Below are 126431 nucleotides of genomic sequence, written 5' to 3'. Positions count from 1 at the left end.
CCAAACACTCCAAATGAGACTTGCGGTGGTGGGTGGCACAGAAAATGAGGACGCATGTGTCCGTTTTTACACAAAGTGCATGCTCGCTTGTCTCCCAAAGTAGGGCTCTTGTCATGTTTGGACTTTTCTTGGATCATGTTTCTACCACAGTGCAGCCAAAATGATAGCTAGCGCTCATCTTCATCTAAATACTCATTTTGACTGAGTGACTGGTACCCCGCCTCCCTCCCGCCTTTCTCTCCCTCGCTCTGCTGCTGCTGCTGCTGCCATCCAAACAAACCCACTAGTAAATAGCATGAAGTAGAAAGTGAACCCTCATTAAGAAAGACACAAGGATTGCCATTACAGAGGATTAAACCATTTGCATTATTTTAATTACAGCATGGAAATACAGCACCACCTGGTTGGGAAAGATAAAGGGAAGCAAAAAGTCCTTCTGATGAGCCGACTCTGAAAATTAGGACGTATTTATGAAACTGCACAGTGAGGTGCTGTGAGGTCTTATTCAAAGCCCCCAAAAAATCCAATTGAAAGTTTGCGCCTCGTTTTTATCCATCAATCATTCTCTGCAATGTGCTTCAAGAGCTAATAAGGCTTCTTTTGAGTCTCCTCCCAAAGAACAGCAACCTCAAGGTCCTTTTAACAGACTCGTCTTGGGTCTGCCCCAAATCTCTGGAGGAGGAATGTTCCGGGCAAAGCCCCTTCTCCTATTCCTCGTTCATTTACAAGTTACGGAGGCCAACTTTCTTTCGTTGTCCTCTTTAGGTTACAAGTTTGATTGTGAGAAATGACAGAATCCAGTTTGAGTCCTATTCCCTTCTGTATCTCATTAACGGCAAGTTTGCAAAGGCCTCTGTCATAATGACTCGCTACATAGGCTTATTTAAAAGCATTACAATCAATCATATTGTTTTGGGGAAATCAATCCTCTCTACAAATGTCGCCATTGGGTAACTGGATCACGCTTGATGACCTTGGTGATCAGTCTATGTTCGTGTGAGATGTAAACAGCGTCTCTGCTCCCGACTGATTTTCTTCACTGGCAACTTTAGAACTTTCGAGCTTTCGAGTCTCTGGGCAGCCGTCCATGGGCTGACAGGAAAAGCTCCTGGGATAAACGAGCTGGACCCACAAATAATATAATATATCACAAAGCCCTGCGTCACAAGGCTACATACATAGAGGCTCACATTTGCAGGGTCAGGCAGCGTTGGAAAAACGGATTGGAACGCGATCCACTAGACCTTTAAGTCTCTACTTATGAGCTTTTACACTTACACTTTTGCAGCCATAATATTAAAACGTCAAAGAAGACAGAAAGCAGGCCATGACTGGCCAAGAAGATTACAACCAGAATCAAACATGTTTGTTTTAAATCATCTTGATTTAAACTGTGTGACTGTCTGGCAGAAATACAAAATGCCAGATAACTTCCGTTGCTCCTTTATCTTTGAAGGCTTTTCTTATTTCAAGTGTCATAAAACACAGCAGTTAATGCAAAAAGGGAAGAACGGATTGAAAATGATTAGAGATGGAAGGTAAATCAACTAGGCAGTGGACAGTTGGCCAGATCACCTTACAAGATAAAGGAGTATCATTTTTCCTGGCAAAGTTGTTCACTTGACCTTGGCAATCTGTCAAGCGGGCTTTCATTGCCTTCACCCTTACCCATCACGATGAATCCATCGGCGCTCCATTACGACAATATATCGATACATCGATATAAGTACCGAGTGCTCTGCTCGTCTGCTGCTGCTATTCATTTTTTCTGAAAATGCTTCTTAAGTCTGCGTGTGAGTGGGGTGGGGCAATAAAGTAAGCGCCATACTGTTTCTATGGCAACTGCTTCCTTTCAAGTTTTGGCCCCCTTTTTTACAGCTGGATAGAACAACCAGATCTGCGCTATTCTCCCACTACCCGTCTTGTGCCTCCATATCTCTCTCTCTCGCTGGCTCTCTCTCTCTCTCTCTCTCTCTCCCTGGCTCCGTCGCTCCCTTTGCAACATCAAAATGTGTTCTTTGAAGACTTAAGCTGATTCCAAGTCAGAGCCACAGCTATTTCTGGCTCTATTCAGGACTGAGCTTGTGTGCAGGCAGTGCTGTGTTTGACAACATGCATAAGAAAGACAAAAGAAGTCAGTGAACTTTGCGGGTGGGTGGCTGTTTGGGGGAAGAAAAAAAAAACGACACTTGCAACATTGACACAAATACTGTACAATAAAGCTACAGGATGTGATTGAAATGCTGCTGTCTGTCTGGTGCTGATAATGACGAGGATTGCTTGGTGTATTCCAACGCGAGTATGACTCAATGCCAATACGAGTATGCGCTGTGCACCACTACAGACGGACAGACCTTTAAACAAAAATCCTCAAAAGCAAAGTGGGAGATGGGGGAGGAAGGGAGGGAGGGAGGGAAGTGCAACGGAGGGCGAGAGCAGAGCTAGGTAGATGGTAGAAGATGAAAGGAGCAGATGGGGGAAGGAAAAGAAGAAGCAGGAGAGAGCAAATGTTATGTTGTGTCATGCAGCACACTAGCAATAGCATCAAGTATTCATTCCAAGATCCAGAAATGTTACTTTTTAAAAAAAAAAAAAAAGCCCAGAGAAGAGAAGATTGCCACTTTTATCCAGGAATCACAAATGTGCGACACGTCACTCGGAATAGAACTCAATTCATTTTGGAAAATTAAAACCAAGTTGACATAGCAGCGTTCACCACAATAATACAGTCCAATTTCATTTGGAGTTGTGGTTGTACCCCGTAAACAAAATAAGGCGGGTTCCTCACTTCTAAAACTCCTCATGTGCTCGATCAATTTGCTGTTTTCTGTGTGGATCTTGCAGGTATGTGATTAATTGGCCTCTCCCCATCTGATTGTGTCCCACAATGTGGAGAGTGCTCACATCCATCCAGGGGCCTGAACCACTCTGCTCAGACAGCCTTGGGCCACGAGGGGCCCCGACACAGGGACACAGGGGGAGAGAGAGAGAGAGAGAGAGAGAGAGAGAGAGAGAGAGAGAGAGAGAGAGAGAGAGAGAGAGAGAGAGAGAGAGAGAGAGCTCTTCAAGCTCTGAGTGGAACCAGATTCTGCTTGAAGTGGAGAGGGGGAGTAAATAAGAATGGCAAGCCCTACACTTGAAGCCCCGCAACTGATTCACACAGATGGAAAGCATTAGGCTTCCATTCCACTGCAAAGATGGATGGATGGATGGATGGATGGCTTATTAGATGCTGTGTGGAGTGAGAGAGAAAGAAAAGGGGGCGGAGATGTGGAGAGACGAGTAAGTACAGGGGAGAAAAGCTTGTGGGGCGGGGGGTTTGCCTCCATGTTTTAAGTCATTCAAACTTGCCAACGTTCCCTCTCGCTTCGGAATGACTTTGTCGGAGAGCCGTGCATTTGACAATGTTTACTTTTGTGCTTGTAAATTGCAGTGGCATTAGTGTATTGAGAGACCTGCTTGGAAACCAGAGCCAATCAAATTGCATCCCTGCAAGATTACAAGCACAATAATTGAAAGATTGTTGATGCAGCTCTTGTGCTCTTGCGTATGCAAAGAAATGGCCTGGAAGTGATTTAAAAAAGAAATCAACTTTCAATGGCAAACCAAGTATGACATGACCCACACAAATAAATAAATACTAACTAACTAACTAACTAAATTGACCTGTAGTTGGTTGCAAGCAAGGAGAGCTAAAGTTGGGGCAGGGTCAGTGCTTGGCTCAGGGGTACTTCATCACTAAAGTAGACTAGCCCCATTCCAAAGTCTGCTTAGCATTTATTTACAGTAAGCATAACCATTCGGTTCCAAGACCCACATTGATTATTTGTTTATACCACTCAGGTCAAACATTTATTTGATTTGGGTTCAAATTCCATGTGGCGTGGTCATCTACTTCCTGCCATTTTGTGAAACATTATCGCACAGATTCATGGCTCTGGTAGATTTCAGTTCAGGAGTGTTTCCAGTTCTTACTTGGTCAACTTGCGATGTTCCCACTCGGCTCATGTGATTTCAAAGCTGTGAGGCATGAATAGAGAGCAGGAATGTGCATTCATCTTCCACTCTGTTGCTCAGCTGCCATCTTTTCCACGGTGGGATCTGTCAAGAATAGTGAGGGCAGCTTTTAAACACTTTACCCACAATGATTTGTTTCAATTGTGGCCTCATCTGTAGGTGGGACAGGCTTCAAGTAACTGGCAACCCAAATGAAAATGCATGAATGTAAAAAAAAAAAAAAGATTGGATTTTAGAAAAACCTCCACAAATCAGGACTAAGTTCACGTATGAAAGCCATGCAAAAATAAATAGAGGCAATACTCAGCATCATTACCCCACAATATAGCAGACTAATTACGTATATAAGGTCGTGAATCATAAATTCAGTTAGCAAATTGCAGCATTTTCATTTTCGAATGAATCCCTACTTTAATGACATGAATGCCTTCTAAGTATGAAATGAAACAAGTTCAAACGGAATAAACATGTGTTGTGGTTTCTTTTCTTTCCAGAACAATCAACTGTATTATCTTCATCAATATTGCATGAAATTACAAATAAATATTCACTCCCTGTTAACAACTGCTTCGGTATCCACGCGTCAAACCTCTGAAGAGTGGAAGATATTCCCTCAACGGGGGATGAGGATGCGTCCTCATCCCAAAATCAACGCGTCTGCCTCTCTGCATTGCACCGTCATTGCACTGCTCCTCCTTTTCTCTTAATAAAAGGGGAGGATAACTGGGGAAGTTGCTGCTTGCTCTCTTTGTGCCAAGTTATCAAAAATAAATACAGGATCAGTATCCCTTGTGCTGAAGTTGCCAAGTTATCAGAAATAAATACAGGATCAGTATCCCTTGTGCTGAAGTTATTTCAGAGTATTGTTTTTACTTTTAAATCAAAGACTTTTGTTGGTTCGCCATTCCGGGCCTTGAATAAAAAACAAAACAATATTCGTGCCTTGAGACCACTTGAAATATATATAGAAAGGCAGCTTTAAATAGCTTGCTTGGGGTGACCTTTCACGCAACCGACTGTGTAATACTGTTTGTTGTATCATGTTATATGTCTTGGATATTGCGTGAATAAACCTAAACCTAATGGTAGAAAAGAAGTTCATCGAAAGTGCACAACACACGCGCGCAGAATCATGTTTCTTTCACAGGCCAAACAGATGGAGTCATGCCGTAATGTTATTACCAGCTGACTCTCCCGAATTCCACACAGCTCAAGGATACCATCTGCAGCAGAACATTGGAACTGAAGGGGAAGGAAGGTTATGGAAGGTTAAGGAAGGGAAGAAAAAAGAAAGAAAGAAAGAAAGAAAGAAAGAAATAAGGCAATAAGGGAAGAAAGATCGAAAAAACAAAGAAACAACAAGCCAACATCAAAAACGAAACCAGTGGTGTGTGTTGTTGCTGTCACCCATTGAACAAAACTTTGCAGCTTCCTAAAGACGCATATGAGTCTCCCTATCTCACATTCAAGCACAGCGTAAAGCAAACATCATTTAATAAATGACTGCAATACAAAAACACCTGTGCAAAAATATTCATACAAACAATTGCCCTGTTGGTCAAACGGTACAAACATGTAAACTTGCTCAAATTGGCACCCCATGATGAATTCAAACGCTCAAAATGGACTTTTATGGTTTGTTCAAAAAACACAAAATGACAATAGTTCTATCCAACAAAAAGGACTTTGATTTGATTAAAATTCACAGTCTTGCATACAAGTGGTATTTGCATTGCTACATCACAAAGAGGCCAAATTCTTGACAAATATGACTGAGCCTGGAAACATTGCCTGGAAAAGAAATTGTTGAATTATTTTTGGCCTGAAGATGAAAATGCCAAATATGTCATCATCAAGTTCCGCTGTTCTACAAACAGTGGATTGTTCCAAAACAAAGAATATTAGCAAATGGTCTCAATGTGCGCAGAGAGAAAAATGGTGAGAACACGAGGCAGTGATTGTCGCTTTCATAGGTAGTAGAGCTCTGGAACACGTTCAAATAAGGCTTGTGGGATTCACGTGCTTCCAACTGATCATCAGATACTGCTAAAGACAAAAATGACAATGTTCAAACAGTAAGTACACTTGTGACGTCTTTTCTCCACCAGCGCAAACATGAATCCTTTTAAAGGCCATCCATTGTTTTTCTTCTTCAGTCTAATTCAATATTGTAACATTCTTCTGGTAGAGGCCACTAAAATCCATGCATATCATATAATTCCTCCTAAAAAGGTAGCACGACTCGCCACGTCTTTCATGTGGCAGTAACAAAACAAGGAGAGTTTCCTTCAAAATTCAAATATTCAAAAATAATAACCAATCGGAAATCAAATGTACAAAACTCACTCTTGTGAGATGGGGAAAAGAATGGCGGCGTTGAGGCACTTCCTGTCATATTTGCAGAAACTAAGGCAGAAAGTAGAAAAGGTGTATTTGCAAGTGACATTCAGGTGTCGTGCCGCGTGTCAACATGGCAAAGATGCGCTTAGCTGCCTGATTAATGCACAAAACCAAACGTGAGAGAACCTTTGGTGGATTGAATTCCACCTGTCGCATGCTTTTGGGTTTTAGCGTAACTGGCCCAATTTGGACTGCAATATTCCACTTACACTTGGATGGATGGTCTTCATGTCTTGAAAATAGAACTTTGCATTTCATCCGCTCATTCACTCAGGACTTGCGCAGTGTATTTATACACAAGGCAACATTTGAAACAGTATGATATAAAGTACACTTGTTTAAATGTCGTGTGATTGGCTGGCAACCAGTCTGGCCGGCCGGGGTGGACGCCGCCTCTCGCTCAAAGTCAAGCCGGCGCCGGTTCCGGGTTACCCAAAGACAAATGGATGGATGGATGGATGGATGGATGGTGGCTGGTTGTTGCAGACCCAAATGTTGCCACAGGCCAGTCTTCATGCATTTAAGTCTTTGCCTGGGTAGCTGGATGAGAAGCAACGTCGTTTCTCAAGCCAGCCACAAGTGGGAGACAGTGAGCAATTGCGTTTTTTTTTTTTCTTTAAATCTACAGGTCTGCAGTGATGACAGCGTCATTGTACATCAGTGCGTCCGAGTCAGGTGCGAGCAGCGCTGATGTTTGCATGTGGTCCAGCTGTCCCATGGTCTTCTGAGATAGCTGTCCGTACACTTGGACCGGGCCTCCGCCGTTTCCCGGCATGATACAGTGTGACAGCAGCGGTGTGTTGGCCTCGTGGTTGGAGCCCGTGGTGGAGGGACCGCCGCTGACGTGACCCGTGCTGGTGGAGCCGCTGGCGCTGCTGGGCGAACGGCTTTTAGGCGGCGGCATGTGATGCTGGATGACCCGCGGGGGGGGCGCCGGGGGAGGGAAATGAGCGGGGAAAGCCGCGTAACCTGGCGGAATGGGGTAGCCGTTGACGGGAATAAAGCGCGGGTGCGTTTGAGGCATGGCCATGGATGCCCACGCTGGCATTTGAGCCATCTGGCCCGGCGAGGGGATCGCCTGGGCCGGGTAGAGATAACCGGCGGCGGCGGCGGCGTAGCGAGGGTTGCTCAGATTGCTGACGGGACTGGCGCTCAGCGAGGTGGTCTGGGTGGTGGCGTTGCCTCCGCCGCCAGAGGGCGTGCTGGAGCTGGCGTGAGACGACGGGCCCTCCCAGGCTCGGAGGCGGTTGTGGATGTCCTTGAAGCGAGGTCTTCGCGCTGGTCCCTCCTGCCAGCACTCGCTCATCAAACCGTAGAATCTAAGTGACATCACACATCATTTGTTGTCAACTCTTTGACTTGCATCCAGTGAAGGCGCGCAGACGCAAACATACTGTACCTCGGCGGACAGTCTTCAGGACAGGGCAGCAGCTGCCTTTTTCGAACCATCTCCATCACTTCCTGGTTGGAGAAGCCATAATAAGGCTGCAGGCCGTAACTGAAGACCTCCCACAGCACCACCCCAAAGGACCAGATGTCCGAGTCTGTGGTGAACTTTCCGTAGGCGATGGCCTCCGGGGGCATCCAGCGGATAGGAAAAAGCGTTTTGGGATGGATGCAGTAGTAGTCTGACGAGTAGATCGCTCGGGACAGGCCCAGGTCAGATATCTTCACGTGGAGCTGCTCGCCGACTAGAATGTTGCGCGCTGCAATGTCTTTATGGATGTAAAAGTGACTGGCCAAGTACTCCATCCCAGCAGCAACCTGGGTTGCATTAGGCAAAACAAAAAAACGACATTAGGATGTGATTCTTGCATGTATGATATACATTATGAACAATGCATGGCAGCCTTGAGAGGTCACTGTCTTGGTCATTACATTTCTGGAAACGTCATGGAATGAATTTTAGGTCGACAAAATGCATCATCTATAAAAAGAAAAGCAAGACTTCATCGAAGTAATTTGTACATTCACTTGTTTGTGGGGAAAAGAAAGAGGATTCAAGTCTTGCCTGTATGGCCACATGCAGGAAGTCGCCGTGATCCAGGCTGGATTTGACGGTTCCGTCCTCGTCGCTGCTGCAGCCCACGTCGGAATGTGGCGAACGCATAATGAGGAACTCGTGAAGGTCGCCTTGAGGGAGGAACTCAAAGAGCAAGCAGACGTGCTGCTCCTGTGTCACCACACCCAGCAGGCACACCACGTTTGGGTGCTGCAGCTCCGTCAGCACGGCCGCCTCCTGCATCAGCAACCAAAATAATGACAACACATAATGGCCTGCTTTCACGTTGGGCTTCCGACACGCCAGATGGGAATGTTTTAGTCTTCCTTCGAAGCTTGACGTGTACCTAGACGTCCCGATAATAGCCAATGACTGTTTATATGTTCAACTATTTTCAGGGGAACATCTGCCGAAGAATCTTTTTTCATGACATCCAGTCATTGGCTCGGCGACCGCATTGAAAGTGGAAATAAAACGGGACACGCTTCAGAGCTTGTGGGAAGACAGAGCTTTCCACTGGCAGCAAAGCAACGTGTAGAAATGCGTGACTGGCTGTTAATGCCACATTTCTTTTTAGAAAATGTGCAGCTTGTCACAGTGTGTGTGGCTCCTCCACCAAAGCAAGGAAGCCACTACTGGTAAGATGAGTAGAAAGAACATAAATAAACCCACTTTACGATTCAGCTAGTTGCTTGTTTAAAGATTAAGACTTCATTCTGGAAATAAAAGTCCCCAATCCCACACTGTATATATCAATATGGTCATAGCGTACCTGCTGAAAGTCACTCCACTGCTGGACGCTGGAGACGTCCTTCAAGGTCTTGATGGCAACCAGTTGTGCTTGGTCCATGCCCGGCAAGTACAGGTGACCCTTGTATATCTTCCCCAGTGGGCACTCTCCAAGTTCTTCCATGAAACGGACCGCTGACAGGGGAAGCTCTTTGGCCTTACTCTAGAGAGAGAGAGAGAGAGAGAGAGAGAGAGATTGAGAAAGAAAAGCAATGACATCATGACTCATTATAGTTTGCCTTTAATCACAGGTGCTTTGAACCAACCGAGCCAACAGGTGGCGCTCTTATCCATTCTGTATAGTTCCACTGGTTAATTGAAATAGTTTGTAATTAAACTATATATTTCATGTATTACAATAAAAATGGTGTCCTAGTTGTATGATCACAATTTCTGGCTGTGTACGACTTTAGCACAAACATAACCAGAGCACACAAATGCAAAAAGAGATGTCAGCGTTAATTGTTTCAATTTGGATGGAAAACTTTGAACATATGCCAAGTACACTCGGTTTCATATTTGAGGAGAGCAACACTGCTGTAACGAGGCCACATTTTCAGCCATCGCATTTTATGAGAGAAAAAGATACTTGAAAGTAATCAAACATCTAATCATGCGCGGAACCGCGAGAGACCTCCAGTGGATTTTTGGGTGCAATTTGACTTGAAAGAATGTTGTCATATCATTTCACATTGACTGACTCAAAGAGCCAACGGCTTGTCAAACGGTGCAATGACACGCCTGGCTGACCGAGCTCTGAGTGCGCGCGTGATGTGACGTGACACACATGTTTTGAGTTACAAGTTAGTTTCAGGCCTTCTTCCTTTCTTCCCACTCCACTCCACTCCAGCCAAAGCCTCAGATCCTCCTTACTTTGTGTGTGTGTGCGTGTGTCAGTGTTGTGTACATGTGTCACAGCCATTGACCCCTGTGCAGAAGCCAAGTGGCAGGGAGGAAAGAGAAGCCTATACTTTACTTTTCAGGTTTTAAGGAAACAGCATTATGCTATGAAATGTCAACATCATCTGAACACTTCTTGTGAAAATGGTCAGAAGCATCATTTCCAAATGTTTTGGAAGATGGCATTCTCTCACACGGAGCCTTCAATTTTGACACGACATGGCTGTCGCGGTTCCAAACTTCTTTTGACCCCAGGTCAGTCAAACACAGCGAGGAGCCCGGCGACATTCGGCCCGGCCCCTCCGTCTCCCTCATCTCAACAAAAAGGAAGGAACCTCTGCCGTAATGCATGCTTGTCTCTGCAGAAATTGACAAGAATATGACGCATTCCACGTTGAACACAGGTGTGCTGCTGCTGCTGCTGCTGCTGCTGCTGGAGGAGTGTGGGAGCAACAAAAAGAAGCGCGCTCAAACATTCCGCAACCTGCCGGGTTCGCTTTGATGAAAAGGATATGAAGATTCTCACAACACACACACACACACACACACTTGTACAAGCGCAGCAGTCAGCAAGCTATTGGCCTTAACACACACTTGGACGTGCTGTGTTATGACTCCCTCTTGCAGTCTGCTCTTATGACTTCAAAAGGCAAACACAAGACTTTGTTTAGAGTCACCGCGGGCTTGCTCCAAAGGAAGAATGTGAATATGTAGCGCAACTGCTCATTTTCCCAAAGTAGCTAATGCTCAATTAGTATTCATCGTTTTGATTGTTTGGAGGATTCCGTGGAGTACTCCACAAAATATTGATGGGAGAAGAAAAGTACAACGATACGTTCAAGGTAACATTTTGGGATGCCACGTCGTACCTTTGGCTTGTATGCTGTCGTGAGCATGGACATCTCCACGTTCTGCCCACGCACCGGTTTCGGCTGGCGAGGGGCAGGCGGCCTGGCCGACTTCTGGTTGTTGCGGCACGCACAAATGAAGAAGAAGAGCAAGGCAATGGCCAGCGGGATGGCCACGCTCGGAACCAGAATGTACAAGATCTCCATGTTGCCACCACCAGACTTCTCCTTGTGGTCTACAGAAAATCAAAGGGAATCAAATCACACGTGTTGATGGTCATTTCTTTTGGGGAGATGTTTCATCCGTGTGTACAATGCAAACGCACCACAGATGGGGATGTCACAGAGCTCCATGCGGACGCCCTCGTCCAGCGTGAAGCACCAGGGGGCCTCGTGTTTGTTTCCCGGGTTGCGGCAGTACGAATGACCCCCGTTGAGCTCCGGGAAGCGGACGGCCATGAAGTTGTGGCTGTGAGGATACTGGGAGTTCCACGGTTGACACTGACGGCCCGACTTGGTCATACTGATGGTGCCGCGGTATTCGGAGCCGCTGCTGTTGTAACACTTGTGATCTGACCCAGCACAAAGAAGACGTTTGATCAAAAATTGCCTTGATGAAGAAAATCAGGATGGAGTGCCATCGTCCACGACAGCTCTTTGGAATATCTGCGCCTTACTTTTGTTAATGGGCTCCGCCATGGGGATGCCGATCCTCAGACAGTTGGCTGCCTCCAGACTGTCCGAGGCTGCCAGATCGTCACAGTTTGGCAGCTTCAGTCTTTTCAGTATGATGGGGTTGGAGCGGGCGATGATGTACTCGGTTTTGCACAAGTCATTCTCCAGGATTTCACACTCGTCCTTGCACAGGTCCCGAGGTTTGTCGGCCCCCGAGCTGCGGTCACACGTCGGGAAGGCAAAGTGGCAGAGGGACGGGATGGCAAACTGAGAGCAGCGATCCGAGAGATGGTTGGACGTTCCGATCATGGTGAAGGCCGCTGAAACGGGAAGTCGGTTAAACACTACAGGCAATTCTTATGATTATTTGGATTTCATTGTATTTTTGAACACTCAATAGCATGAGTATTTCACATTTCTGCTCTCCTCATATTGTTCAGCGTGCACATGCTTGAAGGATGAAAGTGATCAACCGACAATAAAAAGGTGCAGTTTGCAATGCGTGAGAGCATGATTCATAGACTGGCCGCTTATTGCAAACACATGCTTCTTGGCGCTGGGGATTATCACTAAAGCAGCAGCTCCTCGTGGGGGAGAGGACAGGCAATTAAAGGCGAATGCCCAAAATGGGCTCTTTTCCAAACCACGAGCGTGAGTTCTTCAAATAAAAGTGATTTTAAAATAAAAAAAAATGACCTCTTGAAAGAAATCGAAGGCTGGCTAAGTGTAGAAACAATTGATGCTCCAACAATGGATATGTACCTAAGATTGATGAATCAGACGTTTGTTTGTCACCTGTTATCTGGGTCTCGATCTCGCCCTGCATCTGCAACGAGTCGACAAAGATGCTGCGGTTCCCGATGAAGCGGGCGCAGGCGATGCCTCTGTATGGCTGGCAGAAGCCCTCCTCGTCAAAATCATCCCTGAAAAACAAACCAACAAAAAAAACTGAAACAAAATAAAAATGGATTTCTCTTTTGCTACAAGTGTCATCTACGTGACGTCTGTCTGGAAAATGAAGACACCAAATGCCATTCCACACTTGAGCCGCTAGAGAGCCCCCTGTGAATGAAAAACAAGCGGCCAGTGAACCGCAGCTCAAGCAAAGTTTGCCTATTTGCAGGTTTAAAGTTCACTTCAAGTCAAATGATCCGGCTCGAAAGCACACAGCTCACTTCGGGGTGTAAACTACATGACAAATTAATGTTTGAGTGTTTGGACTTTTTACAGTTTACGCCACCGAGATATCCTTATGAGACATAATCGGAAACATATGCACCAAAGAAAGATGGGGGAGGGAGGGAGGGAGGGAAGAAGTAATGATGTTTTGGCCACTAAATGTAAAACCTCGACTTTACATCCAATGCGCCCTTTCCCAATGTTTTGTTTTGATCCAAACGAGAGCCAGAAAAGCAACAGCGTGATGCTTTGAGATTTGAAATTGGGCCTCAGAAATGGCGCTGTGCGAGGACAGGCCCCCCAAAAAGCCACATGCTGAATATTGGCTCGGTGTGAGATCACTATGTCATGTGCTCTAAGTTGTGCCATATGGGACCTTAAGACCGACCAGGCAATATAGGAGGATAGTGCGAGCTGATGTTGTGTATGGCCTTAACCCCCCCCCCCCCATCACAGAAACATATTGTAACTATTGGCGGACCGAAGAACAAGCCCATGAACCCACACCTATTTAAACCAAGTGCTTTTCTCTACAGTTGTGCCATAAATCTCCCGTCGCAAAAATAAAAAGTCCACTTTTATTGCATTTTTAAAGAAAATATCAGACTCCAGATTTACGATTATGAGTTCTCTGAAACAGAAGCAATAAAAATAAACATTAGAATTAATTGCAGGACTCTTATGTTAATCAAAGCAGTCTACACTGTATATTTCATTTCCATTTCAACCTTTATTAATGCTTCTTTGTCATTTCGGTTTTAAAAGCTCTGTGCAAATGACATCAACTTCCCCCCCAATGGCAAAAAAGAGCAATCAAATGCTTCAAAGAAGCTAGTAGGGAGTGACACCACCACCTTAAATTATGAGGGCATCATGGAGTGAGCACGGGGGTCATGAGGTTCCCTCTCTCGAAGGAGTGTTAAGTGACGGAGAGGTCAAGGTCAGCTCTCTCTATGTGTCCAGACACGTCGAAATGGACCTTTCGGGCATAGAACCAAAACACACTAAACTATGACCACAACAATGTGATAACATGACTTTTTTTTATTTCCCCCTTCATATTGGGAATTTGGTCGCTACATTAAAAATGTTGCGGTTGCCAGTACACAGATTAGTATTTTATTATAAAGCTACGCACATCTTCAGATATTTTCCTTTGGCAACAAGTTTCATCTATGAAGGTGCAAATCATCACTGACAGAGTGGAATCATGCAGAAAAGAATTTGAGACTTTTGATCGCTCGGCTTGTTACCGTTGAAATGGAAAGTGGAAAAACACACCCGATATTTAGTCAGCTATGTCCTCGCAGCCAGGAGGTCACTTTTACGGTGTGTCACGGAAGATAATGTCTATACATCCGCTGGAAGATTTTTGCCACAGACACGCAAATAATAGGTTTGAGGACAACATTTAGTCCGAGCAGGAAAACGCAACTGCAGCCAATCCAAACAGCTTCAAAGGAAGCAGCAAGGTTCATCCTTCTTAGGTTCCTCCAACTATCCATTTGCAGGCAGGACACAATTCAGGCTCAATTCAGACAAAAGTCAAGTGACAAATCGAAGACACTGATTCATTGTTCAATAAGATGTTTTTCCCCAATCTCATTATTCATTGAGGGAAGCCCTGTGTTAGCGGCCGTGTTTTTCTTGCGGCACCGCGCTGACTCACATCCATATGGACACCTGGGTGGCGCCGGTGAAAGCGCAGACACAATTTATGAAATACGCCTCGCAGGTTGATGACACATTTACGAGGCTTTCCAAAAACGGCCATCGAAGAAAGGATGTAAGAAAGGCAGCCGTCAAAAAAAATAGACATCCTTCAATGTAAAACGTCAAGGTTACTCCACTGGAGGGTGTAAAATTCTGGAAAGAGACACGGAGCGATGGAGTTCGGGGGACGTGAAACGTAACACACTTTTGGCGGATCCCTGAAGACATTTCCCATTGCCGTGGCTGCTGAGTGAAGAGGAGACCAGCTGCCAAAAGCGCGAGCTCACGTTTGGAGGAGGAACCGAGCTTCAGATATTTCATCACAGCTTCCCGTTGTTGCTTAAAAGCTCATCTAGGATCAAACGATGTGCTGAATGCCTGCCTGCTTGCCGTTACTAGTGTCATCCTGCACATTTCAGGTGCAAGACCCTGAATACGGGCATGGACGATGGAACTCCAGATAAAATGCAGACCACATACTACTACGCAGTCGCAGCACGTAATGATCTCTCAATGACAGGCGGGCAAAATGCTCACGAGAGACTGAGGTTGACTGAGGTTGACTGAGGTCGATTGAGGTCTGTGGTGGCTGCCGGTGGCTGCCGGTGGCTGCCAGTGGCCCATGACCGCACTGAGAATCAAGAGCGAGCGAGCGAGCGAGCGAGGGAGGGAGGGCAACCGAGGTAGGCACAACAGAGCAAGAAAGGGTCCTCGTCTTACCCAAGCCGCTTACTAAAAGAAGCTTCTGTTAGCCAAGAAGCGAGAGATTTACTGTAGACGGGAAACAAGAGGCAACTCAAGGCAGGAGAGGAACGGCCAGGCCAGTCCTTCAGCGAGTTGGAGACCAATCAACAGGATGTTCGCTCACTTAATATGACAGACTTGATGTGATCATGGCGCTTGATGCAGATCTGCATTTCATGACCATCCATAAAATCAATCATTGGAACATTCATGAATGGAATGGAAAGGAAAGGAAAGAATACAACACGACCGCAAAGCCATGTTTCTTATTTATGGATGTTTCTTGAGGAAACCATACCTCAATGTTGTATTCACTGACTAGCATTTTGTGATGCTATTTCTGTTGACGAGGCAACTATAGTCATGTGGTGTGCACACCCTGAAGTGGAAAACCAACCTAGATTATGGTTAGAAAGGGTCAACCAAACTAAACTGTACAGCTGGGTGGAAACGTGGTTTTTGGATGGTGGCGGCACAGGAACTTGAGGCAAATCTGTCACGTTTATCATCCCGGGATGCTATGACAGACATCCCAGTTTAGATCCTTTAGCTGTGGTGTCCATGTGTCTTCTGTTGCATACACTTCCTATATGTTTCACAAAACCCACACTTTGTGTTTCCAAAAAAATGTCCCAGTCTAGGAAGAATTCGCGGAAAAGGATGGATGCATTATAAGCACTAGTTTGTGTTTGGCAGATTTAACCAGCCACCTTCACCGGGAATGTCCAAACTTTGGCTCCACAGACTGTTCATGTTGTTCCAGCATAGCCCTGACACCACTCTTGGCATTGCTTTGGATCACAGATCCCGCTGGGGAGGGAGGAAGTGTGCCTGTCAATCATCTTATTAATTAGCAACCTGAATATGTGTTGCGGTTTGGACACCATGCGCACGTGTGTGTAGTATATAGAAGAAATACCTTCAGAAAAGACAGATAAGGCAATTTTATGTGACATTATAAAGACCAATGATTAATCTGCTGTCCTACTTAAAAATTTAAAAATACAACTATAATATAATTATATAATATAATGAAAAAGCGAAAGCAAAAAAATGATCTGTGCAATGCTATGCAGGTAAACAGACACGCTTTCAATATCAACGAAAGCAGTAATATATTTAGCATTTGTTCCTGGAATTGTGTCAATTTTCCAACTTGCTCACTCCGCAATGTAAATCATACAGAAACATTTTTCTGCATGATTTACGAGAGAATTACTGCTCCCATCACAGAGCTCAATCTGGGTGTAGAAAAGCAGACAGCGTGTACAAAGACAGGAGTACACATGTTTTTGCTGACTGCTTACCGACGGTGCTTCTCCAACAAGAACACACACGTCTCCACACAAGCGACCTGAAATATTGCTTGATGGGAGCGAATGAACAATTGCTAAAGCACATAGGATGGCCAACGGATAAAGAAGCACAATGTGGAGTTTGTTTCAAAAAATCTGACACGCCTGCAAAGAAAACAAGCAGTTAATTAAAGCATAAATGAAGGCATATTTTTTTTAATTTGATTTTGTTCGTGATTAGCTGTGGTAAAATCATTGCAATGCAATCAAATGTGAAAAGTGCCATTACTGATAAAAGCTAAATAGAGATTCAATGCGTTAGAGCAAGTTGCATTGATCAACTAAAGGTCTACAAATGAATGAATAACCTCTGGCCCAGACGTGTCACATCTGAGTCCTACAAACAAAAGCCGCTATTTATACTTGGAAATGCTCAAGGTAGACTTTGTCGCCTGCCCTCATACACTCCGCCAGCACCAAGGGCAAAGAAAGAACACTTTCTGTGCATATATGTTTTTTTAAAATGTGTGTGCGTGCGTGTTAAGGGGGCAGAGTTCAGGGGAACAGCGCATACCCCATTTCAAGCTTGTGACCCGTTGGGAGAAACCACGATTCAAACAAACCACACACACACATACATGAACACGCTTTGTCGAAAGCACAGACTTTGCCAGACGTGACCTTGCGCAGACCTGCCAACAGGATCGCCGTCAGACAGAAAGCGGGAATTCTGGGAAACAGGAAGTGGGGCCTGTTCCAACTAAGAGTACCACACTAAGAGATATCTAGAAGGGAATGTCTCCTTTGAATTGGGATTATGGCATAAGCAGGTAGCACAACCATCGAGACCACATGTGTGCGTGCGTGTGTTCATACGCCACCATCCATCCTGTGGTGTCTGTGACGCTTCAAGAAATGAAGTAGGAGAGAGTCATCCAGGTTTGTGGTAGAGGGGGTTCTGGAAGCATCTCTAGTTTCAAGTAGTACTGGCGCCTAGGGACCAGAGCGTGTCAAAGGCCCTATCCCCTATGAGCCATATTAGGGCTCTGATCCCCAATCAATCAGCACCGGGCTAAAAAGAATCTACAACAAGACGGCAATTAAGACCCGTCGAGGCCTTAACCAAACATGTGAGAGAGAGAGAGAGAGAGAGAGAGAGAAAGAGAGAGAGAGAGTTTGTAAGAGGAACTGTGTGTGCACCTATTTGACGGTGCTTAATGCGGGGCTGCAAGTGTGTCACGTGTGTGTGTGTGTGTGCGTGGCTATGAGACACGCTCTGTATGTTAGACGCCAGAAGTGTGAAAGAGCTAACTGGTTGGCACTATGTGTCAAGAACGACATCCACTTACATTTTGTGATTTAAAGCAATCCAAACATAAGCACAAAGGCAGCCACTTTCCTTAAAATATTATTTACATATACTCAATCCAAAAAAAAATAATCCCAAGAGAATTAATGTTTAAAGTGCCACCATTGAAACTTTGCAGGCAGTTTTAAGGCAAAATATTGATATGGTAAAATAAAGAAGTAAAGAAGTAAAGAAATAAGTAGGTCACAATCTCAGCGACATACTTCTTAATAGGATTCCACAGCAAATTAAAAGGAGCCGACCCCCCGCGCGAGTCCGAGGTGGCTCGTTCAAGTGGATCAGCATGTGGCTGAGGAGCAATGCATCCCAAAAAAGCCAGTGGAGTGGCCCTGTCAGCTCTTAAATTGAAACGGCCACAGCAGACACCGCTTGTGCTTGCGCTTGCGCTTGCGCTTGTGCTTGTGCAGCAGATCGTCATCAATCCTGGCCAATCTGAGCAGCGCCGCTGTGTTGACACTGGCACTGAGGTGAGGAGAAGTGAAACCCAAATCCAGACCTTCTCAGTTCAGCACACAGGCAAGTTCACACTCCATGCAAAGAGCCCATCAGAACAGTAGAGAGCAGACCTGTAAAACTGCATCTTTCCAATTTCTGTATCTCAAACCAAAGACAACCGCCTTGCAAAAACTAATGAGATTTATCTGAACACAACATCGAGCTCAAGACAATTAGCAGTCGGACCAGTGTTGAACATGTGGTTCACTGACGAGCTAATGTAGCGAGACAAGTGCATTGTTTTGACAATAAATAGCCTGGAGATGAAAATATTCTTGCCACCCATATTTCAAGACTTGTAACTGCCAATGTCAGCTGCTGGAGTCATTCAAAGTTTGCCATCTGGAAAGAAACACTAACAATATGTGAGATAATACAACACTTCAGATAATGAGGTTTTTTTTTAACTCCAGGATTTGCACTAGTGCTGCAAAGTCTGATTTACTTTTGTCATCTTGGGTAATGGAGAAAATACAGTATGCCTTGTGATGTATGTAGTGATTTTTTTACAGTACATCTGGAAGTATTTATAGCACTTCTCCATTTGTTACGTTACAGCCTTATTCCAAAATTGATGACATGAATTTTTCCTCAAAATGATTTATTTACTGGCTCAGAGTGGAGCACAGGCCAAGCAAGCCCGATTAGAATCAACTTTCCAACAGCGGCACGAACAAATAGTCCAACAGTTTAAGAACAATGTGTCTCAACAGCTATGATCCATAATATCATCAAAGAGAATCTGGAGAAATGAGCAGCAAGGCTGGAAAGCAAGCGGAGAATGCCTGTGACCTCTGACCCCTCAGGCATTAAAAGTGCGCTGGAACCCAGCAGAGAAAGAAACGAAAGCGAGAAAGTGTGCTATTTAAGTCTTTTTCTTGTTTAACACTGCGGGGGGAAAAAAAACCCCCAGAACATTTAGAGAAATATAAACAGTGTCAGCAGCCAAGGTGTAGTGGTATTAATCTTTTCAAACAGGGAGAAAAGCACATTGTAAACACAGACAGAGACTTCGGCTCTCTGCGGCCATGTTCCATTTAGTCCTTCGACTGCTCTTGTCAAATTAAAAAGAGAGAAAAAAAAAAGCAGCCATTTTGTAGTTTGAAGAAATGGCAAATATGGCGCTTCTCTTTGTCCCCCCCCCCCCATATTTCAAAAGCCCTGGGTCATATCCACACTTCATCATCTTGACTCAGCAGCAGCGGGATGAATTTGAAGGAGACCATTAGAATGCTGCGGCTTTGTGGTGGCGACCCAGCCGTTGAGAACGGAGTGGTGTGGATGAGATGTTCCGAGCAGAGTTGAAAACACAGGCCTGAGTCATTAGCTGACGCTGATGTGTGTGAGCTTACAAGCAAAGCCTCCTTCAGCAAAACACAAATCATCACACCCCAGCGCAGTCGGGAATCAAAGAACAACACGCAGCCTAAGTGTTAATGGTACCGTCGTCCTCCCACTCGCCTAACACTGTTTTTCTTTCACCCTCCCGACGTTTCCATCACTGCTCTCTCTTTTCCTGCAAAAGAGGGAAGTGTGGCATGGAAGAGAGAGAGCGACGGGGTGGGGGGGGGGGTCTTTCTTTGGCAGGCGAGACATTTTGTATTTGTTCAGGCTCTATAAAAACAGGAGCGATGCAGACAGACGAGAGAAACGGAGGATGAAGGTGAAGGAACGAGAGCGGGGATGGAAGCCCATTGTGGAAAGGTACTCATCTGTCTCTGGGCGGAAGATAACTGTTGACATATTCATGAACACTGGACTGAAGTGGATTTGAACTTAGTTGGACTCAAGTCATAAAATTGAGGATGTGAGGTGTGATTTCAAGGAATGGTTAGGACTTCTTGGGAAATAAAGTTCTTGGCTTGCAGAGCAAGAGTTAAAGGAGAACATCATTAGCATTCTTTGTGTCTTGGCTTGGGTCGATGCTTTCCTCAAGCCTTGTGGCCAAGAAATGACCCACCGCATCATTCCACAAACATTTCACTCTTTATGTAGGTATGTATAACTAAAACATCATGTGTTAATTTGCGATGGTGGCAAACACATTTTCTATACAGTGCTTGCTCCAGAAAGCCATAACATTGATTTGTTAAAAAACAAGCAGCGTTTCGAACACAAATTGAATACAATTGTTTTATATTGTATGTGGGCAAACGACCTTTTAGGCTACTTCTTCATTTTCAATTCCTGGGACGCTAGTTGGCAAAGATGAAGACTTTGCAATGAACATATTTCAATCAACACAAAAAACAACAACAAAGTAGCAGTGCAAAACTCATAGTCAATGTGAACCATGTGATGCTCAATTCAGAGCACATTTTATGGCTCAATGCCATTGGCAATATATCCATTTGGCCACAACAAAAGTGAAACCAATAATAAAAAAAAATTATACGATGTGTATCATTACTGGTGTACACTGCAGGGTGGCACTTTCTTTTTAAATTGGTGCCTGCCAACACAGCACAATGTGTTTGAAAAGAACAAAATACAAACATTATGAAATATGGCATCACCAGGCTCAAATGTAAATCCTAATTTGGACCCTTAGGAATGCCAGACAAGAGGCCAATAGACAGATAGAGGGAGATTCAACTACTTACGTTGGCCGTCCCGGTAGAGGCGTAGGCAGCGGATCTGAAAGAGAAGCCAAGGGAAGGGGAGAAATATTATTATAACCAGATTTGTCTCTGCGCTAGCTGCCAGCTACGAGCAAGAATAGGTTGAGTGTTGTTAAGTGGAGCCAGATCCGCTCCAGGAAAAGCAGAATCTGAGAAAAAAGTTCAATCGAACCAAGAGGCTTAACTGCAGCTGAGTCCAATGTGTTGGTTGTGAGGTAGGAACGTCCGTCATGTTGTGCTTTTCTGAAGTAGGTTTTCTTACCGAACTTGACAAAGAGCACGCCGGTGGTTGACACTGTGCCCTGGGCATTGGTAGCAACACATTGGAAGTAGCCAGTGTCTGTGGTGTCCAGATTGCGGATGCGAAGACGGGATCCGTACGGTGTGGAGCGGTACGACACGCGCCGTGGCTCCTGTACCACGGGCGCGTCGTTCTTAAGCCAGCGCACCGTCGGTGGCGGGTTGCCGGATACGCGACAGAACAGCTCGGCCGTTTGGCCCAGAGAAGTGGTGATGTTGTTCATAGGGGTCTCAAGGCGGATAAATGAAAGCCCTGGAAGACAGGAAAGCGGAGACAATCAACCATTGAATGGAACAACAAACAAGCGTAATCATGCATTTGTCATCTTCAAAACTGGCCAAATGGATAAATTCACGCTCAGCAGAAAAGTACATTTCATTGTGGGTAAAAGCAACTTTCCCATGCCACGGAAAATGACGATGTGTTCCCTCGATTGTCTAATGACGTGCCATAATTATAAACACTAACATAACGCCGATCAAAAGACAACAAAACTGCAGCTAAACAAGTACTTCAATAGAATCGAGGAAGAAATGAACTGAGGTTACAATGATAGGTCAGCTCGCCTGTGTTGGGAGCTGGCTAGCCAACGTATTTGATCTTCTCACTTGAGGATCTGCTTGGAAGGCTTGTTAAGTCAAACTGAGACGACACTGAGGTCGGTGTCATTGCGTGCCTGTGGTGTCCCTATAAAGTGTCCTTGAAGAAGAAAATGAAGCGAGCTGATTTTGTAGCAGCCTCCCTCCCTCCCACCATGTGGGCGGGCGGGAGGGAGGTATTGGCAAGGCTGATACGGGACAATAAAGCTTGTTATTCTTGGCAAACTTTCTGAGAGCAAGCAGAGAAGCCGCTGTGCAAGAGCTGATTTGTTTAGTACAGCTCTCGTTGAAATAATCTAGGCTAGAGAGGATATCGAGAAAAAAGCTCAGAACAGAGAGAATGATTGCATGCGGATAGAGGATATTGAAGGAAATAGAATACCTACCAAACATTGACCTATGAAAAATAGGAATTGCCTGGTAACGGCACAATGCGGAGTTACATTTCCAATCATTTGTTTATTCCTTTGGCCGTAAACTACGCGAGTGACTGGACCAGCAAACAATCATCGTGTCATCGAGCAATGGCCGTGTCTCACTGGCAACGATTAACTTTAAATTAAAAAATGAAATTAAAATGAAATTTCATTTCACATCACGTGACACACGTAGTATTTTGCAAATTGATTCCTGTGGCATTGACGTGTTCCGGGAAAACTCCACGCTCCAGGAACTGTGTGCGTGAGCCATATTAAGAGGACAAAGAGAAGCAAAATGTCCTACTCTGTAGGCAATTGTCTTGCGGTGAGTGTTGTGCTATTTGGCATCAGGAGCACGCTGAAATACAAACACTTTGCTTTTCATGTGGCGGCCGACTAAATGGCGTCCTGTCATCGAGCCGCGTTTTCTCCCAGAGCTTATGTGCAATCACACACTCGCAAGCAGCAGCAGCACGTATGTAAACAAGAGCACCGCAAGGCACACAAACTATTCATAGGGCCAACTAGATACATTGCACGACACTTTTTTGTCTCGAGCGGAACCGTTGCATTCGATTTGGCCGGAGAGCGCCCGCCAGGGGCCGACCCAGAAACCCGAGGGAGCGAGCAGCTAACTAAACACACGCCGAGAAGTCGGTCGGCTGCCAGCGACGGCTAAAGGTGAATTTCATTCAAGTTGACTCGCTCTCCAACTGCGAGAGAGAGGACAGGAAGGATGGGGTGGGGGGGGGGGGGGGGGGGGGGGAAGGATAGGAGGCCGAAAAAGGAGAAACTATGTCAACTCTCAATTACACGGCGGTATTGCCGAGGCCAATAATGAGCCTTTTTCAGCGTAACTTCCTGCTACTGATGCGTGCTGATAAAGTCACGATACCTGAATGCTGTCTCCTTAGTCAATCTAAAGCGTTCCCCGCCTCAAGACCAAACAGGTGGTGCAATCACCATCCATCCAAGCATCCCTCCATCAGATAAGGAACACATTTTGCTTATGAAGCCGGACTCCAAATACAAATCCACCACTTTCTCCACATGACTGCATATCATTTGTGTTTTTACACTTTCACCTTTCATGTTACTCACAGCAATTTGCATCATTTTGAAATCTGCGCGTGCAACCTTGGGCTTCTCGGCCAGGTGTTTCAACTACAACTGTGCCTGTGTGTTGAGCAAAAGCTTTTTCACTCGGCATCTGTTTTGGGACGGATGTTGTGGTTGAGTTGGCCCCCACAAGAGCTGAATTAAATAAACCAACGAGAGAGCAAAATAAGGTCAAATTCAATAATGCCGAGGGCTTTCCAATTGAGGGTATCTTGGCGGGTGATGGGGCGGATGTCGACAGCAGACGACAAAGCAGATTTGCCAGATAATACTTCCCGAAAAAGCTTCCAAATCATTATCGATTATATCTACCGAAAGGATGCAGTTCACTTTTAGGCCATTGCAAATTATAACCACGCCAATAAATCGGGATGCTCCTTTATTTGACTACATGCGGCATGGAAATGAGCGACCGAGTATGTGGTTGCCACCAAACAGTCGACCTACTTCAATATACGTATAAGAAAGCACAGCAACATGATGATGTACACATCTATGGCTCCACTGGTAGCTTGTGAAGAAAACAAACAGCAAAGTGGGTCAGTGGAAATTCGCCATGGACCACATGTTGAGTACATTAGTGGCTAATTTCTTCCATCCTCTCCAGTGCTGCAGGTTGCCATTCATTTGTCAACACCTCATTCAATGCCATTTCAGAAAACAGCCAATGAAGTGGAATTTACGCTGTAGTTTGGATCATGGATGGATGGATGGATGGATGGATGGATGGATGGATGGATGGATGGATGGATGGATGGATGGATACGACATATAAAGACTAGATTTATCGTGGATGCTTAAATGTAAAATGAGTGTGTGCTAGAGTGTTTATTTACCATCACTAGAAGCGTTCCATGAAGGGACTGCTACCACACTGGGGTCTTGGGCAAAGTCAGACGCTGTAAGCACAAATGGAATTTTATATTAGCATTTTTAGGAGGTCATTATTTCGAATCATTCAAAAACACATGCACAAGATATACATGTAGTTTATTGACCTTTTGAAACATCTTCTTTTTTAAGTTGAAAGATAATTTTTTTTTCTAGATACTGTACGAGATGTTTTTTTTTCGTACACTAGTACAATTGTATAATTCATGAAAGTGACTTGCAATACGTCCGAATGTTCTTTACAGAAGCATTTGAATGGAAAGATGCTTAAAATAATGAAGACAAGGTTTTTCAAATCCAACTTGGCGCCTGGCTGGCCAAAGTTTCAATATATAAGCGAGATCCCATCAGTGCGGCGCTAATGCTGCGTTATTACCGTCCGACGACAGCGCGGCCCTCTGCTTTTCATTACAAATGAGACACATAAGGGGATTCCTGACAATTGAGAAGAAAAAAAACCTCTTCAAGGAGGGCACATTAAAAAGAAGCATATCGTGATGGTGCAATGTGAACTCAAAGTAGTCCTGTTGACTCCCCCCACACACAACAGTGTATTATTGTGACTCCATTGCCCCAAGGTGGGTCTAACTTTCCTTTTGTATTTAGGTTTGATAGGATTAAGAAGCCTGAGGCTTGTGCGCTAGACAAAGGACAGAGGAGAGGCCACGATGCAGTTGACTAACTTTGAAAGAGGTCAATAAGAGATGGGAACGGGTGGCAAAGTGGTGTTTTCTCCTTCAATTTAAGGCAATATGCAAAAATTGACCATCATTTATCATATACGGCCTGTGAAAGTATCATTTATGTATCCTATAAATTGAAAGCTGACTAAATGATACATCTGCTTTTCTTTTCCGCTTCTATTTGGGTCACATCTGTTAGTTCTCTATCTGGGATGAATTGCAGTCATTTTAAGATTAGCTTTCTGATGTTACGCAGTAATTGCATTCAGTCCATTTCTTAATGAAGGTCTTCAAAACAGAAACCTTCATTGGGGATCAGGTCAATCTCATATTGTTCTGCTGCTCTTGAATTGAATCATGCGCCTAGAAAATGTTAGGACTAAGCCGGAGGGACAGGATTAACTTTTGTCTCATTTTGGCTGTGTAAATGTGACACAGTACAGGACACTTACAGTACAGCACGTCATGCAGTAAATTCTAATGCTGTCATTGTATTATTTACTGATTATCCAGATTATCATTCAAAAGCTTGAATGGGGTTGAAAATAAAATTCAGAAATACTAGTAACCACTGCATGATTCTTCTTCATCTTATTATTATTATTATTTATATTATAATATTATATATATATTATCTTTTTTCCTCAATTGGAGTGGACAGAGGCATGGAAAGAGGCTGCTGCGTTAAGAGACCTGTGGTCACAACAGACCAAAGAACACAAGGAGCTAAGCCAGCAGTGTTTTGGCATGTAACCTTATAAGTGCACAGAGATGAATGAGAGAAAGAAGCAAGAAAAGCTGAGAGCAGAGGGAAATGCAATCGGAGTGCATGACAAGCCCTCTTTCTTCTTGCAGAGTACTCCAAGACGACCACCTTTTCAAAAAAGATGCACGGCTCATCAATTGAACATCAATCAATGTGCAAGCTTGATATATTCCATATTCTGCTTCTGACTAACATCAATGGGTTCTGCCACATTGCCACAGCCTGCAACCTGAGGATTGTCTGAGCATGCGTTTTTGGAAAAGGAAGGCCTTACGCAGAAAACTCAGGTGCAGCCTGAGACACCTTTTTGCTCAATGATCTCATCAACCAACCAACCAACCTCTCAAGATTCCCTGAGGATGACACACACAACTGTTTGAGAGGCCCCAAACAGATGGAACGATCATGCTCTTGGCTGGCAAAAAAATGATGAGGGATTTAGACATCATGTGACTATAGTTGAGTAGAGCACCAAATCCGTAGCATTTGTCTTTTTCGTCATGCCTGTCAGTACTTGATCATTTCCCCTTGCCTGGAGGACAATATAATGACTGGAAATTGCTAGAAGGTTGCTTTAAATCACCGCTTCCTTTAAGGTGAGGCGCTATTGGCTAAACGGAGCATGAAAAGCTAAGGATGCTTGATTTAAGTAACAGAGGTGGCACAAATGTGGAAAACATTAGCAATATTATCCTTGATGGGCCTGCTCTTTCTTCCATCTGCGTTTGCTCAAAAGCATCAACGGCTAATATCCATATCAAAATGCAATCAGACCTTTTGTCTATGCCAGTAATTAATTTTGATTTCCGCCAGAAATGAATGTTCATTTCTTAACTTATCATTTTTGTTGTTATTTATGAACGTAATTATGAATTCATCATTATGTTATTTCTTTTATTGTTCTCCTCGCATCCTCAACTGAACTCTGTATCTGCTAGGAAATGAATGGTGCCTTGAGGCTCAACTGCGTTGATTCTGGGAAACGGGGTGATGCATCCTCAATTCCTTCAGGAATTCTCCTCAGTCAGACACTTCTGAGTCAAAAGTGCAGATAAGCCACAAAAACGTCTGACGATGAAAAAAATCATCTGACAGCACTGGGATGAAGGCTCTGTAGAAAGTGCCGTGGAATCCAATCGTGTTAAAAAAGCCGAGTGTTATTTAGTCCAGCTTGAATTGTTGTGTTAAAGTGAGTGAAAGGAATTGCAGTAAAAACAACTCATTGTATTCCCATTTGTTATTTTTTCTTCACATTGTCTGTATTGGCCTTAGTTTGGGTTGCCAGCAGCCACTTTGAGGTAAACTCGGAGCCTTTCCAGCATGCTTCCCTGTCACTCACGGCAAAAAGCGCTCTTCATTCCAGGTTAAGAAAATAAGCATCGGCATTCCTCCACTTCTCAAGGTAACTGGCCAAGCGACTAGCCAAAGTCAAATGGAAATCTAGGAGGGAGACGAGTAGTTGGGGGGGAAGGAGAAAAAAAAAAAAAAAAAAAGAGCTGCCTGTCCCCAAAGGGAGAACTGATAACAAACCAATGCAGGATTTAAAATTTGAGATCGGTGCAGAAACGGGAATGTATAGATTTCATTATTTTCGGTGCCCGCCACCTAGGACACCAGTGGAACAATCCACCACCTTGAACCATGATGGGCACTGGGCCATCACCCTTCTGATCATCATCAGTGAAAACCGTAGCAAAGGCAAATGTTGGAAACTCCCAGACAATAGCTGGAGGACTCCCAAATAGTTTTTGTGGAGGAGGACAGTGATGCAGTGCAGAGAAAAACCTTCAACCGGAGTATCAAAGCCAGGGTAGGGTAGGGTAGGGTAGGGGAGGGTAGGAGACACACGTGATTCATGACGATGGATCGACAAGACAGGGAGAAACGTTGCTTTGGAGAAAGTCTTCATCGTGGACAGATGATTTCTACTGCAAGCAGGAAAAGATTGTATGGGAACTTTATTCAAATGGTTATCAGGTGTTATTAACAGTAAGCCACACACAAAAATTGCAGTGGCTGACAATTAGACAGGCAGGCAGACAGACGGACAGAGTTCAAAACAATCGGGCAGCAAGACGGAGCCTGATCTTGTTTTGTTTTGGATGATCCTTGGCTGCGATTAGATGCCGACGCATCCGTGCACAGATGTCTCTGTGGCTCCAACGTTAAGCGAAGAGTAGAGGGAGCAACGCTTGCTGGTGGGATTTAGCAAAACTTTACTTTTCATAATCCTACAAAAAACAATTGAGTACCGCTTGACAGTCAACAATTGATACCAGGGTGTACTGCAGTAATCTTTGATTTAACGCCTATATTATTTTCACCTGGATTTGAACAAGAAGGTTTTTGAACTTGAAAAGCACACTTGTGGACCACACTTACTGAGAACCTCCCATATACGTATGCGCCAATGTTTACTGTGCAACTCCTAATAATTTCGGTACACACATTCAGGTATGTCCGGAAGATAACACAACATTCGCCAGGTAAACTTGTCACCACGACTCACTCAGTACTCAGCAAACATTAATAGCATTAACGAGCACTATGTTTTTGGCAGAGATCTAAATCAGTGATGGGGAGCGAGCCAGTTTCCAGTAAGATTGCTGCTTCCTGATGTTGCCATGGCAATTCCCATCAGTTTCAGACCTTCTCGCTCCTTCCCATGAAAGAGCCCTACTTTTTTCCATGTATCTAGCTATCCTACCAGCCAATTGCGCAGACTGTCTCTCCCTTTTATAGACATGAGAGCAGAGCACCGAGGCCAAGATGGAATTAAGGCTCTATCATACCAGCATAAACAATTATCCCTCTCCAGAATGGAAAATGATCTGTGAGGCTGTTGAACATTAACCTGTTCAAGTCTTGCATACAAGTCGTAGTGAATGAGAGTCCGTTTTATATCTGGAGTCAAGACAAGTTCCGTCGTCTAAGTGGTGAAATGGCATCTTGATGGAAGATAACGTTCAAGTGAAAATGTACGTAAAGCCTCCGATTTTTGCTTTCGATTGTAACATGGTCAGCCGGTGAGAAAGTGAAAGGGACATACGTATATACGCATGTAGTATACGAAACAAGTCTGCCCAAATTTGTAGTGTCGCATTTGCAATGGACTTCAATGTGAGAATTTGGAGAGGCAGGAGGTTCTCGTAGCTCCTTGAAAAGGTTCGACGGGGCCAAGTTTGTTGTCATGTAAATAGCCCTTATACTAGTTTTACCTCAGCGCCATAAACCCTGACCGACAGCAGCATTAACAAACCTCAGTGACTCACAATGTCTTGACTTTGTTTTGACTTGGTTGCTTGGGAACACAAATATAAGAGTGCTTGCAGCCAGCGCTCCAAGGAGGTTGCACCCAAAAACAATAAGTCTATCTTGATGAGAAATCTGTATATCTTATGAGAAAAAAAAGGCCTTGCTTACGTTATTTTTCCCCAAGGCTATAAATTGCACAGACTTTCTTTCCAGATAGATGTGACTTTTTACTATTTTGTTATTGATTTGCCAGCTTTACAGTACATTGGCTTCCCATCTATTACAAGTACTCAGCTCTTCTTCATTTAACTGTCAGGCCTCACGGGAACCGAGCCTGCAATAACTTTCAAGTCATTCGGCTGGACAGAGAATCCGTTTTTTTTCTCTGTCAAGGTCATCGCACGGACAAACCATTCCAGTCGGCTGGGGTTCTGTTTTTGCTGACAAAAAAAAAAGCCGAAAGAACTGCCGCTGTCTTGGAGAACACAAAAGCAGCGACTGTACCATCCGTGATTTTCAGACCTTTGATTAGGAGCAGAGTGACAGTGAAGGAAGACAGCTGGCCACAGGAGAAAATGAGCCCTCACTAAGATTATGAATAGTCCTTTGTATCAGAGGAAGCTTATAACAAGCTCTGTATTTGATGAATTTGAGATGAGAGTACAACTCAGTTAAGATTTAAAAAAAAAAGAAGAACAATTTAGAAGTGTGGAGAAGAAAGAGAAAGAAAGACCTTCAAGGATCCTCCGCCAGTGGACTCTGTATTGTGGAGTGTGTTTTCCATGAGGCGTCTTTAATCACTTGCACATGAGTGAAGGAACAACAAAAGTTGGAACAGCCAAAAAAAGCCGAGGACGGAATCAGAAGGCCACTTTGATGCCCTCGCGAGCTTTGAAGCAGCCGTCGGGAGGACGCTGAGGTCATCGTCAACGCTACGCTGTTGAATCCATTCTACATTTCTCCATTTAAATCAACTTCAATGTAAATTTGAAAGTCCCAGTTACATTCCAAATCATCCCCTCATGAACGAATCATTTTGTCTTGTTATCAGTCAATTGATTCTTTCATATTTTAAGCAGTCCAAATTGTTTTGAAGTCAATTTTCAGAGAATCGTTCTCCGGGACCATGAACAACTTTTCGCCGTGTTCTCGTTCCTCTCAAACCTTGTTGGTTCTGACTGCATTTTCAATGAATATCCATTGCAATACAGTGGTGAGTGTATCAAATTCTCCTATTGTGCAGCAAAACTACTGAGGCATGAAAAAGCATATGGAGCCACCGTCTGCAGGACTAAGTAGCCAAACAGGACAGATAGTATATAAAACTTTGAAACTGCAATGAAAAAAGACCCCCGCTCTTAAGCTGAACTGTATGCAGTATTTTTATTATTGTTTATTTATGTGTTATTTGATTCATTATAAGCACCAGGGCTTGGTGAAAATTCTTGCATTTCCTTCATCAGCTTTGACACAAAATCCTTTTTTACCACAGAAGATCGGATTCCTTTTGCCTACCACTAGAACTACAAAGGCAGCATTGCAAGAGTTTGGGTCTTTGTGCAGCCAAAAATGTCCAATTATTTGTAAGAGACATCACTGCTGTTATCAAGTTCATTTGAAAAATATCTTTCTGTGCTTGATTCTGGACTTTGAGTAGAGGAGGATATTGTTGGCGGGATAGAAGATTTTTCGCAATTTACAAACGAGTGGCTGCAGCCAAGTACGTCGTCTTTTTCAAGACAATGTGATGAAATGTGTCATCTAATGGCTAGGTTGACTCCCTCTCCCACCCACTTTGACTTGGCTAAAGTTAGAAGACAAAAAAAGTTATTTTAGCCCACATATTGGGCAGGCACAGAGCTCTGGCAAGGTTGAAACTCTTTGAGAAAACACAGGAAGGATCACAAACACGTCAACAACCAACAAAGCTAACCCCAAACACAAATCATAATGCCCTTTATCAATGTCTCTTTGCTATGGGAAATTGCTCTTGCTAACGGGAATAGCCATGTTGTGAGACTGCATTATGCAATTTTCTGAAGTTCAAACCACAATAGCAAAGAAACTGAGAACAAAGTCCGCGAGAAGCGTAGAAGATGTCTCAACTCAAACAAGAAAGACAAACCACAAGTCGTCCGGCTATTATGCTTTCAAACTTGCTGGATGGGAAAAAAACCCAAAGGGGGACAACAGGTCAAATCGAGCAAAATTCATTTTTCTTAGGTGCTATTGACAGCTTCAAATGTAATAAAAGCACACATCATTGTTATTTTTAGTTGACAGCATGGTTCATTTGTGCGTGTGAGGCCTCCTGATGTTTATGCACTAACTCACTCAGGAGAAACAACTTCTCTTTTTTGGGGGCATCAGGCTAGCTTCCAAAATTTGGAATGGCTATCGAAGTACTGTATGTAGCTGTGTTGTTTTTGCCTCATCATGCAGAGCCGTGACAGGCTGACATCCTCCTGTGTGTTAGTTGAAACATCAGCTTTCATTTGATTGAAAAAGAAATGTTTGTGTTAAGCGGTACAAGCCAAAATTTTGTTCAAGTGGCCAAGATTATTATATTTTTTTTTTCAAACCATGAACGTAACACCAAATGGTTAGCGCATAAATTCTTCTTCTCTCCAGTGGAGGGATGCAAACTCTATCAACACACCAATATGTAAGATGATCGCATCGCCTGACAGTCATTACAGTTTTTTTTTCCTCTGAATGAGTGAAATGATTTTCTGATGTGACATCATGGCAGTGATTCCCTGCCAAAAAAACTTGAGCCGAGCCTAACTGCTGACCTCAATAGGAAAATCTGACATGCGCATTTCATGCGATAAGGCATTTTTGTGAGTGCTTGTGAATGGACATTTCATTCTGCCTTGTGTTTATTTGAGTCTATAAGATTCAATTCATCTGGAAAGGGATGAGCAGCTATTTTTCTGCGATAATTATTCAAATAATTCAAGTTAAATAATTTCAATCAATTAATGTATATACACCACGTTATGAGACTTTTCCTTACGGACCACCCAGAAAGCTATAGCAAAGCAGAACTATTAAAAAAAATAAAAAAAAGTTACTAGAGTGGGTGAGACAATGATGACTTCAAGTCAAAATAAGCAAAAGAGCCAGACAATGTGAAAGTAATACATTGCAGCCTCCAGAAAGTTACAGATAATTAGGGTGCCGCTGTAATCTACACCCACCCATTGGTTCATCCAGTAACCACTGAAAATCTTCCTATTTCTGTAGTATCCTTGCGCCAGATGTGACACAATCCTCAAACAAGTCTCTTCTACACAGCGATTTGGGCTGATGTGCATTTGCAGCAGGCAAACACAGGTAGGAGGGAAAGAAAAAGTCCAAAGAGTTCCAGAGTCGGCTGTACTCGAGCCATTAAGGTTGCGCCGAGGAATCGGTCTGGCTATTGCTGGCGGGCCTTTGCCAAACAAACATCTGCAATTGCGCCTGTGTGTATTTGGCAGGAACGCCAGAGGTGATCTTTTTATTGGCCCAGTTGAGGTGTGACAGCAAGCAGCAAGTTGCGAGTGCCGCTTAGCAACCGGCAAAGTCGCACAACACCTCCGCACTCCCATAAAGAAACAGCTCTTAAATTTTAACTGGCTGACAACGGCTCCATTTCCACATTCACGACTGCAAGGCCTTATCACTTTTATGATTCTTGTGACAGCCTCAGAGCATTAAGTGAGAAGAAACATTCATTGGAAAAAACTCGACAACGAGGCCAAGATACCAAACTCGATCATTTCTTTTCATTATAAAATCACGGAAGCGCTTTTAACAGTTGAACAGCAGCAAATATACACTTGAGCCTCAGCTGAGTGGAAATGTGGCACTCACTCCAGCAGACGCAATCCTCTGCAGCTTTCGTTTCGCCAGATGTATGGAGGCAAGTGCGCTATTCAAACATGGGAGCATTGTCGGATGCGCCGCCTCGCTCAGGAAGCAATGAGGAGAAAGAATACCATGGAATAACTGACACAGTCTGGTCAGACTGATGAGCACAGGCTGGCTGACAGAGTGTGCCAGAGAGAGCAAAATCACTACACCACAGCACATTGGCTCTTTCTCCTTTTCATTGTCTGGAATGAATCAACTTTCTACTTGTCCTTTCTTCAACATTTTAGTGATCCCTGAAAGCGGCTTTTATCCAGCTGCTGTCTTCCAGAGTTTAGTTTAATGGCCCATTGAAAATGCATTTGAGATTTGAAACAAATGTTTCGAAGCTTGTGATATTGCAACAAAAGTCTTGGGACACAGCTTGATCTACACTCAATGTATCATCGTACCGAGACCGTTCGGACAATTGTATTCGTCCAAACAAGTTCCTTTCCTGCTTTAATATGCACACACGCATTTTTTGGAGAAGAGAAATGACTCATAAAGGCCAACTATTGACAACCTGCTCATTAACCTGCACTGTGGGAGTTTGGGTGTGGAAAGAAAAAAGTCAAGAGGCTCGTAAAAGTGGCATGAGGCTCTTTCATTTTCACTGGAGCTGTTACATTTACAAGCTGCTGTGCTGGAGTGAAGAAACAGGTGAGCAAAGCGGCCAGCAACAATCGATTGAGCCAGCTCCGTTTGGATTAAGGATCCAAAAGAAAGCTCAGCGGAAAGTCACATGCGAGGTTTGAAAACTATGATGCCATTTGAAATGATGGTGATACAGTATTATTTTTTTAGGTGCTACATCATCAAACAGGACATTGGATTGGAATGTTTGTGTGAGATTGTGACGTTGATCTAATAAAACAAAGGGCATCCACCCGTCCAGCCCTTTGAAAAGAAATCAATCTCAGACAGATGGCGAGAGCGGCCCGTGTCACTTTGAGGATTGTTTTACTTGGCTCCACACACCGACTGCATTGCTTCCTCTCAAACGACACCATATTAAAAAAAGACAATTGAATTAAGAAGGAAGGAATCTGTCATGCTTGAAGAAGGACCAGGAATATGATTAGAGATCTCTCACAAGACCCCAAGACACAAACCAAAACAGCATCATATTCTAGAAGACATTGTTAGTGGAAACAGCAAAAAAATCAAGTCCCAATTCAAGCGAGCCATGCCCGAGTAAAGAGAAAGCTGATCCAATGAAAACTACGCCAGATGAGAAAAGAGAAAAAAAAAAACAACAAGTGTAGGGGGAGTTGCAAATCCAGAAAGCGGAAGACAAATACAATAAGACGACAAAGATAATTAGAAGGGCACTCCGTCGGTCAAGGTCAAACAAAGCTAAACATGTGTGACAGACATGCCACGTGTTGGTTTAGTGTTCCATTCCAATCCTACGCATGTCATGCATATTGCACAGCGGCTGCCGACTCACACACACACACACACACACAGCAAGCTTTTCTCTAACTCAATGTACTTTCTAGCAAGTCTCTTGCTTATTATCATTAATATTAGGATTCCTATGCCCTTGTGTGCTTTTGATAATATGTGGTTGCCATATCCACTCGGAATGATTACGCTCATTGATCTATTTTATTTGCTTCAAGCAGAATCTTTTATTTACAATTCATATTTATGATGGTATTTCTTTTCTATTTTGTATCACTTGTTGAGGTTTTGGCTCTAATATGAATGAAAATAAATAGCAATGTGTGTTCCAAAAATGATGATTTGTTTTTCTTGTTTTCCAGAAACATTGAAATATGTCTGAAAAATGTATGCTGTGGCTGACAATAGTAAAACGAATTGGAATTAAAATAAATAAATACATTTAAAATAAAAACAATAATAACCATAAAAAAATGTGGAAAAGCACTCTTGCATTCTCACTGCGGAGCTGTTTTTGTATGAGCCACCAACGATCAAGTGTTTGCTTTCCACAGCTGAGCGGAGCGGAGAATAAAACGCTTGAGTTGTTACAGTATGTTTGTTCATCATGAGCTGTTGAAACGTTGATTTCCGCCGGGAGTTAAACTACACGATTTTTCAGCTTATTCAATCACGTCCTGACAGAAAACTATATTCTCATTGGCCCCTTTAGAAGATACACCTGCACAAGTGCACCATTTCATACTTTTTCCACAATGTTATATTCCATTCAGATGTTAGGCATTTCAACAGCATGTGAAAGTCAAAGAAAAAGGACAGAGAAAGAGGTTTCAAAGCTTTCATCAGTGCTATCTGTTCATCGTATCCGATTTCGGAGTAGCGGGTCAGCTTCAGTCGCATCTGCCTGCATGTACACAACATTTCTTGGATTCCACCATTTGTGTGTGTGTGTGTGTGTGTGTGTCGGATGATGATAAGAGAGTGGAAAATTACAATTACGTGAGCCACCAAATGTCAAATCTAATCTCCAAAAGGCAGTCAAGACGCTGAAAACATACTTCAGGCTCGAATGGGGTTTCTTAGATTTTTGAACTTTGTGTGGAGCAGATTGCAGATACAAGCAACAATACTGCAATACTAACAGCGGGAGAGTTTTGGCAATAGTACAATAATATTTGGCTTTCTGGATGCAAGTTGGTGAAGCTAAAAATGACATTGCTGCTAAAATTCCATGACATGTTCTTTCTTGCAAGTAACTACGTATATGTGAATAGAAGGTAGGATGAACGGAAGTGGTCCCTTCACAAAGAACTCTTTCATCTTGTCCCCTTTGCTGACCTCATCTCTGTTTAATGCTGCTGCTCTTTATCTCCATCTATTCCCTAAGGAGATGTCAGTCTCGTCCCCTCAGGCCTGCTCGCTGGCCTGCTCACACAATTGGCAAATCATCAACCTCCTTTTGACTGGTGAGCTCAGTCAGCGCTGACGGGGCAGATCTGACCAAAGGGAAGGAGCCCTTGCAGAAATGTGAGGTTCCCCACTGCGAGTTAGCAAGGACAAATTGAAAAAGACTTCCTGCCTGATAGAGTCTGTTTTTTGGGCATCTCAGCCATATCTATGCATTGCCAAAAATGACAAGAAAGCTGAAAGAATTTGTTTGGCTTTCCCGGCGCTCGGCTTGAGCCGTCTGACAGATGACGGCCGCCACTCTAAATCACTGAGTGAAAGAAGAACGGACAAGGTCATGCAGAGCATTTGGATTATAAATGACGACAAACCTTTGCTAATAGTACAAACGATCTGATTCCAATCTCCACTAGGACTGTTTTTTTCCTCAATGGGATGAGGAGTTGCAGGAGTAGAGGAGGGGGGGGGGGGGGGCATTAATCACTGACAAGACCACTGAGGTCAGCAGTAGTTCACTGGCTAGGCCATGGAGTGAAAAAAGACCGAGTGGTTGAGAGAACGACTGAGGGCATGAAAAACGCAAACTGAAGAGAAAAAAGACACTTGTGGCTCTTTGCCTGTTCTAATTAAATGAGAATTTCCTTGCCACATGGATATTGCATCATCTCAGACTCCCTCTCAATTTGTCCCATTCCGTTATGGATGTGAAGAGAGTTTACTGTCTGCAGCAAAACAATCCCCCTTTCTTGGGTGGATATAGTATAAAAGTTTCTGCAACTGTTACTATGCATCCATAGAGTTGCAATTTTCCAATATTTTTTAATTGAATTGTTTCAGAGACAATAAGAAACAGATGATGATTCCCTGAAAGCATTTGCGTGCGGGTGGACTCTTGGAGGGCAGGCTGGCAGTGTTAAAGGCCAGCTGACCTTGCCTGAGGATCTAAGCGGGGGTTGATGAGGGGAACAGAGCCCCAGAGAAGAGAATCTCGATGGCTACAGTATGGAGGGGCCGTAAAAGGGCCATAAAAGGGGGTCAAATGGAGGCAAGGCTAAGAAGTCTGGGAAAACACACATACGTACACACAGCATCCTGATGACTCTCTCATCCGCATTCCAAGGCTGCCTCGTAGCAGGTCTCTGTCCTTTTTTTTTTTAAAGTAAAGAATTTATTGGGATCATATATTGCATATCACTCACAGTACCAATCCAAAACATCATGTTGGCAAAAGAGCAACACATTTGATCACATGCTTAAAAATATTTCAGTGACACAATCCAATTTAAACGTCACAAAACTTTCCTAGAAACAAAGTCGTGCATTTCAAGTCTTCACTTTGGGTGGATTCCACCTAAAAAAAAACAATAGTGTGATAATTGCTGATGGCCTGGCACTGGAACAGGCCATTGCATAATTCAAATAAGATGTTGTTTATCTCTAATGGGAGTGTTCAGTTTGAGAAAGTCCTGAGTGGAGCGATGGCTGACCTATGCCTTGTCCGCTCACCCATCATGCTCACTGTTTAAATCCTCTGTCTCAGTCCATCCATCCCACATGGAGATCTGCACTTTGATAAATGTTACTCCTCCATTATCCCCTGACAGCCCTTTCTCCATTTTTCTCCTTTCATCTCTCTCTCTCTCTCTCTCTCTCTCTCTCTCTCTCTCTCCATCCCCCATGCATTCCTTTCCCGTTCGTCCTCAGTTTCTGTCTAGCTGTGATTACACATAATGCATATGAGCGTGATTACATGCAGATGAGGCCATTAGACATCCTATGGAAGCAAATACTAAACACTAAAAAAAGTCATTTCAAGATCAGCATGCAGATCTTTTAAAACTAAATAATTAAAACTCCAAAATAATATCTTTTCACTTGTGGTCCCAGCAGAGCAATACTGTACACGTCGTCACACATGCTGAAATGATAGGATCTTACATCTTTAATAAACTTTTACGACTGACCAAATTGCTCTTTACAAGCTTGTGGTTCAAAAGCGCAAGGAAATGTGGATGAGGAAATGATTTTTCAGCACAATACTTATTTAATACTTTTAATAGGTGCATGGTGGCTTTTTTCCTGCAGATGACCACATACGTATTCCAAGGCAGGTTAGTGCGCACGCATCAACTTGAATGCAATAAAATAAGTCTAACAATATATTAATGGTTAACCCATCTGACCTAAGGGAAGCAGCATGCTTCTATGGGCTAGCTGTAACTTATCAGGGAACTAAATTGCGGTGAAACTTCTCACATTTCTCCTCGTCATTTCTATGGTGATAAATGACTTGGGTGACACTTTATGCAAACTCAAATCAACAGTTGTCACTCAATGTGACTGTTTACAATAACGGTAAAAGCATCCACTGAGGTTTAGTATTCACGCGGACGCAAAGCTTGATGCGATATTGAAAAAAAATCAAGATAAACATTCTTTCCTATGGAATGCTACATATGTGCAGCTGGGTGCGGAGAAGCTTTACTAATTGGCCAGTGGCAGCTAAGAACGGCTGCTAGACTGGAAGTGGGATGTCTGACACAAATCTCATTAATCCGTGAACCCGACTGATCCTCACTGTGGTGGGGCGAGGAAGAAACCGTGTCTGTTTGGAGTTAAGGTATCGTACAAGCGCGTTGTCTGAAAATCTGAAAAGCAAATTGGAGCAAAAATGGCTCAATCCATGACTGATGCATTGAAAGGTCATCAGTCAGAAAAAGAAATGCAAACAAACAACCACGGGTGGCCAATCGATTTTCCAAGGGGGCCAAACTAGAGAAAGGAAAGCGGTCGGTCATCTGAGGCCATAGCGACATTCTTATCTCAAATGTGTTCCATATTCGGGGTAGGATTACTTGCATTTCAAAGTCAGCTCAAATACTTCATCACATGTGCTAGACATACAAAGTAGTCATCAAAATGACATTCCGCGCATTCCCAGGTGTAGTCAGTCAGAAGAGTTGGCAAGTACTGACCCATAACTGGCGTCTCACATTTGACTTTTGTTCATTGGTCGTCCGAAGCGCTTACTGAGCCGAGCGGGAGGGCGACGCTCTATTGACGACGGGCGACTGATACGTATTTGCCAATACTAGCTGCTTTTCCCCAACGCCCGTCCAATTTACGGTCCTGACATCATCTAACACTTGACTAAACACGATTCATTCGTTAACAGTTGATGCAAAAAAAGAAAAATCCCACTTCACAAGGGGGTAAGTTAAAAACTTAATAGCCTTTGGGGCCCGGGGTTTTTTGGAATGTGGACGGGGTTGGAAAGTAGAGGTGTAAGGAAGAAGCAGGACATCAAGCATGAATGCTAGCTTTGTAAAGCTCAGTAATGACATGCAAATACGAGTTTGGGGCCGCAAAATGAGAAGACAAATATCCTTCGTTTGCTTTAGCCGTACTTCACTTGTCCGTCAATGCGAGCTTGTCTCGCTCCGTCAATCTGTCACTCCGGGTGTCAGAAAGCAAGTAAAGCTTCACTTTAGATCAAATACATTTTGAAAAAAGAGGATTTTTGTTCCGCCAACTTTAAAACCGGTAAAGCCTGACACCTATTTAAAAAATATATATATATTTTGCGTTAGTTTTGGTGGATTTCTGTTTTTCTCAATCCTAGAATGATCTCCTCAAAGAAGCATGTTGAGATTTGGATTATTTTGTGATTCAATGAACGCTAAAGCCTCATTTGAAAATGACTCTCAAGAGTTCATATTGTGACTCATAACGCTTCAATGAGAGATGATTCTCCAAGAGGCTTTTGTCACCTCGTGTTTGATTGGTGTTCCCATGGTGCTGTGTGTGTACGGCATTCCAAGGTTTAGTCCTGCTCTCCTCTCATTAACATCCCATCTGTCAAATGTCATCCTACTACGCTGCCACCCTGTCATTAAGCTCAGAGTGGGGATGGGGGGGCATTGACGGACAAGTGAACTCTCACTCATCACCGTCTTATCCGAGGTTAGCAAAGTAAAAGTGATATTTTGCAATGAGACGTGGATATTGAAATCACACTAGAACACAACTAGAATGCAGCTTGGCCAACTTGTGGTGAATATGAAGTGCCGCTTGCTTGTTCATGTGTTCTTTATGCGACTGAGTCGACTTCAGCCCGCAGAGTTGACAAAGAGCAAAACCATGTGCTGGAAAGCGATTCCACACCTTCACGGCTTTTTTTCCCACTGAACCCAATTTGATCAAAATGAGGCCGGTAAAGAAAGGCCCAGTTTGTTGTGAGAGTTTGTGCTGACACGCACAAGGTCAAGCCTATCTTTGGCTTTCTCCCAAACAAACACACACACACACAGGGAGGGCCAGGGCCACCTGGTCTCCCTCTCTGGGTCCTCAGTCGCAAGCAAATGACACACGGCAGGTCTCGCACGCCCCAATCGGACAAAAACAGCGAGTGTGTGTCCACGTGCCACAATGTCACTAAACTGTGAGACGATGCGGATCCAAACAGAGGAAGCTTAGAATAAAGCGACGGTTTGCGTCTGCCACCCTGGGAGAAACCGCTCTGTCATGTCTACTACCTTACAACAGACGGATTTTGTTTCTTTAATACTTTGCTGTGGTAAGTTGAGCGCCTCTTGCAGGTCAAGCATCATATTGCATGTTTGGATTCAATGAGCCAGGCTGCTGACTCCTGCTTGGCGGTTGTCGGAAAGCGCAGCTCCAAACAACCGCGGTCATTGTATAATGGCGGCGATATGGAATCATTTGGTTTTATTGGATTTAGACTGGTCTTGAAAAAAAACATAGAAGTGACGCACCGAAGTGACATTGCTGGGCAACGCTTCAACAACGACTTCTACTGATGGAACGGTTTCAAACATGCGTGTAGTCATGAGCGCAATAAATGCCTTTTATTGGATTTATTGAATAGAGAATGCAACAATTTTGCCACCGTTTGGCTTTAGTCACAGGTGCTTCTACCTCAATCAGGAATTCAATGACCTGCCGGTCGAGTAAAGCCATCCTAAAGTTTAAACAAAACTAGAGTCAAGTTTTGACATTTTACATCCTTCACCTCTGGTGGTACACTGCAGTCTGCCGCTTTGATATCTTATTCTTTTTTTTTTTAATGATGGTCTACCATTCCAGACTGTAATATGGTAGACGAATGCACTCGGTGGAAGCTTGGTTAGAAAGGTTTGGAGCCAAGGAAACAATATGCCATTGTTTCAATTTCCACAGCGGGCAGATGACATTGTCAAGTTTCTGTCTGCAGGTCCGAACAAATGAGCAGCCTGACGGCAAGACTCACGTTGCTCAAATTCCAAAAATGACGCCTGAAAACATGCTTGCTTTGAGAGTCACTTCATGCCTCTTGCGCTGAAGTCAAGCCCAAACTTTTGTCTGCTCCCGCCTGCAAAATTTTCCTTTGTGGTTTTAGTTAGCGAGCGAGCGAGCAATGCCTGCATTTGATTACGCTTTCAATGTCAATGATGGCTGTTTTGTAAAAGAGGCCGGCCTTGAACAAGGATGAGGAAGAGGCCGAGTTAAGTGACAGAGACCAAGAGGCACAAGGAAGGCAGGAAGAAACAATCATGGATGGCGGAATGTTTTCAGAAGCGGAACAACTCCATCTGAATGTTTGTGCTTTCCTTTAGTTGAAAACTTTGGAGAGAACTCCAGCGCACCGCTGAGCTAACCTCGTCTTAAAGTTCAGTCCACAACAGGCGTCCTGCCTCCCTCCCCGTCTCCCTCCCCGCCTCCCTCTAAACATCTGCAAATGCATACGGCCATTCAAAGCATCCCGCAGCCAGGGGTGCTGTTGCTTTTCTCTCTTTCTTTTTCTTTCTCCATTGCACTACTTGGAAGAAAAACAGCAGCGCCCGTCTTGGCACCGCTACGAACATACGGTAATGATTGTTGACCAACCAACTCTTGCAGAGCATTAGGCTAACGTCAAGGAGTTGTTTAATTATTCCATATCATCACATGATATTTGAACAAAATCCAGGAATTTGGGTCGGTGCATATGTGTGCTGGACGGACGGACGGACGGGAGAGATGGAAGACTAAAGTGATCCCTGTGGATGTGGAATGTTCTCTGTTGGCTTTAATAACTAATCTCACAAGACTGAAGCCTTTATATGACAAGGCCAACACAGATGATAATGATAAGGCTAGTGTACATGACCCCTGTGGTTTTTCAAATGATAAGCTTTCTTCAGGACCCACGTTTGACTTCACATTTGGCAAGACCATGCAGAGAAGAAAGTGAACAAATAACATGCATGAAAATAGCTCTACTAAATCTTTGAAGCAACACAACATGATTATATTGGGAGTGCTCAAGTAAAAGCATTCCCAAGGAGAATATAAATTGTGACATGTCATATCAATATGCTGCACAAATTAAATAGGAACACTTGTTTCTTTCCAATGCCAGTCATAAACTATTATATGGCAAAATACATTTTCTTAGTCATGGGATTTTTGACTCTTCTACTTGAAGCTGAAGGCAGGCGAGCCACAGTGGCAGGCCCAGTCAAAGAAGAAACTTGAATTTTCAGACGAATCAGAATATGTTTGGCAGAAAAACTGGGCTGCTGACTCCTTTTTAATGTCTCATTTTACTATGGGAAGTCCCAAGTACTGACATTGGCATCTTGCACTTCCTGTCCGCTTTTCTAACAGCAATGCAGCATAGTGCTGCTTGCAAAGACCAGATCGACATTAAAACGCTACATTAAATACCGCGTGCTTGTTTTCAATGTCATGGCGGATTCCGGATGAAACAAAGCCGTACGCTGACATTTCCTACTGTCACTATTATCACTCAGCAGCTTTCATCACTGGCCCATCAGCAGGCTAATACAAATCCAGCCAAACACACACACGCACGCACGCTAACCCAAGGGCTGTTAACCAACATGTAAAAATATGCAAGGCAGGGATTCCTTTGGGCCAAGAAAAAACACTGTTAGTCTTCCACCCACCAAAAGATGACTAATTCTAATCCTTCCGGTGTGGAGTTTGCATGTTCTCCCCGTGCCTGCGGGTAGGCCAATTGACAACTGGCAGTTGACGACTCTTTTCGGCTCATACTTTGCAAGTTTTATGCAAGTATCCCGTAAATGAAGTAGAGATTCATTGTTAGACTCTGAATCATTCATACAAATCCTAACTTTTCAGCTTTGAGAGAAATAAATGTCTGGCCTTGAACATGGAGAGGGCTTTAAATCAGTAGGCCCGCAGGATTTGAGCAAGACATTTCCAGAGAGAAAAACATTAAGAAAGGCACATTTCCAAAAGGGCAGACAGAGAAATGAAGGAGGAAAAGCAGAGACGGAGTGGAAAAGGAAATGCTGACTTCTGTCTTGTGTGAGATGGACTGTCAGGGAAGAAACGTGGTAGGATCATAAACATGTTATCTTTCCTTTCCATCTGTTGCAGCAATCCACCTGGATAGCCGATTGTAAAATGTCAAAGTCTCACTTGAATTTATCGGCATTTGAACCTTTTCGAGATGTGTCTGTGAACCTTGAATTTCCCCCGTTCCAATATGCTCTTTTTCTCATTTGTAACAAGCGTGTTCTATGTCAATTTCACCTCCTTGACTCCAAAAATCTTTGTGTCGTTTATATGATCTTTTTCCCAAACTTGCATTCATCTGTCATTGTCAGTGACACTGCCTTTTTTGTTTAATGTCTCTGTCAACACTTGAAGTTAAGGGTTATGAAAAATGAGCCTGAGCGTACGTCGGAGGGAGGTGATTTCCCTCGAGTCACTTGAAATTGTTTCAAGCTTGGACCAGACAGGACAAAACCAGGAGGCCTTGCGCAGGAAGCGGCACAGGAAATGGTTTGGATTCAGCCAGTGAGGCAACATGCTGCCTGCCTGGCTGGCTGGCTTGCTCTGGAGGCACAATGACTCCGTGTATCAAGAAATGAACTTTTCCCATGGTATATAGGTTCTTTGTAATGTTGCTCTCTGAGAGGTTAAGAATGAATAACTCCAGTCCATTGCATCCGTGTGTTTAAGCTCTACTAGTTTAGTCCAATTACCATCGGAGGCTACAAATGTTGTCATTGGAAATCTCCATCGACTTAACTGGTAAAACATTGAATCAATAAAAATATGAAATAAATAAATATGCTTCAGCCCTTCTCTGCATTTATCGACATGTTTCCTTTGGAGAGCTGCTTTAAATCAAAAAGCTTTTATGCTCGAGCTATTATTAAAATCAAAAGAAGAATTATACGAGGTAACATATGTGCTGTGCAGGAAAAAAAAATCTGAACGCACCATTCCCTGTCGCCATAAATACGGCAAGCCCCGAGGGCAAAACTGGCTTAGGGCTAAGAAGAAAAGTATGCAGTGGAGCATGCAGAACAAGACTTCACCTCAGCAAAAGTACAGCTGTCTCATTAACTTCAAAGATCTCCATGACCAGTCGGACCACCGGCGTAAGAAAGAACACCCGAAAGCAATGGAGCTTGTTGAATGAATGCAAAGAGAAGTTTTCTCAAGCAACCATTGCTGTCCAAGCCCTTGGCTGTTCCATTGCAATCTTCTTGTCTCCTCCCTCACGTCTTCCTTGTGCCGTTTGGCCCTTTCTTCCAGCTCGGATTAGCTCAGCAGGATGCCAGCATTCCTTCCCTACTGGTAGTCTTTGTCTTGACATTCCCACTCCTCCCAGTGTCCTCCTCTCTGGGAGGTGTCAAATTCACAAAGGTACTATCAGTGGGGTTGTTCTCCGTGAACGAAACCAAGATGCAATATTCCTTTGCAGCAACTTTGATTTAGAGCCTGCTCAGTATGTCGCTTTAGTACGTATATTCCTCGCCGTAAGACTCTTCTTCACCCTAAAGATAATTTAGAGTCTTCACTTACATGGCATGTATCTTTCTATAGCTTTGTTGAAAATATGTCGACGCCAACAGATCAATCCTGAGAGACAGAAGGGAACATGAGAGGATGAGAGACATTTTGATTGATGAAGATCTCCAGATGGTACTCTGCCTTGGGAGTTGACCTACCACTGCTAAATGTGTTGTTCACCTGGCCTGGACAAATGCACTTCAGCATACACGCACTTCCCCGGTTCAATATCAGCGAGGATGCTGGCTTTGATTCAACTCAGCAAGAGGGCAGGGCACATCATTATGCAACTGTTCAAACAGCGTCCAGGTCAGAAAAGGTCCTGCCCACTGCCCGAAAGCCATCACCGAGGTTTACATAAGGAGGTCATTTTAATCAGGTGAATAGCAAGCAGCCCAATCTTTGGGTTTGTGCCCGAGCATAAACAGAGGAGGCTCATTTGGGATGGCCGGGAAAAGTCAAAGCCAGTGGAGCAATCATGACCTCCCCTGACAACTGCGTATCACAACGAGTCCAGGTGCAGGCCTTCCCTTCGTCCTCATGCCTCCCTCACTTGATCATCCTGAACTTTTATCTCACTCTGCACATTGACCTGCTTCAAGTAACATCAAGTATGCAATCTATAATCCGGCAGTGCGGATAGATGTGCTCAGCCTGGCAAAACCCCCAAAGCTACTTAACTCCAGCGTTGCTCATGTTTTTTGTCTGCTTGAGTCACCTCATTTTTCATAACACTTTCTTATCACGTGTTTAAATGCATGTGGACGTTTTAACCAGGTGGCGGAGGGCATACAAAACGATTCATCTGCATTTCCTCTTCTTTAGTCTCTCGCAACAATGACTCATCTCATTCCATCTTGCTTCAGGTACTCGATTCTTGTGTGACTACAGGACGCAATTTGTTTTAGGTCCAACTCAAAGTTGTTGAACCGCCAAGTCCTTTTGATAGGGAACTGTATACTCATCCAAAGTTTTGGCTCTCGCAACTGGGCGCACATGGGACACGAAATGAAAAGCAGCAATTTCCTAAGACACATGAACAAAATCCACAACTGGTGTCCAGCACGGTGCCTCTGTTCCTGTGGGTGATAGCTTATCGTTAAGAATCCCTCTTAGGGCAGGAGTGGAGTGGCGGCAACCTTGTTATCTATCGCTCTCTGGGGTGTGCCAATTCAAACTCTGATTGAGAGAGACATGGATTGGAAATGACAACACAAGTGCCAAGTCTTAGCTATAGAATGAACGCACTGCACGGCAGTTGGTCGGAGCCAGTTGAGAGAAACTGCATTCTCTTTCCGTTACAAGCCAGTGATTTAATGGCCTTGTTACTATTCTCGGGTCGGCCCCTTATCCGAGTGGCTCTATCAGTACGGAGCTATTCGAGAGAGCTCACTGAAAACAACTTGCTTGTCATACAATAGTTAAGAACTTCATACCAGAAAATTGGTCAAATTGCTTGTATTAAACAAAGTGTTTATTGATGCATTGGTGTGATCTAATACTTCCACGAATATCACAAGGTATTGGAATATCTTTAAGAAAAAACTGGTCCAGTGGCATTTTTGTTCATTAAGTAACCATTTTTAATAGCCCAAGGGAAAATCAATGAAACGGAGAAACTTTCCAGTATCATTTGCAATGTGACTTTAAAGAGTTGTTTTGTTGCACCATATTAAGGAATCACAAGTAACATAATGCAATGGATTCATGAGAAGTGACTTTATCAAACGAGCACTCTCTTGGAATCAAATGAATGTCAGACTGGCACTCCCACTCTCATTTCTCAAGTACTGAAAAATAAGAGAGGACACGTTTTGTCTTCAATTTAATCGGAATTAATTTGGCAAATGGCACGGTTAAAGCAACAGGAGTCGAGCACAAAGGTGCTCAGTCTTGAATGTGCCAAGTGGGCCGGCATCAAAGAAATGGTGCAATGTGCTAGACTTGATGAGATCCAATGAATAAGCCCAACAAAAGACGGTAACAGAGAAAGAGGGGAATGTCTCACCGGGGTCTGTTCGCTAACTAAACTCATTCTCAGTGGACCAGTGCTGCTGGGGGGAAAAAAAAAATGTCAATGGGGCGGTGGAGGGTCTGCCATGGAACACCTGCCTTCCTTCACTTAACCTCTTTCCCTCACTTTCTGCTCGAGTTGCTTCTTTCATCGTCTTTGATACTCAAGTTTGTGGACACAGTAAAACACAGGCAACAACATGGCACAGTGAATTGATTTCGAATTTTTTGCCATTTAAACAGCAGTCTTGAGTAAGAAAAAATACATATATATATATATATATATATATACTGTATATATACTGGAAGTGTAGCCAGATCATTTGTGCTGGAAACGTAGTTCAACATGGCAATGTAACTTCTATAACAAGATGTTAATCGGGAAATACTTGTGACTGGCTTTATTTTTCAAATGACAATAGCTGCGTGTCTTTCACGGCCTTTGGACTCTGGCCACTCTTTAAATAACCTCGGTTCACCTAACTGAAAAACGTTGTTATTCTAAGAAAAACTGAGTTAACTAGTAAATTGAATTCCAACAGCATTTATCCAAACATGAGACATTGGGGTAGGTAATGGCTGGGTTTAAACTTAGACACATTTAGTATATATCAACTGCAATTAGTGGCTCACTCATGGAGGCCTTTGCCAACTGCTCAAGTTTCACTTCCCAATACGAGACGGCAATAAATGAATTTAGTTCAAAACATTGAATGTTGCCCGAATGGATTATAGTATCGTATAGATCATTTTATTTAGAACAATATTATCTTAACAATTATTTTGACATGACTACATTGAAGGTGAAGTTAAGAATAATGATGTGCCTTTTAAATGCTTTTAACGCACATCTGTCCATCACACACACCTTGGTGTTGCCTTGGTGCAGAAAAGTCACTGGAAAAACAAATGACAGGACGTCCTATGTAGTTATTTTGACTTCTTTTTCATACATGATTGAAGAACGTATTATCAAAAAGCAAATCAGCTGGGATAGGTTCCAGCACGCCTGCAAACTGTGTGGAAAAGCACTTCAGAAAATGGATGGAAAATATATTAAGAGCATGCATTTTGCTCATATGCAAATATTTTGTCCGTGTCGTACATCTGCTTAAGTAGTGTACGCCCCCCCCCCCGCCGTAGCACGGATTCTTTTTTATTTCTCTACTCTTCGGGGACATGACAGTGCCAGCAGGGGCAGCTCGTGAAAAAGTCTCCAAGGGCCGCTCGGCGTTCTCAATCTTATTTGGAGATACTTTAAGGATGTGGGCAAAGGGCCCGTGGTTAGACGGACTTTCCTATTCATTACAGCACCCCAGCCTGCACTGAGTGCATTGGCATTGACATGAAATGCTATAATGATGACATTTTGAGACGCTTACGTCACATAGCACGTCGCTTAAATATGAAATCAACGTCATTTTGAGATACATTAAAGGCCTACACTGGGACAAAAAATGATGTGGACCAATCAATGCTCCAAAACCTGTTTTGCTCCACCACCACAACATACGTTACAAGATTTGTTTTGTTTTTACACGTACATTGAAATGTTACAATTTCTCAGTCTACAGGGCAAGTTGTTTAGGGGCTAGTGTAACTATTTGTACAGTCAGAGAATACAAACATGAAAGAAGGAGTGGACGAGAAAAAGATAGCGATGGCGAACTCCATTGGAGTTAGTTACTGATGGAGCATATCAGCACTAAAAGCTATGGTGGACACAAAGGAAGATAACGTATCATATGTGATTCCTGGTGGGTGGAATGGCAACAAACTGCCAAGCAATGTTTCAAGCCATTTATTCGGTCATTTCTTGGCTTCCTGTCTATCGTCCTGCTTTGGAGGTCACACCACCTGACTGATGAATTCCAAGGATTTGAAGGTATCTTCTAGTGGCATTCATTTACATTCAAAGCCTTTCATCTCTTTTCATACCTACCTCTCAATCTTTTCACAGGCCTTCACATCTGCCTGTACGACATAGTTTACCATTTCCTGATAGAGAAGGCAGCCCGAGCTCTCAGAAGGTCCTTTGAGTCACAAGCTGCTTTTCAGCTCTCAAGGTTGAGATCTCCCAGCTCAGCTCACTTCAGATAACTGAAATATGCCTGCCGGCTGCGGGTTTTCACCGAGGGGAGGGAGGGAGGGAGGGAGGGAGGGAGGGAGGGAGGGAGGGAGGGAGGGAGGGAGGGAGGGAGGGAGGGAGGGAGGATGGCTGGATGGATGGATGGATGGATGGATGGATGGATGGATGGCTGGATGGCTTGGATGGCTGGATGGCTTGGATGGCTGGCTGGATGGCTGCTGGTCCTCATCTGCTCTTCCCACAGCAGCCAAGGTGAAAATGACTGCCATGCCAAGAGGCTCCTGCATACACCATGTAATGCTGCTCATACACACTGCCTGTCTGAGATGATGCTCAAATCATTGGACTGTATGAACAGCTGTGCTCAAGGAAAAATGAAAAACTCTTGGGATCGGATGGATCCCCTCGACCGTCACGGACGGACGGTCGAGGTACCTTTAAACAACTGCACTCTTCCGTTTTTTATGTATCTGATTGTTTTCACTCACGGTATAATTGAGTTTCCTTTTCAGATCGGACTCAGGACTCTTTTGTATGTGGACATAAATCGCTTTTGTTGGACCAAAACCTACTAGGTCACAATTGGCTACATTTGGATTCTTTCATAAACTATACTATTGGTCAGTCAGCAGTCAGTCATATTATTAAATGTTAAAAATGGCTTGCTTTCTTTGCTGATAAAATCATAACGGTTGAACAAACACGCCATTTTGTTCTGGGTTTGATTCTGGCTGTGGCCTTCCTGTTTGCATGTTCTCCCCGTGCCTGCGTGGCTTTCCTCCCACATTCCAAAAGACATGCATGGCTAATCATCACTGACATTTGCACGGAACAATGTGAGAGTGTGAGCTCAGGAGCTCCAGCAAGCCTGCACCAGGTGACTTTTCCTGTGGACAGCTGGGAGTATTTTTCCCCTCATTTAGCAGGTCATGAAAGAAACCACAGGCTGCCAGATGTGACAGAGGCCACGCACCTTACTCGCACATTGTAAACACACACACACACAAAGGAACCTAATCCGAGCCAGAGGTGGCTAGAGTAGCCAAGAATTGTAATGAAGAAAAAGTACGTGCTCAGATAATAAGACCTCAGTTAAGATAAATAACAGTCCTATAAATAATTACGTGAGTACAAGTGTTGAGTGAAAAATCTACTCAAGTACTGAGGGGAATACTTCAGATTTATTTTGGAATAGCGCATTCATGTTAACTGAACATATACTATTTCAAGGAGTATGCCGTTTCAAATATTGCCCAACAATATCGGTGCCGATGCTGGTTTGCACTTTTGTGCCATTTCTGAATGGGAATTCTTAATGCAAGCGATCCCTTGTGCAAAGGGGGAAAAAATCATCGTAGTTATTCTTTGTTTGCTTTCAATTCTTTGTAGTGTCTTTATATGTGTTTGAGCATGGTGTGCGAGGACTCATTTTGTGCGCATTAATGTTAATCAAGTATGTTCCATTAATTCTGCTCTATAACATGACTTATGTTAATGTTATGGAGTAAAAGCAGTTCATGATTAGCCACCTTTGATGTGAGCAAATATTCATACAGTGTGCGTGTGACACCAATTGACTACATTCCAGCAGGCAGATCTCGATCCAGGGGGCCATGTCAGATGAAGGACATCAAAGCGGCCTGCAGGGAACGGAATAAATCTGGTTTTAAACTCCATCTAAACCCGCTTTTACTTCACATTCAACTTGAACCCTGAGCAAGAATTTGTAACTTATACCTTTGGTTTGTGCTTGATTCCTAAAACACCCATGATGGCAAGACACCTACCTCCAGCAAAGTAATGACACCAGCATGTACCTAAAGCTCACTGCTGACCTACATAGCCTCTCGTCATTGTAAAAGTGCCGGCTGCTAATTACTTTCACATTACAGAACAGTCCAGTGATCTTGGTGGCTTTCCAAGACCACCTACACCGGGACTGGGCATTTGCAACGCATACCAGCGATCTGCCAGATTGAGGCCAAACATTCTGAATGGCATCCAGCACGTAACGACAATTGAGCCTTGTGAGGGTTGATGTCTGGGTCTGAACTTCCGAATTCTTTTCAGCCTTGTGATGAATTCGATCACCGTGTCGATGAATCCATACGGTCATCCTGATACCTACTGTAGATGCCTGCCCAAGACTATCATAGGAAGAGGGAGGATGGATTATAAAATTGGATGCAGTCTTGGGTACAAACAGAGACTGTCGTATAATATAAGGATTATTTTTTAGGGGAATACAAAAAATTGAGCCTGTTGAATTTCTCCGTACTGGAGTCTTTCTAAAGCCACGTTTGACTGGCAAGTAATGAGCTCTTGTGGGCCAAGCTTAGCACCACTAAGGCAACCACGCCGAGGTTAAGCAAACAATCTGTGGGATCACGCGGGCCTAAGCCTCTTACACAAACCCCTCTGAGGAGAAGATCATTGACTTCTAATAAACGTGTAAAGGTCAAGAGTGCTCAAAGATGGATGCACCTACAATACACCACAAAGCTTCTTTTACATCAAAAGCGTGTGAAAACATTGTGTCGCTATAAAATGGCTCAATTACAGTCAACTGTTTTTGTTTTTTTTACTCCTACAATTTTGAGGGATGTTCAGCTTTTGATTGATATCACCAACAGAGTTGATTATTTAAGCTTACTGTTCACCGCTGTCAAAAAAAACCTTTTGGCTGAGCCGCGACGTCCTGGTTCACATCAATTATTTCACCTCTTCTACAAAACTCCACGGATGGATTGATCTTACTCGATGTGTCTTCCTTTTTCCCCTCAGCTGATCACATTCCCCTGCTGTGAGTTGCAGGATTTTCATTTCCTGAGCTGTTGAAAGCAATGCCTTTGAGAACGTTTTTTTTTTTCTTCTTCTTCTAGATGGACCGAGTCAAATATATAGAGCGACGGGAAAACAAGAGTGAGGTCTTAAGAGGCCTGTTGGCATGCGGGACACAACCGCACCAGTAAGCAAATGTCAACTTAAGTTGCTTCCAAGTCACTGTCAGCCTTGATCAACATCTACGGGGATGTTAAATAAGCCTTCAGAGTGGATCTACTCCATATAAAAACACAGCGAGTGATTTCAGTCAATTTTCCCCTCAACACTCCTCTTCAGATCATTTTTCATCTTAAAGTGAGAGCAATTAAGCCGGGAGTGACATTGGGGGATTTGTAGGAATAGCAAGGAAGTTGCATAGGCTGAATTTGCTGCTTCAGAGTATTTCAAAAGTCCTCCCGCAGGTAGACTACAAAATTCGACGTGCGACTGATCTGGACAAAGCCAAAGGGACAAGACATTGTAATGTGCATCGCAGATTTTGGCGTCCTTTGAGCTTTTCCACTTCCTTCCATAACGTTACAACGGTTGCCATCACAAAACACTACTGCATTGCAAAAGTCAAGTGCTCAAATCTGGAAAGACTCTCCATACAAGAAAGACGCTGTTCTTTTCTTGAACTTGTGTCTTCACAATGACACTTCAAACTTTTAGCATATGCTGCAGACCATTAAAAATTGACTGGGGACGGCAAACAGCCCAAGGCTGTAGGTCGGACACCGGCACTATCGGGATTATATCGTGAACATTCATAGGTAAACATGCTAAGATGACTACATCTCGCATATGAAGTAGGACCAAGAGGCAAGGGAAGGGGTCCGTTTGGGGCTTCATATCCAAGCAATGAGAAGAAGACAAATATTTACCATGGAAAGCTGCCAAGCCATTTTCATAGAAATATTTTGTGAAAGATGCCTATTAAAAGTGGAGCGCTGTGTTGTTCAAAGGCATAATTGAGTGTGGAGGGAACGCAGGCTCCCAGTTTGCACTTGGCCTTTGCTTAATGCAATACAAACAATGTTGAAAAGACAAGTCGAGGGGATTTAAAAAGTTGGGTTTTGGCCCAGCCCCTATTAAATAAACCCTAGCCGGATGTACACTCATTAAAGGCAGAAACACAGGAAGCAATGACAAACGCTAACAAAGGTGTAATTTGATAAAAGTGAAATGAAGCCTGGCCTCAAGGAGCTTTTTAAGGCAGGCAGGACTATTCCCTGCAGACCTCCATGCCAAGCGCACACTGGTAATTGATATGCTGCACATACCTGGATGTGTGGTCTACTCCATTCGACTCATTAAAGTGCCACTTTGTCATTCGGATACTTTGTGCAAACAGCTTGCAGTCAAGGCTCATTCCATTATATACAGTAAGGACTCAACAAGAGTTGGATGCCATCTGTGTTTTCCATGCAAAAACAAAAGAGGAGTCATTCACACTCATAGTCACAGCGATGGACAATTTCAAGTCTTTAATTAAGCCACTATGGATGTGTTTGAAATGTCGGAGGAAGCCCGCAAAGGAAGGAATTAGCCTGAAATCCGAACCAGGGGTGAGGCACAGAAGCCGGCCAGCCGGACTCGCCATCAAATACGCTACTTTTTTGACAGAGCACATTTGCACCAAGTCACAAAAAGCAATGATGGGATGGCAAAACGGGAGTGCTTCGTGTGCTACTTGTAATTAAGGATACAGTGGTTGCCATAGCGATGATAAACTATTCACAAGATTTTCAAGATGTTATATAAAGGTCAAACAGTAAACTTAAAGCTTTGGCCTGAGCCTTGAAGCTTTTTTTCCCTCCTCTTCTAACAGACTGACCTCCTAAGTCGAGAGTAAATTGCAGGAAAAGGTTCACACGCTTGGCTACAGTTTATAGCGGTAGAAAAACTTTATCAAACGTCTCTAGTAAAGATCAGAGGCAAGTGTGTTTATCCCATGATAGAAGGTCTGCTTTGCCAAAACACAGTGACCACTCAAAAATAAACTTGCTCCACACAATCCAATTTAAGGGAGTCGGAGCAATTTTCTGCTTATACAGTATTACCCAAAGTCAAGTCTTAGTATTCACATAAAGCTCAGGCTTGGCATAGCGTAAGAAGAAGAAGAAGAAAACCCCAAATGTGCCCCCTGCAAGATTCTTCCGGCAACCAGGCATATTGTCAGGACATTCCAGCCAATCATTTAGTGGAAAAGACATGTAACCTTAACTATCATCACACATCATAAGAAAAGTCCATAATAAGTGAATTCCACATCACACAAGGGAGACAGAAACATTAAACACAGGCTATGTGATACATTCGGAAAGAAATGTTCTGCATACTTTTTAAGAGAGTCAAAGCAAACATTAGCTTTCAATATCCTCCAAAAAGTTCACCGTAGCCACATTGACATTTAGCGAGCGACAAGAGATATAGTCTGTACACTTTTGCTGCAAAGCAAAAACATTTACATGGCTGAAACCTTTACACGTATTAGAGAATGTTAAGTCACGAAGAATTGGGTTGTTTTTGTTGTGATCGATCCGCAAGGTCAACTTTGAGGTCAAAATGTAAAGTTACTCAAATATGCACTGATCTACAGATTTGGATTTCTTCTTGCATTCCCTTTCTCACAATAGCTCTTTAGTAAAGACGGACCCAATAATTCTTATGATATGAGGCTTCAAAGGAAAGTGGGCACGCCCCTTTGAAATAAAAGTCGCTGCAAAGTCACATTTGAGATTTAGCCGTCACTATCGACAAGCACAACAGGTTTCATTCAAATCATGTAATGAGCCAAAACGTCAGACGACGCAGAGCAGGACAAGCCCCGATACATTAGTGACCCCCCCCCCCCCCCCCCCCCCCCCCAGATGTGAAGTGCATTTAGTGTCAACATTGCGCTCGGTTGCAGACTGTAGCGTGACAGCTGGGCCCAACATGATCTATAGGCTTCCTGACTGTTATGAAATAGCTAAATGCAATTGTAAACACATTTCACATGGGGGCCTTTTACCTGCCCCACATCAGGAACACATACACAATTTATGTAGTGGTAAAACATTGTCGTCAATTTATTTTTATAGGCTTGTCGCAGATTGTTACTTTGCAGCTTAAGGGCACATCTTGATTGATGGAAGGAGAGGGAAAGACACATTTCTAGACAATATTTGTGCACCTTTTTCAAAATCTCCTCTTCCAAGCTGCAACAATAAGATTCCAGATAAGGTGATGACCCTCCCCTCCCCCCCCCCATCAAATGGACTGGACCATTTTTCACTCAATGAAAATGTGCCACATTCCCATTTTGAGTCATGTACTGTTGTGTTTCCCCAAATCTTCATTTGACTTTATCCACTCTATCTGGCTCGAGGCTTATCTTGAAATGACTGAGGAATGGCACAATAGCCCTCCAGCTGACCGGTTAAAAGGCTCCCATTGTGGTCATGAGGAGTCAAGTCCTTCCCCGTGTGGATGCTGCTCACTGACAATGGGCCCCATCAACTAAGTAGCAAAGATCATTTACATGAGAGGAGAGCCCGCTTTGTTTGCAGCGGCCAACTGTTTCAATTACACGTATGGGATTATCACGGCCAGGGAAAACCAATAGAGGAGGCAAACAAAGACATGCAGAGTGGAAGACTGAATGTTGGCATCGAAATGACCTTCTCAACTTCTGCAAGAAACTCTCCGCATCACAGTAAAAAAAATCTGAAGTGACGCTTTGATTTTTGACAGATGTGCGAACCCACGCGTTGAGAAATCCAGAGCATATGTAGAGGGCAAAGTGGTTGAAAAAGTTTGGAGACTCACCGGACGCGCCGAGGTCCAGGAAGCCAAGGAGCAGCACGACCATCCAGCCTGGATGACAGCCGCCGCCGCCGCCGCTCGCCGCGCTCCGACTTGGGTACATTCCTTCGACTCTGCCTTTGCACCTTGGCCAGCTGCAAACATCCACCAGTCACAAGTTGGAGATCGAGAAGAGCAGAAATGTTCAAGTTAACTTCCTCAGCGTGCAACCTCCAAGTGACTGACTGGGTGAGCGTCTGCGACAGAGTTGCGCCTCAGCGGTCGGTCTTGCTGTCTCCTGGCGAAGCTCTGCTCTGCTCTGCTCTGCTCTGCTCACTTTGTCCCCTTTGCAGTCTGCCCAATTGATCGCGATCCTGCCCACTAACCTCACGCTCATTGCGCACAAGGCTGCAGACGCTGTGGTTGCGTCCAAGACACGTGCTGCCACCTAGTGCCCGTCAATGGAAGCGTCACAGATCACTTTGCATTGCAAAGAATACAGTGCGTCTCAAATGTGAGTGAATGAATGAATGAATGCATGAATTTTAAGGGGAGCCCTCTACATTTTTGTTGGCCTGGCCGAGGCTATGAGCCGAAACTGTTGCTGGTCCTTGTCAAGTCCAAGAGGAGGCCTAGAGCAGTCTACTTAGTGTATCTAATTAAAATCGAACTTCACTTCCTTCCTTCCTTCCTTCCTTCCTTCCTTCCATCCATCCATCCATCAAGTTTCAGAATCATCCCTGGGGAGATGTTGTTAACCAGAGTGTGGAGATGATTCAGCCCAAGCTTCCTGCTGATTTGAGATAGTGCAGGGTGTGCCTAAATTCAAATCAAAGTTTCATTTCTTTTTCCATTGTAATAAGTCAGCATTGAGAATCTTTCCCACACCATTTCTAACTATAATTTACAACACACTTCCTCCTGGTAACCGGTCCGGTACCACGCATAAAAAGATTGGGCACCATCGCTGTCATGTACCATCCAAATAAAGGGCCACAATATACGAAGCGGGAAACTTGACACTTTTCGTATTCTGGAATCTAATTTCAAAGTTCCGAGAATGACGTCTTTGTCTCGCCTCATTTTTCTGGTGGACTGAATGGGTCCTTCTGTAAACATGGCACCATGCCAGTTCTCCAGAAGGCCATTTGGTCCTTTAATAGCACCAGACCAGAGCGTCTTAATGTAATCCTTTCTGTGATTGCATGATGTAATGACAGCCAATTGAAATACAGGCTGTGGGCCATTAGCAGCATTAGCACAGGAGAAACACATTTACTATTACGTACACGTCCAGGCAGTCTCCGTGCCCTCCCTGCTAGTGACGAGGACATCAATGTCCAAAGACGCTTTTTACAAATCCCAGGAAATGCTTCCTACATATTGCAGTTCCACATCAAACAAGACACCCTGATTGACTAATCCCTGCTCAAGAAAATTGAACGCGACACGCTTTGGTGGGGGATTAGTGAACGGATGGTCGCGGGCACGCCGCATTGACATGGATGACATAAATTGTTGCAAAGTATAGCGTTTGTGATTAAGGCCAATTTTGCCTGTCATGTTCAGAGAGCTTTCCTGCTGCACCTGAGTTTTAACCCGCCGCACTCCTATTAACTAAATTGCAGGCAATTTTCTTGCAGATATGGCAGTTGTGCCAGTTGACACCAATTTGGGTCACAAACGCTGCTCCGTCTTTTGCCACTGGAAACGTTTATCGGGCTTATACTGTGGAAAAAACGTTTGGATTGGATTTTTCCCTTCTTTCTCGTCCAAAAGAAAGTCGCGACAGACTTACTCCAAACTTTTGTTTTCTCTCAGTACCTTGGAGCTTTGTGCAGGTGTCTCGAACAAGATGGAAAATCATTTGCAACTCCAAATCGAATGCATTCAGAACAGGAGCACGATTATGAATGACCATAAATGTTACTTTATTTTCAATAGATTTTTAGTGCATGGTTTCTTTGGGGGTTTGTTATTCTGACTGGTCTGGAAGAAGACAGGAAGGCACCAGATGAGAGACAAGGACGAATGAAAGAACTTTCTGCTTTGTTGTTTGACACAAAAACTGGACCAAACAGTCGATCGTGTATTAGACGTTAATTTTCTTACGGGCACGACACTTTTCACTATTGAAATGTGGCCAACGACGACATAAGATCCTGAAGACTAAACGTTTATCATTGCAGAGGGTGAGAAGCAGCATGGCAGAGGAATCATGTGATCACAGTGGGGCCAGTGCGTCCAGTCTTCTCATGAAGCTGTGAAAGCTTCAAGGCGATGTCTACCAAGGGCGCCAACATCACCTACACACACACAGCCACACCACGCACACACACACACATGGTGAATATGTGACCTTTCTTTTAGCTTACAAGAAAAGAGCAAACTGCACATGACCGAGTCAACCACATGATTTTTGCTATCAGTCTGGACAAAGAACACTTTGGGTGGATAACACTTTTGTCTTGTTCAAAGTTCTGACCTGAGGGTCCTGGTAAATCTTCTGAGGGTCCTTCTCATAGCTATCAATGTAAAGCCGGACGGTTGCCCCCGCACTGCCAGTGCCGCTGAGACGGAAAATAATACGAGAACCGTCGGCAAAGATAATCCTCAAGCCCTGAGGGAACAGCAAAATGAACAAATGATAAGTCATAGTAGCAATGGAAATGTATTTACTGTCTGTCATCTTTGGGTGACAAGAGAAACATTTGACAACAACCATTGATGATGTTCTTTTCAGATTGCTGACCTGGTTTTTGGAAACACTTCCATCCACAGGATCCGTGTAGGCAAAGTTGTCTGCGATTGCCACCTGGTATGTTTTATCCCCCGATGAGAAATTCTTCCCCACAAAGGAAGGATTGAACATGGCTGTTTCCAGTTCCTTGATCATTTTGTTGGCAGCGTCCGAGTCCACCTCCTCGTAGTCATACCTGAAAAAAAGAGCGCGTCTGGAAGTGAATCCGTAGTTCGATTTCAAACTGGAAATATTGGTCATCGCAGTACGAGACGAGAAGGATCACTTCAATATCAATGATCATAATTAAAAGCTATATCAATTTTTTTTTATTAGGGAATTGAAACAAACAAGCAACTTGCATGGTTATTTTCTTTTTACCTGGTGAAGAAGTTTCTGCCAAACTTTTGCCAATGGTCCTTCATGATGTCTTCCACGCTCTGTTTGCGACTGGCTAAGATGGACAACCACGCGAGTACTGCCCACAAGCCGTCCTTCTCCCGAATATGATCGGAGCCTGATTGGTCACAGTGAAAGTCAAAGTCAAAGTCAAAGTCAGCTTTATTGTCAATCCCTTCATACGTCAAGACACACAAAGAAACCGAAATTCCGTTTCCTCCATCCCACGGTGACGAGACATACAAGTAGGCGACACAAAACAAAAACAAGAAGGCACAAACCATAAATAATAAATAAAATAAAATGAGCGATGAATAAAAGCAGACCAATAACCCATTGAATATGAGGGGCAAAACCGAGCCAGTGAGCATACAGCAAGAACAGGACGCCACGCTGAAAGGGGGAGCGAGTTCAGGATCCTAACAGCCTGGAGTACGAAGCTGTTGGAAAGTCTGGTGGTGCGGGAGCGCAGGCTCCTGTACCGCCTCCCAGAGGGCAGAAGTTCAAACAAAGGGTGAGCGGGGTGACTCACATCACTCACAATCTTGGTCGCCTTGCGGGTGAGATGGGAGGTGTAAATGTCCTTCAAGGAGGGGAGAGAAGCACCAATAGTCTTACTAGCCGTTTTCACTATGCGCTGTCGGTCGGGGCTTTCATTTTCGGGCTCCTTTCAAGTGTCCTGGCTTTTACTTACCGGTGCCAAAACTCTCCTCTCCACACAGTGACAGTTTCCCAGCATCCATCAAGTTCCCAAAGAACTTCCAGCCCGTTGGAGTCTCATAGAGTTGCATTTTCAGTGCTTTAGCCACGCTAGAATCGATGTGACACACAAAAACATATGTTATTGACGGCAGCTCATAAGTTGTTTTAAGAGTTTTATCATTTGTACTTGTCGAGGGCTCCACTTGTGGGCATACTGCGAGCCAGTCCCTTCACGCCAGTCTTTTGGAAGTACGGAATGCTGTTAATGTTGGCGGCAATAACAGCCACCGAGTCTGACGGGTTCACGAAAAATCCATGCTTGCCGAGCACCATGTTACGGTCCTGAGAAGGAACGCAAAGGTCAGTTGATGTGTTTTGTTTTGGATGTTCGAAGATATCAATCAATCAATCAATCAATCAAAGAATCAATCAATCAATGTGTGTCACTTAGACTATAGAGTCCAATCCAAATGTCAAAGCCAGTTTTGTTTTGTTTTTAGCATGGAGGAAAATCCCCCATGTATTTTAGTTACTGACTAACAAGAAAACAAGGTTTCGAGGAAATTAGGTTTAAAGCTGACATCATAGCTCCGTGTCCAGTTGAACATCTTAATTGCATCATTGTGGTCCAGTCCGGTGCTGTGCTCGAGGCTCTTTGCTTCAGCTATAAAGTCAGTGAGAAATGACGTTTCCTTACACCGTCACCATCGAAGGCGGCTCCAAAGTCATACTCTCCTCCTTTCATGGCGTTCACCAGGTCTGCGGCGTACGTCAAGTTTGGGTCAGGGTGATGGCCGCCAAAGTCCTCCTTGGGCACACAGTTGACTGCAGAGTTGGCTGGAGAACCCAGCTCCTCACACACGATCTTCTTCACATAAGGACCAACCACTGAAAAAAGGCACAATTAAAATGTTGACGTCTGCAACTTCAATCTAAACAAGACCACGAGATGAAAAATGGATGAGCTCCGCCCGATAAAAGAGTCGTCGTTGTACCTCCGTGCATTGCGTCCAGGCGGACATTAATGCGATTGGCTCCGGAGAGAAGCTCCTTCAGTGCAGCAAAGTCAAAAATACCCCTCAGCATATCTGCGTAGGCCTCAACAGAGTCCACCATCTCCACTGGCACAAAGGTGGATGGGATTCATGCAAATGTTGTCAAGTAGAAAGAATACGTAAGGGGGGAAAAGTACCTGTGAAAGGCTTGGAAGTCGCTACATCAAAGGTCTGCTTGCCAATCTTTGACAGATCCACTTTGAGATCAGGGCAGATATGATACTCCTGTAGGCTTTTGCTGATCTCAAAGATTTGGTTTGTAATGCCCTCTGGAGCAGGACCTGCAGACAGTGGAAAAGAAAGAAAGAAAGAAAGAAAGAAAGAATTGGCTAAGCGTTGGCACGACCAACTCTGGAGCACCATCATTGCAAACAACAATAGCACATTTTCAGGAGAGGCTGGGTGCGTGACGTGTACAGAGGCCACAGTTATGCAAGTTCTTCATTCACCTCCACTGGAGATGTTGTACTTGATACCAAAGTCTCCATTGGGGCCCCCCGGGTTATGGCTGGCTGTGAGGATGATCCCGCCCACTGCCTTCAGCTTGCGGATCACACAGGACACGGCTGGGGTGGACATGATGCCATCCTGACCAATCACCAGGTGTCCAATCTGCAACAGGCACAAATACAAAAATAAAGATTGGATTATTCTTCAAAACTGGGGGTTTGTTTCATCTACTAAATGGTTATATTTGGCTTCTTTTTTGAACATTTTTTACAAATCCAATATGTTATCAAATAATGATAATGTTTTCATTCAAAATGATTACTTTTTCCAAAGTTGCTCAGATATTATGTGAACTATCTGAAATATTCATTTACCAATGTAAATATTGTTGTAATAGTGTACAATTATAAAAATGTGTTATTACAGGACTACGGAATCTCTATTTGAGTGATGCAATTTTCCAACTGTCATTTCTTAACAAGCCACAATTGTCACACAGGAGTTGAGTGCCATCATCTTCATGCAACTTTGGCCATTTGTAATCACAGATGACTTCACTTTACTATTGATGCATTCATTTCCTTTTACAGCTTGCTCTGCAATGGAAAATAATAACCTGACTATAAGTTGGACAATTCTGTTTTAGCAAATGTAAAAGATGGGCTTATCTCATTGTGGGGGGAAAAAAGCCTTAGCTAACAAATTCTGACAAACGGTGTATTCACATTTATTTTGCTGCAATAAATTGAGGTCTTATTTGACTTCGGGCCTGGAGACGGAGAAACGTGTCAAGCGGCACGTCTCCCCTGCCACGCCCCCTACTGACTAACAAGTGTACGAGCATTTGCATTGTGGCCAAGAAGCATGCACCTACCTACCTTACTTACTGTCCCTCCCGTGTGATTGCACAAGCCATGCAGGTTGCATTCCACTGTCATTATAATTGTAATTATAGCAATAATTTACCCACGCAGGCAATTCAGTGTCGCGTGTGATTGCACAAGCCGTGCATGCAGGTTGCATTCCGTTGTCATTAGAATGATAGAAATCATTTAACCACGCAAGCAATTCGCTGTGAATTGCTTGCGTGGTTAAATGTGAGCCGAGTGGGAAAAGTTCGGATATTAACATATGATTAAAATGACATTCAACTTGACCGTTAGCTTGCAGATTGCTAGCTAACGCTAGCTGGTCCAAAAAGGGGGGCGTGGTCGGTCCTTTTAATTCTCCTACTGACTCACTCCGTTTGCGGCTGCGATCTGAACGATGAGCTGAATGGCATCTTTCATGAAGAACCTGCCGTCGCCCCCCACCACCAGAGTAGCAGCCTGGCGCTCAGCTGGCTCGATGACAGAGATAATGCTCTGGATGAAGTTCTCCGCATAGTGCTGGTTCTGCTGGAACACAGTCACCCTCTTCCGCAGGCCGCTTGTTCCGGGTTTCTGGTCCGTATAGGGCTTGGTCTTCACAGTTACTCTCACCATTTTGACAAGGCAACCTGGGAGGGAGAAGACTTTCAATGGTCGCTCCTGTGTGATCCTCTATCGAGGGCAATGGAAGCGAGCGGGCGAGCGCCTGCAGTGGCTGGCGGAGCGGGGGGCGGTCGGGGGCAGTCGGGGTCAGGTCCACGCCCCCCCCCCCCCCCCCCCCCCCCCCCCCCCCCCCCCCCTCGGTTTAAAGGGCAAGCTCTGAAGTTACTCTGCCTTGACTTTCGAGTTGGAATGCTGGCTGAAATTTAGATTTGCTTTTACATTCACGCAGTTTACGTACAACCGCTTAGTTAAATAAATAAATTAATTAAAAAACTCATCAGTTACTGAACTATAAGAAAAAAAACGGACTAAATGATGTTGAATAGTGTCATCGAGAAAATAAAAGATTTGTATATGTGCATTCGTGCACTGTGAGTGGGTGAAACGTTGAAAAATAGTCCTGAGGCCATTCCCATTTGCCTGTTGCATCACTGTGTGTTTATTCACCATACAAAGTACAAGATCAGTCTTACTTCACTGGTTCTTCTATATCAAACAATTGTTTGATATAGAAGAACCAGTGAAGTAATTGAAAAAGAAAAAACAAGATGAACCTAGTACAACTAAGATCAGTCTTGTTTCAGGTCTGCAGAATGTCATCAACAAATGAAATAATCCTCCTCCTAAGTCCAAAAGCTACTCAATAAAAAGACTGATGAGAGTACTTAGAGCAAGAGCTAATATTGAGCAACAGCTCCAAGCCTGTTGGAAAAGGAAAAGCAGACAGTGGCATAAAATACATCTCATATGCCAAATGACATTTAGCGAGCTGGCTCTACTGTTTCAGCAGATAAAGTCAAAGGGCAAAGAACGGTCTGCCAGATATAAATAGAAGGTCAAAACTCAGCTGAAAAGGCCAAGGGCAAGTCAAGTGCAGTCCAGAGTGGCATGCATTTCATTGTCCACACAGTCTCCCCAAAGGAATGGTATTAATGGTATGAAACAAATGATTGGGTGTCACAAACAGCAAAGTGTATGCAGCTTTATTTCGAGATCAGTAAAGACTCCACGCAGTTGTAGGTCCAGTCCTGTTTTTCATTGAGAGGCAGGACATGCTGACACACCTAGTGGACAGCAAATAGATTCACATTCAAACCTATCAATAAGTTGAGCATGTTTTCACCATCTTACCATCTTAGTTCTGGCCGCTACCTCTATGGCAAACACATTCAGGCCTCGACTGCTGCAGCAGTTGCTGTTGTGCTTGTTGTTCACGCTAACCGTCACTTTCTGGTTGGACTGGAAGGACCAAAAAATTGCAGTCACCCTGACAACTGATTATGTCTGCCATGCCAAAAAACAACCATGCATAAATAATGCATACAGAACAGTAAGTATCAGGTGATATTGCCAGTTGCAAACACCATCACTGAATGATTCAAATAAAAACGTTCATCAAATCTTGAAAAACCAAAAGTCAGTATAATAATGCTATGATGCAGAAAGCTCTCAGTGTCGGTCTCAATATTGAGAAAATGTACCTTGTTGACTATGAGGGAGGATACCCGGTGTTCTCCTCTATAGGTGTAGATGAGCACATGATCTTGCCCTTTGAGCGGCTTGGCCGCTCCCTCTGAAGTGATGGACTTTTGCAAGGCTTGGTTTAGAATGCTCAGACCAGAGTCCAGTCTGAGAGGCTGAAGTGACGGCTGTGTGCTCTCACAGTCGATATCTATCTGGAATGGGCAAGCCTGTTGACGTAGGAGTTCATGTGAGGGAGAATTTCGTCATTTAAATTTCGTTGTACATGTGACAATGACAAATAAAGATCTATCTATCTATCTAATTCTGCAAAGCATATCTTTTGTTTAACTGAGCGAGAACCTCGACTAGCTCCAGCATCCGGTTGTAGCCCATGGTCTCGACGAGGGTCCACAGGTCATCGCTGTCTCCGCCTTTTTCTGTTGCCTCCATCAGAGTCAGCTCCATGAAGCCCTGTTTTGTCAGCTGATTCTTTCTCATGTCAAAATTCTCTGTGGAAGCAAGAACAAGTTGTCTCCTAACAAATATCATTCTGCGTGAAAATGATCGCTTTGCCCCTGGATATGAATCAAAAACCATTCTTTTTTTAAAAAAAACAGGATGAACGAGTGCATTTAACTGGCGTTGTACCTCTGCAGATGGCCCAAGTCCCCATCTTGCACTCCTCTCCACTGATCATCAGCTCCAAGAAATTATATTCCTCAAGACTGAGCAGACCATTCCCATCCAGGTCTATCATGTCAAAGATCTCCGATAGTGCCTCCCTGTGGAACCCGAACATCTATTACTGCACTATTGCTGTTGTATCTTTGCAATGGCGTCATTCCACAAAAAAAGCAAAGACTCCCGCTTGATGGAAGCAACCGGTCGGTGTGAATCGGAATACTTGTGGTTTAGAATCTTCTCAAACGAGCAAAGGCACTCACCGAAAATCTCTGCTGAGGTCAAATTCTCCACTGACTGTCTTGTAGACAAGTTCGATGGATTTATTAGCAACAGTCTTTCTGTTCCTTTTCTTTAATTTGCAGCCACTGGAGAAAGGCAGTAGGTAGTACAGCCCAGCTTTCAGTTCACCTCTCCAAATGTACTTCTGTGGGACATTTGCCAGATACCACAAACTCTTTGGGTCTTTGCTGAGATGCGGATGATCCAAGACACGCTCGAGAAATTGGGTCTCCTTCGAGAATTGCGTCTTAGGATTGCCCTGGAAGAGCTGGACCAAAACTCACCTCTTTGTCCTTCGTATGAGTGAAACACACGAGCGTGGAATCCTCTTCTATATCGTCAGCTAACATCACAAACAGAGCTGTGTCCACATTCATCCAGGGGCAAGGCTTGTCTTCAAAACAAAGCAAGAAACAGAAGCTTCAATTCATCACTTCTAAGATGTGTGACAAAACGTGGTATATTACGGATACTACTGAATGCTGTTATGTACGTATAACAAAAGAACAGTCCTCCTACCAGCTCTTTGGTCGAGGCTCATCGGCCGGATGCTTAGTGTCACGTTGGAAGTCTGGGGCAGATGCAGCTTGTACTGCAGTGAGCTGATGGTTCCACCCTCATCCAGAAAAAAACATCCCCTCATGAAAGTAGGATGCCACTGCTGGAAGAACACATTGATTATGTCGTTGACAAAGAAGCTTCAACGAGGTCAGTAAGGCTGGCCAACCAATAAAAGTTGTTGTCATACTCATGTTCAGCCACAGGAGGGCAGACATGTTATGCATTTCAGATCTCGGCTCACATTTCTTTTATTCACTGTCGCGGTCACGAGCAATATGCACAACAGTCTGATCATGTTGTTGTCTCTCTGAGTGATTTATATGACCACTAAAACTTTGTATTTGTGTCCATTTCAAATCACTTTTCTTCCACTGAAAGTGAAAAGAATTTGTAAATAGAACCAATGTTGACTTCCTTTAAGACTTTGCATCACATGAGAGAGCAAATTCCTAGAAATGTGGCAATTTTATATGGCAACCCTGTCATGGGACAGATGAGGCAATGGTGTCATTAGATAGTTTTCCTTTGACCCAGGGCAAAGCAGCTGAACTCAAGTCAGGAGAGTGAAAACAAACATACAGAGAGCAAGCTTTACTTACACCAAACAGCCACTGGTCCTTTACTGACCTTGCTGATGCTGGGTGTCGCCGTGACGACGTTTGACAGAGATGATCGGCGACTGCGTGCAGATGAAGAACGGGAGGATGTTCGGCTCTCTGAATACAAAGACATAACAACGATCCCGTTCTAACAAAGGAGAAAGTGTTTTTTTTTTAAAAATATATTAACTCACACGCACGCACACTCCATAATTATTGTTTTGAAAGATTAAGCCTGAATACAGACTGACAAATATAGATTGGAACGAACAAGCCAAACTGTTTTCAAGCTGAAAGAACAACACATTCAACATGTGCAAGCATTCTGTCAGCTCCTTATTAAAATGTAACAGGGACAAATCAATATGTGGGAGAGCCAGAATAATGCCATAATCCTGACTACTGTGTGGGAACTCATTTGTTTTTTCAGTAGCGGTCGGTCCGGGTCCTCCTCTTGACCACCTTCGAATCCCTCATCGTCTCCCCAGTGAATAGTAACGGGGATCCTCGGAATCAATAACACGAACATAGACTGACCACTTAGAGCAATCCCATCCATCAGCCCACAGTAGGATTGTCTTCATCTTACTTTAGCGGGATCTCGGGCTCTGTTTCTATCGCGCGCTGTACAATGCCGAACGGGGATGCATCCAAAACACAAAGACAAGGTCATCCATTTGGAGCCCTTGACACAAGCATATTCCAAATCAATTCTTCTACCTTTCCGAAGCGTGACGTCTGGATCTGACCAGGTTGTTTCTGGAGGCTGGCTTTGTGTCGCTGACGTCAGGGAGGGCTTTGGAGGGCTGTCTGGATGGCTGCCAAAGTTTTGTCTCTTCAGTTTTGCATCGGACTGGAGCTTCATCAAAGAGGCCGTCTGACATTTCTCTGCGGTGGACACGAGCTGTTGACAAAACTGACAGCAACAGTAAGATGTCTGTAGCGGTTATCAAAGATGCACAAAGAAAAGCAATTGTAGATGACCTTACCTCTGCATAGTTCAACTTGCCATCCTTGTTGATGTCACTTAGTGAGAAAATGGCTTGAACCTCTTCAGGTGTCATTTTATCTCCCCCCTGTAAGGTTTTACATCTTTTAAATCTTAAAATGCCAAAACACCATCATTTAAATATTCTGACCTGTTTTATTTCATGCACTTTGTCTGAATGTTAAGTTGAAAATTCTCTGTGCAATGCAAAATATGCAGTAACTCACGGTTGTAAGGAGGTTTTCCACTTTGCTGTGTGTCAGGTAGCCATCGCCGTTTGTATCCAACTTTTGGAAAATTCCCATCAGCTCATTATTCTCCGTTTTCCACTCCTTTTTCAGTATTGTACAGAAATCGTCAAAGTTCACGTGCGTTGTTCCCGTCTTCCAGTATTCATCAAGAGTGGCTTGGGAGGGATTTCTACCGGCTAACTGGAGAACTAGGGGGGAAAAAAAGGATTTTTGTGATGCAAACCTTCCCAACATGGGTAGACACTGACAAGTAACTAACTGGCTTTCTTCCCCCCCGATTGGAATAAGGGATATGCAGAAAGGAGGCAACTCGTCCTTGTTTTAAGTTAATGCTACATCACTGAAAGGGGGGCTTGTAAAACAACAAAAACCAGGCTTTTGCAAATAGTTAGAAAACGCTTACCTCGACATAATTCCCTTTTCGATGAGATATTTGTCAGACTAGATCTGAAGACACTTAGGTAGGCGGCTCTGCACTGCATGTAGAAAGTCTGCTCCTCGTCAGGAGCATCCGATGAGTCCAAGTAAGCCATCTTCAGATAGCTATCGAATGCCTAATGTTTGTCCTCTCTGTCCGAGAACAACACATTCAAACTACGTGGTTTTGACATTTATTTATTCATTGGACAAAAAGGTGACCCTTAAAAGGTGAATTGAGCTATGTGGCTACAAAATAACCGCGTTGCTAGAGTCTGCCTGCCCGTTGCTAGTCAACAATGATGAGATTGGTGTTCACTTCTAAACCACACGGAAGAAACAAATGCAAATATCCGGAACTACATTGCAAATGCTTGGTTGCCCCCTTTTGCAATATTACTACAAATATAACGAATCCCCACTTAAACACGTTATATTTCCCGTGCCATGTAGTTTGTTGTAACCTGAAAGCGTAATCATGTTTCATTTTCCCCCTCGGGCTCCACGCCTGCAGCTGTAGATGGCGCTGATGCGCCAATGGTTGAAGCCGGAGAGCACCATCTTACATTGCCACCGTTCATGTCAACGTATCTAGTCATTGTTGATGATAAGGACAAAATGATGCAGGAAAGCACTCAGATATGTCATTTAAAATGATCACATTTTTATGATATTCTGTTTTTTGACACAGGATGAGACTTGGATTTGTTTTTTTTCTTTCTTTTTTGTGTTTCTTACTGTCTTCATTCAAAATTCATTGTTTTTAAAATCAGCATAATTTATATTTAACAGGCCTCAAAAAGTTGTACCACAAACAGGGTTGAAAAAGTACTCAAAGTGTGAAATGCAGCTTAAAAGTGAGTTAATCAATAAAATCCAGTATGCGTAAGTTAGTGTACTATTTTTATGTTAACTGATGATGAAGCCAGTGTGGTGATTGAAAGGATTTATAGAGAGCTGCATTTTACGAGTTGCCATATTTCAATTGCCACGCTTCGCCTGATGTACAGTACATGATGACATATCAGAATTTAATGACAGGAGACAAGAAATGGCAGGGATTCATCCCTTGCCAAATTATGAATGATTTACATAGCACTAAAAATAGTTGTGTTAGAAGCACTTAACACAAGAACCATTTCCTTAGCAAAGGCAGACATTTGGTGTCTGGCCCATCCATCAAGATAAGCATTAGTTTTTAATTTCATAATGAAGTCAAGAATACATTTCATGAGCTACGTTTACAGCAGATTCATACTGTGCCATTTTTTGCCATCCTTCGAAGCACAGCAGGGTGTTATTTTAGGCCAATTTAAATGCAGAAGGTCACTAGTAATGGGCAGAACTGTAAAATGGATCATTGCATTTGTTCGATTGTGTGCAATTGACTGTTTGTTCATCACGTTTTGAAGTCATTCATCCAAACCTGTCTGCTATTAGTACTAGGGCTGCTAAAGATTGTGTCTGGCAAATTGAAATGATTTAAAGCCTGAAAAACAACTCAGTTCATGCAATTTGATTTACTTCCTGTGGCGGCTCATAACCTCAAGTTTGCTGGCAAACTTTGACACAAACACAGACTATAGTTCGTTTTACTTTTAGTTTTACCTGCTTAGTTTAGTATTAGCTATTTGAAAAGTAAAATCTTTTTTATCTGTTGATTTTACAGTACAATCATTTGAAAATAAATATCTGCTGTTACAAAACAGTAGAAGTCCTGGCTATTCATTCGTGGGGGAAAAGTGCAATTCATTTGTTCACTAATTGCTTGACTGCACTAATAATTACAGAATAGCAGAGGTAGCTTTCAGTTTCAAAGTAAAGGCAGAGCTGAGACTTGAACCTGGAGTCCCTGAGCTGTGAGCCGGCTGCGCTAACCACTAGGCGCTGCTCCCGTCAGTGACCAAGGTCTTTGAAGCAGCTCAGTTGAAACATTTTGTTCCCTGTGCTGGGTTTCAGGATCAGCATGAAGACAAATGGAGTCAGTCACAAGGCTATTAGATCTCCCAAGGATTTTCCCTTCGCTACTACTTGTCTATTTGATTTGCTCCTCGCCGCATATTCTCTGGCATTTAGCATTACTAACATCAATGGACGCTTGTTTGAGTCAGACAATCGCGTTTTCTACGACCTTTGGAGAAAAACAACATTTTTCTATGGTTACACCAACACGTCAGCGAGTAGATTTCCCGGGGAAAGGATTAATTGGATTATTTTAGGCACATATCATGCCTGCGGCAAAGCAATTCTTGTGATCCAATCTTACAATAGTGAATGGTGGAAAGTGAATAGGGCTGATTGTCAGATGGCAAGCTTGTTTTCCGACAAGGTTGTTAGAAATTATCTTCATTGGTTCCAGAAGGAGAGCTGAACATACATGACGCATTGTGAATCCACACCCCAGGAATGTCACATTTTTTGTCACATGCTGAATGTGTGAAATGTATCTGTTTTGCATGAACCTCCTTAAAACAACAGACGTCACAATGTCAAAGCGGAACTGGGCCTCACTGTTTTCAAGCAGACATCTGAAGCAAACAAACTCTCATTCAAAGTTCTGGCCTCTGGATCCTGCTAAAGCTTTCATAGAGCAAAAAATGTTGCTCGTCTAAAACGGATCTGTGGGCTCAACGAGAGAAAATAGCCCAGGTTTACCATGAGGCGAAATTAGCCGACTCTCCGGTGTATTGACGGAAGAAAGCTTGTGTGACGACTCGTCACATTGAATTAAAGCAAGACCAATGTGACTTTGCAGGAAATTGTGAAGGGAAAGATCCGCTTTGAATCTCCGAATCAACTGCATTCAAAAATGACACTCTCCCTCACCCTGCAGCTCCATCAGGCTCGTTGAATTATTAACGCGTGGACACGATGTATGGCCTTTTTGTTCCCTCTCAACAAATGACATTCATTGGAAGGAAACGGTGGCACAATATTGAATCTTCAGGAAAATTGTAGCATTCTTCTTTTGTGAAGGATAGTCACCCTTTTTGGTTTGTGTTGAACTTGAGCGGGCCTAATGAGAATCCTGTTACTGGAAAAGATTCCAGTTTGAAAGAGAACAACTACATGTCAGGCTAGATTTTCACGACAGCCCAGTAAATGCATGAAAATATTCATCCCTCTTTGGACAAATCCAAAGCGATGCGCTGTTCAAAGTGCTTCTTTGATGTTAACACAAGTCTCAGCAAGCATTGTGGTGGAAAAAGTCACTTTGAGCTTTGAGCAGGCATAAATCCTTGGGGTATTGTTCCTGCATTACAAATACCCGGCCAGCATGCCTGCCTGTATCTGCTGATGACTACAAAATGGAAAAAGCACAGCCCTAATAATTCTGAGGCCAGTTCCACAGCAGCTATTGATTATTTGTGTGTGCTGTGAGATTTGGAAAATTCAATTAAAGGAGTTGTGCAAAGGATTCATAAATTCAGCGCCTTCTGTCCGTACGGAGACATGGTTATGTTCTAAATCAATGCAACACTTCACAATATATTTTCCTTGGCACCAAAAATAAATAACATTTAAACGCTTCTGCTCGCTACAGAAACAAATGAAATGTTCTCGGAGCGTTCACTTACAATTAAACACTAAATAAGAGCAGGGTGCTAATGTACGTTATTGACATTTTTCCTGGTAAAGCAAAAAAGACCCTGTAAAATATGAAATTTGAGTATGACGAAATGGGTGCAAAGCAGACAGCTCAGCAGTGTAAAAATTGATCAGACTGTAGATGGGGCCGCGGAAGGAAAGATTTGTATGATAGCAGTAATGGGCTGTATTAAAAAGAAGACTCCTTAAAGCCCATCGCTTTTTGCCACGGCGCGGGCCGCCAGCCCGGCGCAACCCGGCTGGGCCCGGCACAGCCCAGCCCAGCGAGCGGGCGGGCGCATCAATCCTCGGAGGCCTCATGGACACATGCCACCTGTCCAGCGGGAGTTTTATGCTTTCTGATTGAACACGGAGCTGTAATTAAAGAGGGAGTTGTATATCGGGCTCTTTTGCTCCAATATACAACCAACTTCGATCGCCGCTCTGGATTGCATAGTGTGCAATCTTTGAAGGCGCCATTTCTGATAGAGTGAAAGGCCATTTGTCAAGCCAAGGTGCAAAATATACCCATTGGCCACAACATTAGGCACATGGTCATATTATGCAAATCTGCCTAGGTCTATTTGGATTCTGATTGCGGTGCTTCTCAAACTTTTTTACATGAAGTGCCACCAAAATAAATACACCGTCATGACCGACACTAGCGTTGCGTGCCAGTGTTGATCAAAATCAGGCAGTTTTAGTTTGCATTTGTAAATGATCATCAATGTAAGTCACTCATAAAGCATGTGAAAATATATGAACAGAAATAAGTGCGATACAGAGTCCATTTAAATGTATTGAACATGCACATTACATGCCGACCTTTACAGTCTGTTCCAAGTGTTTGTTAAAGAAGGCTTCTTACAAAAGTCAATCATGGACTCATGTGGGCTTTATACTTGGCAAACATCCCATCTTGACAGTTAGTCTGGAATATGAGCGGGGTTAGCATCATGTTTTCTTCTCCCGTATTCCCCAGCTTTTTGTTTTGCGAGTCATCCCGGCCGCTGACAGCTCACGGAATTGCTCTTCAACTCCCGCTCAGGTAAAACCGGAGACGGATGTCCAATACGCTCTGTCAGTCCAGGATGCCGCCCGCCGTTGGTTGGTTTGCCCAAGCTGCGCTTGCAACGTATAGCGAGCGGCCGATCGGCCGTCATGTTTGCCGCGTCTATCTTCTGCCAGGAAACGGACACATTTGGATCGCACGCAAGAACCCCAATCCAGCAACTTTTGTGCAAATAATGTTCTTGCCATCAAGCCCACACCTTGGAAAAGTAAAAGTGTGTGCGCCGTTGGGGGAGTTCAGTGGTCCTACGACACGGTAGTCTCTTTATTTGGCGGTGCCTGGGAAGGCCGAGGCCTCTCGCTGCACGAGTCGACCCGAGCGACAGCTGCCGCTCACAGCAACATTTCCTATTTCTGCCTAAGGTGGATCGTGTAACTCTCACTTTATCGCCCTTAGAGGCCACGTGAAGGACAAAGCCAGCACAAGCGTAAACAGAACTAATGTTTTCATTGGGAGTGTGTCGTACAGATTGCAGACAGACTTGCAAAGTGCCGGGCCCGATTCGGGTGAACGGCGGCGACCCGACTTCCTGATGGACGCTTCCTTGAACTCCTCCTGTCAGTGTAAAGTTGCATTTGGAAGGATACGGGAAGTAGTCCATGTAGCGGCTTCTAATCCGAAATGATTTGCAATGCAGCATCCTGAGTAGTGCTTGACCTTAATTGTTACTGTGGTAACAAATATTTACTTTTGATACTTAATCGAGGACTAAATGTTGAATGTGACAGTCACAAGATGATTTGCTGCTTGCGCAAAGTCTTCAAAAGATTCACTGTTGCGATTCCCATTCTATTACTTTTTCTGTTCTTATATAAAGTTGGAAGCAAAGCTGTGTTTTATTGGTTTAAGTCATCAATCACAGGAGATATTAAAAGTCATTCAAAAACATTTATCAGGCAATCGGGTTACGAGTCCTTTCCGTATGACACATGCCAATTCAATAAATGAATACAAATAGAATGTTGTCTGGAAAATGTAGGGTTATTGCATTTTTTTATTTATACGGCTTGGAAGGGTTTCCTGCTTACAAACGTTTGTAGTATCAATAACGCAACTGCCTTCTCAGACTGTCGTGAGTGTGTGTGTGTGTGTGTGTGTGAGGGGGCAGCAGCTGACACGGGGTGAAGAGGCGCGGACATCCAGCTAGGATGGCTCACCATTCATTCTCAGGTGTGACAAGACGCATTGCTCGTGGGTGGCAACATGACTTGATCTCATGTCACTGGGGAAGTGCAAGATGACAGTTGTGTTGGCATGTCAGCGCAATGTGGCAACAAAAATGATGTGACCCAAATGATTGCCAATTTTGGCCTTCCTCTCAGGCGGTTGCAAAAATGTTGATGATATTAGCTGCCTCAACAAAAAAAGGCTTAAAAATGTTCATCACGAATGTCAATCAATGGGCACCAAATGGCATTTTTCTATAGTCGCGGTAAATGTTTCCAACATTTGCCCATCGAAAAGCAGCCATGACTTTTCCAAATATTTCGGGGGGCTCATTAGCTGAGGAAAGAATGCGGGAAGCAGTCAATGTGTCTCTTTCATTGCATGCCAAGCATATAGTGTCAATTTTCAAAACAAGCATGTACACCAGTTATTAAATGGATCCAATTTTGTCAAAGCAAGGAAAAACAACAAGTCAGAAGTTGGCGTGGCCCTTTATTGGCCGCTGGCGGAGAGCCTCCTCCGTCCGATGCTCCGGCACCTCTCTCTGACCTGCTAACATTTATAGTTGTAATGGGTTTTTTTTATGCCCATGTCATTAACTCCGAGAAAGATTGGAGAGTGAAATTGCATGTAGCGCTTTTCTGTGGTATTTCAACTTTATAGCATTATGCTGGGATATGTCACCTTCCATCATCTGCTTTAAGGGCCTGTCCTGCTTTGCTGCAAAAACTGCCCGTCTCGTCAGGTGGCCTATTGTGCTATCAACAACTCCAAATCGTTTTTATTATTTAGTAACAACACGCGTCGTCATTTGTGTCCGATTGTTGGCTATGAATTCCTGATATAATTGCTTGAAATTGTATAACTTAATACGCTAATACATTTCAGTTGATAGTTTTAGTTTATTTTCTGATTAAAATACATTTGTACAAAACTTTTATGGTACGTAAAAAAAATATGCAATGGAAAAATAGAAAAACAGACCATTCAGCGAATGACTTGTACAGCTGAGGTCTTTTCTTGTGTTTAGTGATCACAAAAACAATGCAGATCAATTATGTGCACAATTTAAAGGGGGCATAGAATGGACTTATTTGTTCTTCTGGGCTTTCTTGCTTGGCAATTCACTAAACTGGATGACATTGAAGTAGAGAAATGTTCCCAAAAAATGAACAAAAGAAAAAGTCGACACTAGCACAGGAAACAAGTCCGGCAAATGCGGCGGTGGAGAGAGAGCAACGCTTGCGATGCTCAAACAGGCCATGGTGAAGATGCTGATGTAGAACTGGAAGGCAAAGAGAGGCCTTGTCATTGGTAACAGAAAAGATGAGGGGGGGGCAAAATCTAAACATAATCAAGGACAAATAGATAAATACATAATCCTACTGCACGGAGATTAATATCATTTACAAATAACTAAACTGATGTTTGGGTACGAATTTAGGCTCTCTAGAACTCAGCCAGAATGACTGCAGGCATTTCAGTCACCAGCAAGCTCCAGGAAAATTGTTTCTACCAAGACCATTCATTATAAAGGCCACTTTACTCTTGGAAACAGAATGTCAGACTAGATAGAAAGCCCTGATCTCATCTTGTGGCTTTTGCTCTCCTACGCATCGGGTCTCAGACTAGAAACTGCTGCAAGAAAAAGGAAGTACTCTGAAATTTCCTGGAGTTCTGTGTAAATTGCTCGCAAAATGTGACCGGATCTTAATTTAAGTCACGACAACAAACAAACAGTGTGCCTACAGTACTACCACACAAACCTTTTTCTGTTTTAATTGAACACTCCATGTAAATATTCACACAGTGCAGGAAGAGAAAAGTAGGTCAACCCCGAAGCTAAGGACTTCAAGAGTATAGTTAGTCAACCTACAGCCACCTTAATGTGACCAGAATGGAGTTGCTGGTTAAAGCGGCCATGCCCATCCACAATTGTCTTTTTAACTTGCATTAAGGTGAAAACAGTCACAAAAGTATTGATAAAAGCTTTGGTGTTCATCGATTGTCAAAAACAGGGTCAGAAAATGGGGAAGGTTTAGCACTGGCTTCGTTGACATGGACACATACATCAGAGCTAAAATTATCATGGGATGCACTGTTTTCATGGACACTAAAAATATTGATCTGATTTGTGCGTTCATGCGTCACGCTTTCCGGCGGAACAAAACATTTTGATATGCGCAGATTGACAAAATATATGGAGTTCTCTTTATACTGCGGTGACGTAACCCAAACTTGGTAGGCAAGCCAGAACGTTCTCTGTCACATTAATGCAATTTAGTCATGAAGTCAGAATTACAGGAGAAAACTTTTGGTCCATAAATTGTTGTCATTGTGAACTGAGGATCCTTTGTGTAAGTCAACAAGGTTTGTTTTAAATTGAAACATTCCTGACTTAGTCCATGACAGGATATCTCCTTGATTATTTCTGGATATCCCTTCAGAAGCTTTCTGACATTTAATCACCACCACAAAAGTTTATGTGATGTTCCCAAGAAGAAAGTATTACCAAATAGATAAATAAATAAAGAAACAAAGAAAGAAAGAAAACCATAAGCAAAAAAAAAAAAAAAAAAAAAGAAGGCCCGGCACCTCAGGCTAAAAAATAACTGTTGTAATGTGACTATGATTTATCAAAGCAAGTAATTCAATTTACCACCAGAGATGCGAACAGCTGATGGTGAGAGTGAGATCACTTGTGTGTCTATTTAAGCTTTATGACCCCAAGATAAATCAGTGAATAGGATCGAGGAAACACCCCGTGCCCGCCCGCGCCGAACCTATGAAACCCTATCACCGTCACCGGTGCTCGCTATTTATGCTGCTTGTGTAAATAAATATATCTAGGCAAACGTGTGTTAATGACATACGCTATAAAAAGACACCTTCACTTCATCTCTTGACACTCTACCACGGTGGCTTTTTTTGCGACGGGCTTGGCCCTCCCTGCAGACTCTACGGAAACGTATATAAAGCATTCATGATTCTCGCAGAACTTTGCATTCCCTGAAAAGCATTGACATATAATCTTTCTTTATAAACATATCTGCTCATTGCGAGACTAATTGTATTCGCTGCGCATCAGCAATTCATTATGGCGAGCTACTTACTGGATGACATTAAGTTCATCTTTCATTTCTGCGTTCCTCTATGTGGATCTCATTCACAACTTTGATAGAGCCTTTAGTTTGAAGCCAGCATTTTTCCATGTGAGCCTGAATATTGGAATTTATGGCGGGCAGGGCTGTTGCCCAGATGTCTTACACGCACGCTTACATTATTCCAACAACAAGTAGCGCCGAATATTTTTGCTCAGATTTCATTCAACAGGTGGAACAAGGAACACAGCAGGTAATGACGGATCTGTAAAGACTGATGGATCGATCAGATAATAATAATAAAGCGATGAAACACTCTTCCGATGTGGTGTCTTGTTCCAAATAATGCTTTACTGTGTGTATCAGATCCATCTGGAGAGGAAAGCTAAAATGTGGTTCCCTAATCTTCTATTCCTGTTTTGATATCCTATCTCCAGTAAATGTTTTCACCCAAAATGATTTGGCCTCACTGTTTTTGGAAGAAAGTGAACTCTATCCATTCAACAAGGCCGTTTTGTTTTCGAGTGGCCCGTCACGTGCCCCTCTAAAGTAACAAGCAGATTACAACTAGCTTGTTTAAGATAAACCGATTTGAATCTTCTCTTGTTATAGCACCATCAGGTGACACTAACCTTCCATCTGACAATCTGAGCCAGATCCATTCTGGGTAGGAATACCAAGAGCTTTCGGTAGGCACCCAGCGCAAGCTCTTGCTCCAGGGCTGACGGTAAGTTGGTGCCGAAGAAGAGGAAGGCTAGCCAAGTCACGACGTACGGCACCAGAAGACCGTCCTTCAGAAACAGAGGCAGCATGCTGTGCGGCCAGACACGGGACAGAAGAAAGAGAGAAAAAAAAAACATCTTTATGTACAGCCAATACTTGTCAAACGATATGTCACAAATGAAGTTCACAAATATATTTGCAGAGTGCAGAGCAACAGTACATAGCCAATGTTCGCACTGGCATTTTGTTCCCGGGAGCAGTAACTGTGACAGTCATACAAAGCTTAACTTGGTTTAGCCGCTGACCATGGGCAAGAACAACAGTTGACTCATAGTAAATGGCACAACACCCCAACTATCAAAAAGCCCTCAATTCTCAGCCACTCATGCTTTTTCTCTCTCTCTGCAAAGGCCCCATTCAACAGCGAAACATTTTAGAAGCACATAATCAGTTTCAACATTCTGCATTCATTCGGCCAATTATGCAAACAAAAGATGTATGTTTGAGATAATAGAGCCTGGAGAGGATGCGCATTATATCCATGTCAGACTGTACTGAGAAAGCGGAGAATGACCTTCTGTCCCTATACAATGCGCACTTGGACAGCAGGCATTCTGACTATGTAGGCTAATCCCCTTGTATCCTTATCCTAAAGCACACACACACACACAAGAATTACAGCTGCCGGAAGAATTGAACAACAGCTGGTGAAAGTTGAGGAAGCACCTGAAACACCACCACCACCACTTGCCTTTCCAAAAGCGCTCCTCACCTTAACCCCAACGACTCACTGACATTTTAAAGACTGCCATTTGCCATTTGATAGTTATCAGATTCGAGACGAGAAAAGCACGGCCGAATAACAGTTAAACCGTGGGTGAAAATCCAATGACTGATGACTTTGTACTAGGTCATTACACAACTTTGGCAACTTTAGCCATGAATGATATCACTTGATTATTGTTACGGTGTCTTATTCTAAGAAACATTTACATTCTGGCCAATCGGTGTCCTTGATTCACGGTTTAGAGTTTTGCTTTTGGGGGAGCCGATGACACATCATTTCTATCTTAATGGAGCATTAAGCATAGAACACATCGCACAGAATACGTTTAGAAAGCCACAGTTGGCTTTACCTAAATGTAGAAACTTGCAGGAACCAAACGGACATGAGTGGAAGGTCGTTGAGGAAGAGACACACGGGCCTAGAAGAGATAAGAGGCACGTCTTTGTCATGAAGATGATCATACAAGATCCACTTGAACCGGTCACTCCTCAAACAGCGGAAAAGATTTGACATCATAATTACTCGCTGGGTCTTCTCGTGGAATCGACCATCAGGACGGACGGGCAATATCTTGACACGACTTTACACTGTGGAATAAATCGCTGTCGTACGCTGTGAAGGAGGCCCTTTCCAGCGCTCCCATAATTACAGTCGCTGCTCTTTGCCGATCCTGTTACAGTTCAATAATTGATCCTGCGCAAACAAGGCCAGAGCTGTTGCGTTCCATTCTTTCCTAATCCCTGGACACGCATTACTGATTGATTTATGGGGACAGGTGTTAGATAGAACTCAATAGTTAATAAAGCAACAATCTACTCTAATCTAGATTAATACAAGATCCCAGATCAAGGAACCGAATCCGCTGCTCTCAAACACCCTCTACCTTTATTTAGTGCTCATGAAATGCATACGTTTGCTTTGTCTTTATAACAATATTAAATCAAGACTTTTTTTTTTTTTTTTTTTAGGACACTAGAATCTAAGAACATCACTACCTTGCCGTCATTTCTTCTTAGATGTCGTTTTTAGAAACGGATCTTTTTTGCTGTACTTACAAGGATGCCAAGAGAATGGACTTCTCATGTACTTGATAGGAGAAAAGGAAGAACCCCAATGATGAGTTGACCTAAAAGGGAAACCAATTATTCGACTTAAATTAATGCCAACAACAATTAGACTTGTATCAATGAGATGAGAATAAAAATGCATTGAAGCAAATCTTACACCATTCACATTAGACGCGACGGGTAAACAAAATGAAATGATAATTTGTGCCTTAACTGCTGCTCCTGCTCACCAAGGCCAGTTTAAAGTGCCAGAATGTAGGTTTTCTCAACACTCTGATACATGATGGTAGGACTGCCAGGACAGTGCAGGCCAAACTGGAATAAAAGAGAGACACACAAAAATTCAGGTGAGCTGACTTATGCAGGCTTCTGAAAAGAAAAATGAGCACTGGATAGAAAAGCAGCTTACATCCAGATCAAAAGCAGAAGAACACATGCATAAGATCTTATATAAGCACCGTATAGTGTAGCAATCAAATTGACTACAACTGGACACACATTCAAGTGTGAATAGGATTAGGACAATATTTACTACCGTGTGTGCAAACACAATCAGATTGAGACGGTGTGACATTCGGCGGAACATTCGCATTTGTTGACGACAAGACCACCATTTGAACACGTTCCATCCAAATGGAAGTTCTGGCTATGTAGAAGAACCAAAACATTGTCCCCAGGGGACCATTAGTTTAACCCTTCAATTGTCACCGTCGGAGGAGGGACACAGCAGAGGAGAGGAGAGGGATTAGCTGTTAGCACGTGTTGAGAGGTCACAACAACATTGTGTTTGCACAATCAATTGTGCGCCAGGCAGCCATGGCGGAACTCAAGCAAGTCTCATGTAAGGCTTCCAGAAGGACACCGATACCATTCAGTCTATGCACACCAACCAACGCAGAAGCATTTAGCAAGTGCTTTTTATTTTTGTTGAAAATCACTCCAGTTAAAGAAGTGATCCCAGGACTTAGCAGCCTGGCAAAAACATACTCATGCAGCAAACATAGGACTCCTAAATTTAGACTGATAGGATATTCAAGTGTTATATCAACTGCTTCCTCCCAGCTCAGCTTTTGTTCAAAATAGCAATTCAAAAAAAGCTCCCATTGTATTATAGATCCAATTTTACAGTTTGAGGTTGGATAACCTTGGTTTTGCTGTGTAGAAATATCACAGGCCTCACACAAGCAACCAAAGCTCGTCACCACATTTCTAAAAACAGCTTTGACTTCATGTTCAGAAGGTCCTCACAAGATGTTTCTACCCCTCTAGAACACAGTATTTACACCCTTGAGCAGGCTGTTTACCCACTGCTTCAAACAACAACGGCAGCAAATATGAAGTTTTCTTTCCAATGGATGAGGAGATTACCTGAGGTAGAGTTGGACGTCATCAGACAGAATGGATTTGATCTTGATCAGGATGTTCAAGCTGCACCATGTGTTGGCCACCTTATCCTGTCCACATGCACACTTGGTTAAATAAGAAGTGATGACATGCAAACTCATCCTCGTCGTACATGTCGGAAGCGAAACACTTAACACGTGCAAAACACTTAACACGTGCATTAAAGCATGTCGCAAGCATTTATTGTTGTAGGTTTGCTGCGTACTATTTGGAGGCACGCCGCTAGGTTTGCACTTAGAACTCGGATTTCCAACTAATGTTGAGTCATTTCTTGGAGCATTCCTGGGAGACAGGACAGATCTGAGGTGTGGCGATACAAGGTCAAAGGTCAGACTATAATCATTCGTATAACCTAGATTCCAGACCTAAGTGAAAAGTGTGCTCAAAGTTGTCATGTTTGGCGGGACTAGATATCTATTGACTTCTTGCCACTTTTGTCAGGCTAGAGAGATTCTTCAAGTATTTGCGCTGCCACTGTGCACCGCAATGACGTCACCAAAAACAGAGAGCATATAACTAGATCAGCTTCATCACTTGTGTGGTCTCGGGCCATGACTAGAAATGCGATTTCTGGCCTATTTGCGTCTGTCGTCCTTGTACAGCTGCTCACGGCACAGCTGTGCGGACCCTCGTGTTAGCCCTGTCAGCATTGGGCTGTCCGATGTTCTGCTCGATCAACTGCACCGCTCTTTTTACCCCTGTCAGTCGTCTCACTCCAAATAACCACCGTGGGAATGTTCTTGAATGCCACCTAAAGGCAACACAGGAACGCCGGAGGGGGCAATTGCAAACGGGGAGGGAGAAAGTGAGTGGTGTGGCACTGTCACCTAGAAGCTATGTTAGAATTTCACAGGGAGAAGCATTTGGTGCCATTTTTGTGAGCAGGGGAGGGGGGGGGGGGGGGCAATCTGAGACGAAAGAATGTAGTTCAGAGGGTAAACTTACAAGTGCTCACACCCAGTAGTCGCCACTAGCGCCAGTCACCTCCCCTCCCCAAAGTACGTATATGCTTCTGCTCACAAGTAGTTGAAGGCAGCGTGCCCCAGCACAACAGGCAGCTGGCACCTTGAGCGCTTATTGAACAAAAAATTGCAAACTCTTTATGAGCACATTATTTGTCAAGGGCCAATCCCTAGACGAAGCTGTAGAGGGGTCTTTCATGAACACCTCCGTATTTATTTCAATACTGGCGAATGTAGTCAATGCGCTTTGTCGAGCATTCATAAGTAGTGCTCCAACGCAATAAGACCATTAAGTCTGGATCATTCAGGTTCCATCCCTTGCCTTGTGGCAGAGTTGAACAGATCCCCTGACCTTTGCAACATTTGATTCCTCTCATCTTTTGGCAGCAAAGCACTTGAAAATATGTGCCGCTTGAAAGCGCTTCGAAGGCACTATGAGGTTTTGCTTGACCTAGATGAAAAACCACATTTTGCTACACATTTGTTAGCATGTCCATGAAATTAGCACATCAATTCCTTGGTATTGAAATGTCATTCCCCGGAAAATGTCTGATGGTGACTAATCCCTGAATCAATTCAATAGATCAATTTTCATCTCCTGCTTATTTCTCTGAATAACCTACCACAGTTGCAAGCCACAATTCCTAGACAAGTGTACAAATGTTTTCTTGAAATAACGATTAGATCTCAAACATTTTTCTTCTTGCTTTCCTTTCGACTACTGTACCTCAAACAGGCCTCGAGCCACGGGAAAGATTCTCCTGAGCACCTGCAAGGTCTGAGCGGGATCAGAGAGGAAGGGCAACCAGCAGAGAGCAAACGTCACCAAGACTGTAGCGGCGACTCGCCACAACATAAACAACCTGCGTTAAGAGGATGACAAAAAAAAAGATACGATGATATCCCAGCAATTGTTTACAGCAATTTCCCCAAATCAAAATGTTCATTCGCCAGAACCTCGGTTCGGGGAGATGACCTCATTTTGTTTTTTTGGGGGGGGGGGGGGGGGGGGGAGTGCAATGAAAGCTGCTGCACATCCAGGCATAGCTGAAGAGTTTGGGCATAGCTAGAGTGTCATCTGGACATATCTTCCCACCAACCCTTCTAATCCGGCTCTCCGTTTGCTTGAAATGCCCTTGGAACATTGTTACTAGATAAATAGACAAAAGTAACAGCATCCTAGCTGAGTCATTCTCTGGTGCTCCAGTTGAATGTGCCTTCTTTCCAAGGTTGAAACAATATGATGGCTAAATTAGAATTGGCTAAACTGGGATTGCTGTAGTTGTACACCAAAGATCAAAGTTAGGGTTACACTCACCCTTGCCCCGTGATGCCCATTTTGAAACACTTTCCCAGGAGGTAGCAGAAGAAGGGTAGAGCGTGGTAGAGCTCCATCTGTTTGTAGTTGAGGGCCAGGGTGAAGGCCATTGAGCCCAGTCCATCCCAACCCAGTCCCAGAGCCAGGACAGCCCACAGGGCAAAGCCCAGGCTCACTGCATTGTACCTCGCCACTGTTAAGCGTAATCAATGGAAACAGAGTGTTCTCACAAGTCAAAAAACGGGTTTGATGTATTGCTGACTCGATGAAAACATTTTGTCAGCTACATTTTATTCTGCTCCAGGAAAAAAGCATCCACCACATGCAGAAAAAACGTACACGCTTGAAATAACTTGTTGTAAATTGGTATGACAACGAAGCAGCACTGTAAAGCTTTGTCATTATGTCAATAAAATAACACACTGACATCATATAAAGAAAGGATACTGGAAATGTCCATAGTCAATAAGAATTAGCCCTGGATACATCAGAAAGCAGAGCAGAGTGCAAATCTGAGCAGGGGGGGAGGGGGGTGGGGTGGGGGAAAGGTTATTTTAATTGTATTTTTTACACACCACACAGAAAAGCAGATGATGTGATTGGATGATGAATGACACTGTAAACTGGATTTTCTGTATACTGTTATTCAGATGTCTTAAGATGATCAGATATATTGTTGTTTGTTGTCTTCGAACTTAACACCGTTGTTACTTGTCATTCCCACCAACGGACACTCTAACTGTACTATTACAATACATTGCAGTAAGGGCCAATAAAAAGAGTGCACTGATCAATGTTTTACGCTATCTTTAGGTGGAGATGATATTTCAGTAAATGCCACTAGAACATCATGTCTCACCTTTCTCTTAATAGTTCCATTATTCAGCCATAAACAATATAATATAACAGCAGGGATGTATATGAGGACATCTGCAACAAGGACTGCAACAAAGAAACAAAGGCAGAACTTTAAATAGTGCTGGTGACTGCACATGGTGGATTTATTCCCGTACCTGTTGTTCTCATAAATAACTTGTGCGTTGTACTTTCATAACCTCTGGATTTGTGAAGCTGCACCCATTCAGGATTTATTATCTTGGCACTGCAACGTCAAAGAAATTATTTGTTGTTGGATATGTGGAAGGGTGGGGACATCAAAACCAACTCAAATTGGAATAAATGCTCAATTCAAATGTTTTACTGAAGTCTCGTCATGAGAGTGTTTGCATTCATCACAAGTTACTTACATATGAGCACAGATCAGGCTGTGGTAGGCAGTCAGAGGAGGATAGTCGAGACCCCAGTAATTCAAGTCATTGTCCGTGGTGTTTAAGTACCTGGAGAAGGACGACAACCAAAAAGAATCTTCTGCAGTAACATTAAAAGCTCATATTACATTCGATATTTTGAAATGCATACTCTCAAATATGATCAACCTCACTTGATGTTAATAGTAAAAAGGATGAAGCATGACAAAAACGGCATATCTGGTCGGTAAATCATTTGGATATCTTGCAAGTTGAATACCAAGACAAGTAAAAGAGGAGATGTTACACATTGCAAGCCATACAACCACGTACAGCAATGTCGTGTGCCCAAATGCGATTTTTTTTACAAGGCGTCTAATATACTGACCATTCATGCACTGGAAGATTGTAGGTCATTTCTTGCCAGTGCCTCTGTGCTTCATAGTCGCCAAACATCGGTGCTTTTCCTGCACCTTGAAACACATGCAAGTTGTAGGGAATGAGAAATGGACCAGTTAAAAAATGATTCCGTTTCAAACACAAGGTATTACACGCAACATTGGTTGTGGGTTTCATTTCAATAGACTTTCTGGACTTCCGAGCATGATGGTTTTGCAACATTATAGGCGCGATGCAAATATATAATAGGTTTCCTACCAGAATAGGAATTTAAGGACACTCCCCATCTCACAACAACGCCGAGTAAAAAACATATTGAAACGAGACACCAAGTCTGCATAACTGTCAAGAGATAGAGGTGGCTTTTGTGAAGTTACAAAATGGCAAGCAGCTCTTCATTGACAATGTTTACTGTGCGTACATTTCCTGTACACGTCATCATTTACACGTTCTCATTGGTCGATGACTACTGACGTTGCAGTCCAAACGATTGAGACATTCAGGTACCCTGAGAACATCGGACTTTTTACCTTCAGCTATTAGATGGCCTGACGGATATTTTCCTAGGATGTTATGGCATAACTACCATTGCACTGTCCGTTTTTCTTTGCTTAGAAATGTTTTATACTTTATCAAATCAATTTTATACATTATAAAATCAGTTTGGAGAGTGGCACGATGGACTACACATTGTGGAATCAGTTTGGAAGTGTGAATGAGTGGTTGACACATCTGCCTCACAGTTCTGAGGTTACTCATTCGAAGCCTGTCCCTCTTTCTGTGCAGTGTGTGTTGTCCCGGTGCTTGCTAGGTTAAACTCCAGATACTCCAGCTTCCTCCCACATAATAAACCTGTGTCTAAGTTAATTGAAAACTGTTAATTGACTATCGGCATGAATGGTTATTTGTCCCTGTTAATGGCTGGTGATTAGTTAAGGTGCACTCCGCCTCTTGCCCAGTAAAACGAATTGGAAGAAAGAAGACACATTTTGTATGATGTAGTCATGTATTGCACATTCATTCATATTATAACTGTATATGGGAAGTTCATACAATAAGAAGAACCATAATGGATGTAACATTTGAACAACAACCAAGGACATCAATCTGTATGCATCATATTGGATGGATGCATGCATGCACAGTTCACCTATGGGATTTGTCACGCAACAAGACCTGCACCAATTATACGTCATCACAAGCTGCGCGTGTCAAATATCTTGTCGTTTTTGCTAGTCTGAATACAGATATGGAAATATGAAGGGCTGCCTCGCTTTTACACTCCCCTCAGCGTGTAAATCTCAGCCCACAGGCATGATCTCCTCTGTGACCTTTTCCTCTGTTGACACCAACCTACCCAAGGTGTTGGGGCAGACATGTTCCTTGTGGTTCTGGCATCAATTATGTATAAATAATAATAACCTTGGACAACTGCTGATTTGCAATGACACTTTCATTACAAAGCGAGCAGCCAATAACTCACTGATAGCCATTAGTTATTAATGCCTGGCCACATCAGCTTTACTTTGTCATTTATTGCTTCATCTTGATGCCTTTTTAAATATTCAGTAACTGCTGTACCTACATTTACTGTCTGTGGCTTCCTCCCTGGTGAAGGCATTGCTTGTGGTGTGGAAGATGACCTAGTTATTGAGGAGGACTTTTCCAGTGGCACTGTGTTGACTAGAGGACGAAAACACCCTGTTCAGACAACAAATCACATTTGAAGACATTATTCACTTGACAAAATCCAACTTTCTCTTACAAATATATGTTTATGTAAGTTAATTTTATGCTTCATACCTGTTTTGTCACTCATGAATAAATCAATCAATCAATCAATAAATACATAAATAAATAAATCAATCAATAAATAAATAAACTGAGCCAGCATTTGTTTGGCAGTAGATTGTATTTTTAATATCCCACATACAGTAAGTTGGTCATTTGGGTTAGAGGTTGAAGGGTATACTGTATATTTTATTATGAGATCATTCTGGTCTACTTTTATATCAAAGCAAGAGTAAACTGAGACTAAAGGAAAGGCCCCAATGCTGATTGTAGGTTAAAATTAAAGTCTGTGTTTTATTTTTATTTTTATTTTTACTCGTCTTCCCGATACCATTAATTCATTTTACTTATTGTCCTCGGGGTCAGGGAACGCTAAAGTCTTAAAGCCTCGACTGATCACCGTTCAATTTGAAGCCTGGCGCATAAAGATTGACGCATCAAAATATGATATAATGACACTTTTCCCTGATATGCCTCAAGTCTTAAAGTTCAGCCATGAGGTCGGTGGATCGAAAAAATAGAGCATCTAACACCCGTGCCAATATTTTGTTATGTGCACTGCCATGAAGATCCTGTGGAGTTGCTGCAAACGAGACGATGGAAATTTGACAAAGTGTGTTTGCACCTTGAGTTGCATTTGCTTCCCATGTTTTTCTATGAATTCTGCAAGTTGTTGAAAGAATGACAAAGCCTGTCGGCAGTCAGAACTGTGGGAACGACACGCTCGGCTTTTCTCCACCTGCTGTGCACAAGCAAGTGCAGCTGCACAGCTCAATATAGACTCTACTGTTTACTTTTTAAATGAGCATGCGTGTCAGCACTTTATATTGTAGCCCAAAATATTGTCAGGATTAAAAAAACAAAAATATACGTCAATTTGAAATTTTAAATTTGTTCCCGTCATGAAGACAAAATGTAAAGTTCTCAAGTGAGTGGAGTGTTTTTTCTTCATCACAGGTGGATCGTCTCGAAGTAAACGTCGCACATACTGTACTGTATGAGTGAAAATGCAACAGTCACGGGAGCGGGATTCGCTCCGAGGACCAACCTGGATCTCTTTCTCTCACACCTCCGGTAACGAACGTGCACATAGACGATGAAAAAACCAACCTCACACAAACCTTCCGTTTTCAACATATACTCCTTTCCTCCTTTCATAAAATTGCCAAAGAGTTTCTTCAAAACCGTTTGTGTCATTGTGCCCCGAAAATCCCAATCTCTTTTCTAAAATTATTAAACTATGATCGATAACATATTAGCCTATTTACAATGAGGTTCTAAAATACTCCAACAATTATTAATTATTATTGTTATTATTATTATTACGATTATTATTATTATTGTACCGTTTTTTTTTTCCATTTCGTTTTTAATATTAGAAATACCATCGGGGCATTTGAGAAGGCTTTTGCATAATCACCTTCTTCGGTGTCTGACTGTGAAGTGAAGCAGCGAGAGGCTCCTTTCTCTTTCTTTCCCATGGGGATCGGATAAATATAGAGTGCAGTGCACACACGCGCGAGCCGGTGCCCCCCACGCACACACTCACCATTTGCTGTTTGTGTAAAAGTGATTAGCCAGACACAACTGCGAAACTGTTGAAACTGTGATCTGTGAGGAAGTCGAGCCACCGAATCTTGTAAAAGGACACCGGCAGTGATGTCATATTAAAAGGTCTCAGTCCAAATGAAATCACTAAAGCCAGTAAAGCGAATGTTCTGTCTAAAAATTCGAAATCCAATGTAAAAGTGTCGTCCTTGTGGTTAGTTGTATTATGTGGCAATTTAGGCAATTTAATAACAGATTGTGAAGGTTTGCATTGTATTGCATTTGATATAGTTTGATCAATTATGTTTTGCACCTGTTTTTAATTGTGGTGGATTTTAGATGCAAAAGAACAACATTTTTTTAGACATATTCAAATTCAATGCATTTTTTAAATTCAAATTTTAAATTAAAATGTTCTGCTCTAGAATGTTGCTTTACCTACTGATTTTTTAATTTCCTACAAGTGCATATGGAAAGTTAGTAATAAAATAGATCAATTGTATTCGAATTATTAATCTGATTTATTTACAAATAAAGCCAATGTACACCACAAGATAGCTAAGTAGAATTACACATACTGTTTTTTTTCCTTCATAATAAACAGACTATTTCAGAGCGTTTGTGTAAATTTTCCACATTCTTCATCCAGTACAAAAAAAATGTAAACTTATCATCACAGATCTGTAACGAAACCCCAAAAAGACAGAAAAGGTCAAATGATTCTTTAAAAAAAAAAAAAAACAACCAAACAAAGAAAGAAATATTTACAAATATTACCTGTACAGAAATATTTCCTTTTTCTTTTTTGTTTCTGTCTGCGTGTGAACAGTCTACAGTGAGCCATTGTCCAGTGCTGCCTATTACACGTCTCATTATAAAAATATATTTATGGTAAGAGTCACTGTGAGGGCCATTTGGACACCGTGGCCGTAGTGGCTGAGGGTAAAACGTGTCCGGAAAGAATGCTGGAAGGTATGCTGCTGAGGATCGGGGCGACGGCGGCGGAGGTCCGGCTCAGAGAAAGCGACTGGGCGCTCAGCAGGGCGGACTGAACGGTGACGGGAGGCCGCAGGAATGCCTGAGCGGAGCCCGCCACCGTGGACGAAGACGAGCTGGAGACCCCGATAATGTTCTCTATGCTGAACGAGGGTCTGCTGGACGGTTCCGACTTGATCATGGACGCCGTGCTCAAACTGCTGAGCTGCAGTTGCAAGCCCGGGCTGAGCTGCGCGTTGAAGGCTTTGCGGTTCAACTCCGCCGAGGAGAGTAAAGGGACACCCGGGGGCAGCATGGGCCCCACGGGAGGGATGTAGGGGTATTGCAAAGCCGCGGGGTGGGTATAGGCGGCCGGGTGGATGCCGTAGTGCCTCCCATAGGGGCCAGCCAGCCCGTATGCCCCGAAACTTTGCATCATCAGAGCAGTCTGGTCCCTGAGCACGTCCGGCTGAACCCTCTTGAACCTTTTCCTCCTCCTGAGGAAGCTGCCGTTGTCAAACATGTCCTCCGAAGCCGGGTCCAAGGTCCAGTAGTTGCCCTTGCCGGGGTTGCCGGGCTCCCGGGGGATCTTGACGAAGCAGTCGTTGAGCGACAAGTTGTGGCGGATGGAGTTTTGCCACGCCGGGAACTTCTCTCGGTAGTAGGGGAAGCGGTTGCTGATGAACTCACAGATGCCGCTCAGGGTGAGTTTCTTCTGCGGGCTCTGGAGGATGGCCATGGTGATGAGCGCGATGTACGAGTACGGCGGTTTCACCAAACTACTTTTGGGCTTCTGGAGCGCACCTCCCGGCGTGGCGCTCGGCTCCTCTCCCTTCCCGGCGCCGCCGCCGCTCTCCCCTTCTCCGACGCTCTCGCAGCACGGACTCGCGCCGCCGGATCTCATCTCCTCTTTGTCCACCTCAATGTCATCGTCATCATCATCATCATCGCGGAGGTCGTGCAGGATGCCCCGGCCGGGACTGTCGCAGTCGCTGTCCCGCTCCATGCACTCATCGTCCCCCTCGCCCACCACGTCGATGTCCACGTCCTCGGTTGTGAGTACCGTCTGGCCGGACATGTCGTTGGCTCTTTCGCTGCCTCCAGACAGGGTCATCTCACGGCTTACTTACAGTTCTTTTCTTTTCCAAAAAGGGGGGGAGAAGAAAAAAAAAGAAGAAGAAAAGTCTCGGAGCCAAAACAAGCGGTGGTGCGAAGGTAAGGTCAGAGCAGTGCGCCCGCGCACACACACCGATCTGTGTTGACTTTGTGCTGGCCCCTGTCAGGAGATCGGATGTCTCTCCAATGACTTTCAAGAGGCAGACGGAGAGAAACTTCTTCCAGTCTGATGTGCAGGTTGCGTGGAGACGGGGCAACTTAATTGTGCCTTGCCGCGTCCGTGCGTCCGTGCGTCCGCGCGTCCCTCACTTCTGTCCCGTTTGGAGCCGCACAAAGTCGAGATGTCACATGCTTTTAAAGGTCGGAGCTTTTAAAAGAGACTCTGATAGATTGCCCCCACCGCCACCGCCACCGCCACCGGCACCGGGACCAGCACATCAACCTCCACCTCCACCATGCAAGCCCACCCAGTATATGATAAGGGGCCGGCCACGTGGTCGGGTGACGCCATCACGCCCCCTCTCTCTTCCTGCCTGCAGCCTGCTGTTAAACCATGCAAACTGGAGTTGTTTCATGGATTTGTCAACAAAGGGACATCAGCAGTGCTGCTTTCCGCTCTTTTCTGTATTCGCTCGTCATAGGCCATTTAGCGGCGCCCACGCGGGTGAGGAGAAGGAAGATGAGGAGGAGAGAGAAAATTGCTCTGCGTGATTGAACGATCTGGCGCAAATGATCACGAACGCGTGAACACGATTAACTTTTGCAAATGTGACGAAAGCCGCAGAATGCAATCGACTACGGTTAAGGTTGGATCCTTATTATTAGCACCTTTTAAATGTGAAATGTGCTTGCATCATCATCATCGCTATTATTATGAATTACTATTATTATTATTATTATTATTATTATTATTATTATTATTATTATTATTATTGCTGCATGCGTAATATATATAACACATATTCGCACCTGCACCATGTTTTCTTTTTTCTTTTGCGGCCGGGCCGCAAATGCAAAACGTCAAATTCAGGTCTATTTATTCCTGCAGGATTAGCCGAGGGTGGGAAGAATATTGAGCAGCAGCAGCAGCAGCAGCAGCAATGAATGAAGAGAATAACGAATTTCCGAAGAGTTTTGAAGAGGTGTTAACGACTCCGATCATTGCATGTATTTACATTTGAAAACAGAAGGAAATGCAGCAGCGGGAGAATGCAGAGACCATCATTCAGACACATGAAGGTGAGCTGCGTGAGAACACGGAGGCAAAAACGGCCTTGAGCTTGACGGCAAACCTTCAAAGGACTAATATTTATCATTAAATGCACTCAATTGTTTTTCGTGACTCCGTGTATAATGTAATTTAACAGGCTTCCATTGAAGGCCGTTTCGTCGGTTAATGAAAATATCAATAATCATCACAAGTCAATTGATAGAGAAAAAAGCGCACATTGTAAAAGTGAAAGGCACGACAATTTCCTATAGTCCTGTAATATTGGTAAACGGCATTTTGTTTTTCTAAAAAAATATTACTAAGAAAATAAATATTTAACAGTATCCTTTTTCACGGTAATTTTGGTTTATTGTGATTGAATGCATCGTGAGAATATGCAATTGTATTTTCATATATTTTCGCTGGTTTTATTTTTTCCTTTCATTTTCCCCGAACGTTCAGCGCATGCATGCAAGAAGGCAGGCAGGCAGGCAGGCAGTCAGGCAGGCAGGCGCAATGCCTCGCCGCTGCATGACACCTCTGTTCATGGGATAAAAGTGGGATTAATGAATGAATAAAACGCTGTCATTAATAAGGCTCGCTGGGGTCAGAGGAGAGAAACCTGTGTCTTCCAATTAAACCTCTCCGGTGTTAATCTTTGGCCGACCTGTGTGATCCGAGAGAGCGTCAATACGAACTACTTAGCAGCAAGCAGTCAACTATTGAGCAGGATTCATTTCAAGAAAACACCCAGGTGTCATATTTCTGGTTGCTATATTGCAGATTATTTACGGTGATATCAATTGCGTGCACTGCTTACGAATCGGTCAATTGCAGGGATAGCAATTGTGTAATTCGTTTTCCTCTTTGTTGCATAGGTGCACGTCGGACTCCTTTACAATAATAATAATAATAAAATAATAATAATAAAATAATAATAATAATAATAAAAGCTGAGTTGCAATGTAGTGTAAAAAGTGTCTGACTTGCAGCACAGGCGTCCTTCCTGTGATCTTTTGAAGCCTCATAAATCCGCTCTTACACCGCCGCGCGGTTTGTTAATGAAATGATTTAAGCACGTATGCACGCGGTTTAGCGCGACCAAACCTTTTAGTATAATAAGACAGTGTGTTTGTGTGCGCGCGTGTGTCTGTGCGCGTGTGCGTGCACGCGTGTGCGGCTCTGCTGCTGCTGCTGCTGCTGGTGGTGGTGGTGGTGGTGGAGTACAGGTGATGGAGAGGAAACGTCATGCGATCACTGCCAACTATATACTGCAAGGTCACCGAACTAATAATTGTGATCATAATAACGCGATGCTCTGTTGATTTCCGACAGGAGAGTTCCCCCTCTTCTCCCACACACTAACCCTCCCTCGCTTCCACTTTAGAGGGTTCAAAGGTCAGGGTCACTTCCAAAAGGTACCTTAATGTACGAAAATGTGCAATGACACATGAAATAAATGAATAAATAATACATCAACTTGCCTCTGTGTGTTCTAACACATTTTTCACTAAAGTTCTAGTGTAACAATATGGCGTCATTATTTTCTGTCCACCACGAATCAGGAGTCACTTGCCAAGGCATGATGCTTCAGACAAGCCAGCTGCACAAAAAAAAAAAAAAAAACAATGTTCAATGAAACATTGCAACGGTTTATTTGATAGACTAACGCCCTTTTTTCTATGTACTTCCCAATACAAAATAAATGCATGCGTCTTGTTTTAAATTGGAATTTTACGCAAATGAAATGAATTTAATTCGCAAGTTTGTTTGAGTTGAGAGACATGGAATTTTATTGTACGGGTAATGAGTCAAGATGAACAAAAAACGCAATTAAATAAATCGAACATTGTTTTGATGATAAACTATTAAGTTTTCCATTCATGGTTATTTGAATGCGTCAGGTACATGACATGAGCACTCAGCCGTTGTGCCACTTTTTTTTTTTTTAATCCACATCCCATTTTCACCCCCTCACTCTATCAGCCTGCAAGTTTCTGTCAAACAACATGATGGAGGCTATTTTTTAACCGTCCCCGTGTGTGCGTGTGTCTGTCGGTCAATGCGTGCGCGCATGCACAGAGACGCTCCAGATTTTTCCCCATAGCCTATTAAAATGGTTTGCAATGAATCAGCATACTAATAAATCAACAATCAAAGGTTTTGTGAATTTTGCACATTTTCATTTATTAAGCCCGTTTTGTCCAACAGATGTCAGCAGGTAACGGGCGAGATGCATTCATCGGGCTTTTAGAGTGTCGGCCTTGAACGACTCTGACGTCTTCTCCAATTCGGATATGAAAATATGCACTAAGCAATAAGATGCACTTTTATAGGTAGTCTAATCATTTAAATTTAGGAAACATGAAATCAGACACCAAACAGGACTTTGTTTTTAGACCAAATTAAGAAGTATGTGGGGGAGCGGGGGCTTTATTATAATATCCAAGAATGATGTAATAAATTTGAACAGAACAAAACAAAACAAAAGCTTCGGTTTCACTGATTGCCCGAACGAAGGAAAAAAATCGAAAAAGTTGCATTAAACGCGCAGGCACTGGTGGGAAAATGACACCTTCAACTAAATGCAAGCCGATTAACATGGCAATGCGCACTTGTTAAGTACTTGCACTTTGTAGGCTTTTTTGTCATTCAGATAAAGCTGACACGCAGCGTGCTGTGGATGTGATTCCGGCAGTCAACAGTGCAAATGAGCCTTAAGCGCGGTGTCTAAACACATGCAGACCCGTTTAACATTGAGGGAATAAAAAGCGAGCAGTAACGTGTTCATTCTGCTTGCAAGGGTGCCTAAAAAAACAGTAACAGTGAACTGGTGCTTCAATAATATGTCAAATGAGAGCATGTGCACAGTAAAATACCTATTATTATTATTATTATTATTATTATTATTATTATTATTATTGTTATTATTGTTATTATTATTATTAATACAAACAAATGCAAAAATAACGAGATAAAAACTCCAACCCCACCCAGACGCTGCATGGCCGATATTTTCCAATTTGTAAATTGTCATGGTGTTCACGTGCACTGAACCCCATCCACAGTGACCCCTGCACCTCATATCTATCCCCTTGCCTAATATCTCACAAAATTAGCATCGGCATGCAAGCCACTCTGTTGTGCGAAATCTGTTCAACTCATCATTGGGATTATTTTCCTCTTTTTGAAGCCACTGAATAAGAAAAAAAGATCCTTACGTTTTTATTTTGAACCGACAAAGCTATGGATTCAGACTTTATGATCCTCCATCGTTGAAAAGCAAAAACATCTCATTTTCTTCTTGTCTTATTGGCTTTCTGAAATGAGCCCTTGTTGTGTTATCACAGTCGGAAAGTGCACATCATCAAAATCATGATGCTGCCTGTTGAAATTAAGCATTGCACCTTTAAATGGTCAATTAAGGGAGCTTAAGTGGACTCAACACAAGCAGTGATTCCATTCAGGTGGTACAATTGACTGCACTTCTCAAGTTCTCTGTCCAGGAGAAAAAAAAAAAAACAGGGCGAGTGCTTGCAGTATCAGACGACCTGTCATCAAATTGAGAAAACAATCTAGAAAGTCTTAACTTCAGTTTCCAAGACCTCATGTCACATTACCATTATAAACAAGACAATGACGATTGTATGTATTGAAAGATTTGCTTCAATTTTGGAGTTTGAATTCCGAATGGCGTGTCCTGCCCTTCCACCTGTGCTGGAAGTCCAAAGTCAGGCACACAAGCATCAATAATTCACATTCCCCCAAGATTCCTGTTTAAAGATGCGATCAATGGCTTTTATTCATGATCACGTGTATGTCTTCTAGGTATAAGCTCTTTGTCATTAAGCAATAATTCTCCTGTCCACACTCCCTCATTACTCCAGTGCTTCACGCTTTTACAAAGGCCTCAGGGCCATAAATACTAATGAAATGTCTTTGCTTAATTTGATTTTGCTGGTACACTTTGCAGTTATGACTGAACTTTCCCATGAGAGAGGCTGATTGAACACTTTCAAGTCCTTATGGAAGCAGAAAAACATTCCAAAGAGCCATGGAGATCATTTCCATAATTGGCAGCCTAATGACCCTCCGTGACAGTAAAAAGATCTCTTGTTAATTCCATTTCTGTCGCTGACATTCAAGAGATTCCCATCTTGCGTGTTGGAGGGTTCACAAGATAACAAGTGTACATTTTTTCCCCCTCCCCTTCCAGTCAGTGAGAAAGAGCAGCCCGATTCAGTGCTGGACCCGGGATGCAGCTTTCCCTCTGCCATCTTGGCCCAAAGTTGGATCATTTATCGTCTGGGGTGGGGGAGATGATAAAGATGGAGCTTTCAGGCAATCCATTTTCATGCAGCCTTTTGAATGGCGAGATAGGAATGAAGTACGGACTCATTAAAAAGATCACGAGTCCCCCCTCGCGTGTCAGAACCAGAAGCTAAATAAGAAGTTTGGGGGTCGGGATCACGATTGCAACACACCGAGATTGCTCGCAAAATAAGGCAAAGCCCATTCTTTGGAAAAATTCTGTGGGAGGCGCTTTTAATATGTGACCACACAATGTTTGAAGATGTTCACAATGTGCGCGCACAATTGGAGCCAAGTGGTCATCAAAGGCCCCAAAAGCATCTCGCTTGCATGTTTCAACCAAGGACACGCTCTTGAATGCACTCTATTACATTGTGTCGATTTGCAAGGGGCTAAGAATATAACTAATTGTGGATGAATCATTTCTTGAGAAAATGGGGGGAAAACAGGGTTTGATAGCAGTGGCTCAGTTGACTCACTGCAAACTACTGCGAATGAAGTAGACCGTCGCCCCCCCCTCAAGAAAGAATGGCAGTAGGCGTCTCTGGACTGCACAAAAAGTGATTAAGGACCACAAATTGGGCTATAACGGAAAATCTGCGACTCTGTATTGGCGGATTTGAGGCTCCATACACAATATGCTGCATTGTATTTATATTTTGGAGGCACAAAAACATGTCGTGATCAGCAAGAAAGGACTGGATGGCCACAAAAAGGAGGAAAATGCCCATGAATAAGGAGAGAGGATGTTGGCAATGATCGCAACCCAACTGTACGACAATCCACACTTTGCTTTCTACTCACAGGTACGTAGAGAAGAAAATGGTAAACACATTAGAAAACACACTTGGGAATGACCGCCTTTTGGAAATAAAATGGCTATTTCGTTCAATGAGGATAACGTTAAAGTCATCCGGAATACACTCTATACTTAATGCGGTAAATGACTATTCTAGCTGGTTTTAATGCAATCTCGCCATCGAGGCCCATTTCCAGCAAGCATCCCTCCAGTCTTCTAATGGTCCATTGTGTTTGCTAATTGTGTTAGAAGGCTCATGGATGATTAGAAAAACCTTGAAAACTTTTTTTTTTTATATATATACTGGCGACTCTCTGTATTGGTGCAAGCAAATTAGCAGTAGTACACCTTCAATTTGCCTGTAAGAAACTTGTCCGCTATGTAAAGTCAAAGTTAACTGTCTGAGAGTCACCACTTGTATTTACTTTTAACACATGCTTGCTTCCACTCTATGTTGGGGCAAGGTGCCTTTAGAAACCACTGTTGACTGTGAAAACACTTGAAACAGTCCATGAATTGTGAAAATTGGAAAACCTAATCCTACCTCCGTTTGGACTGAGACGAGCATTTGGGATTCTCAGCATCGAGATCCGAAGAAAACATTTTTTTTCCGCACCAGCCTAAGAAAGAATGAGGTCAGTCGTACAATTGAAACAAGTTAACGAATCATCAAAGTGTCACTGGTAATTGTATTTTTTCTCCGTTTTGTTTTTGGCCCTTTAATGTCACAAGAAGCAAATTGTTTCAACAGAACATGTGAGCAGCGACTTGAGAAAGTAGCTCAGAACAACAAATTCAATTAGCGTGATGGAATTCAGCTACAAAACAATCTATACTAGAAATTAGACTTATTGCTGTCAGATGACTGCTGTTACGAGGGGTAATGTGGTTTAGAAAAATCTTACGCCTCCTTTGAACATGATGAAATGTTTACAAAGGAGCTTGATTTGCTACAATCAAATCAAAGAATCTGCTGCTGATTCCGTTTGCACTCCATGGCGGCGGCGGCCGCATCATTGTTGCAAACGTGATTGTCAGTTGCTCAGTTATTATTCATGCAATAATTTGTCTTCTTCTTCTTTCCCCCGGAGGGACGTGTCGTCCTGGGTCAGGTTTTGCCGCGTCCTGCGAGGGGCCTTGAAACTTTTGGAGGCTCACAAAGAGCCCCATTCTCTTGTGTGTTGCTCTTCTTCATCAGCCAGCTCCAGGGTATGGCGGATCTGCTCAAACCCTGCCATTGTCCAGCAAAGTCCCCACATTTCATTTGCCCGGCAAAAGTCATTTCATTCAATTCTCCCACTGGGTTTTCATCTGTGTACTCGCTTTGGAAACACATTTGAGACAAAGCAAGGCTGTCAAAGGAAAATATTGAGGATGTTACGTACATAGTAAAAGTTTTGTAGCGTATGTCATCCCCCCCCCCCCCCCCCCTTTGTGCTCTTTGCCATTCGATTTGTCCATTCAGATTCCTACAGACAGTAATTGTAAGCCATCCGACATTTCTCCCTGGATATGTCATGTTTTGAGCGCCATTAAGAATTCTGGATTTTCCCCATCAGGAATGTCAAGAGGGAGGGAGGGAGGGAGGGAGGTTCGGGATGGGGGTCAACTAAAAGAGCCCTGTATCCACAGCAGACAATTGACAATGAATAATAAAAGGCAAAAATTCAATTTAACCCAACCAGAGGTCCTGTGGATAATTGGTTGGTTCTGTATTGGGCTGGAAGCTTGCCACATGTCAGTTGTTTGATGTGTCTGCGACCATATCTGCATCGTCATCATTGAGCTTATCGTAAGCGTGTCGGTGTTGTTCCAATCCCAAATAAATCTTTTTTGTTAGCCGTGCAAAAACAATTTACGACATGAAATGTCAAATGAAAACATTGAATGATAACATTTGCTTGTTTTGACTCATTTATCAAATATACAAGCACAGATGTCTTGATAACGTCAGCTGCTGTTTGGCACTCTTTCCCTCTGTTGTGATTGTCGAGTCGTTAGTGGTGGAACAAAAGCGGAGTACAATTGCAAAATGAAAGATGTCAGTGAACCCAATCGAATGGTTCCACTTTCAAATGTTCCGTCCATTAATTGACATTTTATGTTGAGCCACAATAATAAACATCAGGTAGATAGAAAAGCTTAAAACTCAAAGCCAACTGAAATCATAGAAATGAACGTAAAGGACGGATCCGAGCTGTTTCCACTCAATGCGACACGGATACTCGCGTGAGTGAGTATCATCGATTCTATCTCGGATGGATCCGCACAGCCCAAAGGGGGCATTTCAAGACTGGATACCGCTCGCTGATGCTTCCCAATGAGATCCCAGCTGCTGAATTAGTTAGCCAAGCAAATCCAAGAGGCCGTTTTGGTGATAGATGGTGAAGTCCAAGAGTGGAGCAGTATCACACGACTGACCGTGAGTTGTTGTCCTCTCATGTCCTGATCATTTGTTACTAATGACTGAATGTCTCTGTTGTCCACCCGCTGGCAGGACCCTATTAAGAGCTTCACCCCGGAGATATGAGTGCCGTGAGAATGAAAGATTGGTGGGCAGGGTGACATTTTTTTCTTCTTTATGTCCTTTTTCTGACAGATCGATGATGTCGGAGGGAAATATTATTTGTACCGTTTCCACAGTTGACATTTTTTTGCCTACCTCTGTGATGCCGTCTCCATTTGGATGAGAAGCAGAAAGCTGAACGTCAGGGAAACAAACATTCTAACGACATGTTGCAATTTGTAAGATATATGACAGAATTTTGTTCAAAACCCCAAACCGATCGACCCAAATGAATGGTTCCAATGGGACCTAATCCCTTATTTAAATGAACGAAATCAACTTTGAAAAATACTGTGATGCTTTTTCACAAATGACCAACGTGAACAGCATGATGTTTTGTTTTCATCAAAGAGTCCGAAACACGTGCAAGTGACACTCATGACTCATTATTGAGACATCATCACGCCATTTCTAAGTGGGGCGAGCGCTCTTCCAATGTGTTCCGTCTCTGTCCTTCATTCTGCCATGAGCATCATCCGATTACGATCGGTAATTGTCTGCTTCTAATGGTCAATTACATTCTTTGATTTGAGACAAAATAGCGGGATGAGACATTTCTTAGCTGAGCTTTCTGTGTTACTTATCTATAAATGGTCGCTCCTTAGCATTGGGTGGCATTTAGGGGGCCTCGATCCCAGGAGAACTGCAGGTCATTTGCATGTTAATGACATGTAGTACCTAGCCTAAGTCAGGTGTATGGCTGAACTCAAGCAATAGACTCCATATAAAATCCTTCTCCTGTCGTGGCAAAGTACTGTGTATGTGTTTATTCATTTATATCTAAAATAAGTTCATCTGAAAGCTGTGTGGTATCGTTTTGATTTCACAAAAATCCCCATACGTGGAATTTAGGGTTGTTGTTGGTGCTAGTGATTGTTATTACTCCCCTTCGTCCAACAGCTTTCCAAAAGAGAAAGAAGAAAGTTGAGTGAATGTTCTATGCAAATGTTTGGCGTATTAGCATACACAGTCGTAATGAAAGCATCATTACGGAGACAAATGGTGCTGTGAAGCTCTGCGCCTTGGCTCCGGAGTCTGTTTGTCAGCAGCAGCCCCTCGTTTAGTCGACTAAAAGCGCTTTATATGAAACAAGGGCCGCCGACTGCTGCATTAATTGTTATCGTTGCCTCGGAAAGCAAATAGCTGCCATAGCACTGCGGACTAGGAGAGCAGCGAGTCCAACTGGGACTGGGACAAATGAGTGTGCAAAATGAGAGTGTCGAAATTGGAGAGGGATTAGCGCAGACGATAATGAAGCAATTAAAGAGTAAGCGCTCAGCACTCAGGTGCCTTTCCCTGAGCTGGTTCACTCCAGCTGCTTTCAGACGCTCCAATGCAAATATATCCCCAACGGTGAGGGCAGGAAACACTGCCTCCTAATACATCACGGCAAAGGCAAAGGCAAAGGCAAAGGCAAAGGCAAAGGCGTGCGTCAACATCACGCTGCAGTTCCAAACAATCCGACACGCACCTGTTATGGTGTCATACCAGGCAGCTTTGTGCTGGACAATCAAATAAACAACTCTAATAGTCAGAACATGTCACACAATTACCACACAACAAAAACCACCAGATGGTCTTTTAACACTCGGCCAAAGGATCAATTTGTGCAGCTTTAATGATCATAGAACCATCACCATTGCTTTGTTCTCTTTTCGGTCACAGCTACCTGGAGCTTATTGCACCCGAGTTTAGATGAGAGACACGCCATAACCTGGACTGATCACCAAATGCAAGAAAACATTGATTTAAAAAAAAAAAACAAACACAAAAGAATATAATATTCTCCCCAATCTAGGGTTGAAGTAGCCAAACCTAGAAAAAGTTGATTCCTCCTTGCAGCATTATTATTTTGAAACCAAGCACAAATGCCATTCCATACAATGCCCAGAGATGCTTGAGCCTCTCGAACGAAATCTGAGCACACTCATTCGTATCCACACACTATTGCTGCAGTAGCAGGTGGAAGAAGAAGAAAAAAAAAAAAAGCGCCATGCCAGACATCCATGGTTGGGGTAATAAAGGCCTGCTCAAAGTCAACAGTTCAGAAACTCCTTTGTCCTGCTAAAAGAGCTTTTAATTTTTAACACAAACTTGCACTTAGGTATGCATGAACTTTGGTCAAATCCCCAGACATGTGTATAAAAGGTTTTAATAGATGGGGCTCGCTCGCTCACTCACGCACGCACCCACGCGCGGGCGCGCGGGCGCGCACGCTCCTCCGCTGCCGGGTAATGATGTCGCTCGGCCCCTCCATCTCTTCCCCTCTCGGCCTTGATGGAGGAGGCTCTAATGCAAATTTAATTTGGAGTGATGTATGGCACGAGCGGCTGAGTGAATGGGGTTCTGGCTTTTTGGGATGGGAAATGGGGGCTTATGAGAGAATGCCGAGAAAGCCATCAGATGCGGAAGGCCGAGGAGGTGGGGTGCTTGCTCGCTCGCTCCCTGGCTGGCGGGCTGGCTGGCTGGCTGGCGGGCTGGCTGGGCTCTTTGGGGGGTTGGAGCAGCTGGACCGGGGTGCCGCCGCTCTGCCAGCGCTGTCCTTCTTAAGCAGGATTAATGAGCACGTACACGGACGGAGGCCTCCTTTTTTTGCTGAAATACAAGCACTCGACCCCCGCCATGCCGCATTTACCCTCAACAATGTGGAGGGGAGGGACGCTTGCTTTTGCTTTCCAACAAGAGGGCGACATCTGAATGGGAGGGTGCTAAACACATTTTGTCTGCTATCATCCCCTCCCTCCTTCCCTCCCTCCCTCCCTCCCTCCCTTCCTCCACTGTCACCGCCTTATCTCACTTCAAATGAAGTGGACAAACGCTAAATCAATGTTTTTAGTGTTGCTCATCACCATCTTGATCTTCTCTCATTGTTTCCTGGCAGATTGAGAGCGTATTGATGGCCATGACTGTCAAGAGTGCACCTATCAAGGTCCATGTCCTTTGGGAGAAAGCTCTTATTGCCATTCAAATAGGAACAATCAATGAAGGGATACGGCTATTAAATAAATCCCATTTTCAGAGGAGAAAAATCTTCAAGTGCAGTCATCATGGACACACAGAAACAAGTTGCAAGTTTATTTAACTCCTTACATTGCCATAAGAAAAATCAGTACTGTAGTTTTTGTGACATGGAGCAAAAGATTTAGTGAGAGCAATATCAATACCACTGTGGGGAATTTTAGGAAGCGGATGAATGGTGACCTCGGGGAAGCTGCAGCCAAGATCCAATTATATATATTCATTAAGTGATAATGATATCACGCTCTTTTAACTGAGAAGAAAAGGCAGTGTAATTGAATAACAACAGTTGTATAATCCCAGAGGATTGGATTCCCCCCCCGCCTCACAATCCCGACACGCATCCTGACATGGTGACCCCCCTCATGGATGGGGGGCAGGCGAGACGGAAGGGAGGCTGAGGAGTCGGGATTGATGGCATTCTATTAGTCCCAGATAGATTTATTATGAAGGCCTGAGTTGACTCTCTGCTCCACTTTGTCACTCACACTAATCAGCCAAGGGGAGGGAGGGAGGGAGGGAGGGAGGGCGGGAGGAGCCCCATTTTGTGTCCCCAACCCACCTCCCTTTCTTTCACCCTCCTGCCCGTCACCAAAGACAAGGTTAGCAGTCGTCTGACGGCCCGGGCCGACAGGACGGGTGGCCATTTTGGATCCCCGTGAGCGGAGAGACGGTTGCGGCAAATGGACCAGCTGAGCTCCTCTGACCTCTAGGGTGAGCCCTTCATTTGTTTGTTAATGGAGGGCCACGTGTAACGCCGGCAGGGCGGCGTGTCATCCGGAGATCAACACGCACGGCCTGCTCATCCCATGGCGTGCTACCTCCCACCGCAAGTCACAGCAAAACAATTTGTATACGCTTAGCATGGTGATGAGACACTCCAGTGACCCCATCCTTGCTTTTAGATTGCTTTAGATGTACAACATGGCAGCTAAAGGAAGGAAGATTCTTATTGACGTTTGTGCACTCAGATCTTATCTGGCATCGCTCAACTGATGACAGTGAATATTAAAAACAGAATACATTTGGACCAAAAACATCCTACACGACAATATTTATTTGATGAATTATACTATATTGGACCAATATTCAATATTTATATTTTAATTGTAGTGGGGGGAAAAGTGCAATACAGCATACTTGAAAATATTTCTTGGCATTGTAAATAAGATGAACTCACATAGATCATGTGTATGATTGTTTTGTCAAATCAAAATCTTTTCAATGAGATGGTCTGGTAAGAAGAAACAAGAGTTGATTTCAATTTCCACTCCATGCACCACGCAGCTGAATGTTGATGTTTGCGTCCATTTGCATTCTGCGAGACTCTTTTTGTACATCTTGGCTCAAGATAAATATTCTAATCGAGTGTTGTCACACAGCAAAACATTTTCAGCCGCAGCAGCGCTTTGTTTTGGGCAAGAGTACTACCGAGGCCAATAATGTTTACCGTGTTGGTAATTAGCGAACGGTTGCCCTCATGCAAGAGGCTACATCAAATCGGCAAGAGAATGCAAACAAGTGAAACTTTTGTTGATGTGAGATGAAGGGGAGCTGTATACACAACTGGGTGAGTGAGGAGTGCGAGTGAGATTGGCTCTTTATTCAACCAGATGCCAAAATGATTCGGGCCCATCTGTCTAACTAGTGTGTGTATGTGTGTGTGTGGTGTGCTTTATCCATCCCTTTTCTATATATGACTCTTCTCACTGTCTGTATCTATCACTCCCCCCCCCCCCCAACACACACACGCGCACACACACAGAAATTCTCATTACCTCATTAGCAGAGGCAGCTCTCATTTAGCTCTTTAATGACGGTTCTAGATGGATGGATGGATGGATGGATGGATGGGCCTGGTGCTGATCCCAGCGCTGACTGGATTAGTGATAATGAGTGATCTATGGGAAATGTGACAGCCTCATCTCAACTCTCCACAGGTCTCATCGGCAAGCCTCAGGCCAATCAAAGTGAGGTCCATCTCTTTCCATGGATAGACGGCACATCATACAATATGGACAATTGATACTCAATTAATCAAGCATACGTACATGTTTTTTGAAGCCAGAGTACCCTGACAAAACCAATACGAGAATCTGCTAACTCCACACAGCGGTTAGCGGCAAGAAGCTCCCAACTATACCGCGACAGTCCAAAATGTTGCCATGCAAAAGAATCATTTTGATGTTAGGGATGCTATTTGTATTCCACGGGGACCTTTGGCATCGACTTGAATTCAATCATCATTTTAACCCTGAGGCTGCCGCTCGCTCAAGCCCCTGCTTGGTCTGATCCAGCAGAGCTGCCAGTTTGGCCTCCAGCTTCAGCAGACCTGGGCCTGCAGATGAAGACCACGGGGGACACAGATCTCTGTCTGGAACACCCAGCAAGACCACCACGACCCCAGCCGGGCTGAATTAGTCACGTCTATTATTGAGGAGGTCTATATTAAGTTAAGTCTGACTAGTTGGGTAGTATATAATATTATGCTCATTATCAATTCTGCCCAAAACAATATAAATAAATAAATACATAAATAAATAAGTGCACATTAAATAACAGTCAAAAATCTGACCATCCTAAATTTTTCTGCAGAAAATATTTTCTCTTGCACTAGTGAGACAAGAAAATATGTCTCCGAATCGATTGATGAAGGAGCCAGACAACCAACTTGCCAGAATGTTAGGATTCCTGAGATACTTTGGGCTCAATATCAAGAATACATGAAAGAGCCTGGGGACGCCAATTGTAAGCAATATGTTGCTCACTTTGTGGACTACTGCATCAGAGGAGGTAAAAGCGTATCGGCTTTTCTCTGTGGGATGGAGTGGAGGAAGGACGGCTCGTATAATGCTCCTCCATGTTAGCCCACGGTGTGTGCCCAAGGCAATGGGTGCCCTGTGACGAGTGGCTTTGCTCCCTTCAGCAGCCTCACTCATCTCTCTCCTTAATGTCATTTAGCTGCGGGGTGGCCAGCGCCTCACTCAGCCATTAATCCCATTCCAAATGCCATAACATTTCCCAAAAAGCCCCTGCTTCTTAAGGACATCATTAGAACGTCGATTTAAAGTTCAACACTCTCCCTTGCCGTTATCAATTAAAAGCCGTTTAAAAGAGATGGGTGGCAATCGTCAACAAATGAAATCTCTTTTTGACGGGAAGTCTGGAATGCTTAATAGAGGTCAAAGAAGGTGTGCTGAAAAGTTGGGAAGGCTTCAGTGAAAATTCCCGTGGACGGACGGTTGGGGCAGCAGATGAAAGATGTATCCAGAGCGTTTTAGCGTACAATATTTGCCAGAGAAAGAATTAAATGAGGCGCTAATGATGCTCCACCGTTCTGTCACACACACACTGGAAGAAAGCGCCATTTTCCTTTTTGTCCGGACTGTACGCAGCATCTGGACCTCAACAGGCTCGGCTCCCACATCCATCTAATCCAGGGAGGCAAGACTTAATGCTGATGAATGAATGCATAGCTTTTGTCACGTTACTTTGATGCTACCTAGTATATGACAAAGCAAGCCCATTATGAGCACATTGCATGTAGAATAACTGAACGGGTTCTTTTTCCTCTTGTAAATGATGCACATCAAGGCCAGATTGACAGTTTATGAGTCAAGCTGTGCGATGGATAACTTTTTGTTGGCTGTGTGCTTGCATGCAAAGCCCATTACATTTGATGTCGCTCTCAGGGGCACGCAGCGTCTCCTTGTTCATCCCACCTCTGACAGTGACAGGCGAAGCCCGAGGAGGTGTTCCCTCTAATAAAACATTGACATCCAAGGAAAGAGTCCTGCTCGGCCACAACACGGGCTTTGACGCCGGACTCCTTTGAAGTTACCCACCCAGATTTGGAGGCTTTTCTAAGGGGGTCCTATTGTTCACCCACACATTCCCGCCCCCTGCATGGAGAACCCCGGTGCTTAAGTGTCACAGTCATCTGTAGACCGACACTTCAAAAGATGACCGCATGAAAGGAACCGTTTTGACCTCGTGTCACTGAAGCAGCAACCAAACGGGCCGGTAGAAAAGCGGAGTCGTTTGTATCAACTCGGAGTGTTACCGTGCAGCCAAACAGGAAGGACAGAGCTTCACGCCGACCGAGGCCTGAGCGCCCAGTCCGTAGCAACCGGACATCAATACAGCGTCAGTTCTCCTAACCGCTGGATGGCATTCCTTCAGAAAAGGCTGCACGTAAACAAGGACCGATTGTGGTAGGACAGAGAGCCAGTCTGAAGTTGGAAGCAAAGGGAGGACAGGAAGTGTGTGCGTTGCTTTTTTTTCCCCCCTTCCAACATTGCCACCAAGTAACTCAGCCTGGGAGATAATGTCCGATAATAGCGGACTAATGATGCTCGGGTTGATTGAATTAGGCCAGAGGTCCTAAGAGTGGGTTAGAACCCCCCGAGCCTGCGAGTGAGTCACCTTCCTTCCCCCCCTGCGAGTGCACATCCGACCGAGCTCCTGGGAAGATTGGTGCGAGCACCCCCACCGGAGCCCGTTTTTACAGCTCAAGCAAAATTCTCATGGCACTAAAATCAATGTTGCTATTGTTGGGGCCAAATGACACGTCGTGACCATGGCCAATGCAAAGAATTCCGAGCGGCAGGGCCTGCTGGCCTGTCGGGATCCTCAGATTGGATTATGAGGAGGCCCGACGTTGTTTTTCAAGGGGAGCGCATAAAGGCCGTCTTGTTCATTAGCGGCACAATGGGACCTAAGTGGCATGTGAAACTGACCCGACTGTGCAATCATTCAAGCCTTTGATTCGACAAATATTTTTGGTGCCTTCCTCCACATCTGCAAATACCTCCACTTCTTTGGCCGCAGCAGCCTTCTGGACAAGCGCCAGGCTTGAGCTCATTTCCTCAACAACATATGTAGATCAAATGGTTAAAGATGGCATTGGTAGAAAGACAAGATTCACCACGTTGCAGGAGCAGATAAGTTTGGCCGTTTGGCTTTTGTTGTTTGAATTAAAATAAAGGTTTCCTTCTCCGCTGTCACATCCCATTAGAGGAGGCGGCGACGGCTGCTATCAAGCCGGCTCGGAGCTGCAGCTTGGCGAGGAGCGAAGCTGGCGGTGTGTGGAAACTAACACGGGCACTGTGCTGTGACCGCGTCACCTGCAATCAGGCCCGGCAGCGGGGCAGATTAATCGTGACAGTAGGCAATATTTCCAACATTATTAGAAGAGAAACCTAATATTTTGGGACATCAGGGATCTCGGTGCTGGTGTCCATCAAAATGAGCGCTTTCATTGAATACGCCTTGGATGGCTAACCCTGGCACTTAACCCCTTTTAGATATTCCATCTCACCTCTCCGCTCTCATCCTCCACACGTGCAGGCACACACACACACTCACAAACAGGTATATCAAATGATGGCTTATGATGAAGCATCCCTCCCAAACGGAGGTGATGCATTTATTCCTTCCCAACACAATTTCTCACTGGCATGATACAATGTTTTGGCAAAGCCAAATAAGGAATTGTACACCTATATCTGGCCTGCAGCAGCACTTGCCATATTTGTTGGGCTGTGCAGCAACAACAACAAAAAAGGCACTTATATCATTGCATCTGTGTATCTGGTGTTTTTTATGTATTTGTTTCATTTACGAAGCTGTTCATTCACTTTACAATGACACATTTATTTTATATTTCCGTACCCTTCACAGCTCAAAAAGAAGATTTATAAAACACTATAATGAAGACATTACTTCTTACTCCTGGTCTGAATGTCTGTTCAAAATGTATTTATCAAGCTTCATTTAATTTTGCAATATAGTCATGACTTACATTTGACATGACAAATGTTATATTTGTACAGTATTTAACTTTCTTAACATACCCGTGTATATACTTCAATGATCTTTCTTTTTGAATATTTGTTTGAAATAATTGAGCCGATATAATCGTGAAAGTTGATTGCGCCATTGAAAATATATGCCAGCCACTGCTGCACACATTCATTACACACTGTGTGTTTTGACACCCTACTGAAAGATTGTCCACCCACAGCCTAATGACACATCAGTCATATTGATCCACTGAATCGCTGCTGTTTATTTGCTCGTCAAAGGACTCAATTAACAATCAATGGCGATAGTTGGATTTTGCTTTGTGACTGACACGGCGTCACGAGTCACCTTCATTCTCACAGCCATGTTTAGGGGAGGAGAGGAGAGAAGAGCCAGACAATGTTGTCCTGCTGGCGTGTGTTCATCAGGGGGTGCCTAATACACCATGGCGCTCCCCCATTTGTTGTTTAATTTGTAAGGCTCTGACATCAGTTGTTGAGCTTCATTTGCCCCGTCCAAACGTCACCGTTAATGAGCCAAGCTGTGTTTCAGCAAAGTCCATCATAATAAATGTAATGCACTCAATTTGTAAAGGATGATCAAATCAGATAGCAGTACATGTAGTATTTATATTTTAAAAGCATTCTTTATTGCCAAGCCTCATTGGGATTGTTTTGCCTCGGTGGAGGTTTTTTTTTTTTTTGCTTCAAATATAAGCCACCTTATTAAACAATGGAGGATTCATTGAAACAGACAGAAACAGAATCAGAAGATAAGGTTTGTGATAAAGCCAAAAAGAAATGTTAATCACCTAACATGTATCTGGACGCTTGAAAATACGCTCGTGTCATTGTGAGTCACGGCGGTCAAACGGACAGCTCATCACGACTCTTCGGAATCAATCGACGCACAGATGCTGTACGCGCGTGATGATGGCACGCGGTCCGCTTACTGGTGGAAAGCATGACTTCACCGAGCCGTGCGCGACCCCTTTTCCCGTAACACATGCGGCAGTGTACTCGTCAGTGACTCATGTGTACACCCCAATTAACAGCAAAGGCACACTCATAAAGAGGCAGATGCACATAAATCTAATGGTGGCCAAATGAAAAGCAAAGAGCGGAGATGGCCAGGGCCCACGCAGCGGCATCACACTGATAACCCTGACTTCAAAACATGCCCTTTGTCACCAGTTGCCCAAAAACATGTTTGTCACGTCACGTCGCCCTCAGAGGATGATGTGTTTCCCGATTCGCAGGTCCCAGTCTAATTATTCAGTATATCAATAGTGAGCATTCACCACGGGCCGGAAGTGATGTAAACGTGACCGCGGGAACCTATTGCTTTCAAAGCAAAGCGGGGGAGTCCAGGGGCATAATGCTGTTGTTGAAGGCCCGGCTAATGCATTCACACCCACACAGATTGACTCACTGGGACAAAAGGGACTGTGTAGTCTCTTCTAGCCAGCTGGGCAGGATGGCGAAATTTGGAATCCTTTGTAGGCCCAGAGAAAAGTCCGTCTTTGTCACTTTTTCGAGAGTATCTTTTACCATACGCCTTCACACGGCGGCTCAGGCATTCAGTGTTGCACCAAGTTTGCTTAAATTAGCAGTGTTATTGCAACTGCCGAGTAAGCACGCACGCAAAAGTGCACAGCGGGAATCATTGAAATCACTTCATACATGGTTGGAAATACATCATAATATCAAATATTTAGAATCGACTTTATGTCAAAGTCATTCATTATGTCCAAGACAAACATTACAGTCCATTCATTCATTCTACATTTAAAGGCATATGAGCAGCCCACAGGACTCACTCCAAAATGTGTCTTTCCTCTTGAATGCTCAAATAGATTTGGGAGTATCCTTGCTGCCAATCAAAAGGAGACTTTTGCCCTCCAATGGGCGTAGACTGGAGCAGCCGTGACACATCCGGTTCACTTATCCAATTATCATAAAGGCATGGAACACCAAAACAAGATGATGACATGTCTTTTGCAATTTGAAGCCACACTGGGCCTGTGACCAGCAGGTTCCATGGACACTTTCAGTCTGGGAGGAGGAGAATTCAGGGGAGAGTCACCAGTTCTGTTGTAGTCCAAAAAAATGACACCTAATCCATACTCCCAGCCCCAAACTTCCACATTTTATTGCTTTGTATTGTTATTGGTTGAAATGTGAAAATGATCTGCTGTCAAGGAGCTGGTGAAAAGAAAATGCCTGCCTGCCTGTCATGGTTGGGGTCCTGTGTTGTTTGTGTCTGTGTTGTGTTGTGTTTTGTAAGAAACACAACACACGGCTCGCTGTCACAACATATTTAGCAACTCTCATTCATAGTGAAATGTTTTGTTACACTGTCAAAGCTCCCTGGCAAGAAGCCCAAATTACAAATGAACGTAAAGTTCATTTGCGCCTCGGTGATTCATTATACTGATTTTTTTTTGTTGAAAAAGCAGCATCAGCAGACGCTTCCTGATGTCTCCGTGGCTACGTTTATATTTCTGGATGTCCTCGCCTGCTTTGCTGTACGCGACGTGGACAACTGTGTTGTTTTTGCTAGCGCCGACCAACCAATGGACATTTTGTGTTCCGAACAATATGTCATTTGGGTTTAGGAGACGGATCTTAATGTAGTCAGGAAGGTACGTATAATTGCTGGATTTTCATTTCTGCTGTGACCTATTGTGTGATAAATGTGTCACACTATAATAGAGCATTAAATGTTACTGCTGGGAGAATATAAATGCAGATTCCAAGTTGGAAAATGTTTGAAGGAATATTGATAGCAGACTTTGCCCTGTGCAGCCAGCTTTTGATTTTTTTACTATAACTATCAACATGAGCCGGAGCAAGTGAATAATATCATTTAGGAAGGTCAGTCTATATGACTTAGTGAACCCACAACTTCACAATTAATCCGAATTTTTCATGCGACTCTTATGAGGCATAAAAATGGAATCACTCAAAGCCAATAAAATGTGGTCATCTCGGGTTGCACGGGGGGAAATGATTGTATTTCTCTTGTGGACTGCACTAAAATGATGCAGTATAAAAGGAGTGCCAATTCCCCCAGACTGTTTATGCAATTACCATTGTAGAAAATATATTTTCACGGCTGAGATTGTCGAGTCAATCAATTTCCAAATCTCTCTTTGTTTTGGCTGTAATTATAAGAAAGAAATGGCTTGTTTCTACCAGCCTTGTGTCATTCAAAAAAGAATCCTCTTCTTTTTCTACATTTCTTGACTTTATTTCGTATTTGATCTCAGATTGGGCCTCGGCTGAACTACACTCGGTATCGAGCCTGTCATGCGTGACAAGCGGTAGCAAAGTTGATTTGACTTTGAAGCGGCTTATTTCTTGGGAAAATACCAGCTCTATTGAATTTGGAATGTGTGTTAAACACAACCACATGGGATGAGCTGCTTCAGTGTGTTATTCAATTGGATTAGTATTTGCTCATTGGGTTGACGTTAGCGAGACTGTCGGCTTGTCACATGCATTGAGTAGCCCACAAAGTATATGAATCAAACTGAATAATTGAATAGGTTCGGAATGAAATTCGCGCTTAGAGACCCGAAGATAGAAGGGCCAGAGAAAGCCAAATGAGATGGCCACTGCTGCAAACCTGATTGATTGCAATTTTCCACCAACCAAAAACCAACATCCAATTGTACAACAGGCATTTGCGTTTTCAATTCCAAATAAATTGCAGTTGTGGCTCTATGTTAGTTTGTGAAGAAAAACAATGGTCTCTTTTTGAAGCCTTTCTGTCTTCCCCTCCACCGTCGAGCCGTGTGAACAAAGTTCAGAAAAAGAGCCTCAGGTGTTTTCTGATTGATCCGACCGACCGACCGACCGACAGACAGACAGACAGACAGACAATGACGACTGTGTGGCTTGAACACAATTGCCATCTCGGAAGGTCAAAGAGCGTAGCGGCTTTGCTCCCACTCCAGCAAACAGTTGACACATTGGCATTGTAAGTGAAAGGTGTGCAGAGACAAGGGGGGGGGGGCATGCTTGTGGAAAGTCTGACAATGATGCCACTCTGCCTACGTGAACGGCAATGGAATGCCGCTGCAGCATGACAGCTTGTTATAATCACAACAATTTGTTTACGCTTTCAACATCCCCATTGACTTGCATACGGTGCATAAGTGCCCTGGTGATTTGTCAGTCAGTGGCGGTAGCAAATATTTGCTTTTGCTTTGCTGCTGCAGTTTACGTGAAGATACTGTGGAATGTTTTTTTCTCCTATTTGTCTTGTTTACCTACAAAAATATACTACAACCTATACTCTGGATTACATTTTCTATAAGTAGAATATGCTTTGAACGTGCATCACCAATAATATCACTAAATGAGATCTATCCAGCCAACCTTTACTTAGCTAAGCAGAAAGTACAAATAATGCGCCGACCTAGGAGGGGCACTAGTTTATTCATCGAGGGCTAAGTTTTGTTTGACCTCCACTGAAGCAGGGTCAGGGGTTACATCTCTCCAGGGAGATTTAAAGATGGCTTCTTCTGCAGCTTCTGCCTACAGGCCACAAACATCCTGTTTGCCTAATTCAAAACAAAAGCTGCCTTCTTGTCCTGCATTATTACTACCTACGTTGTGACGTCGCAAAATTTGATTCAGTCCTCCATCTCTTTGCAGTTTATACTGAATAATGAGGCAGCGTAATGGCGAGGTGATGCATGAAATGGCGATGGAAAATACGGCCGCTATCTTCTTTCACACATAATACACAAATCCCATTGTCAGCATATGAATGTTAAAATGGACTGGAATGTAAATGAGTTGTATAAAAATACAAAATCAATGTGCACAACCGTGTGGTTGACAAGAATTGTGCAAACACACACACACACACACACACACACACGCACACACACACACACGCGCTGTATTGACGTTTAATTACATTAATATGCATTAATATGCAGTCGTTAGTAGCACTTTAATTATGAATGAAGATGTAATGACACCCCCATCAATATTTAATTAAAGAGCAATAAAGTGTTATTTGGCAGCATTACCAAACTAGACAGCAATAAAAGAGTGTCTTTAGCCAGCAATTATTCCAGACAGAAGAGCTCCATCCCTCTTAAAATGGCACTATCTGTAAAGATAAATCCAGGGGACAACCAGCGGTCAAACACATACAATATGTACACATTAGTGTGCGTGTGTGTGTGCGTGCACACTGGTGCCACACTTATTCAGTCAGCAAACCGCGTTACATCTGACTTCAAAAAAAAAATTCTAAAAAGAAGTAGCAAAAGTCTTTAGGCACCACACAACTCAATATACTACATTCTCTGATATCTTAAAGAAAACAATTGAAAAGACAGCATTGTGTGCAGTATTTCCCATAGCAAAACAACATGCAACTTTTATGAATGAATTGATCTCAAAAGAGGCAGGAGGAAGAATTGGGTCGAGAGTTCTTTTACCAATTCCTTGTTTAGCATTAGACGCCCACGTGGCCACGTTGATATGCTAAAGATGTAACTTGTTTACACAAGTTTCTCCCTTTGCCCTCTCAATGGAATCACCATTGAGTCGGACAAAAGGCACAATGTGGTCCTCATCGGTGAGTGGGCCGCTCCAACAAGGCGGCCACTCACTTTGGTTTGCTCTCCAGCGAATGTTTACGGCAGTAGGCGCAAGCATTGTTTTAACCTAAAGGCTCGGCGCTATGCGCACAACTTTTCACAAGGGAAATATTGCTACTGTCTCTTGAATTTATCATCATATTCTCCAGTTTGGAGTTGATGTCATAAGCATGTCAATTTGTTCTCCTGGCTTGGATAGTTTGGGGTACCCAAATTGTATTGCCATACAAAAAACAACAACAAAAACGCCTTTAATCATTCACGCATGCACACTCAGAAGTGTCTTAAACTGCCTTGCAATTTCTCTTTTGGTTCATCCCAACTCCTCCTTGTCCTCGGCATGTGTTCCAACAAGCCAACGAGCACCCCGGTCGGTGTAGCACTTCCATGCTTGGGGAGCGGACGTATATTAAGTCAAGCTAATGATGTGACGACAGGCGTCAGTGATCGATGCCCCCCCGGTGAATTGATGTGCTCTGCCAACAAAGGACACTGACCTGCTGAGAAATGTTAATGAAGTAGTCCTTTGGAAACTTCAGCCTGTGAGCACCACCGTGCAGATACTATAGGTCATTATTGGTGAAATGTTCACTTCATCTTAAATTGAAGATGAACTTGAGATTCTTCGTGGAGTTGGATGGATGGATGGATGGATGGATGGATGGATGGATGGATGGATGGATGGAGGGATTGATAAAAAGTCCGCCACCCCCCTCTCCCCATCACCACCCACTTTATCTGTGATCCTTTGCTTCTGTTCAGTATGCAGAGCAGGCAACAACTCAATTAGCCAGAAGCCTCAAGCTATCACACCAGCAGACTGGCTCATAATATTTCCCATAATGTTTCATCCAATTTGGAGAGTTTGACGTTCATACCCTGAAGGACTGCTGGAAGAGACAATGACTGAAGGCGAGCGGGCACCGAGGTGGTGATTTTCTCTGTGTGTGTGTGTGTGTCGGGGGGGGGGGGGAATTTTATGTTAGAAGGTAAAGAGGATTTCACTCATTCCCTGGGCCTGAAAGTAAGGATGTAACCCCCATTTTAATGCCGTATTCCTGAACTTAGTAGCACAAAGTATATGTTTTCATATAAACTTCCCAAAATGGACAGACCATTACTGCCAAGGAGTGTATGAAAATGATTTTGAGGTGACAGACTGCTGTCATGTGCTTTTGGAAGACTCCATTAAAAAAGCTTCAGGGTCCAACTAGCATTTTTTAACCCGTCTTTCTTCCTTGCATTCTGCAGAACCGAGGTGCCCAATCAGCGGCCGGCGCGCTGGAAAAGCATAAAGACAGACCATAAGGGGGTTGGAGGCTAAAAACGCTGAGGCAGCATTTTCAGGGAAGTAGACATAGTAATATGGCTGAAATGGGAGGGGTCTCATTTATGACTAAATGATAGGCCCGATAACCCTGCAAGCCAGGATAGGATCATCACTCTACTTGAAAGTGACGTTGTAATGGCACCGGGGAGGAGGCAGAGGCCAGGATATCATTAAAGCAAACCTTCAAGCCATATTTCATGTGAATCTGAACAAGCTAGTAGCTCATATTCTGCCTCCCAAGTTACAAATAAACTTGGGGTATTGATACCTATTACAGAAACAAGGGAATGCTACATTTGTGTTTATTTTTGTTGCAGGCAGGTCTCAGCTGTGGCTTGCTTTCGGTCGAGACTGAGCTGGAACGACTTCCCTTCAGAATGTTTCATCATCAAGGTGGGATTGCTTGAGGGAGAGTTGACACAATGTTCCACCTTTAACCAAACACCTCACCAACACTGCCTTTGAGCTTCGGATGGTATGCAGCATGCTTTTTTTTTTTTTTTTTGCAGGGTCGGGCTTCCATTAAGATCCAAATCCGCCGTTGGGTGCGTCAGTGTCTGTCCATCATCGCTGCGTCTGTCTCCAATATGACACTTCTAACGAGTGTCGATTAACAATAATGCGTCTCATCAGTTCAAGCGCGTAATGACGCTGACACTCGGAGCTGTCGAAATGACCGACCAAAGTTGCTTTCACTCAATTAAAAAGCAAGACTGCAAAGTAACTGAAGGCAACATTTTCAAACTTCTTTTTTGGACATTTTCTTTCTTTTGGAGTCATCTTCCATTCAAGTTCGACAGCTAACGTCAGTGTGGCCGTTACGCCGCTCATAAAAGCTGAGAAATGCTAACAGTCGGTCTTGCAGGTGCCGCCCAAACAGGGTAGGTATCCTGAAAGCAACACCATGGATGTTTCCATTGCTCCGATTGACATATCAATATCGTTACAGTTAGAAATCATCCATATTTTTCCAGTTGCCCCCCATAACTCTTGTGTCTGGAGCTGTTTGGTATGTCAAGTGTGAAAGAAGATCCACCCCGGGAGAGTGAAATCTCAGGAGGAGGAGGAGGCCCTGGCAAAGGCATACTTAGGACACCTTCTATTTTGATAAATGGCCATCCTGATCTTTATTCCAATCATTTTGCCTTTATCAGTCATTTGTATTTGCTGAGTCGGGTGCAGGGGAGGTGGCGCTTGACAGTGGGATGGAACTTTTTAGCACGTTAATAAAATCAGCATTTAGCGTGGTCACAACAACTGTTTAGGAAAAGCTGAGCTTCCATCAAACAAGGGCAATGATGCACTGCAAAGTCACTTGAGCAAAGCTGCTTACTGACTGGCTGCTGTATACAGTTGAGAGTGCACAGCTGCGTATCAAAGTGATTTCCAGCGTGAAGTTATGGTGTTGATTAGTGCACTGACAGGTGCCATGATTAAAATGGCTGATAGTAATAGTGCAGCATTCATGCATTGACAACTTTGCTCTGCATGGCATTGTGAGGGGTGATGTACGACACCATTAAGGTAACCTCAGGGCCCCGGAGTACACTTATCTCCCTCGTCACGTCCTTCACACTTGCCAGCCAGTCTACCTCCAGCCAAAGGACGCCTCCCTCCCTCCCTCCCTCCCTCGCCTCGCCTCTTTCCTTGTCTGCATGCTTATGAATTGTCTCTGTCTGTGTGTATAGTATAAGTAGATTTTTAGAGATAGATTGATTTAATAATAGGTTGGTGTAATGAAACAACGTTGCCCAAGCTATTGAATAATAATAATTCAATAAAAAAAAAAAATCATTTGGTAGTCATCTATAAATAAAAGTATTTTGGAAAAGGTACATGAAAGGTAAAAATCGATCTCAAGCAGGAAACTGTTCAAATTGCAATATATTCAGGTCCGACTGTGGAAAAAGATGTTCTTAGAATTTTAACAAATGGAAAAAAAAAGATCACAATTAGCACATATCAGTGATGCTTTCATGCTGGCCTCTGTGTTATTTCCACTCCAAAATCCAAACAATGATTTGATGGATTGCTTTGAACTTCAGTGCAGACATTTATGACGCCCCGAGGATAAACTGCAATCATTTTAATGATCATTTTAATGTCATCCAATGCTGTCACCGGGTCATGTTATCAAGTATTTTGCTTGGGTGCAAAACTAATCACATAGTCATCCTAATTTCGCTGGTCATTAGAAAAGGCTGCTATCAGTCTGTGTGTAAAATTCTTGGATGCAAAAAATGTAACAGGGTTTTTGGTCCAAGCTATTTTCTTCTCTTACTAGCATGTTGCGTGCACAAAGCGCATGCTGGTGCAGTAAAGCCCTCTTGGTGGCCACTACTCCAGCCTAGGCAAATGTTTGTGCGAACATCTCTGTAAACACGTACATGCTCAGGGGGGGTCAGCCAAGCCAACACAACTGACACCAAACGCAAAACACACGCGGCCCCGCCCGCCCGCCCGCAAACACCTCCGCAACTGATCTGCCCTCATGTCATCGGAAGTGTAAAGTAAAACCCAGTTTTCCTAACAAGCCCAAGGCAGCCAGAGGCAACGTGCTATCTCTTGAGTCCAAACACATGTGCCCTCCCCTCTTCAAAAATACACCGGCATGTAACCCCTTAATTATTTCAGTGGGCTGAATTTGAGACCATGGCGTTCTTGTCGTTTTGCACAAGGCATGGAGTCAAGATGGCGAGCAACAGCAAGACAGAAACATTAGGAGCGGCTGGGTATTTAGGGGGGGGGGGGGGGGGCAAGTTTTAGAGGATAGGCACACATTTGCAAAAAAAAAAAAAAACCTGCTGTCTCTGAGTATATATATATCTATCTATGATTAGCATATGTCTTCTTGTGTTGCTTTACTGAAGGAAATGACTATTCTGCTGCTAGTATTATAAATGAAACTATTCGATGGGAATTGGGGACATGTAATCTTCTTAAATGTCTAGATCAATAAAGACTGAATGAGACTAATGACTTTCACCTTAAAAGCTTTTGTCCCTTCTGCTTTTTTAATTAATTCCAAGTCCTTAACAGAAATGTGCCACTTTCATGACTTGTTCAATCAAAACATCCCATTTGTCCGAAAAGAAACCTCTGAAATGTGACATCTTTTCTAGCCCCTTGTAGTCTACTTAGCGTGGTATTAAAAGTGAAATATTAAATGACGCGCAGTGGCTGTGGATTCCAAATGGTGAGTCCAAAAGGAACATCGCCGATAAATCATAGAGCGAAACTTGAGTCTGGGGCTGTTGTCAGAGATTTATCGGCAGCTGTATTTTTCTAGTGTCACCTGATGTTCTGTAAGACTTAGCCAGCGTCTTACGTTGCTTCCACTCATACCCACTCCCCGCCCGCCCGCACACACACACACTCACACACTTGCCCAAACACACAAGACATTTGTATTCCATCACCTTCTTACTGGATTGAGATGAGTTTAAATATATGGGCATAAAGCACACAAATCTTATTGACAAGGCAGCACTGACATTCGCAGCGTCCCAACTAATGCTGCTATAAGTTTCCGAAAAGTGGCTTTGTCTTTCAGAGCAGATCTGGTGGCTCAGCGTGAGTGAGTGCCAAAGATGTCAGTTTGAATTCGCTCTGACAGTTGCTGTGCTCTCACTCGCTTTCCACTGACCGGGCAATGTCAACTATTTGAGGAACAACAGATGAGTGAGCGGAGCAAGGCTTCAGTTTGAGTGAAGAGGAGGAAAGGCTCAGAAAAAGAAGGATTTTAATCACCTTGAGGATGGACAACAAAGGAAACGCACAGGATTGACACTTGCACCCTTTCCTTAGTCCAGGATTTGTTACTTTAAACCCATATTTTTTTCTTCATAAATATTTGTACTGCTTACAAAACAATGTCATCATTTTACATTTGAATTAAAAATAGCAAACCATTACACATTTGTTGAATCAGAAAACACAAAATTGTCCGTTTTCCCTCTACTATGCAATCTAGCGAGAAATGCCTGCTAAATAAATGTTACGCATGACCCACTTTGTTAGATGAGCTTGATTGACAGGTGAGTGCTGTAATGATAATGATACGGTGCAAAGGAGTCACCCTAAGTAGCAACACATCAGTCTAACCTTTAGCCGCTTGCTGAAAAGCGAGCTGAGAGAGCAGCTTTGATGATTGCAAACCTCTGCTGAAGTAACTAGAACACACGCCGCGCAGCTGCGACTCGGCCCAACGCGCACAAATGCTACTCCGAGAGGAAAGTAGACCGCACTTAATTGTCCCTGCTAATTGAACGGAAAAACAGCCTTAACTCATTCACCGCCAAGCCAGTTCATATCTTTGACGTCGATAACCTTCTATGTTACGGAATGACTTAAGAGCCTTTGGTCTCTTGCAACGCAAAGGAACGGCTTCCACGCATTTGTTTCATTTAGTTGCTTTAACACACAAACATGTCGTTAAAAGAATTCCCTCTGACTGGTGCTGAAAACGCTGACTACGGCTTTTTGCTATCCGGAATGGAAGCCTGTGAACATGCTGGGTGGCCGAGCGAGCGAGCGAGCGAGCGAGCGAGCGAGCGAACAACTCTTTACTGATCACTTGCCTTTATTTAGCACACACTTCACACTTTCTCCCCCCTTTCACTTTCTTTTGCCCCCCAACACGCAGACACACACATGACATCATAAAACAGGCCGTGCTGTCAAGTTGCCTGTCAGCATGCTTGTTCCCGGGCTTCACCATATAGGAGCCCTCTCAGCTGTTGAACCACAATTAACCTCGCACACGTTGCTGCTACACACACACACACACACACACACACACGCAGGCAAATGCACATCTACGCATGGTTTGCACTTTTGCTCTGGCTCCTTGTCACCGCTGTTGCCTTTTCACTCTGGGCTGCGTGCAACCTAATCCGTGCAGCGTGGCTTCATTCATTGCGTCCGTCAGCGTGAAGTGTCACCAAGTTAGTTTACAGCATTTGAACGAATGCGTACATCTGCCATTCCGTTCATATCATACGCTTGTGTTTCACCGCTGGTAAACAATTAGAGACAAGTATTTTTAAAGAATATTCGAATCATTTTTACCATACCAGCGTGTCGCCCCCCCTGCGCACACAGTAGACCCTAAATACTAAAGTGACACACAAGCCAAATGTGAGATTTCCGAACATGGCATCCATGCAATGTGACAACAGAACCGGATACATGATTTAAGTCCCGCGTGACTGGAAATTAATGTGGCCAACAGAATCATATCACAAGAAAAAGTAATCTTATCACAGCAAAAAGGTCTGAGCTGGTATTGTACCCACAACCTTCTTGCTGTGGAAAACTTTTGAGTCACTCCGTCACCATTTCCAAAATGATCTGATAAAGATATTAGGAACATTTCTGGCAGGCAGTGGTGTGCTAACTAAATGCTAATATGTGTCAGGGCATGCCTGAGGATTTATTACTCGCCATCTGCTCACCAGCGTACTGTACAATGTTAGCTTTGATCAAAACCACCCTGCTCATTCTACCCAATTGCTCATTTGAAGAGGAATTAGCGCCAATTTTTTTTTTTTTTTGGGGGGGGGCTTTCTGCTAATGAGACTTTATGTTGCCTTTGTTTGTTTTCAACCATATGAAACGACAATGAAACTGTTAAATGCAAGGATGCGCGCGCGCACACACGCATGCACGAAAATGACTTATCAGAAGTGGACAATTTGAAATGTTTTAATATCTGATATTTTGCTGTTGTTCCTGATTTCCTCTGTATAGGACCACAAATAAACGGAAGAAAGTACAAATATGTTTAAATCTAGTGAGGCCCATCAGTGACACCTTTTTTTCCTTTCAACAAATCACATATGAATTTTACGTCCTAAAACACTAAATGCAAAAAGCGACGTAAATTCAGAATCAAGGAATATTTTGCCAACGGGAATAATACTGAGTCTTTTTGTTTCATTTCGGCAAAAGGAGAACCACAGCATATTTGGTCTTTGTTGGAAAAGGCCCGCATAGGGTGCTGTGCTAGTTGTTTAGTGTTACTTGAACCCAGTGTGACATTTAATAGAAGTCACGTAATGAACTAAGCGTTTCTAAGTGATCTATATGGATCTGGGAGGGAAAATAGTGAACTTTGTGGAGAATTCCATCCAATCCATCTGTCTAAACAAGTTTATTCTAACATTTGTCTTCCCGCGGAATCCTCTCGGCCTCGGGGCGTGCCTAATGCCATTTGATGAAACAGTAAAGATTCTCCATATCTTTTCAGCGCGAAAAGGCTAATTGCTGTTCTGCAGTCAGATTTACGACCTCCTCTCTCGCCTTTATGCGCCCGGCATCTGCGAGCCGGCTGTCTCTGAAGGGATGTATGTTATGATCCCTTGTCAGGGAAATCAATCCTTATCAATTTTAAAGTTCAGATTTTTATTTCACTGCTTTCCGCTCTGCAAAAGAGACTGTTCTTGCTCTTTTTGTCTCCACCCCCATGACTTGTTCCATCTGTGGCCGTATTGATTGTATTTGCGCGGCTCCCCTGTGGATCTTCTCTTTCCCCGACCGAACCTGCCGCGGCCTCTCGGCTGTTGTTAGCGAGGGCCTGGAGACGTAGCTGAGTTAAATACTGCTAACAAGAGCCACAGATCTCTCTCAATGTGGCCTCCTGGCATTAACATGCTCTGGCAATTGTAGCGTCTCCGCTTCGTCTGGGAAGACGCCAATAAAGGTCAGACGAGGGGCTGCGCTTTGAATGGGCATTCAATTTGATCATGGCAAATTGTGGGATTTTGATGTGTTGAAAGTATCCCTTCATTGCATGCAAAGCTGGACATTTTATTTCATCGGCAAAAGAATTGACGAGAAGGATGAAAAGATGAAATCAATTGAATCAATAATGATACACCACTAAATATACAAATATTGTTCAAGTAAATTGCTTTGAAATTAGTACACACTTGAAAATATTTTTTTTTTATTGCGTGGACTGAGTTTTTTTATTTTATAATCCCCAAAATGGTTTCTAGAAGCCCTGTTTTGGATTCTTTTCAGGGTCAAGTCCCACCAATAGATCTTAGCGGCATCCCGCAAAGTTTCTTTGACTCTTTTTGTTTTCCAACTTGTGTCAGATAAACATTGAAGTGGCTTTGACATCCACTGGCTGTGGAAGTCACAGCGTATCTGTGTGTAGCGTGTGTACAGTCGCCAAATAGTAAACTAATGCTTGGGCGCTAACTGCTCACTAAGTGGGTGGGACAAGGATGGCCTGACCCCACTGGCCTTACCACCAGTCCCCTCTAACAGCTTTGGCCCCGAGGTCAGCTCAATTTCCCCACTGCTGAGTGGTCATTACGAAGCACGGCTTTGATAAATGCCCACGCGGCTGGCCAGAAGCGCGGCGCCAAATCTCCTGTGCACTCACATGGGCACAAAAGAGGAAAACAGCAAAAATACACAGATGGAAGATAGGAGAAGTAACAGAAAAGTAAAATGGAGTGGACACACTGAATCCATTCAAAATGGAACCCAAAATGGAATGAAATTGTTGCATGTCTGTTGTTGCCTAGCTACCAAAATGACATCCCGTTCTCACCCTGACAAATAATCCAATGAAATCACAAGAAGTGCATGATAACTCTTGAATCTTGAATGATAACCACCTGGACAAGGTTTTACTAAGTGCACGGCAACAAAATCACATTGAGACGTGCCTGACCATTTTCGACTGGCTGAATGAGGACAACAAATGATAAGATGCTCCTGTTTATAACAAACATTCATTTTCCACGCCAGGCGATGATGACCTCATCAGTGTCTGTCACTACAAGTGCTTTCATGTTTGCATGTGTGTTTGGAAGGGCAGAAGGAGGGAACCAGTGAGTAGAAGGAGGCGGGGACACCGAGGCAACAGATTGATTGTGAAATATGGTGGACTCTGCCACTTGCATCATGATACATTGGCAAGCACTCACGTGTTAATTGCTGTAAATTAAAACATGACAGTGTTGACAAATTGTCTTCCAGAATTTCTGAATGGATGGATGGATGGACGGACAAGGCTCAGTAATAGCTGCTAAGTTTTATTAAACGGCACGCTGCCGTTGCTTTACGAATGCGCGGCGACAAGTCTGATGTCCCTCCTCCATCTTTGATCCACACGCAATATTATGTCCAAGCCTACCTAGAGAGAGATCTGGGAGGATTTGTAGGTCTGTGAAAATGACCAAGAAAAACGTTTTCTGATCAATTATTCACAATGCCACAATCCCTTTTGTATTGCACCTCCCTCCACTGCCTCTTTCTTTTCTGGCCATCACTCAATGTGCCCTTTTCTTGGCTCTGTGTCTGTTTGTTCTTTTCTCATCCTTTTCTGCAACGCCAGGCCAAATGCCCCCCAGAGAAGGGCCACATTCTCGGGCAAGCTGTCACCGATAATGGTGGCAATTAATAACGTGTCATAATCCTGCAAGGAGTGCACGTGTGTACATATGTGCACCAATGCCGAGTGTGTGCGTTTCTGTGGGAACACGCTGATGACGAAGGATCAGAGTGTAAAAAACATGTTAGAAACTGTGCACATGCAGCCAGTTACTTTGCAAAAAATGTGTGCGAACCACAGTATATCCCATCAGGCAATTATTTAGGAGATGCAAAAATAAGAATGATCGGTTGGCACTTTTTAAATGTCGTTGTACATGTGTGACAATGACAATAAAGATCTATTCTATTCTATGTTGTGTTTTGAACGGCACTGGATGTGAAATGTGGCGTCGAGCAGCATTCTTGCCCCTGGGCCAATGGCCAGCAGCTGCGGCAAGAGAATGTTGGACCGCCCACCCTGCAAAGCGGGACGTCAGCGCATGCGTGGCCAACCAAATCTCATCGTGGGTGGCATGACCCACAATTCAATGAGCATCTTTTTATATTCTTTCTTAGTCTGATCTTTCAGTCTTGGATCTGTGGAGCTATTATCGTATTTTGATATTCTTTCCTGAGCTCCAAGGCAGCGCCCCTCAACATCAAGGTTAATATGGTTAGGCCCAAAAAAACGGGGAAATAGAAAATGCACATTCCCAGCTGGAAATGTCATTTGGCTCCATCAGCCTCCATTCCATATCAATATCAACGGGAGTGAGTGGACGCAAATCTAACGAAAAAAGATGAAGAGGATGGGCGTGGCTAACAGCTGCAAGTATTCGGGCCGTGTAATTCTTAGTGGACACAGGTGTTGTGCACGGCAGAGGTCACGGCTACGTACACCCATGAAGGTACACAAACACAAAAGGCTTCAGAGTGTCCGTCCACTGCCGAGCCGCAGGCCAAGTCGCACCACACTGGCACATATCTGCGCATAGACTTACAGCAAACACAAGAGGTCTTAGCCTGACCAACAAGTCACCCGCCAAGGGAAAGGACAAGTATCATTACTTCTACAACACAAAAAGTCTTGCACACACACGCACACACCAATGAGTGCTGCGGTATATACGTATTTTGGCGTGGGATTGGACTCAGCTCATGGTACACCTACCTCATTGTTGCGCCAGCAGAAAGACTTTTTGGTGATAGCTATTTCCTCAGAGCTTTGTTATTCATGACAGTAGCTGCAAAACAAGGTAACCCGCAACATGACACTGAGCTTTTCTTTTCGATGCCAGGTGCAGCAGCATGCACAGACACCGCATGCTTGTTGCATTTCCCTTGGCCCCTATGCAAACTGCAGCAGACAGGTGTGACTAGGAAAACCAGTCCATATGGCACAATTATGCAAACATACAACATTCTTTCAATGAGACATTTCCAAAATAAAATGAAAATAAGGTGCTGTATATTGAGATGTTTCTCTTTTGTTGCATTGCTAGTAATTGTGATGAGAAATCATTGATGAGTGTCTTCACTTTGATCAAAGTGTGGTAAAAAGCCCACTAGCGGTAGGTAAGCTCCTCGTGGCTTGTGTCGTAGAGCAGCCATTGTCCATCTTTTCTCTTTCCATCTCATCCTCATTGACTTGTGTAAGTGTTGCCCTCCCTCCCAAGTCCAGCCCCTTCATTTGGCCGTCCGTATCAGGGAGCAGTTGATTTAGTTACCTGCTACCCTTCAAAGATGCCCCAATAGGCAAAGTTGATAAACCTCTGGCAATTTGTACACTCCTATTAGTGACCACGGTGGCTACATTAGTAACTGTCAGCGGGCCCTGCCCGATGCACTGCTCTCATGTGACCCGATTCGTCGCATTGGGTGTGTCTCGGTGGCAGTGATATATACTCGGCGGGATTTTACTGATGCGTAATCACTCACGTCTCTCACAAGGCACAGTTATCTTTACTTCAATAGGCTGAGGAAACAATGAGTGGACGGCACCTAGTCGAGGGAGGCTGCATAAACAATGGCCTACAGTGAATGCTAACAATGTCTTCTCGTGGCCGTTATTCGCACCCACTAGTTGATTTGAACTTATTCTGACTGACTATATTTATAACAGCCGTCCGTCATTTGGTGTTATCTGGTGTCCTCACAGATGAGCCCCATGATGCTGAATTGACAAGGCATTCAATTTTGAATTTGTGTGTGACTTTTCATCATGGTAAAACAGAAAGACCCGGCCGGGACTCTTACAGAATGTAAAAGACAAAGACAAATTGTTACACACATCCATTATTACGCTCGCATTTTCTTTCGTTATATTCATTTGTATCTTGGGGAGCAAGTAATCCGGCTATGGTTGAATAGAAACGAAAACACGCCCCTCCCCCCCTGCAACCAAAGAAATTCTTTGAATCAATTCATATTTATTCCAGACAATTGGACAGGACTATAGATCAGTGGAGGTTAGGTTGGCTAAATGAGCACAAGATGGAAAAGGCTGTCTGAGGCAAAGCTGTCCCACTGATTGTCCCTGGCCACCATGACTCTACACTACAGCTTGGATAAGAAAAGCACGGGCCCGTCGGCCCACCGGAAGCGGCGCTCTACCGTCCATCTTCAGCAGGCTCAACATTCTTGTCTCCAAAGTACATTGTGCTGTCCCGTGGCTCCATCCTCTCACTCCTTTTGCTGTATGTTTGTTATTCTTACGGCATGGTGGACAGCACCCGGGCTGAAAAATGCATGAGATTCATTGTGCGCCCTCCTGACCTCCAATGTAAAATCACAACCTCCGCCCCAGCGAGCCGCTTCATCCCGAGCCCTTCATCCGCGCTGTCTCTCTATTGCTCTGCATTGCGTAGCATAAATCAAATCACACCGGACTGGCGCTCTCGCTCTCTCTCTCTCTCTCTCCCCCCCAGAGTCATCGGCCTTCTCCCCGTGTTACATTGTATTCGCAAATTTAGTGGCATTGTAAATAGATAAACACAAGCAACATCTATCAATGCAACTTGCAGAGAGGCTGTGTAATCAGAACGTTGGAGCCACGGCCAGTGATCTCCATTTACCTTGGGATAAATCCATCGCCGTGGCCGCGGCAGAGCGCTCTGACAAATCACCCCAGTCAGCCCGCGGCTTGCCCGGGCCGGGCTGGGCCTTATTGGCCTGGCCCCCAAGTAGTCTTGGCCCTCAACGGAAAGGATGGGACCTGTCAAGCATGGCCGGATTAAAAAGTATACTCTGAAAGAAAGGATTTGTTATTAAAGAAAGCCTCAGTGTGGATTTGGACCAGCGGCAACAAATATGGGTGACAGGCAAGGGGAGGGAAAGCCGTGTTTACACTTGATGTCCAGAGAACAATCTTTCTCACCGGCGTCCCATCTCCTAAATGTTGAATTGCCTCACATTATGATAAAGAAAGGCTTTTGTTTAGCTCCATTTTAGGCCCTAATTTTCGCGCTGCTAATGGAAGCCAGGAGTCATTTGATCCCAGGCGCTAAACACATTCTGAGCTACATTTGATGAGAAAGAAAGAAAAAAAAAAAGCAGTCTTCTTTTTAACGGTGAATTCTTCAATTTGATTTGCTTCCATTCTGGCTATCATGCTAAATGCTTGCAAAGGAATTGAACCATCTTCCAGGTTGCAATAGCCAGCAGTAGAACATAGAAAAGCAGAACGAGTTGATCATGAAAAATGCAT

General features: G+C 43.6%; 5 protein-coding genes and 3 long non-coding RNA genes across 10 annotated transcripts; 3 read left to right on the top strand and 5 right to left on the bottom strand.

Annotated features, from left to right (window-relative positions):
• Positions 1-4991: 4991 nt before the first annotated feature.
• On the top strand, positions 4992-13757 carry LOC119121486. The gene is made up of 3 exons (XR_005097686.1): positions 4992-5059; positions 12735-12738; positions 13745-13757. It is a non-coding gene; the product is annotated as an uncharacterized LOC119121486 (long non-coding RNA).
• ror1 (receptor tyrosine kinase-like orphan receptor 1) lies at positions 5495-55703 on the bottom strand. The gene is made up of 12 exons (XM_037249070.1): positions 55365-55703; positions 24322-24384; positions 21310-21600; positions 21030-21063; positions 12427-12554; positions 11634-11951; positions 11283-11528; positions 10978-11192; positions 9192-9371; positions 8429-8656; positions 7817-8181; positions 5495-7736 (listed from the first exon to the last, which is right to left on the bottom strand). Exons 1-12 carry the CDS (start codon positions 55462-55464, stop codon positions 7040-7042), a joined length of 2865 nt encoding a protein of 954 aa, XP_037104965.1. The 5' UTR covers positions 55465-55703; the 3' UTR covers positions 5495-7039.
• Positions 39131-42084, top strand: LOC119121485. The gene is made up of 3 exons (XR_005097685.1): positions 39131-40367; positions 41407-41658; positions 41760-42084. It is a non-coding gene; the product is annotated as an uncharacterized LOC119121485 (long non-coding RNA).
• A 1549-nt stretch (positions 55704-57252) lies between the features above and the next one.
• Positions 57253-62276, bottom strand: pgm1 (phosphoglucomutase 1). Its single transcript, XM_037249071.1, has 11 exons — positions 61928-62276; positions 60686-60848; positions 60374-60517; positions 60177-60302; positions 59879-60069; positions 59369-59523; positions 59174-59289; positions 58462-58597; positions 58093-58276; positions 57826-57960; positions 57253-57646 (listed from the first exon to the last, which is right to left on the bottom strand). The coding sequence occupies exons 1-11, from the start codon at positions 62168-62170 to the stop codon at positions 57557-57559; spliced, it is 1683 nt and encodes a 560-aa protein (XP_037104966.1). The 5' UTR covers positions 62171-62276; the 3' UTR covers positions 57253-57556.
• An 892-nt stretch (positions 62277-63168) lies between these two features.
• On the bottom strand, positions 63169-67769 carry efcab7 (EF-hand calcium binding domain 7). Of its 2 annotated transcripts, none has more exons than XM_037250271.1 (13): positions 67448-67769; positions 67021-67232; positions 66795-66881; positions 66526-66721; positions 65834-65922; positions 65165-65306; positions 64930-65039; positions 64627-64790; positions 64331-64464; positions 64043-64191; positions 63700-63909; positions 63350-63457; positions 63169-63282 (listed from the first exon to the last, which is right to left on the bottom strand). In XM_037250271.1, exons 1-13 carry the CDS (start codon positions 67575-67577, stop codon positions 63202-63204), a joined length of 1812 nt encoding a protein of 603 aa, XP_037106166.1. In that variant the 5' UTR covers positions 67578-67769; the 3' UTR covers positions 63169-63201. The 2 variants fall into 2 exon arrangements, with proteins under 2 accessions (XP_037106166.1, XP_037106168.1); XM_037250273.1 differs by having other exon boundaries at positions 65165-65303.
• A 6407-nt stretch (positions 67770-74176) lies between these two features.
• Positions 74177-84723, bottom strand: alg6 (ALG6 alpha-1,3-glucosyltransferase). Its single transcript, XM_037250194.1, has 14 exons — positions 84555-84723; positions 84286-84370; positions 83898-83987; positions 83664-83752; positions 83510-83592; positions 83098-83162; positions 82651-82836; positions 82060-82195; positions 80335-80420; positions 79197-79281; positions 78955-79025; positions 78249-78317; positions 77022-77202; positions 74177-74573 (listed from the first exon to the last, which is right to left on the bottom strand). Exons 1-14 carry the CDS (start codon positions 84634-84636, stop codon positions 74379-74381), a joined length of 1503 nt encoding a protein of 500 aa, XP_037106089.1. The 5' UTR covers positions 84637-84723; the 3' UTR covers positions 74177-74378.
• Positions 84724-88132: 3409 nt separating this feature from the next.
• foxd3 (forkhead box D3) lies at positions 88133-90171 on the bottom strand. The gene has a single exon (XM_037250243.1). The coding sequence runs from the start codon at positions 89722-89724 to the stop codon at positions 88534-88536; it is 1191 nt and encodes a 396-aa protein (XP_037106138.1). The 5' UTR covers positions 89725-90171; the 3' UTR covers positions 88133-88533.
• Positions 90172-90229: 58 nt separating this feature from the next.
• LOC119122068 lies at positions 90230-92420 on the top strand. Of its 2 annotated transcripts, XR_005097799.1 has the most exons (3): positions 90230-90532; positions 90775-90965; positions 92272-92420. It is a non-coding gene; the product is annotated as an uncharacterized LOC119122068 (long non-coding RNA). The 2 variants fall into 2 exon arrangements; XR_005097798.1 differs by having other exon boundaries at positions 90232-90532; positions 90775-92420.
• The last annotated feature ends 34011 nt before the right edge of the window (positions 92421-126431 follow it).

The sequence above is a fragment of the Syngnathus acus genome, chromosome 4 (genome assembly GCF_901709675.1).
Source record: "Syngnathus acus chromosome 4, fSynAcu1.2, whole genome shotgun sequence".
NCBI lineage: Eukaryota > Metazoa > Chordata > Actinopteri > Syngnathiformes > Syngnathidae > Syngnathus > Syngnathus acus.
The sequence above is the reverse complement of the archived record's forward strand: the minus strand, read 5'-3'. Positions and strand labels throughout refer to the sequence as shown.

Coding starts and splice junctions, on each gene's coding strand:
- ror1 (XM_037249070.1), bottom strand. CDS start 55,464: ATGTACCCAAGTCGGAGCGCGGCGAGCGGCGGCGGCGGCGGCTGTCAT. Junction 21,064..21,309: donor CGTGCTCTTTGTCAAGTTCG/GTAAGAAAACCT, acceptor CTTCTCTTTCAG/ATCCGCTGCCTACGCCTCTA. Junction 8,182..8,428: donor TCCTGCATGTGGCCATACAG/GCAAGACTTGAA, acceptor AATGCAACCCAG/GTTGCTGCTGGGATGGAGTA.
- pgm1 (XM_037249071.1), bottom strand. CDS start 62,170: ATGGTGAGAGTAACTGTGAAGACCAAGCCCTATACGGACCAGAAACCC. Junction 57,961..58,092: donor GAAGTGTTTCCAAAAACCAG/GTCAGCAATCTG, acceptor CTGTTCCCTCAG/GGCTTGAGGATTATCTTTGC. Junction 57,647..57,825: donor AGATTTACCAGGACCCTCAG/GTCAGAACTTTG, acceptor GTGTGTGTGTAG/GTGATGTTGGCGCCCTTGGT.
- efcab7 (XM_037250271.1), bottom strand. CDS start 67,577: ATGGCTTACTTGGACTCATCGGATGCTCCTGACGAGGAGCAGACTTTC. Junction 64,791..64,929: donor CTCATACGAAGGACAAAGAG/GTGAGTTTTGGT, acceptor AATGTCCCACAG/AAGTACATTTGGAGAGGTGA. Junction 63,283..63,349: donor TAGCGGCCAGAACTAAGATG/GTAAGATGGTGA, acceptor GCTGTCCACTAG/GTGTGTCAGCATGTCCTGCC.
- alg6 (XM_037250194.1), bottom strand. CDS start 84,636: ATGCAGACTTGGTGTCTCGTTTCAATATGTTTTTTACTCGGCGTTGTT. Junction 83,593..83,663: donor GTTATTTATGAGAACAACAG/GTACGGGAATAA, acceptor TCTTTGTTGCAG/TCCTTGTTGCAGATGTCCTC. Junction 78,318..78,954: donor TCCATTCTCTTGGCATCCTT/GTAAGTACAGCA, acceptor TATCTCTTCTAG/GCCCGTGTGTCTCTTCCTCA.
- foxd3 (XM_037250243.1), bottom strand. CDS start 89,724: ATGACCCTGTCTGGAGGCAGCGAAAGAGCCAACGACATGTCCGGCCAG.